Here is a 119,442-nt window from a genome sequence, read left to right as displayed (position 1 = left end):
TAGCGGAAGGTGGCTATGGCCCCTTCTGTGATTATGTACTGTAATTCTTTGTATATAGACGAAAACACAATACTGTAAAGTTAAACTTGACTCTAGTTTCTGCCCTGTACTGTCTTTTTGTGTAGTGTTTGAGTCTCTACAGGAATTTTTATAAATAATGCCAACATAGGTTGTCTAAAATACCCTTTATCTTGCACTCCATCACATATTTCACTTGTCTTTCGTCATATAGAAAGTTATTTGTCTGGTCTGTGTTATGTTTTTACAAAGATGTGAAAACCAGATTTGGTACCTTGTTACTAGAAGGAATGGTTAATTGTGGTGGGTGAATATTGAAAAGACAACTTCTCCACACACTATAAACAAGTATGTATGTATATATAATGTATTTTAGCACAAAGACAGGGTGTGCGTCATAGTGCATAAATCTGTATAAAAAGTTGCAATTCAAACCAGGTCATAAATCACGTACTAATGGGGCCTACACACACAGCGATTTAAGGGCATTTTATAAGCAATCTCACTAGATCGCTTAGAAAATGCTGCGCTATCGCCCGTCAATTAATATGCAGCAATCTGGATGAATCTAGTCATATTGCCAGGCAGGGCAAGTGTTCTCACCGGATAACACTGGCACTGACAGATCGCTCAGCACAAAATCAATGTTTGCTGAGCGATCATGCATCGTTCAGAACACTCAGCAAATCACTACGTGTATAGGCCCCTTTAAGGTTTGCAGTCAGGTTTTTTTTAACAAATTCATGCACTATGGAGCATTTTAGTTTAGCTAAATTCCAGATTGCTTTCACCTGGTAATTAGATACAGGTGTGGAAAGAGAGATGACAACCTGATGAAAAAGGTCTGAGTGAAAAGAGAAAAAGCAGTGTGCATCATATGAATGTGAACAGACTCTGTTTGAAAAATGCAGTACGGGTGTATGTGGTAGACCAGTTGTTCTCAACCTCGGTCCTCAAGGACCCCCAACAGTGCACCTTTTCCAGGTCTCCACACAGAATCACAGGTGAAATAATTAGTTCCACTTGTGATCTTTTAAAATGTGTCAGTGAGTAATGAGTGCAGCTGTGCACCTGCCAGGTGACCTGGAAAACGTGCACTGTTGGGGGTCCTTGAGATCTGAGGCTGACAACCACTGTGGTAGACAATTACTTGCACAATAACATATACATATAAATATATCTATATATTTATATCTGTGTGCTTCTTTCAGAAAAGTAACCTGAAAAACAAACATGCTGGCACTAACACTATAATAGAGAGAGAAGCCTGCTTCCCAGGGTGATGTTACAGTCCCCTAAAGTTATAGCCCACAATACAGAAGCACCCCCAATTCCTGTGTCAATGGTAAGCAATATGATAAACATAGGGGCACATGCAGTGCCACCTAACCATCAAAACTACATATTATTCTTGGGGTCGATTCACATGAACATGTCATTATTACCCAAATGATGCTCTTCCCCTCCAAATCCATGATCATTGATAGAGGGGTGTACCAGAGGCAGTGTGATAAGACCTTTCCCTTCCTTTTCCCCTGCTCAGAGGGCTGCACACAAAACAAGGGGAAGTCGCTGGGACAATGGCTCTAATTGCACAATCTTTTAGATACTGGTTGCTTCTAGTAAGGTCTTCATTTTGGATTAATTTAGCCATTTTTATAGTGCATACATGTCGTATCATACTCCCCCCACATTAGTACCTATCTCTGGGAAGCCTATGTATTCTAATCTGGAAGGAGAAGAGACTTTAAATGCTATAACACCCCTAATATGATATATATGTTGAGATGCCTTTATATTGTAATTGGTGTATTTGGCCATTTCATACATAGCCATTGCTAACAGGTGAATAACATCAAGCATTTAGGGAATTGGTTGTACTGAAGGGGTTGGGTACGGGTGACCAAAAGTCGGGATGCTGGAGGTCCGAATCCTGACAAAAAGCAGCAAATAAGCTAATCCGAACTTTCCTGCAGCCTCCCCAGAACTCTTATGTGCTCAATGCTGGCGTTGGCATTGTGACAGGTATTGGAATGCCAGTTCTGGTTTACTTACCACTGCCATCCCATCTATTTCCATCCCTATGGTTTTCTTACATTTATTTTAATTTTATTTTTTTTTTATTTTTTTTGAGTAATTTTTATTATTTTTTCCACAAATCAAACATAACTACAACTTAAACTAGCGAAAAATAAAAAAAAATAAAAAAATAGAAATTAAATATAAAATAAAATAAAAAATAAAAATTACAAACATTTATATGACTATCACAAGATAATCAATTATATCTTACATTAACAATATCTTATTTATGGGAATAATATAAATTTTCTCTTGTAATTACTTTAACCTAAAAGAATCATATTCATATATTAACTTTTAGAACACTGCAAACATCAATTATCCTGAGAAACCATAAAAGGCCACAGTTAGTTATATTGAAAATAAAGATATAAAGAATGATCTGTATAACCCCCCAAAAAAATTGTTTAAAAAAAAAAAAAAAAACACAATCAAAAACACAGCCTTAACCCCTTCCCGACAAATGACGTACATTTACGTCATATGTCGGTTGCGGGGGAATCAAGCCAGCTCACGGAGTGAGCTGGCTTGAAAGAGAGCAGGTAATGGCTGTATATTACAGCCAGGTACCTGCTCTCACGGCCACGAGCGGCGAGTTCGCCGATCGTGGCCGTTTAACCCTTTAAGCACCGCGGGCAAAGCGCCCGCAGTGCTTAAATAGCTGATCGGAGGGGGGGCGCCCCCCTCCGGCGCCAATCGGGGCCCCCTGCGGCGAGATCGGAGGGTGCCGATCGGTTGCCATGGCAGCCAGGGGTCTAATGTAGACCCCTGTGCTGGCCGTGTCAGCATTCCTATTACATCCTGCCTGAGGCAGGATGTAATAGGAAGTGCTGAAAATCACTATGTTCAGCCATAGAGCTCTATGGCTGAACCTAGTACAGGCGATCGCGCCCCCTAGTGGTCAAGTACACTAGGGGGCCTTGTAGTAAAAGTAAAAAAAAAAGTTAAAAAAAAAAAAAAAATAACAAAATATTAAAAGTTCAAATCACCCCCCTTTCCCCATTTCACAAATAAAAATAAATAAAAAATAAACATATTTGGTATCGCCGCGTTCCTAAAAGTCCGATCTATTAAAATATAACATTAGTTATCCCGCACGGTTAAAGGCGTAAACGGAAAATAATTCCCAACGCCAAAACTACGTTTTTTTGGTCGCATCGCCTACCCAAAAAAAATAACTAAAAGAGATCAGAAAGTCGCCCATATCCCATAATGGTATTAATTAAAAAGTACACTTCAGCCCGCAAAAAATGAGCCCTCACCCAGGTCCGTAGGTGGAAAAATAAAAAAGTTATAAGCCGCAGAACATGGCGACGCGACGCAAATTAGAAAAACCGTAAAATTTTCTATTTTTTTTTTTAGTGGTAAAACGTAACGAAAACTATATAAGTTTGGTATCACCGGAATCGTAGCGACCCATAGAATAAAGATAACCCATCATTTTAAACGAACTATGAACTCCAAAAAAAACGTAACCAGCGCAAAATTGTGGAATTGCGTTTTTTTTTCTTTTTACCCCACATTGAATTATTTCCTGATTCCCCAGAATATTATACGGTATAGTAAATGGTACCATTAAAAAGTACAACTTGTCCCGCAAAAAAAAAGCCCTCGTGTCTATATAGCCGGAAAATTAAAAAAGTTACGCTTATTTGAACGCGAGGAGGAAAAAAAAATTAACAAAAAAGGCCTCGTCGGGAAGGGGTTAATTAATGGATTGTTGTGGGGATGCATATTTTGAAGAAAGCCATCGACCCCAAATACGATTAAATTTGGATTCAGTCTTACGAGTTATATATAAATATCTCTCATGTTGCACTGTAGCATTAACCAAAGAAGTCCAGGCCTTAAAGTCAGGTCCCGAGGAAGCCATCCAGAGTCTGGCTAGGCAGACTTTAGCCAACGTACATAGATTAATTGCATACTGCCTAGTATGTTTATCCAAGACATCATCTCCAGACACCCCAAGGCAACAAAACTTAGGTGTTAGACTACTCTGGGTTATTCCTGTAACAGTCATAGCTTGGGTCACCTGATTTATTTATTAACCGTTTCTTATATTGCGCAGCAAATGCTGTTGCACTTTACAAACAAACTGGGTATTCGCAGACCGTTAAAGGTAGGAGGGCCCTGCTCGCAAGTGTGCAATCTATAGGGAAATAGGCATTGATACACAAGGATACAGGTTCTCTATTGCATAAAGTCCACCAGATTGCATTTATCTCCTTTGGTTCAGATGTACAGTAGCCTGCATTTTAATCAGGAATAATGTATGCACAAAGTGCAGAACTGAACCATTTAAAGGAACCGTTGAATGAACATTAAAAAGGGGTATGGGTCTTTGTGTCCTATTTCGGTCGCAGTGCATTGTGTCGATCACTGAATGTTGACACATGAGATAAGTTGACATTAGTTTTTCACTTTTTATTGTCCCCAATGTTGACATGGACACCATCAAAGTGTACCCTTGTGCTTGCCTTGCTTCGGGCGCAATTTTGTTCTCCCACCATGCCGTAGTGGATGGTATGGCATGAAATACCACCTGTCGGCACGTCATCTGAGAGATAACCTGAACTCATGTTGACTTTTTGACTGTCAGCCTTCCCATTGTTAACCTAATGCTTGTGTTGACCTTCCAACCATGTTGACCTTAGCCCTGTTGACCTTCATTGGTTGACTTAAATAGGGTCGACCTAGTGACTGTATCCCATAAAAAAATAACCTGATTTCAGGTAAATTCAACTTAAAAACTCGCATTTTCTTATGTTCTGAACCTATATATCTTACCATCACCAAATTGCTTCTATACAATTGCTATTCGGTATCTCAAGTATGGTTGCTGTAATATTCCTTTAATCTGGGATACCTATGTTTTACATGGGTTCTAGGACAATAACATCTAGTGTATTCAGTCTTGAATTTACCTGGCCACTGATAATGTGGCGGAGGGGAGGAGAGGAATTTATTCATTAAAGGTAAAAGGGAGGTGGTTGAGAATATTAACAGATGTGCTAGGGGCATTCTGTGTGGTCACTTTGCCATTACATTACCCAACCACAAAACCGGCCATTCCAGTTCATGGTATGTTAATATGGTTCATTACAGGCAGCCTACAGGTCCTAGGCTCAAATTTTAAGAGCTCACTCGTATCTGTAATCCATTTGTAAAACACATCTAATGTGTAATCTATTATACAACACCTTCACCTGTTAGGCAGTGACCTTTCCCTGGGCTTGCAGTGGTTTCTTCTTTGATCTTCACCTGGAGGGTTGATGTCCTTTTAGCGCTTTTTGCATGGCTACTGCCCACCAAGACTTCCTCCTGGCATCTTCTAGCTCTAGGAACTCTTCCTTGCTTCTACACCACTGTTGGCCTGACTTCCACACTCTCTAGATGGCTAATATAAGCCGACACTAGGGGATGAGAGAATGATGTAGCGCAACATTTTTGAAAAGTAAGACCACCACCATTGTGCGTGCTGCCCAGTGATAAATCCTGCAGGTAAAGGCTCCGGTGCCACTAGCATACCCTCCATCACCATGACTGCAGCATTCTTTTGCCACTGCCATTTCATGCTGGGTCCACACTCCTCTTGATCTCACAATACTGATGGTGTGCTTGGCTGCTGGAACCATTGTTTGTTGCCAGCTCTGGTCTTAGCATCCTATACAATACAAAATTGGGCAGCTGTCGGATCAACAGGTTTTAAGGAATAACATTTTATTAACTTGCATTAAGTTAAATACTAACTTGGAAAAACATACAGGTGTACTGTAATAGTAAAATGAGCCTAGAGATAAAACCTATTTGTCAGACAGACCAAAAAAAAAAAAATATTTTAACCTACATGCCCCCATTGTCATAGTTACATAGTATTTTTAAAGACTCACGTCCATCCAGTTCAACCTAGGTGTATTCGCTTCCTCCCTTGTTATTTGTGGTGAATACTGATATATTTAAGGACAGATTATGATTATTGCTTGTACCCCTGTATGTTTTTAACCAATAGATGTTTGTCCAACCTTATTTTAAACATATTTATTGTGTCTGCCGGCACCACCTCTCCAGGAAGAGAGTTCCATAGTTTGGCTGTCCTTACTGTATAAAAATGTTTTCTTCTAAAGGAACGAAATCTTCTTTCCTCTAATCTAAACTCATGTCCTTGAGTCCTTCCTTACAGTAAAAAGGGTGTCGGACAGTTCCTTATATTGGCCCAATATATTTGTACATGTTAAGCATGTCCCCCCTTAAACATCTCTTTTCTAGCATAGACAATCCTAAATGGTTTATCTTCATAGCTTAAATTCTCCAATCCCTTTATTAGCTTTGTTGCTCTTCTTTGGATTTTTTCCAGTTCTATGATGTCCTTTTATAGTGCAGGGCCCAGAATTGTACTCTGTATTCTAGATGTGGTCTAACTAATGTTTTGTACAGTGGCATAATTACATTTGAGTTCCTAGTCTCCATACCCCTTTTTATACATGCTAGTATCCTGTTGGCCTTATTTGTTGCTATATGACATTGAGCACTACACCCATTTGTTGTCTATTTGGACTCCTAGGTCCTTTTCAAGTTCTGAATTACCCAATGCCTCCCCTCTTAGGTTATAGCTAGCACAATGGTTATGTTTCCCAAGATGCATAACCTTGCATTTATCCACATTGAACCTCATTTTCCACTATTTTGCCCACTTATCTATTAAGATCGCTCTGAAGCGTGGAGATATTCTCGGTTGATCTAATTACTCTGCTCAGTTTTGTGTCATCAGCAAAGATTGAAACATTGCTGAGTATTCCCACCCCAATATCATTAATATATTAAATAAAAGGGGCCCTAGCACCGACCCCTGTGGCACTCCACTTAGTACTGGTATCATATTTGATACTGCGCCATTTACAACAACTCTCGGTTCTCTATTACACAGACAGTTTCTTACCCATCTACAAATTCTTACCCCTAGTCCCAGATCTTCCATTTTATTTATCAACCTCTTATGTGGAACAGTGTCAAAAGCCTTAGCAAAATCTAGAAAGACCACGTCTACTGCATTTCCATTATCAAGGTTGTTGCCGACATCCTCATAAAAGCCTAGTAAATTTGTTTGGCTTGATCTATTCTTCACAAACCCATGTTGGTTAATACTGATTAGACTGAAGCTCTAAATATTTTTGGATACCATCCCTTAAAAATCCCTCAAATAATTTACCCAGTATTGATGATAAGCTCACAGGTCTGTAATTAGCTGGGTCATCCCTTTTTTGAATATTGGTACTACCAATTCTAGCTATTCTCCAGTCTTTTGGTACCTGAGTTCTCAAAAAAGTTATACAGAGGGGTTGCTAATTCCTCCCTTAATTTCATTAGTACCCTAGGATGAATCCCACCTGAGCCTGGGGATTTGTTTGTTTTGATTTTGCTGAGCAGTAATGTTCTCATCTGCCGTGAAAATGATTTTAAGATCTGGCTTGCTCGTCCCATTTGTGGTACCTGTATGCTCCACTGTCTGCTCTCCTCTAGTAAACACTGATGAGAAAAAATAATTCAACAATTCTGCTTTTCCCTTATCCTCTGTAAAGCTATTACCATTTATATTGGTTAATGGGCCAATGTTCTCTTTAATTATTTGTTCACTACAATGAACCCTAGAGGCATGCTGTCATATATTTCCTATTGGCTACACCAGGCCTGGCCCACCTGTGGTTCCCCAGCTGTTGTGAACCTACAAGTCCCAGAATGCCTTACCACAGGTTTTTTTTTTTTTTTTAGGGAATTCTAAAACTGTGGTAAGGCGGCATGCTGGGATGTGTAGATTAACAACAGCTGGAGGGCCACAGGTTTGCTCGGCCTGGGATACACCAACAATTTACTGAACATTTTTATGCATGACTTGCTTATCTTCGGACATCCCCACCATCATTACAGTATGGTTATCAATATCCCTGTTCAGTCCACCATCTCTGTGTGACTCCAAAGTATTTAAACTCCCAGTTGATTGACTTCTCTACTCCTTCGGATGGCCACTGCCTTGAAGTAGACAATAATCAGTTTCTTAATTCATTCACATTCCTCTAATTTATTTTAAATCACAACTTATATTTGTTAAATCAAGGTCATCATTACTTGCAATGTCTCCTCAAAAATATTCATGTTTTCCATTTTCAGCAACTTTCCATTGTTCTGCAACAACTATGCTCACCAGTTTTTCCTTTCACTTCTCCTGAGATTGCTGTAATACCTGAACCAAATGCAAGAACTAGCCCTAGATGAAGTGGCTGTAGTTCCCCAACACACTCGCCTTAGATGTTAACCATGGCATGTATGGTTAAAACGTATGTAAAGGTGAACATCTGTGGAATAAATCTTATACTCTAAGTGACCAGGCTGGCTCAGGGCAATATGGACCCGCTGATCGGGGATCTTCCTGGCAACTCAGCAACCCAATCTGCCACTGACTAGCAGCACTGCACTGCTGCAGCCATGGTGACTGCCTCTCAGAACAATGTCTGTGACTGTTATGGGTGTCCCCATTAACCCAACTTGTCACTGGGCCTGCCTATAATTCCCATTTAGGGAAAAAGGAAGTACACCTGCTTGGTGCTTATTAGTGAGTTGTATAAGCTTTGCAAACGCCTGGGCCAGAGACTTAGGACAGAATGACTAAGCACCACCCAATGAACGGCCTCCAATCACCCGATTTCGATGCATATATGTTATTGCTGTCCACGTTGATTGGCATTTTGTGACCAGTAGTGTAAGAGGGTGATCTTTCCTAAGTCATATACAATATATACCACTCTAGGTTTCCTCAAAGGGCATATTCCTATTGTGTGTATGTGTGCACCCAGATTTCTAACCATGACTTCTAAAAGGGGCGCACTCAGACAGTCTCATCATGTAAATCTTATGCTGCAGGTCTGTCTGAACACGATGTGGTTCAGGATGGTTTGTGTATAATTCCTCCTGGACTGGCCTCTATTCCTGTAGCTGTACAGGAGCCTCCCTGGGCTGCTTTTCAACAGCTCCTAGGTACTTTAGTGGAACACCTTCATACTATGTCATCATCCTATGGGTCCTCCTATGCAGGTTATTCCACCCAGTGCACAGGCACCACCACCAAGGGTCGACACCTTTGTCACCATCTGTACAAACCCTGGCACAGACCAGCAGAAATTCCTGCCTGACAAGGCTGTTAGACGGCCAACGCTTATCTCTTCCTCTCAGTCCACTTTACCATCATATGAGAAATCTGAGGAGGAGGAGGTTGACGAGAACGAGGACACTAACCTCTTCATAGTTCATTCAGAGGTAGCCGAAACACAATGATGGTTGTTGAGTTACTGGCATTAATTGATGCGATCAAACTGATGCTGTTGTCTGAGGACAAGAAACCTGCACCAGTTGCAAAATAGACTGATATTTATAAAAAAAAAAAAAAAAAAAAGGTCATTAATACTCAATTTCCCCACTCTGACTATTTGATGGAAATCAGAACAGATCAGTGGGAAACATTGGGTAAAATGTATCCTATATCAAATAAATTGATTTTGAGTTACCCACTTCCACCAAAAGATTGTAAATTATGGGAGACTCCCCCAGTCAAATCTACCACAGGTTCTTCATTGAAAGACCCAACTGATAGACAAATGGATCAGTGTCTTAAGCCTATTTACACACTAACAGGGGCTGTACATAGGCCCACTGTGGCTGCGATCTGGGCTGCTAAAGCAGTGGTTCCATGTGTCAAGGTGATAGAGGTTGAGTTGATGCCTCAGAGGATTGTAAGCTATGTCTATCTTATATTAGACAGGCTGCTTCCTACATTAATGAGGCTCTTGTTGATGCAGGTATACTTGCTGCTAAGGCCTCGGAAAACTCAGTGCTAGCTCAGCGTATGCTATGGCAACCATGAAAAGCTGACTTGGAGTTCATAAGGACATTGGAAACATTACATTTTAAAGGAGAGGTACTGTTTGGAGAGGAGCTCAATAACATTGTAGTATCTCTGGCAGCTGCCAAAAATGTGGGTTTACCTTCAGCTCTTCCACACCGATCTAAGCCACCTTCCAGTCTTTTTGGTCTCAGGGGAAAGCCAAAGGGCAGGGTTTTTCCCATAACTCATTTGCCTCTAAGTCAGCCAAGCCTAAGTAGCCCTGGGATACTAGGCAACACTCAGCGAAACCTGAAAGCCTGCCACATGACAGTCCCTGCTACAGTCAGAAGTGACAATGGTTACACTCCTTCAATGGCATGGGTGGATCCTCAAATGGGAAAACTCCTCCATTATCGTGTCACAGAGGATGCTGCACCTAGGAGCAATACTGGATTCCCGTGCACAGCGGCTGCTTCTGAAACTAGAAAAGTGTCAGAAATTGCTGACAAAAAAACCCCATATGTTTCTTCGACACCCCAGGGCCTCAGTCCATCAGGCAATGCAAATTCTAGGTCGAAAGGTATTTATGTTCGACATGGTTGAATGGGCGCAGTACCACTCTGGCCCATTACAAAGTCTAATTGTACTCCAGATGGGATGGTTAGCCATCAGATCAGGTCTAAGTTCATGACGCTGACTCCAGTAGTGCCGATATCTCTGACATGGTGGCTACACAATCATCACCTAAATCAAGGACGGTTGTTTTCGGTCAACAACTGGGTTTTGCTAACTACAGACGCAAGCTTACGTGGCTGGGTTGCCATAGTAGAATCCCGATCCTGGCAAGGGAAATGGACTTGGGCAGAAGCTCAATGGTCCATCAACATTCTGGGGCTGCCATGAGGGAGGTATCAAAAATATTGAATTGGGTTGGACCACACATCCCAGCATTATTGGCAGTGTTTATACCCGGGAGCTTGAACTGGGAGGCAGACTTTCTAAGTCTCCAAAACGTGTACTCAGGAGAATGGATCTTCACGCAGAAGAGTTTCTACTTCTAGTGGGACGCTGGGGTCATCCAGATGTGGATCTGCTGGCATCCCACCACAATGGAAAGGAATCAGTTTACAGGTCCTGGTCCAGACATCCACTAGCGTCATCTACAGATACACTGTCAATATAATCGAAGTTTCATCTTCCATACATATTTCCTCCAGTTTCCATGGGTACTTCGGAAATTCAAATACAAAGACTGAAACCTCATACTAGTGGCCCCAGACGTCATTGGTTTCCCACCTTCATCGTCTGTAGGAATTTATCTTCAAGGTAACGTTCCCTAAATGTGGATTGAGCCTTATAAATCTATGTCTACTTATTTTTCTAGATCTTTCTGCTGCGTTTGACACTGTTGATCATTCTCTTCTCATAAAAACACTGCACTCCCTAGGTCTTAATAATACAGCACTTTCACATCTTACCTATCTGAACGCACTTTCAGTGTTCGCTTCTCTTACTCTACCTCCTCTTCACTACCTCTGTCAGTCGGAGTTCCGCAAGGCTCAGTCTTATGTCCTCTGCTTTTTCTCAATCTATTCCTCATCTCTTGGCAAACTCATCAGCTCTTTCGGATTTCAGTATCATTTATATGCGGATGATACTCCAATCTATCAACCCCAGAGTTGTTACCAGTGGTTTTGGGCCGAGTCTCTGAATGCCTCTCTGCCATCTCATCTTGGATGTTTTCTCACCACCTCATATATTCCCACCAGCTAAGAACAGTTATCATCCTGAGATCTCCATCACTGTTGACAACTCGACAATCTACCTAGCCCACAAGCTTGTTGCCTAGGGGTCATCCTTGACTCTGAACTGTTCTTTGTTCACCACATTAAATTTGTCTCCAAATCATGTTACATGCATCTAAAAAACATATCCAAAATACGATACTACTAAATCTCTTATCCATGCACTCATTATATCCCGCATTGATTATTGCAATAGTCTTCCCAAGAACAGACTCTCGCCACTGCAATCCATTTTAAATGCTGCTGCTAGGCTGATCTTCCTAGCAAGACGCTCATCGTCTGCTGATCCGCTCTGCCATTCCCTCCATTGGTTACCTGTGTTTTACCGTATTAAATAAAAAACCCTTCTTCTCGCATATAAAGATATTAACCTTACTGCACCAGCATATATCTCTTTACTTATAACAAAACATCTCCCATCTTGACCACTCCGCTCTGCACAAGATCTGCATCTCTCTTCTGCACGGATCACCAGCTCCCATTCACTATTACAGGACTTTCATTGAGCTGCTCCCACCCTATGGAATTCCCTTCCACGCACAAGAAGACTCGCCACTAGCCTCCAAACTTTCAAGAGTTCCCTGAAAACTCACCTCTTCAGGCAAGCCTATCATATTTAAGTTCCATACGCATAACCCTCTGAGGCACTTATGTATTATATAGCTTCCCTTCTGGACCTACAAGCTATGCTATTACTGGTGCCTGTTTTGTGTGTGTCCCTATAGATTGTAAGCTTGCAGCAGGGCCCTCTTACCTCCCAAGTCAGTCTGTTGTTACCCAGTTTGTTTTATCTCTGTTTACAATTGAAAAGCGCAACAGAATCTGCTGCTTTATATAAGAAACTATAAATAAATATGTGGAACCTACTGCTTCAATAATAAAAATCTGTTTTCCTTTATGGATTTCACAAATGTGGTTGGCCCGCCAGCAAACAAACTTTGGCTTGCTAGATTGGTAATTAGGCAGGCTTACGAACAAGCTAAATTGTCGATACCTGCTTCTATTACTGCACATTCTACGAGGTCTGTTGGACTTCATGGGTGACACGCCGTGGGGCGTCCGCTGTACAATTGTACAAAGCTGCAAAGTGCTCATATATCCACACATTCTTTAGGTTCTATGCCTCTCAGGATATTTCCTTTGGTTGCCAGATTCTTCTGGTTCCTCAGGCAACTACCACCCAACCCCACCCGTGAGTACTGCTTGTGGGACATCACCAATGTTAGACATACCTTTTGTTAACTTCGAGGTTCATGGTGCCCACTTTATTGTTGTCTTGAGGAATTCTAGTGGTCTATCGATGTAACATACAGTATGCGACCTTGGTTATTAGTCTCTCTCACTGTTTATGTGCAAATCTACTGGTATGTTATCACCTGTCTTCTTCCTTCTCCGCTTCCTGCTGCCTACTGGTTAACATAACTGATGAGCTGAGCATGGAGGTTATATGGGAGAGGAGCCGTGCATCCTGGGAGTCCCAACAACAGCTGATTAGTACTGGTCCTCTGATCCTCCTACAACCCTGATGTTAACCATGAACCTCGAAGAAAGAGTTAATAAAGGTAAGTCTACCATAACTCTCGTTTCTTCTTAATTTTGAGAGCTAATTGCTTATCACTTTTTATTTTATATATCCTAAACATAATTATATTTATTTTATTGCTAAACATTATTTACGCACCTTGATCCTGATTCAGACCTGTTCTCTAGGCTTCATATGTTACACCAAAGCGATTTCCCAGGTTTTTGCTGGGTCAACCAGTGTCTAATCAGTGTAGATGGCCCCCTTAAAAATAATCCAGGTCCAAAGACCCAGCAATCCAGCCAGGGAAATGCTCTGACTTGAACACGGGTAAGACCTGTGTTAAGGTGCAATGTAAACAGGTAACCCGGGTCATCTGACCCAGGACCCTTTACATCAATGGGTGAGCTCATACCTCCTGACCACAGCTTCCTGCTGTCAGTCCCAAGGTTGAGCAAGGGGTGCATGCAACCTCCGCTACAGTCTGCTGTACTATGCAGACAGCAGTGATGCCTCTGTCTCCTCCTAGCAGTGCCAGGGTAGACAGAATCCTCTCCAAACACCAACCCTCAACACACTGTAGCCATGTACCCTGTGAACAGTGTCGACACGAATATCCTGGGTGGAAAATCCTGGATATGATCCAGATTGGAACAGTGTTCTAAATACCGTGTTGAATCTGGGATTTTGGTGTAAAAGCAGAAGTCTGATTGTAGCATGCATTGTAGCACTACCTAATGTAGTGGTGCACAGAGCAGCAGCGAATGTCAGTGTAAAAAGTTATTAAAATCAGATGACATATTGCACAATTTGGATTAATGTACAAGTGCTGATGGTGCAGCAATGGAAACACTCTGAAAAAACCTGAGTGCTGTCAAGAAGGATTTTTGTAGTTTTGTAATGGTATTTCCTGGTATGGTTTTGGTGCAGTCATTCCTCTCTGTAGGCAGGGTCAATGCTAAAAACGACTTAATGGTACTGATCATCTTCACCCCATGTTGCAGCATTTCTTTCCTGGTAGGGTGCTGTCTTCCAGAATGGCAATGCCTCTGTCTTGATGTGGTCACACAATTAATTGATGAACATCACATTGCTGTTATCCACATGTCATCATTTTTCTCAGGCACCAGAACAGAACCCAATCAAGCATTATTTATTGGCTTCTCTAGGACATCACCTGTAACCCTGCTTCCGTGTGCCAGATGTTGATTGAGTGAATTACTTGTAGCATAGCAGTGTAGAGTCTACCTGCACAATTACAAACACTGGACGACTCCATCCCAGTGCACATTAAGGTGACACTCTGTATGTGGTTACCTTTTGCCATATTAAGGGACTTAGGGGCTGAGCCGAATTTGAAAGCAGAGAGAAAAAAAAAGCACACCGCTACGCAAAGCAATGCAGCACTGCAGGTGGGGTTGATGAGATATGCCATCTGCAATGCCCCATCTGGTGATGGAACAGTGCTAGTGGCATTGGAATGCAGTGCTCTGAAGGAGCACTGGCTGCAGCAGGGGGACAGCAATGGCGGAGAATTTGAAAAATCTATTTAAAACACTGGGCGGCCCTCCGATTGGCTGAGAGAACGTTTAGCCAATTATAGGCCTTACATTTAGGTGCTGTTGATTGGCTTGAGAGCTCTCTCAGCCAATCAGAGGGCCGCCCAGTGTTTTAAACAGTTTTTTTTTTTTTCAAATATTGCCACTGCCACCTCACAGCACTACACTCCCGGAACCTGCCGCCAGCACTCCAGCCACCGATAGCATTCTGAGCATGCGCATGTGGTTAAAAAACACATGCGATCACTCATACAATTGGATAAATATTATGTGCTCTTGCCTTGCAACATGGTTTCTCTCAGTTGTGTTTTTTTTTTTTTGCTTTGCTAATAAACCTGAATCAGGTACTTAAACAGGAGTTTTACATTTTGTAAACCACTTACTTACAAAGACTTTCATTGATGTTGCCATGTAGAAAACTCTGATTTATTTATATAATCTAGGAAATGCATTCTTCTGAGTGAAAAAATACAATGAAACCGTTGTTTGAAAATGAAAAAAAAAAAGAAAGAAATACACATTTATAAAAAAAACAACAACCCCTAAACTGCTCTTACTGCAAAGAACTTTCATAAAATTTACAATGTCAATACAGTACCACACTCATTCATGTTCTAAGAAATCATCTGAACACTACAAACTTTTATTTGTAAATGTTGCCAGGGAAACCAATCCAAAACTTCAATTAGTTCATGGGGTTTTTTTTTTCATAGTCATTTACAGTCATTTACTTCATGTTCAGTCACTTTGTCCTTTTATGCCATATACAAACGTGCATAAATAGATTGTGGTGCATATCGGGAAGTTGGTATCAGTTCTCAAAAAAGTCTATTTTGCAACCATTTGGCAAACGTCACTGCGATTAGTCTTTAAAATACAATAAAATAAATTTGTAGCACAAAAACAGTAAAAACTGTTGAATTTGTTGGCAACATAATGGACATATGTCAGTTTAGTGATGGCAGCAGACATATGAAGTGAGGTCTTTCCGATCATTCAAATCCACTCTTGGCTCTGTAGATAAATATAGATTTAGTGTAAAGCTTTGCATACTGTCATTGTGCTTTAGAACAGTGCATTTTACAGCTATGCCTTCAATGCATGTAATGCAAATATATTGTAAGGTGCCCATACACGTCCCGATGTGGGTGTGCTTCAGCTTAACTAGCACGCATTGTATTGCATGCCTTGTGCATGCAATGCGATGCGATAAAAAGCAAGTACAAAAAGTATGTGCAGTACATACTTTTTGTACTGTGCGATGAAGTGCCGCGGGAGCGCGCACTTCAAAGCACAGATCGCACCGCCCGCATCGGGACGTGTATGGGCACCTTAAGGGCTAATGATAGGCACACTCACAATTGGTGCAGGCCACTAATGCGCAGATGAGGGAGATAAATTCAGTACTGGAGTCTAGGGATCAAACTGCACATGCCTGCCCCAAGACTGTATCAAAGAGGGTCAAGACCTAGCACTCATAAAGTGTACACATGGTGCAATGTGCTAGGCAATTTCACTAGATAGTCAAAATTGCCTAGCAAGTTAGCCAGGATCGCACTGTGTGTACAGGGCTTTTCCTGAGGGAGCCAGTGATACACGGTCCTGCAGCATAACTATTGTCTGGCAAAAATGACAGTGCAGGCAAAGCAATTTTCACTTAACCATGTATTTGGCTTATGTCCAAACAGTCCTTAGTAAAAATCGCCATGCCCTTGCACCGTCTGTACACCCTTTTAGTGCTATTTGACTGTCTGTGTGCCTGTGACCAGCTGCTGTTCCTTGCTTCTGAGGCAGTATTTTCTGTATAGATTTCATCATATGTTCCATGACTATTTGTGGTGACTGTTCCTTATTATGTGAATAAGACCTTTGCTATGGAACCTGAACCAATGTTCTTGACAGACTGTTTTGACTCCATTGTGTCCTTTACAACAGAGCCCTAAAACTTTGCATTAGTAACCTGCATGCGCGTAAAATTATCAAGTGCAAGGAACTTTATTAAATTCATATGTGAACTGAAATATGCTGATTACAAAAAATGCCTTCAGTAAGGCCAATATCTAGCTCCTAAATGCCCGAGTGACATGCGGCTCTCCAGTTGCTGTGGAACTACACATCCTGGCATGCCCTAACAACAAAATGGTGTCAGGGCATGTAGACCCACAGGCAGATGGAGAGCAGCATGTTAAATAGGTCTACATTAAAATGTTAATTTTGTAAATGGTGCCTTCTCACTTTTACAGGTGTGTTTTGGGTTTAATATTATTGCACATTTAAATTTCTGCAGGCAAAAACACAGATAATTGGCAGCTTTAAAAGTTAAGGTGCCCATACACTTATCCGATTTGGGCTGGTTTCTGAGTGAGCAGACACTGCAGTGTGCTCTTTCTCTCTGTCAATCAGCATCCGGCCTCTCTTTTGAATTTTCAAATTATGCCGCTGCTGTCTGCATTGTCAACTCACTCAGCGCTTCCTGGACACTGCGGACTGCCCGCAGCCCCCAGGTGCTTCACGAAGCCCAGGTATAATTTTTTGTCTCCTGCCCCCGCAGCTCCCCGGGAATTTTACATGGGATAAATAAAAGATGGCACATCAAGGGCCAAATCGTAGTGAGCACTCCTGGGAAGCTGCTGGGGGGAGCTTAGGGGAAATTAGGTCCAACTTGTACCTCATGTATGTGGACCTTTTAACATTTAATAATTAACCTCTAGTTGGTATTACCATTTTGGACTGAGGAAAAACTAGGAATTCTTAATTTACAAGGGTAAAGTGATCATGTAAATTGTGCTGGAAGTACCTAGATGTATTGTAACACAAAACCAGTAATTGATTTAAACACCCACCCTGATACAATGGATGAAGTAAACATTCCATTAGTTTATAAGCAGCTGTGTTTGATAAGTGCCTAAGGTCTATTTACAGAGACTGGGTCACACTTAAAATGTGTGTACGCAGATGACAGGATGCTGATGTAATGATACATGGCTGTTCCTATACACTGAATGACATATCACGTGAGCCCGCGATATAGTGTTCACATCCGCATTCCAATGTATGTCTGTGACTGCACACTAGACTACGTGCCCAATATGTCGTTTCAATCTGCTGCATATCGCCTAGTGTGTGCCCAGCTATAAAGTACCAGCCAATCTATGTTACAAATAAATATGTTGCATAAACTATAATATTCTCTCAGTACACCTTGCTGCTTTAAGGTCCTGATTCAGAGTTGATTAGAGAATTCAATCCAGTGATTATCGAACAACTGCACAAGGATACTGTATGCATACGATGGAAAAAAACATTGAGGTACAATCTATAACCACTATTTAGTCAATGTTGATGGACCTACTTCTTTCTTTAACTACTATGTAATAGCAACAGAAAATGTGTATGGATCGTAAACACAATGTGGTCAGACTTTGACTGACAGGAAGTTAGCGTTTGGGGGGGTGGGGGTGGAAATCTGCAGTTTTCTGGGTGTGTCATAGAAAACGCTGGCGTTCCCAGGCATTTTTGACCAGGGTATGTGACATCCGTGATGACCACTTCCACCCTGTCACAGATTATTCGGTCAGAGTTACTCAAAATTGCACAGATGGAATGCAAAAACAGATGCAAAAACTGTTAGATGGTTTGAAAATTGCGTATGGATTTGCAAGTAGATAGCAATTAACGATCCATACGCGATTCTCTTGCAATTTTGCAAGACATGTTCTCTGTCTGGATGGCTTTCTGCTCGCAGTCCACTGAGAATTCTCACAATAGCGTTCACGTCTGAATCAGGCACTAAGGGCATTATTCTAGTTCACTCTTTCTGACAAAATCCTTCTTAGATGGACAAAACCATGTGCACTGCAGGTGGGGCAGATGTTACTTGTGCAGAGAGAATTAGATTTGGGTGGGGTTTTACTTTAAACTGAGATCTATATTGCAGTGTAAAAATAAAGCAGCCAGTATTTACCCTGCACAGAAACAAAATAACTCACCCCAATCTAACTCTCTCTGCACATTTTACATCTCCCCCCCCCCCCCCTGCAGTGCACATGGTTTTGTCCATCTAAGAAGGATTATGTCAGAAATAGTGAACTAGAATAAGGCCCTAAGTCTTTGTAGTGGGGATATCCTGTGGATATTCTATTTTTAGCATAGTGGCCCACCTGTTTGAACTTGAAAGTCACAGTAGTTTACATAGTCTTCTGCAACCTTCTGGAAAAGCTCATCTGGTTGGCAAACACAAACACAATATAAAAAAACAATTAGCAAGTATAGTACTATCACAAAGCTATACCATTATATTATATGCAAAAGAAAAACAATTAACTGCCACTAAACTGCAGTGTGCATGGTCTGTACTGTCAAGCAAACAGCATATTGCATTTTTCCAAACTTCCAGCATAAAAAAAAAGAAATTCTAAAACAAAAAAGTTTATTTGAATGACTGCAAAAGTAGGCTCAGTGCCTCCAATAATGACCTGTAATACTGAGTGGATAAGGTTACATTTGTAGATGTGGTTTTCTTTTACTTACTTGAGGAAGTGGATGGTATTCTACTTTTAGGTTGAACAATCGCTTAAGGCTGTTGCATGATAGCAGGTACTTATGTGATTCAGCCAGGGAAAGGGAGAGGGGGTAACTTTAATTCATAAAGAATTTATATATCTGGATATTGGGAATAGTAATACACAATTCCCAATATCCAGATAGATTATGTAGAAATTTTGAAAGGGTTCACAGTAGGAAGTTACCTGCCTCTCCCTTTAGCTACAAATTTGGGCTCATCAGTGACATTCCTATAAGATACTCTTCTAGCCACCTACATGGATAATATGGAATTTATGTGGATAGCTCTGGGGTGAAAATCCAACCCTTTTTTTCTTGTGATTTAGCTGAGCACAGACACTTTGTTTGTTCTTAGGCTTCAGTTGCTGGGCGAGTAGTCTGCATTGCGTCCCTTTTTGTTCTTGTGGAAACTGCTCTCAGGTGCTGCTGCTTCTTTAAACTAGGACGCTTGTTCTTAAGAGGGTCATATGATGAAGAGCTTGGTCCTCAAGACCTCACCCCATTGTCTCTAGGTTTACTAGGCTCAGGTAGTTTTCTGAAACCGTCTGCTTAGCCTGCATTTGTCAAGCAGTGGCTATCTGCGGTGACGTGGACTGAGATTTGCATTCTGCCACTGACCTTGGAATAATACATTTGGACTGTTCTCTGTGTACCTGATTTGTTTTGTATCCATCGCTTACTCCTGATTTTGGTTTGTCTCTTACTAACCATATACTGTATATCATACGTATGGAACTATCTTACCGTATAATTTCTTATTTTCTGTCCATCTCAACTATTCCGCAATACCCATAATTAATAAGTCCTATACTTAGAGTATGAAGTGCGATGGACATTCGAGCAACAGGCAGCATAAAGTGCTCTATGATGGGGAAGTAAAGGAAGTCTTCATGCAACAGTGCTAGGGGCCTGCTCAAAACAGAAATGACCCTAACACATTTCATAAGCTTCCAAAGACAAAGTAAACTGCATTAACTTATATATGCTATCTTACATTCTGGCCAACATCTATCAAAGACTAATGGTTGTTGCCCATTAACATTTTCACAAGACATTCAAATGATTCTACATGTTAAACCTCAAAACTTTTGAACAATGGTGGGTAGCCGGCACCCCAAAAGCAGTTTCTGGAGGCCTGACTGACATTCTGGGACACCGGAGGGGAATGCAAGAGAGGGGCAAGGATAGCCTGCGGGGGAGGGGTGTCCGAGCAGGGCTTGAGATTGAGGTAACCTGCCATATAACAGGTCTATAATGTTAGATGCATTAATAACAGCTCTTACCCACACTTTGTCCTGTTTTACTAGATGTCTCACACAGGTGAGCTTTAATCTCTGTAAAATGATGAAAGCAGGTTAGAACAATAAATGCAGTCTGTAAAGCGAGCAGTTGTCCTATTTAAATAGCAAAATGTATAATGAGTCAGGAGGTTCAGCACAGCAGCAGAGAAACCCTGACTGAATAGTGACAGGCTATCATGGTTCCAATACCATAGCTAGGTACACTTAGCTGCTCTTATGGCCTATTGGAAACTGAACTGCAACATTTATTACATTACCTATAAGATAGGCCAAAACACAATTGTTGTATTAAAAAAAAAAGTAGAGTGTGATAAAGTACCAGACAATCAGCTCCTAACTGTCATGTTACAGGCTTTGTTTGAGAACTGATAGTTAGGAACTGCAACCAGCATTACAGTTCATCTATTACACCAGTGGTTCCCAACCTCGGTCCACAAGTATCCTCAACAGTTCACATTTTCCAGGTCACCTGTGGATTAAAATGTGACCATTTGTGATATACAGTGTTCCTGCCGGGTGACTTGGAAAACTGAGCAGTTAGGGGTACTGGAGGACTGAGGTTGGGAACCACTGTATTACACAATGGTTATCACAGGCTCCACCATTCCAATCGCAACGTTGTGATTGCTGAAAACTTGCACAGATGACATCAGGGGTATTCTTATTGCATCCCATATATACTGTTACATCAGCATACATGAGAAACTAAAGTGAGGTTTTTGGATCTATACCCACCGGTTATAGCTACTTGTGCTAATAAATGGCACCTTAATGACACAATTAAACACTGCTCCTAGTGCCACCATATCACCAGCTGTTGTTGCTAGTATTTCATTTTTCTGCTTCAGGCTTTTTTTTTTTTACCGAACTGCTGCTAAATCTATAGGAAAATCTAGTGCAAACTCGTGATTAATAGCAAAAAGGGAAGTGAAGTGATCACTATATGCTTTTACAAGTATTAAGTCTTCCCATTGAGTATTTACCCTTATTGTGCCCATAATCTTACCATCTGCGTAATCTTGTACATCATGAAAATCAACCTGTCTCATGTTCCTGTCATGTTCAATAAGGTCACTCTTTGTACCACAGATGTAAATCCTACAGTGCTGGTAGCAGAAAGAAACTCCTTATTAGATGCACAATGTTTAGAAAAACATAAAAAAAAAAAACCTATGATATTATATACACACCGACCTCTTCACAGTTTTGCAGTTCATTCACCCAGAACTTCACTCTTTCAAAACTGCTGATGTCTGTGATATCTGTAACATACATGGGACCACTTGTATTATACATGTAACAGGAGTTTGTGTGAAGCGGTTATTAGACCATTTTGAGGACTTACTACCCTACCACCATTATTGGAGATTCATGTAGGAAAGCTACACAGTGGTCCATAGGCAAAATCACCTCGCATTCTATGACTGGTTATTCATAGTGCAATGCCCATAGGATCAAGGATGATACAAGACTATGTGCAGTTGTTCAAATATTCTCCCGAATAATAGCAATATATCGCATAACAACAGTAGAAGAATTCACCACTTCATTCTGTCAGAAATTATATTACTGTGGTGGCATAAGGGTACTGGCAATAGATTTTTCTGTGTGTGAGTGAGAACTTTCCCTTTTGTTTGCGTATACCTCTTCTGTGAGGATTACGTAATACTAATATGGTACTAATGAGGGAGTTATAAAGTAAGCCCGCTTGAAGCAAATATATATATATATATGAGATGATCATGCTGTAAGCAGAAGATCATTAGATACAGTTTTATCTAATCTGACTTCCCATCAAATATTGCTACAATCTACTCATTTCAGGCAAGATCACTATGCGCAGTATTCAATGCTCCCATTTTGCTTTTTTTTACCGGCAAGGTTCGCTTTTTTTTTAGGCGAGAAGGCCAGTCCTCTCTCCAAAAATGTACCTCCCCCTATTCAATGCTCCCGGTTCACCAAAAATAAACAGAGAGCTTTGCCCTGTTCACTGCTTGGTCATCGCCGTTGCTTTCTTATGGGACATTTTGTGTACCTCGCCGTTTGCGTATTCAATGCAAAAAAAATCTGCTCCTTTTTTTGGGGCTTGCCTCTCTCAGTTTTGCTCTCTGCATCTTTTGTAGGTGAACTAAAGTTACGTACATATAAAAAACCATTATTTTCTTTTTGGTGTCTACAAGTCTATTTTTTTTTTATTATTTGTAGGATCTATATTATATTTTTTTTTATTTTTTTTTCTTTAGAAGCGCCAATTCCCCCCATGATGCATTTTTTCTTCTCTCTGTATATTCTACCCATGATTCACCTCTTATTCCTCAATCCTTATTTTGGATTTTTCTGCATATCGCTGTAATATTTAAAAACTGCCTACAAATGGAGCCATTAACTCCACATACCCCGCATTGGTCAATGCTCTCTCCATCAGGGGCGAGCAGCTGGAACGTTGAACGATGTGAGCAGAAGGCATGGTGAGGGGTAAAAAAAAATGGAGAATGCGCAGCAAACGAAAATTGGAGAATGCTGTGCCGTCCTCACCGGAGCATTGAATACTGCCCTATGTGTGACCATCTGTCATCTGAGTAACCTTCATGTCAGTAAATCTGCATCACCAGAAGCAGACAGTGACTACAGCATTCCCATATAGGTAGCGATGCAATAGGGTTTGTATAAAATAATCAAATGCGCCCTTCCCAGCAGCCTGTTTCCTCCCTCCTGCTAGTACAATCCTCTAGCTATTAATAGTGAGGCAACACAGGGGGTATGGATGGGGGATCACAGGCGCCTGTGATTCCCCATCCATACCCCCTGTTTTTACTCCCATAAAGGTAGACTGAGGAAAGGACCAGGCCAGCGCCACGTCCCCACCCTTAAATTCCCTCAACCTATTAATAAGGCTGGGTCTAAGGGGGCACTGCGTGCAAGGACGCAGGACCCGTTCTGCACATGTACAGCGTCTCCATCATCAGACTTGTATGCTAACCATTTGGTGAGTGTACAAGTCTGAATTAGTCCCTATGACCATCAGTAGTCTGTAGGAATGTCAGCATGCTGTGGGTTAAATTCTTAAATGACTTGTGCAGAAATGGACACAGAAGCAGCTTTTCTCTTTTAGTATTGCTTGTTTACATATTTTGCAACATAACAGGTGCAAGCATTATGCATTAATGCAAACAGAATGTTGGTGCCTGAAACAATAGACCCATAGTAATTTATCAACCTAGCATAGATGTGCAAAATGTGTGCTTAAGCCATTAACCAATCAGCATTTATATGATGAGTGCATGTTAAGGCCCATACACACTTGACGATTTTCAGCTGAAAATCGATCAAAACAGCCGTTTTGAGCGATTTTTGGCTCAAAATCGCCTAGTGTGTATGGCACAGAGATTGCCCACTAGCGATGATGCGCGCTCCCGCATCATCGCTAGGAAAGTGGTTCATCTGCTGGTTTTACCAGCAGATGAGGCGATGATGGATAGTTTTTCATCCATCATCGCCATGTGTGTACGCCTGCCAGGCTGAAAGATTAACCACTTTCAGCCCGGCGGACCGCCCCGCTGCCTCGCCCCGCCGCCCCCCCCCGCCTGTCATACTCACGGCACCCTGCGGTCTCCCTCTGGCCGCCCGGCTGCTGCTGCTGCTGCTCCCCGGCCAGTTTAAACACCCGGCTGGCCCCGCCCCCCGCCCTGCACAACACGGAGCAGACAGCACAGAAGTGCTGTCTGCCCAGCTAAACACACTGACCACCAATGTTTATATATTTCTGCCCACTGCGCCCAATGTAATAATTTAAAGGCAGCAAATATTATTATTATTAATATTATATATATATATATATATATATATATATATATATATATATCAAACAAGTGGGTCGGAGGAGCGCTCAGTTCTCTGCTTTACAGGAAGAAATCCTGAGTTTTAGTCTCTAGAATTAGCCCCTGCAATCCACGGGGTTGTGCACTAGACCTGTTGTTCTGGCCGCAGCTTCTCAAACAGAGGGAATCCCGGGAACCCACGGGATTAGAATTGATCTGGGTGAAGAGATGAAAAGAAGCGCTTCATAGTGCAAATATTGCTTTTTTATTCAAAGACATTCTGTCACTTTTAAAAATCAATAAAATGTACACTGCGTACCCTGCTTTTCAGCAGCGTGGGCTTATTACCACGTGATTTTAATCAATATCAGTGTTACCACGATCACAGTCAGGCACTCCACAGGTCAAGTATGGGGACGGCTACCGCTTGTGGCGTCTGGCTGGTAGCCAAAGCTTGCTGGCGCACTCTCCTCCTTCCTGCTTTCCTGATGTGTGTCGGGCACAAAGGGTTTGCGTCTGGTAGGACCCGCCCATCGGGTCCTACCAGACGCAAACCCTTTGTGCCCGACACACATCAGGAAAGCAGGAAGGAGGAGAGTGCGCCAGCAAGCTTTGGCTACCAGCCAGACGCCACAAGCGGTAGCCGTCCCCATACTTGACCTGTGGAGTGCCTGACTGTGATCGTGGTAACACTGATATTGATTAAAATCACGTGGTAATAAGCCCACGCTGCTGAAAAGCAGGGTACGCAGTGTACATTTTATTGATTTTTAAAAGTGACAGAATGTCTTTGAATAAAAAAGCAATATTTGCACTATGAAGCGCTTCTTTTCATCTCTTCACCCAGATTATATATATATATATATATATATATATATATATATATATATATATATATATATATATATATATATATAGGTCAGGGTGATGTCCGGCAACTCCTCCCGCTGACAGGTACAGCTCAATATCTTGCCCGGGTGCCCGCGCTGATGGTGATAAATCACCAACACATGCAGATGAACAAAAACACGTCACTCCGGGACTGGTGTAATAACACAAAGTTTACTGCGTACTGTCTACGCCGTTTCGGGCTGGGCCCGTCTTCAGGACATTGTCAATGTCCTGAAGACGGGCCCAGCCCGAAACGGCGTAGACAGTACGCAGTAAACTTTGTGTTATTACACCAGTCCCGGAGTGACGTGTTTTTGTTCATCTATATATATATATATATATATATATATATATTATATATATATTATATGGCCAGGTAGCGCCCCAGGTGGGGGGGGGGGGGGGGGGGGTGTGCTCCGGCACTACTCGCTCCACTGGGGAAGGGGGTGTGATGCGGGTGCCGCGTTGCTCCACGGGGTATCGCTCCGAGGGAGGGAAGGGGCTGCGGGTGATGTGGTGAGGGCTGCCACGTCGGAACCCTTGGAATTCAAACCCAGCCCATTTATAATGAAAGATTTTCAGCAAAGTCTTTCGCCCTTCTGAAAATCTCTTGCTCTTTGGGGACAAAAGCTCAGTGTGTACGCACTACTTTGCAGGGACGTGCAGTCAGGGGAGGCAGAGCCTCCCCTGTCATAATGATGAAAATAATAAAAAGAAGATATTTATATATCTTCTTTTATTATTTTCATCATTTCTCCCTCTCTGGCTGCCTCCCACCCTCTTACACTGCTGCATGTGAGGGTGGGAGGCAGCGGGAGAGGTGCCTCCCGCTGTTAACATTGAGATTCCGGGCAGCGTGGGGCGGGAAGGGGTGGGCAGGGTGCAGCAATGGGCTGTAAAAGCCCATTGAATATGAATGGGGAAGCGGCATTCATACTGGTGCCGCAATGACAGCGGCACCAGTATAAACGCACGCCCCCAGATGTGATTGGACAGCGGATCCAGCACTGGATCTGCTGGCCCAATCACACATGCAGGAACGTGAGAGGATGCAGCAGCAGCAGCAGCGCGGAGTCCGGCGCCTGCTGGGAGACTGCCGTTGTCACTCACCCGAACCGGCCGCCGTCACCGCCGAGAAGATGACAGGTGAGTCCGCCGGGTGGTGGGAGGGCAGGTGGGGCGCGCATGTACCGGCGGCGGGCGGCCGCTGCATACCTGTCAGAAACTGGAAAGTGTCAAGACGGGGCAAGAGGTGGAAGACTAATGGCTTTCAATCTACCAATTGGATTGTCAGCGTCTCATAGGGGGGCCAGCAGAATGCCGGGGGGCATGCTTGTGTAGAGGAGGAGCGCAGTTGATCTGGGGACTTGTAACAACGTGTGTTATAGCTATCATTCAGAAAGCATCCGAGAGATGTGTGCAGGGGGAAATGACAGTGTGCAGGGGGAATCAGAGGCTGATCTAATTTAGAGTGAGATAGGAAGTGGGAAGAATGGAGAGAAAGCCAAGAACACGGTGGGGAGGAGGGGGAATAATAGATGGAATAAACATTACAACACAGGCTGACAAAGAAGAAGCGTGATAGGCTCCTATGTGTGATAATAGGCATAGCGAGAAGGGACAACAGCTCAGTGACGTGCGGTGAGGTCAGTGCCTCCCCAGGCAATGACCTCACCGCACGTCACTGCTACTTTGGTGAAAGATATATCTATCAAAGATTTTGGCAAAGTCTTTTGAAATGAAAATCTTCAAGTGTGTATGGGCCTTTAGACTGCAAAGTTTGTGTCTTGCTGCCATGGTATAACCCAATGGTGGCTCTGCTAATATTTCCTCAAACCATAGCAACCAATTCGCTTTCACTAGTCTAATCTAAATTAGGCAATTGGAGGTAAACTGCTAATTCGTGGCTATGGTTTAAAAAAAATTGGGATCTCGAGACCAAAACTGGGGAAAAAAATAAAATGTGAAAAGCTGGTATGCCTGAATGACTTATTAAAAATAAAAACATATTTAAAGAAAAATATACAGGGCCACATAAAACTGGTGTAAATATTTAATGTGCAAAACAAAATGTGCCAAATACTTTTTTTTTTAAAGTGTTGGATGTAAACTTATGTGAATGCCCCACAGCAGAATGATGCTGATTCTACCTGAAACAGGCACTTTATAATAATATGGATGGAAAGCATGGTTTAAACTCCTAGGCCAACTTCTATAGCACATTAAGTAGAAAGCCACCCATGTCAGGTTCTAACAAATCCAAGAATCTGAGAAGAAATGAGTCAAAGAAATACAAAACCATGAATGTCCTTGAGAAGAACAGAATGGTGCTTTTTGCTGTATATGAAACATTAAATGTAGTAGGTCTCAATCTCCTTCAAATACTAACAATAAAATCATTCTCACCATAGCATACAATGGCCGCTCTGGCCCCCCGGTAATAAATGCGGCTCATGGCTTCATAACGCTCGGAGCCTGCAGTATCCTGTGGGCAAAGACTGTGGCATCAGTGCAAGGCAAAGAATAGCAGGAAATATTTAACCATCCTTTCTCCCACATTAAACATGGTTATACTGAGCAGCCTGTGCGGATACCCATGCTTCTGGTGGTTGTGCCTATAGTGATTGAGACTACAAAAATGAAACAATAACATATATCTATCTATTTAATCTCAATATCCACGCCCGGGAGATGCCTGTCACAGGCGAGCTGACAGGTCCCAAGCAGCACCACCACTAGCATTGGGTGTCTAGGATGCACCAGGAGACTATAGAGATAAATTTGTATATTTATGCTCCTTTTTAATTTCCTTTTAACAAATGTATTCCCTCCTGACATAGGGCCCGATTAAGAATTGATTGCTATTGAGCAAATTTGCAATCTGTTTGGTTATCCAATGACTGCACATGTGTACGGATCATAGCACGCATGAGCAAGCCCAAATAGCGTAAATATCTATCGCAATACCCTCGCAATTTGACTGACAGGAAGTCTGCGTCTGTTTTCTGGGAGTGTCGGAAAAAAACACAGACGTGCCCAGACGTTTTAAGGGAGACTCTGACGTCAGCGCCGGGCCTGTTTCGGGCATAGAGTTGTGGAAGGGTCAGACTTATACCCCTTTTACACCAAGGAATAACCCAGGTCGGACCCAGGTCAGCGTTGGTGTAAAAGGGGTCAACCCAGGTCCAGTAACACTGGTCTCCTACCCAGGTCCTGACCAGGGTTGAACACTGGTTGGACCTGGGTCGTGGGCGGTGTAAATGGTCCCAAGTTGGGACATCTGGGTAGTGCTGAAAGGATACCAGAAGTGCTGGACGCCCTTCCACAGTGCGCTGCAGTGGCAAAAGACAGCAGCCAGGAAGGATACGGGCAGTGCACACAAAAATCTTAATTGGATAATTGGATGCAGTATCATTTATATTATTATTATTTCTTTTTTTTTGGGGGGGGGGGGGGGGGCGGAGCACATGGGAGATTCGGTCTGAGGCTGCAGGGGAAGGGGCTGGGGAGAGCACATGGATGATGCTGCACTTTTATAATGCTATGTGTGCTTGAGCAATGAATAAAACTTTTTGAAAAATATTTTACTAAATAAACCAACATTTTTCAAAGCTAACTTGTCATGTCTTTTAATTTTTATTTGCAATCATTGAGGGAAAGTTGGATGGCAGTTTATCCTAAAATGGATATTTTTAATGTCATCCATAGGGAAAAGCAGTGCTGACCCAGGTTCAGTGTAAACGGCGCAGACCTGGGTCACAGTGCTGTGTAAATGGGGTATGAAGCTGGGTCCAACCCTGGAAACTCCCATGTTCAAAGACCAGGGTCCGACCAGGGATTTTGGTGTAAAAGGGGTATTACTCACATTTGCACGGACTGGAAAAATCATTTCATGCTTTGTGAATTTTGTATGAGTCGCAATACACTCGCAGAACGGGGCGGGCTTTCTTTCTGTCTGGGTGGTGGCTATGTACTCGTCGTCATCTACAATTTTGCAGATGAGCAATCCGGTCTGAATCAGGCCCATAGTTACATATGCAATTTTGTAATGTAATATGCCATTTATATAATCGTTCTGAGACATAATAAATAAAGCGCTATCGCGTATCGGCATACTAACAAGGAAAAGACACAATGAAAATCTTTGTTTAAAATTTCATATCAATGGTAGTATGATTTAGTACTTACCCATATTCCCAGTGTCAAAATGCGTCCTCCCACATTCATGGATTTGGCAACAAATGCTGCACCAATAGTCTGAAAAAAGAAAAGTTTAGTGCATTGATGAATAAGAAAACTAGAATAAAAATGCACATAGATATAAAAAGGTTAAGCCATACCAGTGCAAACATGCATGGAAATTGGGATGCTGCAAACTCTACCTATGGTCGCAAAGGGATTGATGATAGCCTAGTCAGATTAGAAATATAATAATGTGGTCATGATCACTCCTAAAATAAAAAAATTCAACTGCTTGCTATAGCATGGTCACCAGCGAATCACTGCATAAAAGCAGCAAGGGGTTAATATATTTTGAAGCATGCTTCAGAGGACTGTGCTAGGTCACTTTGCCTGTTTATTCAGAGATGCCCTGGTGCCACAGGATAACAATCAGCCCTTGTTTAAAGAAGCGCCACAGATCCTTAAATACTGGAAAATCTTCACTCCCTTCTAGGAATCCACAAACATTTTGGTGCCCTTTGTAAAGTCATTTCTCATCTGTAGTTGGCGACAGGTACCAGAAGCAGTCAGCACAGGACAGACTGCACAGTGGATCTCAGCCAGGGGGGGGAGATAAGGGGAGTTACTCATCCCAGCAACAATGATCATGTGTGGAGGCTGCTCATGTTAATGCAGAGGTCTCAAGTGACAGCTGATTAGATTGCGGTCTCTGTTGAGAGCATTGTACTTGAGTGTCAGTGAGCATGAGGGTACAGAAGAAATGGGGTACATATAGCAGTATGGTTATACTGGTTATGGTATAAAACATAGACTGACTCATGATAGACCGTCATATGGTCGACCACTAATGGTAGATAGTCACAAGGTTGACAGGGTCAAAAGGTCGACAGGTAAAAGGTTGACATGAAAAAGGTCGACATGGTCAAAAGGTTGAAAGACAAAAGGTTGACATGGAAAGGTAGACACGAGTTGTGTCTATGTTGACATAGGTTAACATGGACACTGTCTAAGTGTACCGCGTCCCCTCGCTTGGCTCGCTGCGCTCGCCATGCTTCGGGCTCGGAAAATTTTGTACAAAAATGCATGTCTACCTTTTGCATGTCGATATTTAGACCATGTCGACCTTTGAACCCTGTCAACCTTTCGACTGTCTACCTTTTCACCCTGTCGACCTGTTGGCTGTCGACCATATGACTGTCTTTCATGAGTCAGTCTATGATCAGTCCCGATACCGGCTATACCTGAGGGTGTGTGGAAGTAGAACGTTGGTGGAGGAGGTGTGTACCTCAGCTGTAAGGAGAGTCACAGCCAATGGCGTGTGCTCTCCACACCTACGCCGATGTGCATATGTGGCCTCACAGGAAAACATTTTTATCAGTTAAGGAAAATAAATAATACATTTGGGGAACCCATTAATAGAATTGTTCTTAAAACAAAGGGCAATTAAACAATAGTAATACAAATTAGCACTTGCTGTGATGTCACTCATGAATAGGTTTATAAAGTGATGAAATAATTTTAGAAAGTGTAAATGGATGTGCTTTCAGTTTCTGTGTTCTATTGTATCATATGGGATTGTATTGATAGTATGGTTGTTTGGTATTTATTCAATAAGAATTGACACATTTTGCCAATTAAAAATACTATATAGTAATGTTTTATATTATATTCTAGTACAGGGGTCCTCAAACTATTTTGATCTGGGACCCCACCAGACAATACAAATTATTACAGGACCCCATTAAGTTACTGCAGGTGGTCATCACATCACATGTGTAGGCAGCAGACAGCACATACATGGCGGCATTGTGGGGGCACAAAATGATGGGAGGAGTCTAAAATAACAGACAATTCAACAAATTTTTCGGTACTTGTGTAGTTTCATGGCGCCAGGATGGGGTTCCAGGTTTTACGCTCACCACAAACTATCTAAAATAAAGTAACTTATCTCCATGCCAACATGGATAGTTCATACCCCCACTATCCATGTTGGCATGGAGTTGATTTTAGATAGCGTGACGAGCGTAGCGAGCCACCGAGCCTGCAGTGTAGGCGAGCGAAGCGCGCCCCGCAAGGGGACTCAGACGCACGGCGCCATGAAACTACATAAGTACCGATTTTTCAGACTCCTTGAATCACTGACTGAGATTAGAAAAGTTATCAGCCTGATGGTCACCAACATGGAGTCGCGACCCCATACTGAGAAGGTCGGGACCTACAGTGTGAGAAATGTTGTTATAGTATTTGAGACATCATTCGCCGGGCAACTAGCGATTGTGCTCAACAATGCAGGTTTCTCTTCATTCCTGCAGATCTCTCCCCCAGGGAAGAACACTACATAACAGCCTTCCAGCTTGGCTTATGGGCACATGGCATTGGGAAGTCCAGATGTAGCTGAGGCACGCAGGTACAACAGCTTAGATTAGCAAAGGTAGATCAGGTGCAGCTCAATGGATAATTTTCCATAAAATATACAATTGTCACTTCACCATCTCAGTTGTATATTCACTTTTTATTCTTTTTAACATGAATATTTATCGAAAAAGGAAAATACAAAGTCAAACATCCAGGTAGTGCTGAAAGGATACCGGCAGCGTGGGACACGCCTTCCAGAAATCAGCACCATGCGTTCCACAGTGCGTTGCAGCGACAAAAGACAGCAGCTGGGAAGGACACTGCCATGAGCGGACAGCGCACAGAGGCTTCAGGCACCCATGCCACCTGGCACTCTACATGCGGACCTGCCACAGCCCTTTCCCGCAGTAGGAAGCAGCGCTGACCAAGAGCTTAAAGGCGGAGGGTGCGTGATGTGCCATCCAGTCAGGGGGGGGGGGGGGCATGGGAGATTCTGTCTGCTGCTGTAAGGGAAGGGGCTTGGGGGGATTCTCCACTAATATACATCTATGTGTGCTTGAGCACCGAATAAAACTTAAAAAAAAATTATTTTGCTAAATAAACAAACCAACATTTTTCAATGCCTTGTCTTTAAGTGTTTATTTTAAATCATTGAGGGAAGTTTGGCTGTCAGTTTATCTATCTCTTATTGTTAAGCACAACGGAATATGCTGCGCTATACAAGAAACTGTTAATAAATAAATAAAATGGCCATTTTTAATGTCCTTCATCGGGAAAAGCAGGGCTTACCCAGGCTCAGTGTAAACGGCGCAGACCCGGGTCCGACCTGGGTCACAGTGCTGTGTATCATGCACCTACCCTGGTTATAGCAGTGTATAAATGATCAAATACAAAGTCATCCACTTGCGTTGGTTATCTATACATACTGTCTATAATGGATTTGAGTTTGTTTTGAACCTTGCTGTAGTTGAAGGATCCATCCATGCATGTAAAAGTGCTGATTATATGGACGTAAACCAGTTTTGCAATCTCTGCCTCACCTGACTGCAAGCTTTAATAAAAGACTAGTGGTTTTTAATTTAAATAATAAAAACATTTTTATAGAGCACTTTTCCTCCAGTCGTTGTCAAGGTGCTTAACAGAATAAACATAAGCTGGCCATACATCAGAAAGATCGATCTTAAGATCGATTGCACTCATGATTGTGTACAATTTCCCTTGAAATCCCCAGCAGTCCTTGGTGGTTTTTGGACACACAATCTACACACAATCCATCATACAATCAGTCATACAATCCATCTGCTGCATGATTTTGTACACAAGATGTGCACACAATCTGCATACAATCCATCATACAATCAGTCATACAATCCATCTTATGATTGATTGTATGATTGTGTACACAAGATGTGCACACAATCTGCATACAATCCATCTTACAATCAATTGAGATTGTATGATTGGGTACAATATCTTTCTGATGTACAATAACAAATATGAGAGAACAACAACCGGCGCTGATTTTAAATGGTGACTCGTGAAGAGGCTTCCTCTTTGGTTTCCACAAGTCCTACTGGGATCCCAGTGTATATCACTATTGGACCACACTGACCTGAGTGTGAGTCCCTATGTACACATAGCGTTTTCTTTGTCCAAATATCTTTATTCACCAATCCACATGTCACAAATGATTCCACGAACTGACCTGGGAAATGGTCCCTATATTCACATAAAGGTATCTTTGGACAAAGTATGTTCTCCAAAATCACTCCAGAATCAACCAGCAACGCACATCATAGGCATAAGGAGACAAACTGACCTGCATTTAGGTCCCTATATTCACGTAGCGTGTTCTTTAGTCGCGCACTCTTTTTCAATGGACCAAAATATACGCGGTCGCCGGATTTTCTCCAAGACAAATTTTATTCCCAAATGGATAAAAAACATACAATAAAATGTAGTAAAACAGTGGGAGCTTTGCACAGGCAAAGACCAATAACACTGTATTATTCCTCCTCACCCGGAATGAGTTGGAACAATCTGTGATGCCCTGATGGTAGGGTAGATATCAGCCTTTCCTGTGTCCAGCGTCCCTGTACACCAACGCGTTTCTGACGTCACCGTCCTTCCTCAGGGTGTACTAGACACATGTCCCTTTGGGATATATATACCCACAGGGATTGATTCAAGAGGAGGGATCACACCTCCCCTCACCTTGGTCATATAAAAAACCCGGAAGCACCAACATTCACATAGCATATTATGATGTATGGCCAGCTATAATACAGTAGAGAATCAAAGAAAAAGAAAAGCACAGGTGCACTCATTCACTGACATTTCAAAAGCTCCACAGGTGGAGCTAATTATTTCACCTGTGATTCTGTGTGGAGACCTTTAAACCGTGCACTTTTGGGGGGTCCTGAGGACCGAGAACCAGTGCATTACAGTAACATGAGGTGGGAAGTTGCATAATCAATAACGTGGTAGTAAGTAGAAAACCGCATGTGGCAGTAGAAGCCCACAGCATGCAAAGTACAACAGTAATAAACTAGAGTACTTGATAAAAAAAAAAGAAAAACCTGTGGTGCAATATGTTGCAGATGGCTAAAAATACAATCTCATAAAAGTAACATGGGGGAGCATAGAGGCGAGCCCAGCAATAGAGGAAAAAAAAAGATATTTGAAAAAAGGATTTTATCTACCCACCCTAAAGCCCCATAGACACGGTGTGATTCTAGAATCGCATAAGGGGCGATTGTCGCCGGGAGCACACTCCCACCACCAGCGGCTTCCCGGCAGTATCTCCTTTTCATCAGCGACCATCTCTGAAAAGGAGACACTGTGCAATATGATTGCTGACCAAAATATTGGCAGAAATCACATTGCTCCATGTGTACAGAGCTTAAAAGACATGAAAACACAGGTCAACAGTCAATAAGCCGACACCTTATGGTCAAAATAGACAAGGTTGACACAGACATGAAAAGAGGAACGGTAATGTGTGCCCATAGGACCTCTTCCAGTCCAACGGCCAGCAGAGGCAAATTACTCCTCCTTTAATGGACAATACCATATGCAATTCAGATGGGGCATAAGTAACTTGCAGATAGAGTTAAATTTGTGTGAGGTGTGTTCAAAATATTGCAGTGTAAGAAAAAAGCAGTCAGTATTTTCCCTGCACAGAAACAAAATCACTCACCCAAATGTAATTCTCTCTGTAACACAGGGGTGGGGAACCTCAGGCCTGGGGGCCCTCCCACCCGCCTGGCGGCTTTGCCGGGAGTCAAGTACAGGGGAATTCTTGCAAGAGGTCAGTAGTTTTTGCGAGATTCCTCTTAAATCAACAGCAGCCGGAGACTGTCAGTCCTATTCAGTGACAGCCGCTGGAGCGTGGGGCGGCTGCAGCAGGACAATTTGTAATACCCCTTTTACACCTCCAAAAAATCTGGGTCAGTGGCGGGTCAGACCCGGATCTTCGGCGGTGTAAATCCCTATCGCCGTGTCCCTTTACACGGGACTTCTACCCAGGTAGAACACGGCTAGGACCTGGGTAGAGGGCGGTGTAAATGGGAACGCCGGGTCGGATGACCTGGCTCCCATTTACATGAATGGGGAACGTCCAACCTGCGGACCGCAGCGTCCGCAGGTTGGACGGATTTTCAGTCTGACACTGACAGCCGGCGCTGCTGTCTGCTATACTCTGCAGACAGCAGCGGCGGGGGGGAGGGAGGCGAACGGATGCCTGTGTGCGGCATCCATTCACTTCCTGTCCAATGGCGGGGGGGTGCGCGCGGGGACTGCCTAGCAGCTTACCTTAGTGCTGGGCTGCCCCCAGCAGCGTTCCGAGTATGGCTGCATTGATCGGCGCTTGAAGATGACATTGCGCTGTCATCTTCAAGCGCCGGGAAGGGGCGGGAGGGGGGTGCGGGCGTCAACCAGGGTCCAAAAAGCCGGGTGCGACCCGGCGTTTTGGTCTAAAAGGGGTATAACAGAAATATTTACATATGGCCCCTGAAGGATTTTTTTCACCATACAAACGGCCCTTGGCACAAAAAAGGTTCCCCACCCCTGCTGTAACACATCAGCCCCAATTGCAGTGCACATGGTTTTATCCATTAAAAAGAGTTGGCTTTTGAAATCCAACCAGAATCACCACCCAAATTCACAAAAAACCTGCTTTGGAATCCAGGCTATCTTGCCTGCACAAAGGCCTAAAAAATGAGGATGAGCTAACCGGAGCTTAATAGGGAACAGAAAGGAGAGGGAATTTTTTTTTATTTTTTTTATTATTATTTCTGCACAGAATATCTTTGACATTTTTTTAGTCCTCGGTCTTAAGCCCCTTATTCAGGGAGCAACAGGGTGCTGAGCGACATGCTTAAGCACACATCGCTGCACATTGGCACAAGCAGAGCAGATTGGGGTTTCTGGGTATCCAGCAACAGATGCACTTCTTGTGTCAATGAACCATGCATCAGTTCCTGTTTTCTCATTCCTCATTCACTGTAAATATTTAGGGTTGTGTGAATGATTCTTAACTGGCCCCTGAGATCAAAGATATTAGGGGGATTGCAAAAGCATAAAGCAGATTCACCACACAGAAGACTTGTTGAAACTTAAGAATGCTTCCTGTAACAACAAAAGGTAGGAGTATTATTACTTTTGTGTTAAAGCCCCCCACACACTAGAACGATTTTTTTGGCCGATTGTCCGATTTCCGTCCGATCTATCGGCCAATTTTTACTGTTAATCGGCTATAGTTGGCCGATTATTGGTAAAATCGACTGATATATCGGACGATCGGTCGGACCGACCCGGCATTGCAGGGGGGTGGGAATCATTCAATTGGTGAATGATTTTCCCTGTGTGCACGGCTGCGTTCACAACTGTGCACAGGGGCGGGGGTGGGAACTCAGCGAGGTGGAGTCCAAACACTTGCAGCTCAGCGAGCAGGTCTGAATCAGGCCCATCTGGGCGATAGGTTGTTTAGATTTGGCCTCAAACAACATATTGTGCCAAGATCGTCCAGATGTGTACCCGTTTATATACTGCTTGGTGGACCTCCTAATTGACAACATGTGCCTTGCTCTTATGGCAGTACCATGGTGAAGCAGTTTGCCCTTTACCATCCCCACCTACAAGCCACAGCGTCCAGCAGGTTGGAAAAGTTGCGGTTAAGTGATCACTTCTGGTGAACAATCACAGCAGCCCAGCATCTCTGTATGCTTAGCCCCCTCCCAAGAGTGACAAAACATATGGCCCTCCCATGTACAGATTTCCCCTGACAACACCCTGCCTGCTGTTTACTCTAGAGCTCAGGTTCTTAACCTCGGTCCTCAATAATTACTTCACTTGCAATTCTGTGTGAAGACCTGAAAAAATGTGAGCCGTTGTGGGGTCCTTGATGACCGAGGTTGAGAACCACTGCTCTAGAGCACAGGTTCTCAAAGTTGGTCCTCACAGAATCAAGTGAAATAATTATCTCCACCTGTGGATCTTTTAAAATGCGTCAGTCAGTAATGAGTGCACCTGCTGGGTGACCTGGAAACCATGAACTGTGTGAGTTTGAGAACCACTGCTCTAGACTGAATACTAAAATGTTAATGTGTGTATATATAGAAATATAGAATTTGATGGCAGTTAAAGACCACTTAGCCCATCCAGTCTGCCCCTTTTCTAACCTATAAAACCATAATTATTGTATTATGAGGGTCTTGGATTGCAACCTCTCTTTAGTTACTGTTCTCCTATGTCTACCACATAACTGGCACTTTATAAAGTACCAAAAGAGAGGTCAAATACATGCTGTACTTCATTCATGTAAAGTCAGGTGATAGAGTTCGTTATTCTTTGTAATAGAATTCTATATCCAGCAAGACTGAAGAGCATGTTGGTTTCACTTTCTGTTAAGTAATTTGGTCTGTCAAATGGCCTCTAGTGGTTTCACCTCAAAATGGTGAGTGTTTATCTATATAGAGAGGGAGAGAGAAAGATGCCGTGTGTTCAACAATGCTCATTTCATAGCACACTCGGGAGTGATATATCTTATACCTTGTTGCTATGAAATAGTTTATGCAAGATTATGTAGGGTGAAACAGATACAGAAAAGGAGGGAAAAAACAGTCCGGCATGTGAGTTATGGAGTCAATTTTACATTTTTTTTTTTTTTCATTTTTCTTTTCGTCAGAAATGTGTAGGTCTGTCAGGGAAGCGGCAATGTGCTGCTGATAGACAGGGAGGTGAGAGATGTGCTGATGTCAGGCAGGCTGTGATGTGCTAATGTCTGTTATGCTAGGTTCACACCAGAATGATGCAGATCGTAAGACGATTTCTCTGTTGGAGAACACGATCTGATCACGACCTGTACCCAGTTGAATGGACATTTACAGATCCTACCTGCTGCAGGTAGGATCTGTAAAACAACCAGCAGGACGCGCATTGGATCAGAATCGGATCAGAAATGGCCCAAAACATGCCCAATTTACATACAATCGGTCGAGATTGTATCTAAAACGGGTGTTTTGAGCCCAAATCGTTCTGGTGTGTAACCTTGTTGTTGTCAGTGAGGTAGGGGGTGTGCTGCTGCCAGCAAGGCGAGGAAATTTCTTTGTTTATTTCACAAATAATAATAATAAATTGTATTATAATAAAAATGCACTGCGTTAATCATCTCTGCAAAGTGTAACATGTAAAAAAGGCAAAGTATGTAAAAATAGGTTGTAGCTGCATTTAAAATGATAAAAATTCAACTCATACCATGAACATAGGAACAGCCTCCACTATTGGCTCTAAACTGTGAGACGTCACTTCTGCCAACCAGGTGGACCTTCTGATGCCACTTCCGCCAACCGCGGCGGATGTTCCGTGATTCATTACCGTGATAGTGGTGATCTAACACTATAGATCGCACCTTATATTTTACTATCAATGCCAGCTGAATAGTTATGAATAATTGGTTATAAATAGAGCCCCATAGATTGTCTTTTCTACCATATATGTCTAACGCTATCCACTTACTTCTGGGTCACGTGACACACAACTTTATTGCTATGAGTTATACACGTTAAGAGTTTTATCATTAATAAAGCAATAATAATGCATTCAAACCTTTTCCTCCTGTGCATAATTCTGATTACTGATACTTGGATATGTTTATTTGCTTATTTTACTTTATATTTGATCATCAAAATCCCTGTTAATCACACCTGGGAATACTTGTGCAATTAATTCAGGGTATATCTAGAGCCACCCTGGGTAACCCAGTCTTACTTGCTCCAGATGAAGACGTGTGAACACGTTGAAACGCGTTGAGCCTCTACCTTATTTGCTCCAGTTCTGCACCTTATTCTACCAGATTCTCATACTACATTCTGGACCGGCTCTTTCAACTCAAGGATTCCATAACCTCAGTTTTACACGCAGTAACAAGCCAGGTAACCATATACCATATAACATACAATCCGCAACCTTCATCTCCTTGCTCTGAGTGAATCTGGATTTTACAATCTCCTTCAAACACAGGAGACACCAATACCTGATTCAGGGGTAGATGTATGAAGCAGTGATAAGGGAGGAGAAGTGATACAGTGCCTCGTAATTTATCACCGGCCAATCAGCTCCTATTTAAACCCAGCCTGTAACTTAACAGTCAGAAGCTGATTGACCAGTGATAAAGTACCAGGCACTTTAGCACTTCTTCTCCCTTATCACTGCTTCATAAATGTACCCCTAAAGGCCCCCATACACTATGCGATTTTGGACCGATTCCACGCGATTTCGGCACTTGGGCCGATAAATCGGGTGAAATCGGACTGAAATTGCATGTGTTTGACTTTTGATCCGATCCGATGCGCATCGGACCGGATCAGGAGGTCGGACATGCAGCATGTACGATCACGTCAAACCTCATGCAGCGGGCGGGCAACGGCAGCTCTTGAATGAGTGAAGGGGGTACCCCAAGTACCCGTGAGGAAGCAGTGCAGCCACGGCGGGGATCATCAGCGAGCTGCCACTGTGCAGCGGGCGGGCAGTGGTGATCAGTGTCCACAGCACCGCAGCGGGTGGCCAGCAGCGGCAATTACAACTTTAAAATAAAGTGTCAAATGACTGCCCGGCTCTTGATTGGCTGAGATAGAGCACGCTCAGCCAATCAGCGCCTCCTTCCGCGGCCGCTGATTGTCAGAGAGTGCTCTATCTCAGCCAATCATGAGCCGGAGAGTCATTTGACACTTTTTTTTAAAGTTGTAATTGCCGCTGCTGCCCGCCACTGCTGTGGACACTGATCACTACTGCCCGCCCACTGCACAGTGACAGTCCGCCCCACTGTTTTACCACTGGCACTGCTTCTTCACCGGCACCCCCGCGACCACTCATTTAAGAGCTGCTGCCGACCGCCCCCACTGCTCTGCACCGCCCCGTTGGTTTTTTTTTTTAAAGGTGATAAATCGCATGCGATTAAGTCTTAAGTCTGGTAACTATACATTTGCCTTGGTGCTTATGAACTGCTTCTATAATTTAATGGAGGTATGATGCTAGCAAAAAAATTTTAAACATCTTTTTTATTATGAATATTTTTTTCAAATATTGTTACTGTATCCCCTATTTTTTAGAGAATTCTCTAACTTTTTTATTGTCTTGTTTGTTATTTTGTATCATGTAATAAATATCTTTGATTAATTAATTGTACAGTAATTATTCAGTCAAACCCTAGCGCTGTATATCTTTTTCAGTTTGTGAACATAGAAATAACTGACTGTGGAAAATGTTTCCTTACTGTACATGTAATAGGAAATGGATGAGTGTTACATGCTCAGCCTTTTTATTGGCTGCAACATAAAATAAAGTAACTATTAAGTAAAAGGGTTGCAACATGGAGGATTTGGTTCATAAGGTTGACAGTGAAACAGTCGAAACATTAAAAGTTTGACATGAGATTTTTAGCATGACAATTTTTATTTTGCAGCACATGAACCCCCTTTGCTCACAATGCTTCGGGGAAGGTTTACTGTTCCCTATTGTGGTCCATGTGGATGGTAAAGTATGAAAAAGTAAATTTTCTGATAGGTCAACCTACTGACTGTCAATATAAATAAAGGGGGTTATTCTGATTCACTCAGAAAGGCACAATCACTCTCCAATGGACAAAACCATATGCACTGCAGGTGGGGATGATGTAAAATGTGCAGATACCCTATGTGGAGATCAGAATGTTATTTGGAAGAGGCTAAGGGGGGTATTCAATGTTTAGGTCACGGCTCGACCGCTGTGACCCTGTCCCATTCTCGGTCAGTTAGACCGAGAACATGTAGGCGGGATTCAATGTCCCACCTGCCGGGGAGCGAGAAAGGGGCGTGGCCGCGAGTTGCGGCTAGGAAGAGGCAAGGTGCAGCCGGCAGCTCGTCACTTCCCGGCCGTTCTCGGCAGAACTAGCCCAACAGCTAGTAAAGTCGGGCTTGTTCTGCCGAGAAACCCTGCTCAATGCTGTCAGGGAAGACAACATTGAATAGGGCCCGGCAGCCATCTCCCCCCGTGGGGAGATGGTCGCCGGCGATTGATTACCTCCCTTGGTGTGAGGAAGGAAGTGACAGGAGATGAATACTCTAGGTGGTTCCCTGACTGTGTGCCGTGGCACCCTGGGGTGTCTTGGATTAGTGGTCTAGTACCATTCTAATTATTTTTAGTCAATATAATAGAGAAAACCAGTGCCAGGAAATGTTGTCCCTCACCACATAATTGAATCTAAATATAAACTCAATCTTCTTGATTTAACAATATTTTCTAAATTTCTCAAATATAAACTAGGGGTGCTGTGAAAATAATTATGCTACTCTAGTACCCCTTTCAGACAGAAAAAAAGACCCGGTAATTTCCCTGCTCTTGCCGTGTCGACACGGGTTTTTCTTCTGTCTGAAAGGGTCAACACGGGTCTAAAGTTCCGGGACTTGAGGCTTCCGGTTCCGGCTCCGACATGTGAGCAAGCACAGGGAGAGAGCTCCGCAACTACACAGCCCAGCGTACCTATTACAAGGCGCACAAAGCCTCCAAACTGCCCCGACAGACTCCCCTACTCACCCAGACGCAGGATTGCTGCATGGACAGCCTCCCTGCAGAGTCCATGGGCCGCACTAAAACAAGAAAGACTCGCCAGGAAGAATCCAAGATGGCGACCGGCTACGGAGCTCCGGGCTCCCCCTCAGACACACAGTCCTCATCTGGATCCCCAGCCCTGCGGGTGCTTAATCCGCAGCAGGTTAGTGCTGTTCACACAGCCACAGAGCAGACATATACTCCGCAGCAGAATGCCACCCATATGCCACAATCCCCACACGCAAGGGAGAAACAAGAACAGCCATTTCCCCCAGAAAAACTTGTCACACACGGGGAGCTAGTACTTGCTATCAGAGAAGCACTTACCCCCATTCTGGCTACACATACAGCAAGCATCACTGCCCAAATCGCTAACTTAACCAGGAGAATTCAAGAATCTGAACACAAAACGGGCTCTCTGTTCGCTGACGTCTCACAAGTTCAGACAGTGCAGCTTAAACAGGAAAAAGAGCAGTACCATATATGGAACAAACTCGATGATTTAGAAAATAGATCCCGGAGGAACAACCTCAGGATAATAGGACTGCCTGAAACACTCAAAGGTACAGACCTATTGGCCTTTCTCAAAACAACCTTGCCGGCCTTACTTCAAATAACACCAGCTTGCTCCGACATGGTCATAGAGCGAGCTCACAGGATAGGCCCTGCCAGACCCTCCCCAAATCCTCGACCACGTGTCACCATACTGAGAGTATTGAACTACCTACACAAAGAGGCAATTTGGGTGGCCTCCAGACGACACCGAAACCTATCCTGGGAAGGACACAAACTATACATATTCCAGGATTACTCAGCCGAGCTTACTAAAGCGAGGAAAGCGTTTTCTCCCATATGTTCACAGCTGGTACAACAGGGGAAGAAATTCGCACTATTATACCCAGCGCGTTTGCGACTCTATGAAGGAGATACGTTCAAGGACTTCACCAACCCTGATGATGCCATTGGTTATTTAAACGAAGCTGCTGAGACAGACACCAGGAGATCTTCCACATCTCCTAGACAATCACGCTTCGCTGAAGACCCGTGATCGCCACTTCTGACCAGACCATCCTACGCCCCCCACCCCCCAACCAAAGAACCTATACAGAAAAGTCATCACACTCAATGACTGATTAATTGACTGACTTTCGTCACTATGCAGCGAAATATACGATCTGTCAAGCAACACTTACCAACTCTTCAATAAAAGGTGTACCCTGCAATTAGCTACATTTTCTGGTTCGACCGACAACAGAACCCCTCACCCCCCTCCCCCCCCCCCCCTATCTCCTTCGCACCATCGTCAAGCCTTCCACAGGCTCACGCAACATCTTCTTCCTGGTAAACCTTTTGGAACACACACAATAATATAATTCGGTGCAACAGATACCGCCAAAAGCTCAATGCTGGTGGGGTGTATTGGTGGATGCTTTTTCCCTAATCACCCCCTTTCCACGTTATACTTCATGGAACAAAGACTCCCCCTGAAGCCCTGCCGTTTGTTCAGATGGAAGATTCTCTCCCGGTTGGTGAGATCAGCCATCGAAATTGTTATTACTGTTACTTATTTTCTTATTGTGCTAATGTTATTGTTAGTCTTAACCGTTATTTGTCTCCCTTCCTATGTCCCTCCCACCCCTATGGTATCATCTAGCAAAATGTTGAGGTGTATCTTTAATGAGACCTATGCTGTCACAACTAGGCTTGACAACATGCTAAACAGTGTAAGGCTTGACCCCTCAAATGTTCCCAAATTAATGTATAGCCATGAGTGAACTAAATTTTGGATCATGGAATGTGGGAGGTATAAATTCACCGCAAAAACGGAAGAAAATTTTAATGTACCTAAGAAAAATGTGTATTGATGTGGCATTTATTCAGGAGACACATTTAACACAACCCGAGACTGCGAAACTAGGAGTCCTCCAATGGAGAGTTCTGGCTTCAGCGCCTTATTCCTCTAAAAAGAGAGGAGTCGTAATACTAACCAGAAACTCGGTTGTGGTGGATTTGATCTCCTCTATAGCAGACCCAGAAGGCAGATATATTCTAGCAGAAGTAAAGATAGCATCTCGTCATTATGTAATGTGCAATGTGTATGCCCCGAATGTGTATACTAGATCCTTCTTCCAATCACTGATAGCGCTGTTACACCCATTTACTCATTTACCCCTAATAGTGGGTGGTGATTTCAACCTGGTCACCTCCAACCTGTTAGACAGACAAACACAAACTAGACAAAGGAAAACACTCCCATCACTGGGAATCCCCACCTTTCTGAGGAGACTTCAACTGATTGATATATGGCGCAGCCTTAACCCGACAAACAAGAGCTACACTTGCCTATCAGCGGCACATAACACAATGTCAAGAATAGACTACATGTTTACATCCCAAACTCTATTACCCAAAATAACCAAGACCGGGATCGAACCAATCTCAATGTCTGATCATGCGCTGGTAAGATTCGCACTAAGGACAGACATAGATATGGGACCTTTTATATCGTGGAAATACCCACATAATCTGGTAAACTCAATACCCTTCCGTAAAAGCGTAGAATCGATGTGGTCAGACTACAGTTTACATAACCAAGCCGCCTTGAGAGAGAATCCAGTACTATATTGGCAAGCATCCAAATCTGTAATTAGAGGCCAAATCATTTCATATGTAGCAAACCACAAGAAAACCCTCACCAAAGACTACATCCAGGCCCAAAACACACTGAACGACACATTCCATGCATACTCACATCACCCTTCCCCTTCAACTAAACAAGCATATCTTCAGGCCAAAGCAGTATTTGACGATACCTTCACTAAAATGGAGACTAATTACTCTTTCAAAAAAGATTACAGGTTTTTTAGGTTCGGCAACAAGGCAGGGAAACTTCTTACAAACTTACTAAAAGGTCAAACACCCCCAATGATAGTACACCCGCTAAAATTACCAGACGGATCAATTACCACATCTAGTAAACAGATAGCAGATGTCATGAAATCCTTTTATGGTACTCTATACCAAGAGACACCAGACGACCAGACTGCCTCCTCCCGATTCTGGGAAAAACTAGCTTTACCCTCAGTAAACGACTCCTTTCATGACACCCTTACAGCACAAATCACAGAAGAAGAAGTACAGGCAGTTATATCCAACCTCAAAATAGGCAAAGCCCCAGGCCCAGACGGGTTCTCCACAGAATTTTACAAACTCATGAAGACACAGATCACTCCTACTCTGACCGCAGTATTCAACTACATATTAAATCATAATTTCACACCACAATACTTTAACTCTGCTATAATCAAAGTCTTACCCAAGAAGGGAAGAGATCTTAGTAATCCAAGCTCATATAGGCCCATTTCCCTACTCAATATAGATTATAAGATCCTTACGAAAATCCTCGCCAACAGACTCAAAATCATTTTACCACACATAATACACGAAGACCAGACAGGCTTCATTATGGGAAGGAACCCAGTCATAAACATTAGAAGAGTACTCTCCGCTATACATTACTCCGCCACTCACCGACCCAACACTTCCCCTGCCATCTTAACACTTGACGCCGAAAAGGCTTTTGACAGGGTGTCATGGACACACCTGTTTGACACCATGTCAAGATTTCAATTCCCCCCCAAATTTATCTCATTTATACATACCTTGTACAAACTCTCCTCCTCGCAAATCTCTTGCAATGGTTACATTTCAGCCCCATTCGACATACAAAGAGGGACACGTCAGGGATGCCCCCTCTCTCCCCTACTCTTTGCTATAGCATTAGAACCCTTAGCAATCGCCTTAAGACAATCAGCTTCCATCCAAGGTATCCAAATTGGACCTTTAGACCTTCGCTTAGCACTTTTCGCAGACGATATGCTGCTTTTCATGGCTGACCCGGACCGCTCTCTCCCAGAAATCCTTACACTTATAACCCAATTTGGCGCCTTCTCAGGCTATAAAGTAAATATAGACAAATCGGAACTCATGCCAATTACTGAAACCAATTCCCACAACCAAACCAATCCCATCGGACACTCATTTAAAATAGTCAAGACCAGTTTCAAATATCTAGGAATCCATATCCCAGCTACACTACATACTCTATACACAATCAATTACACCCCGCTGATTGCTGCAGTGACCAAATTGCTAGAAAGTTGGTCGCTGCTGCCTCTGTCCCTCTTGGGTCGGGCAGCGGTGATAAAAACTATCATTTTTCCCAAACTATTCTACACAATGCAAATGATTCCCCTTCGCATCTCAACTAAAGACATCAAATCACTTAACACTGCCATTTCGAAATTCCTATGGAAAGCTGGAAAACCTAGGATTGCACGCCAGAAACTACATCCTCCCAAAGCAGAAGGTGGGCTAGGCCTACCCGATTTTCAAACATATACCAGCGCCACCCTGTTCCGATTTATCTTAGACTGGCTAAAAAACACAAACACATACACCATCACAGCACTAGATGATGCACTAAACTCCCCATATTCCACGAAAGCTCTCCTCCACACTCCTAGAACCCAAATTCCAAAAGAGACCCTCAACAATCCTCTATTCCGCGACACCTACCTAACATGGCTAGGTATTAACAAAACCTTTCACCGACACCCAGGACACAGTAAAAACATTCCACTATTGGGAAATCCAGCATTCCTCCCAGGCATAGAAAACCAGATCTACACCCAACTCAAAAACAAAGGCATAAGAGACACCTCAGACGTTTTTGACCCAGGTGGCAACCTACTTACATTTTCAGAACTTAAAGACAAATTCGATCTCTCAAATCGTCACCTCTTTGTATATTTTCAGATCAGGCATTACATAAACTCCATACCAACTTCGGGTATAACGCACCCCCAACAAGACCATATCCTGATAATCATGAACAAGACGGAAAAAACACCGTTCAAAACTAGGGACTTATATTACGCTATACTATCTAATAATTCCCAGGAGATATGGTCAAACACACTTACGAATTGGAGAAAAGATCTCACACCATCACTCTCACAAGAGCAGTTCACCTCGAAATTACCGAACATAATGAAAAATCTAAATTCCTCCTATCTCCAGGAAGTACATTTTAAATTTATACACCGAGCATACCTATCTCAGGCCCAGAGAAAACATTTCATACCTGATGAAAAAGGCCTCTGCCCCAAATGCAAGACCTCTATTTCCCCGTACATTCATCAGTGGTGGGAATGTGGGAGAATCAAGAAATTCTGGTTTAAAGTGGTCAATTTTATAAACACTACTTTTCAAACCAAATACACCCTGGACCCCTTGGCACTCCTCCTGGCTAACTTTGACAGTTGGATGAGTGGAAACCAAGACAAACACCTGATCCCAATACTTACCTTGATAGTCACAATAGCCAAGAAGATAATATTAAAGCACTGGACCGTCCCATCCGTACCCCTGTTAAGTGAGGTGCAATCAATGGTACTGAAATTCCTGTTTTATGACAGACAATCCACCATACCTGATATCGAACTAGGAGCCTCAAGGTTCTATATGAAATGGGGACGATATATCGAAAAATTACATCACACTCTAAGAGATCAAATTATGAAGATGTTCAAGGATACCGCCTGACATAGACTATAGTCATCAGCACAGGTCTAACAGTGGTCGAGAAATGCATGCCCTGACCCCAAACAAATACGCCCAGTCCAAAACTCACTCACAACATTAACACCACAACTTTAAATATCATAAAATAACCAAATGTACCATCCCCCCCCCTCCCCCCCCACCCTTATCCTAATGTACTGTCTCCCCCCCCCCCCCCCCCAAGTTCAACTTACGATGTTTATCTGACTTATGAGGTTTGAAGTGTTGAAAGCTTATGTTGAAAATTGGATATAATGGAACGTCGAGACCACCGGTGAGATTCGGGAAACCTGTGACGCGTTACTTTAGACACTCTGTGTATCTTCATACTGATCTGCTGGTTTTCAGACGTCTTACTGTTGGTCTAATATATGTATACCACATGTCCATCACCAATTATATGTCCAAAATTATCTTCATGTTAACATTGTACAAATGTCAACTGCTTTCAACATGTTTGTTCAAATTATGAAAATTAATAAACAAATGTTACAAAAAAAAAAAAAAAAGTTCCGGGACTTCGACCCAGGTATTTACCTGGGTTTTTCCCGTATCAGACACGTGTTTGCGGCTGTGTGAAAGGGTCCGACCCGTGTTTTTCTCCCGACTATTGAAAAATCATGCTGATTGGCTGTGCAGCATGGCGCTGCGTGATTGGCTGATCTTTACAGGTTCCCTGATTGGCTGAGCGCACGTGGCAGAGGCGTGCAGCGCAGCAGTAAATGGCCATGGCACACTGGAAAGATGAGGAGATCCGTGAGCTGCTCAGTGTCAGAGGGGAGGAAGAAATCCGAAAACAGATTACTGGCACAGTGAAGGACGATGTAGTCTACACCAATATTGCCAAGGTCCTCACTTCAAGGGGCATTGTGCGTACCCAGCAGCAGGTTGTCAACAAACTAAAAGCTCTGCGCAGGTACTACAACAAAGTGGTGCTGGGAGGATGGAATGGGTTTACTTCGACCAATGTAACGAGGTCTTTGGCAATTCTGCCCTGGTGAACCCTGTTGCCATATCATCATCCAGTGCAGCTTCATCACGGAGCATAACTCCAGAATGCAGCCCATCTTGCCCACCTATAATGGAGTTGGAAGACAGCATAGACAACAGCATCCCTGATCCTATTGCTGCCATGGAGGACACAATTGATCCATTAGACGCTGAGGTTGAGGACAGTGGAGCCAGCACCATTACTCCATCTGGGACACCCACTCCTGCACAGACTGAGACCCCAACGTTGCGTCGTAACAGTAAGTTTTTCAAGTATTGTTTGTGTATCTATTTTAATAGATGTACAGGGGGCTATAGGTATCAGCAGGCCTTTAATGCCCCACATGCTGGTACCTGTGGTTCTCCCAAGTATCAGCATGTGTTGCAGGCTTGCTGGGACCTGTAGTCCCACTGTAACACAGGTAACAACCCCGCACCCACTACTACAGCACACGTGTGGTGTGCCCTGGAGAGGGGTATTGTGGGAACCAGTAGTAGTAGTCTCTCTCTCTCTATATATATATATATATATATATATATATATATATATATATATATATATATATACTGGCATGGCTCTATTGGATTGTAATGATTTTCCCTTTATTTTTAGTATTTGATGTACCTGCAAGGAAGAAAAAACCGTCAAAGATGGAGCTTGCTACGCGCTCAATGTCAAGAATCCTGGTAGATCATCTCCGAGAGTCCGATCTTGAATTTCAAACTCAAGAGGATGCCCGACTGCAGCGCTTCTTTGACAACGAGAGACAGTTGCAAGATTCCTTTCTCACACAGTTGGTGGGTCTGCATGAACGCATAGCGCGTGAAAATCGAGATGCACAGATGACCTTCCTTACCAATATGGTGTCTACTTTACAGAATCCGCACCCTTACAAGCTGTGTAGTCCGTACGCTGAGGGTGATTATTGTAATCCACCACACAGAGGCCATACATTTATGCCTTCAAATTCAAGCCAAACTACTGTGCAGGGCCAAGGGCGTAGTTATACTGAAAACATGGGCAATAATTTTTCACATGCCACACAGCCAAGTAGGCCACATGCCAATACCAGTCCACAGGAGACAGTGCATGATACTGTCAATGGCACAGGATATAGTAGGCAATATGGCAATGTGAAAAATTATGCTGATGATTCAGTGAATGCCAGTAATCATAACACTCCTGTTAGCACTGTAATCAGCACTGCCTACAGGCATTTGTAGTAATGTTGCTATATGGTTGTTTTTATATTTTTTCTGGGCTCGTTCAATTTTTCTTGCTTAAAAAGTGGCACTTACAAGGCCCGTTAAATGCTGTGTTCCATTTTGATGTACACAGTAGAGTATTATGGTTCTTTAGTTTATGAGCCTCAAAAAAGCTCATTTGGTTCTTCAGTTTGGAGCTGAATCAAAGTTCTCAATCTTTTTTTTTTTAAATGTGTACAAATAGAGTATACTCTAGATATGTGGCTGAACATAATCTATAATGTGTACACAGTATGCCTTCTTCTTTATCTTTAAGGCAATAAAAAAATTCCCTGTTTGGGGCTTATATTTATATATATTTTTTTTTTGGGGTGTACCAAGGGCTATTTCACATACTCCGACTCCTGTCGGATGGCGAAACCCCGCACGGCCAGGAAGCCGTGCCACACACCGTAGTTAATAATGGGCACAGATGTGACCATTCACCCAGGCCGCCTGGTTTCAGCCGGATCCCATCATTGTAAACTGCTGTGTGCGGCACAGATTCCTGGCCGTGCGGGTTTTCACTGCCCGGCAGCAGCCAGAGTGTTTCGAATTGCCCTACAGCACAGGTCTTCAACCTGTGGCCTTCCAGATGTTGTGAAACTACATGTCCCACCATGCATTGCCATTTCCTATAGTAAAAAAGGGCCGAAGAAATTGGTCGCACAAGACCATACAATGTGTGTTGTAGGACCCCCTAAATGCAATCACTACCGTCAGGTTATGGTAATGGTGGAGGTGTGCTACCCCAGGACAGTGAGAAATATCACAGTAGAAAAGGAAAAAAGGAATGTCCTTTTCGGATTGGGTGCACCTATATATATTAAAATATAACTTTTAATGAGAATATCTAAGAATTTTTGCGAAGTGTTAAAATTAATCAACCAACATACACCACTTATTTATTATCAGTGATCTCAGACCAATAATGTAAATCAGGAGTCTGATAGATCCTGGTAGTAAGTTCTGGACATTGACACATGTGTCCTGAGACCCATCGCATATTCATGAACAGAGTGTGTGAATGCTCTTCAAAATATATATGTCTTAATATTTAATCCGGAGCAGTCCCGAGAATAAATAGCGTGGTACCAAAGGTGATTTCACTGGTGCCTCCTACCCTTATGTGCCCAGCCATTGAGCTTGTATTTATGACACATCATAAGGGATAACCAGCTGCTTCCTTGAGGGACACACGGTGAATCAACCTACACACACCACTTATTTATTATCAGTGATCTCAGACCAGCATTATAAAGCAGGAGTCTGATAGATCCTGGTAGTAAGTTCTGTATATTGACATATATGTCCTAAGACCCATCGCCAGGTTCATTAACTACGATATGCACAAACACCACATGCGGGATCGCAGTGGATGATAACCAACCTCACTTATTAAAAAAACTAAATAAATTTTATACCACACGTGGTGACAGCCCACTTTCTGTCCCAGTTACAATCTGGGTAAATGGGCTAGTGACCAGTTGGGTGAGGACTACTAATAGTGACACTGTGGGCATCCACAGAGCAGGCACAACCAATAAGCAGCATATATATAAAAGGTCTGCATCTATTTGAACTGTAATTTAAGTGCCAAACGTGTATTGAATAATAAATCAGGTGCCCTTACACCAATCCATCCACGAACGAGAGAAGAATATTGAGAGAGCTCTCTGTCTGCCACCTTTATTTTTAATTAATTGTCATTTCCTACTTTGTTATGTGTATGTCTAATCTCTGTGTGTATTAATTTTAACACTTCGCAAAAATTCTTAGATATTCTCATTAAAAGTTATATTTTAATATATATAGGTGCACCCAATCCGAAAAGGACATTCCTTTTTTCCTTTTCTACTGTGACATTTCCTATAGTAGGATGGCAAAAAAACTCAGGGCATGCGGGGACATGTAGTTCCACAACATCTGAAGGGCCACAGGTTGAAGACCTGTGCCCTACAGGTACAAAAAATTGCAAATACAAGTGTTTATCTATATATACAGTGCCGGATGAAAATGTGTGGCTGCTGGACAGTCAAACTAGGTGTGTGTCTCCCCTATACAATACCAGCTTGGATGGCAGCACAACCTATTCACCCACCACTGATAGTAGACCTATGCTAAATACATATTCTACCTCGTGTTGCAATAGTTCAATGTTGTTTCAGTGTTGAAAGGGTATTTATGACCACTGAAGATTTATATTTGAAAACATTTTATATTTAAAGTGAACTGCATAAAACATATTTTGTGAAAAATAAAACAAGTTCTTTCAAACATACAACCAATGTGTCCTTGTACTTCTACTGTGTCATAGTATTTAGGTTAATAGAGAGGGTGTTCTGCAACTGTCAGCCATGTTTAATGCAATGCAGTGAGCAGACACCTCCCACTTTTCATGATCTCATCTCTGTTTGCCTTTAAAACTGTCCTTTTCTTATGACACACAGAGTTTTGCAGGAAAAATCCGGCTTCTGTGTGAAAGGGGTCGACACGGGAAATACCCGGGTTTTTGCTCCTGTGTGAAAGGGGGTCAGCCCCTTGCTGCCTAGTTCTACCCGGGTTTTTGTATCCGGGAAATACCTGGGTTTTTGGGATTTTTCTGTGTGAAAGGGGTATAGGGCGCCGCGATTCAAAAGAGTTTGGGAACCACTGTTCTAGATAGAGGTATGATGAAGTGCAGTGAGGAAGTGACAGGAGAGGAATATAGAGTGATAATGGTGTAAAGTAATAAATAACAGGACATATATGAAATGTAATGAGAAAATTACAGATGTATCATTTGGATTGAGGGATGGAATGCATGTGACAATAAGGAAGTGAGTGGAGCACAGACTTTACTTTGAGTGGGGGGATGTAAGCTCACTGTGGAAGAAATAAAAACTCACATTCTGGTAGGGTCCCTGCAAGAAGCGGTGATGGACATATCTCTCCACCAGGCTGGTCTTCCCCACTGACTCCTTCCCCAGCATCACTACCTTGGCATCCACCCGCTGCCCACTCATGGTGTCCAGACTCCAGCAGAGTGACCTCCAAGATGAGCCAGCAGCATAAACGTCATCTGCCAGGCAAAACACAGGCACCGCTCAGACCCTGTTCTCTACTGTGCAATGTGTGCCAGCGTGTATATTTAGTGTGCTGCGTGCTACTGCAATGTGAATATGAGGTATGCGTTGTGTGCTGCATCTCCCTCATGTAACTGAGGAGGCATGCTACATCCCCCTGTCATGTAAATGAGGAGGCATGCTGCATCCCCCTGTCATCCGACTGTGAGGAGGCATGCTGCATCCCCCTGTCATCCGACTGTGAGGAGGCATGCTGCATCCCCCTGTCATCCAACTGTGAGGAGGCATGCTGCATCCCCCTGTCATGTGATGGTGAGATATGCTGCAACCCCGTCATGTGACTGTGAGGCATGCTGCAACCCCGTCATGTGACTGTGAGGCATGCTGCAACCCCCTGTCATGTGACTGTGAGGCATGCTGCAACCACCTGTCATGTGACTGTGAGGCATGCTGCAACCCCCTGTCATGTGACTGTGAGGCATGCTGCAACAGTAGAGACTAGTTCACATGCAGTATTGGTTACAGGATGTGACGTACAGTGAGGGCAGAAGTTGTTAGATGCCCTCACAATGTTTTTTAATTTATCTGTAATTCATGTAGGTGTCGGTTATTTTGTTTTATTTTTGCAGCATTGTACGCTCGCACGCTTCGCTCGCCACAGATTTATATTCCCCCTCCAGGTATACGTGGACCCAGTGCACGGTGAGAAAATTACCAAAACTGCATGTGAACTAGACACTACCATGCTGCAACCCCCTGTCATGTGACTGTGAGGCATGCTGCAACCCCGTCATGTGACTGTGAGGCATGCTGCATCCCCTTCTCATGTGACTTTGAGGCATGCTGCATTCCCCCCTGTCATGTAACTGAGGCATGCTGCATCTCCCTGCCATGTGAATGTAAGGTATGCTGTATGCCCCTGTAATGTGAGGCATGCTGTGGGTGTACTGCAGCCCCCTGTCATGTGACTGTGAAGCATGCTGTATGCCCCTGGCATGTGAGGTATGCTGTGGGTGTATTGCAGACCCCTGTACTGTGTGAGACATGCATGTCTGTGATATGTGTGGTAAATCTCACCAATGCAGAAGCATCAGCTATACTGCAGGCCGGCCTGTCACACCCGCATAGATTGCTCCTCGTACAGTGACTATTCCAGGATGCTGCTGCTGCCGTCTCTCTGTTTTTACTGGCCCGTCTGCTGATGCAGCGCTCTCATGGTGTCCCGACCTCCAGTTCACCGCTCGGGGCCGGCCTGAGAAATTGTTGCGGTGGCGTCTCCCTTCCTGATCTGTCTGTCACTGCTCAACGACGGCCCCGCCCCGTGGTACAACGACACGCTCCCTCCCCGCCGCTGACAGCGACAATGACACCGGAAACCGCTACCTTGTTGCTGTCACGTGACTGGTGACCGGTTTCCGACACTGCCGGAAGTTGAGGAGTCCTGCAAGTCCCTCATGGCGACCGGGAGAAGCTGAGTCTTTGCATGGGGCAGGTAAGAGTGTCGCCAGCAGCCTGCCCTGCCCTCCTACCTGTTACAGAGGTGGCTGCTACTATTCTAGTGGGAGACGTGTCAAGCCTTGGAGAGAGGTAAAGTGGAGAAGTTGTACAAAGTAACCAATCACCTTCTTCTATGTCAATTATCCATAATGGTCTATGAAATGACAGATGCTGATTGGCTGCTATGGGCAACTAATCTTACTTTATACGTGTTGATAAGAAGGTAGTATTGCCTGTGTGACAGCTGGGGCAGGTACACGTCAGGGAAACATTGCCTGTGTGTGTGACTGCTGGGGCAGGTATATGGCAGGGTAACCATGCGTGTGTGACAGCTGAGGCAGGTATATGGCAGGGTAACCGTGCGTGTGTGTGTGACTGCTGGGGCAGGTATATGGCAGGGTAACCGTGCGTGTGTGTGACAGCTGGGGCAGGTACACGGCAGGGAAACATTGCCTGTGTGTGTGACAGCAGGGTCAGGTACACGGCAGGGAAATATTGCCTGTGTGTGTGACTGCTGGGGCAGGTATATGGCAGGGTAACCGTGCGTGTGTGTGACAGCTGGGGCAGGTACACGGCAGGGAAACATTGCCTGTGTGTGTGACAGCAGGGTCAGGTACACGGCAGGGAAATATTGCCTGTGTGTGTGACTGCTGGGGCAGGTATATGGCAGGGTAACCGTGCATGTGTGTGTGTGACAGCTGAGGCAGGTATATGGCAGGGTAACCGTGCGTGTGTGTGTGACAGCTGAGGCAGGGTAACCGTGCGTGTGTGTGTGTGACAGCTGAGGCAGGTATATGGCAGGGTAACCGTGCATGTGTGTGTGACAGCTAGGGCAGGTATACATCAGGGTAACATGTAGGGGGGGGGCAGGTATACAGGAAGGTAGCAACGTGTGCGTGTGTGACAGCTGGAGCAGGTATATGGCTCCGTGGCATTGTGTTTGTGTGTGTGTGTGTGTGTGTGGCAGTGGGGACAGGTATACGAGAGTGTAGTATTGCCTGTGAAACTTCTGAGGAAGATATACTGTAGGGTGGCATTGCCTAGGTGATGCTTGGGGAAGTTATACGCAGTGTGGTATTGCCTGTGTGATGCCTAAGAAAGGTATACTGCAAGGTGTTATTGGTTGTGTGACGCTTGGGCAGGTATATGGCAGAGTAGTATTCCCTGTGTGATGGTAGGGCCAGGTATATGGTAAGGTAGTATTGCCTGCATGTGTGGAGGCTGGGGCAGGTATATGGGAGAGTAGTAGTGCCTATCTGTGTGGTGGCTGGGGCAGGTATACGGTAGGGAAGTAGTGCCTGTGTGACAGCTGGGGCAGGTGGATTCTAAAGTTTTTTTTCTTTCCATATTGTGGGGCCAGTCCTCTCATTAGGACAGACACACTACAGTGCCACGCTGGATCCAGACGGTTACTCGAGGTGACCTCCACACTGCCATCCTCTGATGATTTCCTGAGCCTGTTGTGCATGACGTAGTAATTCTTCTGGGAACAATGGCAAAATACTTTCTAGGCTTTAGTGAGCTGAAGAGCTCATGGGACCAAGTATTCACCGCTTTTTGGCAGCGTTATCCAAACCCTTACAGGTAAGTTGAACCTGAGATGTGACACCTGACATTGGATGTATTCTTTTTGCCTATTGATATGTGAGACGAGCCAGAGTACATTGCCTGTTGCTTTGAGATAACATCATTTTGACCTAGCTAGAAGTGCTCAGATTGCACTATAGAGGCAGTAGGCTGATATGCAAAGAACACATCATATGATGTAATGTTCAGAAAAGCCTCAGAAACGTAAACTTATTTCATCCACTAGCATGGAAGCTGCCTCTCTCTCAAATTTGATACCATTTAAGAATAAACAGTATTGTTCTTTCACCAAAGCTATCCAATAGCTCATAGCTGTTCTTCACTTTCAGTCAGAGTGGTTTATTGAATTATTAATAAAAATGTATACATTTCCAGCTTTAGTAAAAATTTGCCTCACAACTTTCCATATAAATTGGGTTTTAGAGCTCCCCCAAATTTGGTCTTGCAGTTTTGAATTACTTTTATTGTACTTGCAAGATTATAAGATACTGAGGTACTTGTTTCCTAGCACGGCGCCCACGATTTCGATCATATTACATCTTATACAATTGCATTGCATGCAATATAGCGGCATGTGATGCGATTTTTAATTGTACAAGCACTATAGTGGGGGTATGAAAAGGTCGGAGTGGATAGTGGGGGTATGAAAAGGTCGGAGGACGCGTACCGCTGTACTCGCCACGCTTCAGGTTGGCATTGATAGTGGGGGTGGAGTTGACAATGGGGGTGCATTTAACATTGTAAGCACCCATCAGGGTGCTTGTACAGTTAAAAATCGCATCGCATGCCATTTGCTGGCATGCAATGCTATGCGATATTTAATTGTACAAGCACTCCTGTTAATTTAACATGAATATCGCATCGCATTGCACACCACTAAATATGGTATGCGACGGGCGCCGTGCTAGGAAACAAGTATCGATACTGATTTTTTAATTGTGTATTCTCTTGATACTAATGTAAATTAAAAAAAAAAATTATATTAGGAAACTGTGTTAAAATTTGTATAAAATGCGAGCCAGGGGTGAGATTGAGCAACATGGGGTTGCTTTCAGTTGTATACTGGCGTTTCAGCAAAAGCAACCTCAAACAGCTAATTGAATTTGACCACTTTGTCTGTATGGTATGAAATGACACTACTAATGTAGTGGAAACCTTTTAGGGTCATTCCAGTTAGTTGCAAAGCGGGCAAGTTTCCGCCTCATCTCGTATTAGATATGTGGATCTTTGTACACGCACTAGATTATGTTCAATTGGATTAACCTCCAAGTATATTTATTACTTGGTTTGTGTTTAGTTTAAGTATAGCTTTATCAAGAGACTTTCAGGGATTTCCTATTATACCCGATAAAACATAAGGGAAAAGTGTGAAAAACATGTTTGTTTGTTGTATTTATTTTTTTACATCTTTCCCAATGTTTTTACCTATGTTTTTTTTATAGAGCTGTCCAATATGGATCTCCCAATTAAAAAGCATGAGTTCTCATGAAAAAGACACACAGGTTCAGTGAAACCTGTGTGTTTTTGGACACCATAGCCCTATCTTCACTGGAAAACAGGGCTGTTTTCTAGGATTTTGCTTCTCCTGCCTGAGGCAAGCAAAACAATATCCCCGATAAGACACGGCGCAGCCGTATTCTTCGGGCTTTCTAAACCTTTTATCAGCGATCATGGGTAATAGGGTTTCCCTGTTAGGAGCAAATGTATCAAACCTTCAGAAGCAGACAAGTATATTTTATAAACCAAGAGGAAGAAGCGGATTAGGTGCGCTGGACAGCTTGTCCACTTCTCCGCTCTGTAGGCTGGATGCATCTCGCACTAAATATCCTGTAAGCTTTCAACCACATTGACACCTATTTCATGTAGACTATACTGTAAATATAATAATTGGACGTTTGTATTTTTATTGCCTGCTCTGTTTGCTGCTGGGCTTAAGCAAGCATGTCCTGTCTGAAGACATTCTATACCGTGAGGTGACCAGTGACCACAAATTGTTGACCAGGAGGCTTTTAACAAAGACCAACCGCCTGCCAAGGTGGGCAGAGCGTTTCTTTCCAGCCAATGTGGCCAATGCTGTATACGTTATAGAGGACTCCATAATGGATTGTCACAAGAAAACCTTGACTACCTATACCTGGAACATAAACCACAGCACAATCATGGTAAGCAAGTGTATGGAAAAACTGTTCTTACTCTAGACTTGCACAGTACTTACGTCTTTCTGGGTGATTGCTCATGTTTTCTAAGTTGCTTCTGTAAAGTATATAGTTGAATATTCAGCAATTGTTCTTGTTTTCCTTACAGTCTGTGGAGGAACGTTGCATATACTGTAAACATTCAGAGAACAGGAATTGGACAGAGATTAAGAGAGAAGCGTGGGTGTCTTCGAAGGTGTTTGGTTTTAGCAGACCCATTCAGGTGAGAGTTGGCTTGTGTATCTTTAGAATTAAAATTGCTTACACACTGGACAAGGAATTAAATGAGATGTACAGTAACGACCATTGTAAATGATATTATCATGCATCTCATCTAGTGTGTACAGTTAACTGTGTCCTCCACATCTATACATGCAGGAGGATGGAGTATATTGCCAGGGAGAAGCATATACTTACTGTTCAGACATTCATTTTTTAAACAGGAGCTGTGAAAACGCTGTATGGTTGAAGGTGGTTACAAAATATCTTTCCTGAACATGTTTTTTTATTAACATATTCTAAGGGCTGTTTCACACGCTCCGGCTCCTGACGGGCGGCGAAACCCTGCACGGCCAAATGCTGTGCCGCACACAGTAGTAAGTAATGGCCAATGTGTCCATACACACGGGACGGCCCGGTTGCAGCTGGATCCCACCAAGGGTCCTAAGAGCCGCACTGTACAATTTTAAAATTGCATTGCATGCATGCCATTAAAATGGCATACGGTGCGATCAAAACGATGATTTAATTGTACATGCACCCTGATGGGTGATAAGTATGTTATATGCACCCCATCGTTAACGCCACCGCGAAGCATGGCAAGCGCAGCGGTACGCGTTCGCCGACCTTTTCATACCTCCACTATCCATATCGGCGTGGAGTTGATTTTATATAGTGTGACGAGCCCGAAGCGTGGCGAGCGCAGCAGAATACATGTGAAGTTATCCACGTCCCCTCGCGGGGCTCCGGACTCGGTGGCTCGCTGCGTTCGCCACACTATATAAAATGAACTCCACACCGACGTGGATAGTAGGGGTATGAAAAGGTCGTAGGACGCGTACCGCCGCCCCCTGGGGGGCTCGCTGCGCTTGCCATGCTTCGGGTTGGCATTAATAATGGGGGTGCATATAACATACTAATCACCCATCAGGGTGATTGTACAATGAAATCATCATTTTGATCGCATCGCATGCAATCAAAACTATGTAATAAGATTAAAATCGTGGGCGCCGTGCTAGGAAACAAGTACCCAGGGTTTTTTGTGTAAAAACACCTGAGGACATGGACCCCCAGTTAGTGTAGTGCGTACCCTTGCATGGCTCTATTTGCTTTTCATGCTTCAGGACTGGGGCTTCGCTGTGCTCAGCACACTGTACTGTTTCCATCGCAGTCCGCGTACGTATTGAAGCAGGAAAGAGTCCAAAAACTCATGTTCACCTTTTTGTGTGATCTATTGACTATCTACCTAGATATTGCCTGTGAGCCATCCGGATACCCACAGCAGCGCATACATGGGATAATGTAGCAAGATGATCATTTCTTATTTATTCAAAATGCTTTTTTCACTGTTTTTGATAAATGAATGCTTATTAGATGCATGATCATTCATTGGTTTTATTTGATCCACTTTTGGTTTAGTTTCTGTCTTAACTAGTAGCATACTGATGCTTTGTTCTTTGAGTCCAGACTTTACAGTTGCGTGATAATGTCCTGGCCTAGTTTGGTTTCCCACATGTCCTATACATTTTAAAATGGAGTTGATAAATAGATAAGATATAATAAGCCACTTGCAATATCCTTGAAGACTGCACCTTGAATCATTAAATGAGCATTCTTTTTTTTTCTAGGAGTTTGGTCTAGCTCGGTTCAAAAGTAATGTGACCAAAGCAGTTAAGGGCTTTGAATTTATCCTGGCAAAAATGCAAGGTAGGTGGTTGCATGTATTCACCTGTTTTACTAATATATGTGCTTACTGTATAGGCAGGATATTTGCTCAGTGTTCCATTGCTAATGTCTAAGTCATGACAGGAAATGTGACTTAGAACAAGGTCAATGCACTTGTTGTACCTCCCCGTCAGAGATGCAGAGGATTTTCTGAAATTCCAGCAGCTGACTAGCGTAAGGGTGCAGTATTATGGATGCATTCTTCACTGTGACACATTTAGGGTAAATAAATAATTATAGGCCAAGTAAATGTAATAAACTTTTCAAATATCTTTAGCAGAATAGATTTCAGAAAGGCAACACATTCTTCTCTCCCTGTCATTTCTTAATTAGTGCCTGCATGTTACCAATAAGGGCTCACCCCACTTGTACGGTATCATAAGTATTCTGCAGCAGTCAGTGTTATAGAGCTGGCATGTCTAATTGCAGTAACAACCCAGCTGATTACACTGTTCTTCCAGGGGATACTCCAGCAAGGACACTGGTAGAAACTGCAAAGGAAGCAACAGAAAAAGCAAAGGAGAAAGCCAAAGACTTGGCCAGTAAGGCAGCTACAAGTAAGAAGAAACAGTTTGTATGAGGCTCCTTTGGCTGCTATCCTAAACTACATCTCTGGCACCGGAAGCTTGCTGCTGTGCTGGGTTCCTCGATCATCTGAACCAATTCAACTTTCTATATGTGAATCAATTATTTGTTGTAAGTGCAGGAGATAACTTATAGTAACATGAACGAAGAAATGAATGTTGCTCTTTTTGTATTTATGATTAAAGTATGATCTGTTAAATGTCATTCCTTCCACCTACTGCAGCTGGAATGAAGATAATGGGGTGGCAAAAAATCACCATTTGGATGCCACCACACACGGTGCTATGGCTGTTGTCATTTTTATATAGCAACATTTTCAAGAGACATGTTTATGATTTCATTAAAAGGAGAGAAAAAAAAGTACTGGGACAGGGTCAGTGCTGCATGTGAGTTTGTCAGCCAGGTTATGTGATTACTAGCACTGTGCATGCAGTGGTGAAGACCGGTACATACACCTACGGTGGTTCACGAGTCAGAGCTGCATGTGAGTTTGTCAGCCAGGTTATGTGATTACTAGCACTGTGCATGCAGTGGTGAAGACCGGTACATACACCTACGGTGGTTCACGAGTCATACCCATCTCATTTGCTGCGCCATCTGCATCGGTGAAATAGGATTTTCGTACATAGGCGAAGAAGTGTTGGTAGATGGGGTAACAACTGCAGGTTATACAGATATGTGCATAGTTAGAGATTCATCTGATATTTTACACCCCTGGTAGTGTGACCAATTTTCTTCCATTCTTCGTGCACAGGGATACTAGAATATCAGTTTACTTTGTCTACTGTTGGTGTGAAATAATGTACAAGTAACCAGTCCTTGGGGTAAATTTATGAAGATTGGTTGCTATGGACAACATCTTATCAGATTCTACTTATTTATTAATCACCTCATAGAAGATAATAGCTTCTGATTGGTACTATGGGCAACATCCTATCATAGTAAATTACACCCATGCCTCTTCTGGTTTCCAACTGAACTGTCCCTTCACTAGACTGGCCTTGTATCTCTGAGTAATGTGGTGAAGCTAGTGAAGATTTGGGCAGTTTTTTATTACTAATGTCATCTAAAGATAAGTGGGAATAGGGAAACCCACCTCACAGCCAATCAGAGCAATTTTATATTCAGATTACAGACTACTGCTATATAGCAGATGGGCAAGGAGTGTGGTAATTGGAGGCATCTTGTCAATGACAACGGTGTTATATATAATCTGCAAATTATGTAGGGAAGGTTAGTGTTCATGGAGGTGATTTTCTATTAAAAAAAAACTGAGTATAGGAGGATTTTTATTAATGGGTGGCTTATACGCACATTACCTATACTATGTATGGTTTAAGCCAGGGGTAGCCAAACCGGTCCTCGAGATCTACCAACGGTCCACGTTTTCCAGGTTACCTAGCTGGAGCACAGCTACAGTCTTTACTAACTATCACATTTTCAAACCAGCTGCATTCATTCCTACTATAGATCCACAGGTTGCCTGGAAAACATGCACCGTTGGTAGATCTTGAGGACAGGTTTGGCCACCCTTGGTTTAAGCTAATGGTTCTCAAAGAACCACCAACAGTGCACGTTTACCAGGTCTCTTCACAGAATTGCAAGTGAAATATTTAGCTCCATCTGTGATTTTTTTTTTTAAATGTCAGTGACTAATAAGTACACCTGTGGATTGACCTGGAAAACATGAACAGTTATGGCTATTTCACACGCTCCGGCTCCTGCCGGGCGGCGAAAACCCGTACGGCAAGGAAGCCGTGCAGCACACAGTAGTTTATCATGGAGGGGATGGCCACAGCCCGGCAGCCATCCCTTCCAGTGGCGGGATCCGGCTGCAACCGTGCCGTGGCCATCCCGTGTGAATGGACACAATAGTGTCCGTTCACAACTAATGTGTGCGCGGCACGGCTCCCTGGCCGTGTGGGATTTCACCATCCAGCAGGAGCCAGAGTGTGTGAAACCAGCCTTAGGGGTACTTGAGGACCGAGGTTGAGAACTACTGGTTTAAGCCACTGTCATTAGTGTTAGAAATCATATTGATTATACGATACTTATTACACATGTAGTAAGTGTGAAGTAACCTTGTGTAGTTTAAATTAACAAGCATACTAAAATAACCACCACTTTTTCTACTGTAGTTTATAGCCCTCCTTTCTTCATACATATCTGCTGTATCTTAGTATTTCATGATGCTTATAAAAAAAAAATTTTTTTTAAATCTTGTATTACAATATCAGCAGTGACAAAATAAACATTTTTGTGATGTGAAAATCCAGCATGGCATAGACCATGCTCTCAATACTATCGCAATGGTTCCTAAAGTACCCCCACACGGTGCAATTCTCGCATGCGGTTTAAACTTTTTAGTTTGTGCCAAGCTCAAATTGCACCGTGTTTATTTTGCCTTGTGATGCATGCTTCTGTGTAGTCCATATCACAAGGCAAAATAATATGCAGACATGTGATAGAATATGTACTTTACATATTCTAGTCTTGACAAAATCCTATGTAGTTCAAATAGTACAGTGTTTAAAGTTCAAATTGCACCTAGCACACATCTTGCCATGTGTAGGCTCCACTAAACACTGTCCTCAAATAACCCCAACAGTTCATGTTTTCCAGGGCACCTGGCAGCTGCACTCATTAATCACTAACATCTAAAAGATCAACAGATGGCGCTAATTGTCATTTGCGATTCTGTGAGACCTCGAAAATATGGTTGTGCGAGGGCTGAGTTTGGGAGTCACTGGTCTATCTGACTTCTATTTTGGTGTGTCAACCAGTAATAAACCTAGGGTTTGAATTGGCACGAGTAGATGATAAAATATATTCATGTGTAAAGCACAATGAACCAGATTATCTCCTGCAAACGTAGATTAAAGTTTCTCCAATAAAGTGCAGAGTACAGAAGTTCCCAGACACCATACAAAAGGAACTGTAATGGTCCAGGTTATCATTATAGCCATGCCTGGCTACATAGGACTTAATTGGTGCCTCAGTACATTTGATTTAACCATCTGTGCTGAACCATGGATATATTTATAACCTGGACCATTGGTGTTCCTGGAGGACCATGTTTGGGAATATCTGGCATATTATATAGATTACTACCATGATGAAAGTGATACTTGCCTGCCACATATCCATGGGTTCGCTTTGTGGCAGCTTCAGACTGTAGTAGTTATTGTGGAGGGAGCATCTGAACCTGCTTTTAGCCACAACAGGATATAAATGGCCAATAGGTGGATGTATAGCTACAGTCTAGTAAATGGCATTTTGGGAATAAATTCCATTTAGCACAGATTCCGCAATCTGAAAACATTGCCCTTGTTCCTAAACCATAGTCTCCTCACACCATGACATGTTGGTAACGGAGCTTTGGAACTAAATTACTTGCAACCTACACATCTTTGATTTTTAAAATACCCATTTTCCTTAGAACTTGAAATGTTTGATTTCATCTGCAGTATTATAATAATTCTTGGAAATAATAAGTTTTTCTATATATTTAAAATACAAATAAAAATACATGCAATCTTACTGAACAACACATTTACTAAAATAGAGGTTAAAATATTTAAAAGGGGGAAAAAAAAAAAAAGGTTTTGAAGGTTTCTCCTCTTTCCCAAGAAAAAACACTTCTAGATTACAAATGTTGGCTGGGTTCAGGAATGTAGGTAGGCTGCACCTGTTCTTACGGGGGGGGTATACCATGTCATGTCCAATCCCCAATAGTGCCTTTCATTGTCCTTGGAGCGAAAGGTGCAGGATCAATGGAACAGCAGCTCAGGCAGGCCTGATCATGGTGCTTCTTTTCCTCAGCAAGTGCAGGTAACATTGGGGAACATTAGTTCTGTAAACATTAAATCACCTCCCAGAGATGGTAGTTGGTGTTTTTTTTTTAATGGAAATAAATGCTTTAGCTAAAAAGTGGGTGAATCACATTCCATGTAGTAGGTGGAAGTTGGAGAACCCCACAGTGTGCTTTCTTCACATAAGTCCTCATCTTTATTAGGAATCTAAAAATAAACAAATGCTTACAGGGTGTTCCTTCACATAGCTAAGTGCTTCTTTCCATGTGTCCAAGAGCACTCTGTGCAACCAGTGCACAGAGACGCAGCAGGAGGCGTGCCAGCAGTTACATATGTACAATAAGTTATGTGATCACAATGGCACCACTCTTGTGAATTGCTGGTTACTTCTCTCCTAGTGCTGCATTAAGGGCATCAGATGCAATGTTCCAGTAAATATAAGGTCAGCGCTGAGAGAAACTTTCTATAGAAGCAGCCGGGTCCCATGGAATCTCTGCAGTACAGCTTTCCATGTGTATTGTATCTACCTGACCACTGAACTACAAATGAGCTATATTGTGAAATCTAAGAGGGGCTATCTAGTGTTCATTGGTTACAGTCTCATATCCCCACCACATTGAGTGCCCGTTATCACAGGAGAACGTTATGGGAACAATGGACCATGCCTTCACCCAGAGAACATGTAACGGTTGCTGCTCTATAGTACTTTGATATTTGCTACCTAGGAACCCTGATAAAGCGCTGCCTTGTGTTATTGCTGTACAAGTCTGTCTGTGCTTGCTGCTGTCATAGCCAAGCATGAGCCGGAGTTGAGTAACTGTGCTCCATACCAGCACTAAAAGACACGAACAGGTCCCCTTCATTTCCACTCAGGATCACCCCCTCCACATCTATCTCCAAATCTTCTGCAAAAGGGAAAAAAAAAAAAACACTTATTTTGTTGTTCCATAGTGGAGGGTCAAAATGCATAGGATTGGTTTTTACGCACCTTGATCAGAATCCGATCTTTCAGATGACAGGGTTGAGGAGTCCAAGCTGTCAGCTCTTATCCGTTCAGTGCTATTAGAAGGTAGAAGTTGTTTTAGTCTTTGCCGGAGCTTCTGTTGCTCTGTTCTTAGTTTTTCCTTTAGATTCTTTGCTCGCAGCTCTTGATCCTCTAGCTTCTGCAATGAGTAATGCTAATGTTACGAGCCATAGACCTTACTGAAATATATTTATTTAGTACCTGTGCTTTACAAAGAATATAATAATTCACATAACTTCATACCACATTGGATACCACATTGGATATCAATCTACATACCCTCTCTGACACACACACACTAGGGCAATTCTATCAGGGGAAAAAGATGGAGGTGCTCTATTCAAACATTTTTTTTTTTAAATAATAATCTTGACCAGGGTTGCAGGCTTACCTGCCACATCCAGTTTACTTCATTTGGTAAATCCTTAACATTCTAATGGGGCCTACACACATAGCAAGTGTACAGAACCATCAGCGCAATGCTAGATCACTCAGCAAGTGCGCACACATACAGAGCTGTCAGCTAAAGTGTTCTCGGTTCTGAGCTACCAAACACCGTTTAAAGGCTTCATACACTACTGCAGCCAATCCCCTTGAAGCGCACAGAACCTTCCCGGGGAGCAGAAACACATGCAATATATAGTATGCAGTCCTTTTGTATACAATATTTTGCATACAGGACATGGGATCACAAGTGCTGCACTCAAGATTTCTTGGATCCTGCAGCACTGGAGATAAAATACATGATTTCACACTTTACCCAATTTCTTGGCCCGATCCGTCAAGATCGTACTAGTGTACGTCCAGCTTAACACTTCACCCAAGGGCATCACACTAGTGTAGAATGTGGTTTGTCTAGCATGGTTTTGGGATTTCTCATACACCAGACTTGCACCATTAGAATGTTAGGGACTTACCCTATGAGGTTACATGTACGTTGTGGGTAAACCCATAACCAAGATTATGTAACAATAAAAATATTGCAAAGTGTATTACACTTCTAGTTAGTAATGTTTGAATAGTGTACCTGCCTCTCTTTATATGTGGCACAAGTAGCACCTCTCATTACATTGGGAGTGCAGTGTAAGGCCCCTCGCTATACAGTCGGAATCCCGACTGGCCGGACTCAGACAGCGGGGCAAGCGCAACAAAGCCCCTTGCGGGCTCGCAGTGCTCGCGGGCACGGTGGCTTGCTAAGCTCGCCACCTATTCTATTCTCCCTCCATGGGGGTTGTGGACCCCCACGAGAGAGAATAGCCAGTGGCTGTCAGGACCCCGATGTCGGAGTAATGACTGTCGGGATCCCGACTGTCCGGCACCCCTACTTTACCTATTGAAATTGCTTTTGAGTGTACAGTATATTGGAGAAACCCAAAACACCCCAAAGAAAGCCACACAAGCCTGGGGAGAACATACAAATGAAGTACTGCACATAAAATGTCCTTGCTCATACACAGTACCAAAATTACCTTTTACTTAATGCTCGCAGGCCAGTCATTTTTAATTTCACATATGGCTGTCAGGGAAATAACCATTTTGATTATCATAGCTGTAATTTATTTGAAAAAGCTATTTGTCTCTACAGATCTCTATTAATATCTCTCTCTTTCAAATTAATTACAGCTATGATAATCAAAACGATTACTTCCCTGTGTCCCACATGTGAAATTAACAGGTAAAAACTCTAGGGTATGGTGTTCCAGAGCCTTGGTATATTCCATTGAGTCATAAGTGTCCACATTATATATTTCTCAGGTACACAGGTAAGTTTGTTCATTTGGTTGGTGCACTTTGATAACATGTACATAATAAAAATAAAGTCAAGGGGCATGGCAATGTGTGTGTGTGTTATATATATATATATATATATATATATACATATACATATACACACACACACACACACACATATACAGGACCCAATGGAGTATGTATGTGTGTGTGTTTGTGGCTGTTGCAGTTGTACAGACTGAAAACCACAGCGTTCAGAGAGGATATTTGTTCTTGCAACATCATTGCTTGTAATGGTAAGATGCATCAGGCTACATTCAAAGCACTCAGTTGGATGCAGCCATATCTCTAAGTCAATACTCTATAGCAATGGTTCTCAAACTCGGTCCTCAGGATCCCACAGAGTTCACGTTTTGCAGGTCACCCGACAGGTGCACTCAATACAAACTGACACATTTTAAAAGATCCACAGGTGGAGCTATTTATTTTACTTAATTCTTTGAGGAGACCAGCAACACATGCACTGTGTAAATCAGTGGTAGCCAACTCCAGTCCTCGAGAACTACCAACAGTTCACATTTTCTAGACAACCTAGCTGCTGCACAGGTGCACTCATTACTCGCAAACACATTTTAAATGATACACATGTGGTGCTAATTACTTCACTTGTGATTCTGTGAGGAGATCTGGAAAACATGCACTGTTGGTAGCTCTCAAGGACTGGAGTTGGCTACCCCAGATGTAGGGTCCTGAGGACAGACTTTGAGAACCTGTGCTCTATAGAATCCTCAGGCCATAGGAGCTACTGTAATGCTTTATTGCATGGAGTTACGAAACAAATAAATACACCATTCCATGCATTGTTTCGTTAGTGGTTCAAACTGCTGCTTTGTGCAGTTTGCAGTGAGGATTCCGGCTATACTGTAACTCCTCTCCCAGCCTGACACACTATACAGTGTGTTGGGCACAGCACCAGGAACAAGGTTGGGATAGAGGTGTGTTTTATAGTAAGGAGAGATGCCAGGTAGTTTGATCATTGGAAAAGGGAAGGTGGTGGGAGTGAGATTATGAAGACTGTCCTGCACTTTAGTAGTGAGTCTAAAGTGTAGTAAAACTGTTCCCTAACATTGTCCTCAAAGCACTCCCAACAGTACAGGTTTTAAGGATATCAATGCTTAAGCACAGGTGACTTAATTGGTACCTCAGTTTGATTATACCATCCATGCACAAGCAGGGATATCCCTAAAATCTGGATTTTTTAGTTGCCTTGAGGATTTGTGTTTGGGAACCACTGCTGTAGTAGTAGCTGCATAGTCTAGGAAGCATGTCAGGGGTTAATGTACTGGTAAGGTTTATCTGTTTGGCAATTGCTTTTAGTATATAACTAGATGCATATGAGTGGCCAATTGTCCACTGCTAAATCTAAGGACCTGAGAGTCTAGAACGCCGTAGGAATAGGTAAACTTCCAGCATTAACTGTTCAGAAATGAGATCTGACACTCGCTTTTACACACCTACAGAAATGTTGCTGCGTATAAACTAGATAGGTCTGTGATCATGGATAGTAATCTCAAGTCCGATATAACAATGTTATTGCAGTGCTATGCTGTACATTAGAATGGCTGCTTCATGTGGCTGCCCAAGAATCTGGACTCACTTTGATGTGCTGCTTGGCTCTGTGCAGGAGGCTGAGAGTTGTGTGACGAGAGGTGTCCACACTCAGAGGGACCTGCTGCTTTAACTGTTCCAAACACCTCCGCAGCTGCGCTCTCCTGCAAGTATACATAGGATAATTAGATTATACTGCATATAAAAGCAGCAATCCAAAATTATAATAGCCTGTGAATTACAATATACAAATTACTGATATTTATCTATTTGCACATTTATTAACCCCTTCAGATGTGTTTTTTTGGTACTTGTTTCCTAGCACGGCCACCACGATTTCTATCGTGGTGGTCGTGTCGGAAAAAATCGTGTCGGTCGCGTCGGGTGCATACCAAAACGCACACGACGCGATGTACCCGATTTCTCCATAGGCTTCAATGTTAAAATAATTTAACATTGAAGCTTATGGAGAAATCGGGTACATCGTGTCCATAGGCTTCAATGTTAAATTTTTTTAACATTGAAACTGAGTCCATTTAACATAGTAAAAAAATGGTAAAAGGGCCAATATGGGCCATTTCTCATTGGGTATGGCCCCGTCATGTGTGTAAAAAATAATGGCCCCCCATTGTGGCCGCCACCCCCACGATTGACGCGAACCCGAAGCGTGGCGAGCGCAGCGAGCCCGCGAGGGGCGGCGGTGCGCCTCCTCCGACCTTTTCATTCCCCTACTATCCACGTCGGCGTGGAGAATAAATTAGTGTGGCGAGCGCAGCGAGCCACCGAGCCCGAAGCGTGGCGAGCGGACGCTGATACCTTCACAGATCCCTGCGTCCCCTCGCGGGCTTCACAGGTATCAGCGTGCGCTCGCCACGCTTCGGGCTCGGTGGCTCACAGCGCTCGCCACACTAATCTATTCTCAACTCCAGGCCGACGTGGATAGTAGGGGAATGAAAAGGTCGGAGGACGCGCACCGCCGCCGCTCGCCACGCTTCGGGTTCGCGTTAATCGTGGGGTTGGCGGCCACAATGGGGGGCCATTATTTTTTACACACATGACGGGGCAATAGGTAATGAGAAATGGCCCTTATTCGGCCTTTTCCCATTTTTTACTATGTTAAATGGACTCAGTTTCAATGTTAAAATAATTTAACATTGAAGCCTATGGACAAATCGGGTCCATCGCATAGGCTTCAATGTTAAATATTTTAACATTGAAGCCTATGGAGAAATCGGGGGCATCGCGTCGGGCGCGCATAGGCTTCAATGTTAAAATATTTTAACATTGAAGCCTATGGGGAAATCGTGGGCATCGCGTCGTGTGCCTTGGCACACGACCGACGCGATGTACCCGAGTACTGCTTTTTTCAAAGGAAATCGCGGGCATCATGGGCATTGTGTGCCTTAAAGTTAAGGCACACGATGCCCGCGATTGTGGCCGTGATAAGAAACAAGTACCGTTTTTTTGTGGGGAGTTTTTTTTGTGGGGAGCGCTCCCTAAAAAAAACAAAAAAAAACACTGTGTCCCTGGGGCTGGGCAGCGGCGCTGCAGTCTGTATATCAGCCGCTGCCTGGCCCTACCCCCAACAACCCGGCTATGTACGGAGCGACGTTACAAGGTCACGCCGCACACAGCAGGGGGGAGGGAGGCAGGGCAGCCGCCAAAGCTGAGTGCGGTGCTGATCTCAGCGCTCAGCGGCGCTGCCCAGAGGAAGCGAGCGCAGGCAGTGGCACTCCCGAGACTTTTCCAGGTTTGCCAGTCTGTACACTGGAGCAAACCCCGGAAAAGTCTCGGGAGTACCACTGAAGGGGTTGAGCTGCTAAGAGGCCCTTATTCAGATCTGATCGCAGTACAAATTTGTGCTCAAAATGGACAGATGTAATATGTATCTAGAGAGTTAGATTTGTAAGAGTTATTTTGTTTCTGCGCAGGGTAAATACTGGCTGCATTATTTTTACACTGCAATTTAGATTTCAGTTTCAACACACCCCACCCAAATGTATCTCTCTGCACATTACCTCTGCCCCACCTGCAGTGCACATGGTTTTGCCCATTTTGAGAACATATTTGTACTGCGATCAGATCTGAATAAGGGCCATTGTCCCAATGTTTTCACCAGAAACTACATTTAAGCACCATTGGCTGAACTTGCTTTATGCTCCATTTTTGCGTTGACCAAAGACTGCAGAGGGGAGCCAGTCAGTACATATAAATGGGTATGGGCCATAGGATCGGCACAAGCATTAGCTCAACAGGAGTTTTTCACATTTTGTATGGGTGTCTGTTGACTTAAATCGACATGGACACAGTAGAAGTGCACCTATTCGCTTGCCATGCTTCGGGCATGGTGCCTCGCTACGCTTGGCAGACTATTATATTCTCACTCTGTGCCTACTTGGATAGTAAAGCATGAAAAAAAACACAAAAAACTAATGTTGACGATTTCCATGTCGATCTAGTGACCGCAACCCAAATCAAACATACATGTAAAGTTACATGTAAGATATGCCGCCACATATGCTTACAGCACTCAGCCTGTCGATCATTAATAATCCCACCCCCATAACTGCTGTAAATTAGCCAATGGGAGTTGGGGAGCAGGCTTATTGATAATAGGCATGCTGAGCGCAGTACAAGAGTGTCCTGTGGCGGCTGCTGATCCAAAAGTGAAGGCATACAGTGTCTTACATTACAACTTTACATGTATGTTTATATGTGCTGGCTGGATCACCCCTACAGGTTTTGGTTGGTGCTGCAGCCCAGCTGATTTAACTAGTGTTGTGCATGGGATGAGATCTGAATGCTGGTGCAACTTTGTACTGAAACTATTAGTTGCGACACTTATACATAGTTTGGAAAAACGAATTACTCGACCTGGTGAAATCAAAAGATCAATCAATCAAAAGATTTCAAAAGAAAAAAAAAATCTTTCATGAATTCTAAAGGCTGAACCACTGGACACTTGTCACTCCATTGCTCGGAATTACGCTACTATGTGAGGGACTCTCACTTTCGAAGTAGTTTGTGCAATCATTAATGCAACACTATATTACATTATAGAATTTCAGCACAAAAAAAAAAAAAAATACTCACCGATGTTTTTCTAGTTCATTGTGGACAGATCTGTAGGTACAAAAGCAAACAAAAGCTTATGAACCAGAAACAGTGTAAGAAGGTCAATCCTACAAATCTATGATTACATCAGAGAGGAGACGCTAATCTGTCTGGTCTGCCTCCCGCACTACTTAATGCTTCATTCTCATAGTTTGCCAATTCCCACAAATTCAGTTCCATCATTGTAAACAATTTGGTACTTGTTTCCTAGCACGGCCACAATCGCGGGCATCGTGTGCCTTAACTTTAAGGCACACCATGCCCGCGATTTCCCCATAGGCTTCAATGTTAAAATATTTGGTACTTGTTTCCTAGCACGGCCACAATCGTGAGTAATCGTGTCCCTTACTTAAGGGACACGATTACCCACGATGGACCCGATTTCTTTTGAAATCAGGTCCATTTTGCCGGCTAGGATAAAATATCGGTGGCATCGCGTCGGTCGGGACCATTAACATTGGTCCCGACGCGACCGACGCGATGCCCCCGATATTTTCATAGACTTCAATGTTAAAAAATATTTTAACATTGAAATCTTGTCGGGAAAGGTAAAATATCGGGGGCATCGCGTCGGTCGGGACCATTAACATTGGTCCCGACGCGATGCGACGCGATGCCCCCGATTTTTGCATAGGATTCAATGTTAAAAAAAATGTTAACATTGAAATGGTGTAAAAATGTCAAAAAATGTGAAATGGGTCCATATGACCCATTTCACATTATAGATGTCCCCGTCGTCGCCCCACGATAGACGCCAACCCGAAGCGTGGCGAGCGCAGCGAGCCCGCGAGGGGCGGCGGTACGCATCCTCCGACCTTTTCATGCCCTACTATCCACTAGGGCGTGGAGTGAGAATAGAATAGTGTGGCGAGCGCAGCGAGCCACCGAGCCCGAAGCGTGGCGAGCGCAGCGAGCCCCGCGAGGGGACGCGGATACCTTCACAGTAATACGCGTCCCCTTGCGGGCTTCACAGGTGTCCGTGGCGACGCGGACACCTGTGAAGCCCGCGAAGGGACGCGTTTACCTGTGAAGGTATCCGCGTCCCCTCGCGGGGCTCGCTGCGCTCGCCACGCTTCGGGCTCGGTGGCTCGCTGCGCTCGCCACACTATTCTATTCTCACTCCACGCCCTAGTGGATAGTAGGGCATGAAAAGGTCGGAGGACGCGTACCGCCGCCCCTTGCGGGCTCGCTGCGCTCGCCACGCTTCGGGTATGCGTCTATCGTGGGCTGCTGTTTACGCGCTTCAATTTGGGGGGGGTTGGGAATTTTTTTCATTGAATACAATGTAAAATTGGGTCCCAGGGACCCAATTTACATTGGATTCAATGTAAAAAATCGGGTCAAAAATCGGTCGGTCGCATCGCATGCGACCAAATCGCATGCGATGCGATCGACCCGATTTTTTTCAGCACGACCACCCCGATCTTAATCGGTGTGGCCGTGCTAGGAAACAAGTACCAAATATTTTAACATTGAAGCCTATGCGCGTCCGACGCGATGCCCCCGATTTCTCCATAGGCTTCAATGTTAAAATATTTTAACATTGAAGCCTATGCGATGGACCCGATTCGTCCATAGGGTTCAATGTTAAAATATTTTAACATTGAAAATGAGTGCATTTAACATAGGAAAAGGCCCAATATGGCGAGCACAGCGAGCCCGCGAGGGGCGGCGGTGCGCGTCCTCCGACCTTTTCATTCCCCTACTATCCACGTCGGCGTGGAGTTGAGAATATAAAGTGTGGCGAGCGTAGCGAGCCACCGAGCCTGAAGCGTGGCGAGCCCCGCGGATACCTGTCAAGCCCACGAGGGGCGTCCCTTCTCACTCCTGGCATAATGTAAGTATAACACGCAGACCTGAACAATATGTAGCCGAGTCTAATGGTCTGGAATGGCATTCCAGAGTGTTGGATGAGGGAGCAGCTACTTAGAGAGTGTCCTGATCTAAGCTGGTAATTGAACTTAGAAGATTACTTATAGCACACAATCAGAATTATCCTAAATTGGTTGACCATATCCAAAATACCATAATGAGGTTTTAGATAGTGTGGAACTTAAAAACACATTGATCAGCAAAGTTTCATGCTTTGATCACTATTCATACGATCTCAGATTGGTTTTACCCCTGATGAAGTCGTTTTGACAAAACGCGTCGGGTATTTCTTGCAATAAAAAGATTATTCATCATAAACGAACTGTGCATAATTATTGCGAATACATCCAACATTAGACACATGGAAATGATCTCCAGAATGTATTTCTGATTTGTATTTAATATCAACTGGGTGGTAGATTTTATATATTAGATTGCACACCCCAATTATTTTCTTTGTTGTATTTGTTTGCTTTGCCTCACTAACAGGAGGAATTTTGGTGGTGCTGCATTTAACATATAGCACAATACAGAGTCAAACCCCCAAGTGTGTGTGTGTGTGTGTGTGTGTGTGTGTGTGTGTGTGTGTGTGTGTGTGTGTGTGTGTGTGTGTGTGTGTGTGTGTGTGTGTGTGTGTGTGTGTGTGTGTGTGTGTGTGTGTGTATATATATATATATATATATATATATATATATATATATATATATATATATATATATATATATATATATATATATATATATATATATATATATATATATATATATATATACACATATACATACACACACACACATATATACACACACACACATATATACACACACAGGTTGAGTATCCCGTATCCGAATATCCCTTATCCGAATTATTCCAAAAACCATACATTCCAGAAAGTGGGAAAAAATATTTTTTTTTACGAAAAACTCACTAGGGACATTTTTTAACAGCATTACTGAGGACATGATATGTAACTGGCACTATATATGTACAAGAAAATGATTGCTAGGCATTCAAATTCAATATCTGAGATAGAACACAAAATTCACAAAATTTGGTTTCATGTTTTAAAACCTTGTTTTTTGAACAAATAAAATATATTTGTGTGCATTTCATGTGTTTATACAGCATAAATGCAAGATACTTCAAAATACATAATTGAAATATTAAAATATTCCAAAATACGGAATAATCCGTTATCCAAAATTCTCCTGGTCCCGAGCATTTTGGATACGGGATACTCAACCTGTATATGTCCCAAGGCAAAAGTTTGTAGGGCCCCAATTGTGAAAACAAATGTATCTTTGACAAGGAAGGACTCTGGGCCCAATAGCTGCTGTAATCCCTGCATCTATAGTAGTGTCTACACCAGGGGAGGCCAAACCGGTCCTCGAGATCTAACAACCGTCCATGTTTTCCAGGTTACCTAGTTGCTGCACAGCTGTAGTCATTACTAACGATCACATTTTAAAACATGCTGCATTCATTCCTACTATAGATCCACAGGTTGCCTGGAAAACATACACCGTTGGTAGATCTTGAGGACCGGCTTGGCCACCCCTGGGGTCTACACCCTTGCCTGTAGAATGGATAGACAAAAGATCCAGTTCTCACCTAACACTGTCAGGATTGCTGTTGGTTCTCTGTCGTTTTCTCCTCCCGGGAGTGGTGGGATCACAAGGCAATATGGAAGCATAACCATGTTCTGCTTCTGCAAAGAAAGTAAGTTACATGTAGATGTCAAAACTGTACATTAACATTTATGGCATATTTTCATTGTACATAATGATTTTTATGGCCAGAGGAACAAGTTCTTATAACAGGTCAACACATGTTCCTTTTTCCAAATACAGCATGTGGCCTTAATTAATTGGATCACACATCCATATAATTGAAGAACATCTCAGTCAAATAATGTTTGTTTGTTTATAGGGGAGGGGGGGGGGGGGGGGGGAATAAAAAGAGGAAGTTGACAAATAAAATGGAACCATACATTGAAGGTCTAACAGTATTATTACTATACAAGAGTTATGCGATTTGTGGAGTTGATTTTAGATAGTGTGGCAAGCGCAGCGAGCCTAGCCCGAAGCGTGGCGAGCGGACGCAGAATACTCGCCCCGCAAGTTGGTTGCTATAGATTGGTTGCTATAAGCAACTTGTTCCTTTGCACCACTTTTCATTACTATGCCCCAGCTGCCCATGTGACAGTGATCAGCAGGGACCCAGCAGGTTGGGGAAAGAAGAATAGAAAAAGGAAAAGCAAATGCTAGGTTTACGTGTATTGAACACATTTCTTTGTAAGCAGCAAAAGGGGCTGGTCTGAACTAAATAGCAAGAGTAATAATTACAACTGAGCCTGTAGACAGTGGAAACATATGACTGCTACCAGCACAATGGCCAGAGGGTGAACAGAGTGACAGTTTTGATGATACTGGAAAAGTTCATAATTGGTACACCAAGTGAGAAGAGCAGACATAAAACAAGACAACAGATGTTGCCCAGGAACACTATGTCTATTAGCCCTGGCGAAGGGTACATGAGTGAGGGTAGTTGCACAGGGTACACAGCTGTATGGTAATGGAGAAAGGGTGGCTGAAAAAGGGCACACGCCTGTTTGAGTACAGAATTTAGGGTGGTTGCACAATGGACACACCCTATATGGGCACAGGACCACCTGCATGGGGACAGTGGCAAGGATGGCTGTATGGGCACAGGAGCCAGGTGGTTGCGTGGGGCACACACCTGCATGGGAGCCAGGGTGGCTGCATGAGGCACACAACTACATAAGTACGGGAATGAGGGCAGCTGTACATTGCACATCCACATGGGTACAGGAGCCAGGGTGGCTGCGTGGAGCACACACCAGCATGGGAGCCAGGGTGGCTGCGTGAGGCACACAACTACATAAGTACGGGAATGAGGGCAGTTGTACAGGGCACATCCACATGGGTACAGGAGCCAGGGTGGCTGCGTGGGGCACACACCTGCATGGGAGCCAGGGTGGCTGCGTGAGGCACACAACTATATAAGTACGGGAATGAGGGCAGATGTAAAAGGCACATCTACATGTGCCAGGACGGCTGCGTGGGCCACACACCTGCATGGGCACGGGAGCCAGGGTGGCTGCGTGGGGTACACACCTGCATGGGCACGGGAGCCAGGGTGGCTGCGTGGGGCACACACCTGCATGGGCACGGGAGCCAGGGTGGCTGCGTGGGGCACACACCTGCATGGGCACGGGAGCCAGGGTGGCTACGTGGGGCACACAACTGCATGGGCACGGGAGCCAGGGTGGCTACGTGGGGCACACACCTGCATGGGCACGGGAGCCAGGGTGGCTGCGTGGGGCACACACCTGCATGGGCACGGGAGCCAGGGTGGCTGCGTGGGGTACACACCTGCATGGGCACGGGAGCCAGGGTGGCTGCGTGGGGCACACACCTGCATGGGCACGGGAGCCAGGGTGGCTGCGTGGGGCACACACCTGCATGGGCACGGGAGCCAGGGTGGCTACGTGGGGCACACAACTGCATGGGCACGGGAGCCAGGGTGGCTACGTGGGGCACACACCTGCATGGGCACGGGAGCCAGGGTGGCTGCGTGGGGCACACACCTGCATGGGCACGGGAGCCAGGGTGGCTGCGTGGGGCACACACCTGCATGGGCACGGGAGCCAGGGTGGCTGCGTGGGGCACACACCTGCATGGGCACGGGAGCCAGGGTGGCTGCGTGGGGCACACAACTGCATGGGCACGGGAGCCAGGGTGGCTGCGTGAGGCACATAACTACATGGGAGAGGGAATGAGGGCAGCTGTACAGGGCACACCTGCATGGGCACGGGAGCCAGGGTGGCTGCATGGGGCACTCACCTGCATGGGAGCCAAGGTGGCTGCGTTGGGGGCACACGAGCCAGAGTGGCTGCATGAGGCACCCACCTGCATGGACACGGGAATGAGGGCAACTGTACAGGGCACACGAGCCAGGGCGGCTGCGTGGGGCACACACCTGCATGGGCACGGGAGCCAGGGCGGCTGCGTGGGCACGGGAGCCAGGGTGGCTGCGTGGGGCACACAACTACATGGGAGCAGGAATAAGGGCAGCTGTACAGGGCACACCTGCATGGGCACGGGAGCCAGGGTGGCTGCGTGGGGCACTCACCTGCATGGGCACGGGAGCCAGGGTGGCTGCATGAGGCACCCACCTGCATGGACACGGGAATGAGGGCAGCTGCACAGGGCACGGGAGCCAGGGCGGCTGCGTGGGGCACACACCTGCATGGGCACGGGAGCCAGGGTGGCTGCGTGGGGCACACACCTGCATGGGCACAGGAGCCAGGGTGGCTGCATGGGGCACACAACTGCATGGGCACGGGAGCCAGGGTGGCTGCGTGGGGCACACAACTGCATGGGCACAGGAGCCAGGGTGGCTGCATGGAGCACACACCTGCAATGGCACGGGAGCCAGGGTGGCTGCGTGGGGCACACACCTGCATGGGCACGGGACTCAGGGTGGCTCCGTGGGGCGCACACCTGCATGGGCACGGGAGCCAGGGCGGCTGCATGGGGCGCACACCTGCATGGGCACGGGAGCCAGGGTGGCTGCGTGGGGCGCACACCTGCATGGGCACGGGAATGAGGGCAGCTGTACAGGGCACCTGCATGGGTACCAGAAAGAGTGAGTCTGTACAGGGCACACCTATATGAGAGCGAGTGGCATAGCACAGCACACACCAATATTGAGAAGGTGGCTGCAGCGGGCACAAACCTGTATGGACACAGAAACAAGGGCTGTTGCAGGAGGAACACAGATGTATGGGAGAGATAGTGGGTGCATAGACCATATACCTGTATGTATAAGGAAATGATCATAACCATAAGCAGAGGATATGGTTATATACTGTGTCACTACCATCTGATCCCCTCCCCCTTCTGCTGGGGAGTACACATACACATACACAAGGGGGGAGGGGGAACAGATGATGAGACACTGATTTGAGGATTCCTGGTCCTTACCCCGCTCTCTTCGCTCCACGTACTCGGCTGCTTGGAGCAGCACCTGGAGGTTGCTGGGCAGTTGCTCCATGGCCGGGTATCTGGCAGCTTGGGCCCGGGTAACTCTGTGGGTGTCAGTGAAGGGCTGTGGCCTGCCCAGTTTGTTGTGCTGCTTAGGACGAGTCCCGGAAAATCTTCGCCGCGCAGATCACTCTCCACCCGGTCCAGGGGGCTGCTTGTCCGGGCTGTTGTGGGCGCTCTCGGTGTCACCCTGCCGCGGTCCAACTCCCGTTCTTCTAGTACACAGTACACACAATGTAACTGACACCGAGCGACTGGACGTGGCCCCGCCCCTGGACACGCCTATGGGTCACACACCCACTCCGGCAGGGCCCGTGTTGCCGCTTCGCCGATGCACTCACCGTGCCCGCAGGGTCACCTGGCAGCGGCCGCACAGTCCTGCAGTCCTTCCGTCCCGGGCACACTCGGTGTATTGGACCCGTACCCTCCGTTACCATGGAGCTTCCTGAAACGGGAGGAGACTCCAGGAGGCGGCAGATCATTGGCTCATGGGGACAGTGGGCGTAGCCTACGTGCCAGACGTCATGTCAGATGGCAACAAAATCAGGCGGGAGGGAGAAAGCTTTCAAATTTCAAAACCCTCCATTTCAGGTCAAGTCAACAATAGAAATGAAAATAGCAGCAGTAGTGCTAGGGAGTAATATACAGCAGCAGCTCGGTGTACTGCCTGCCCTAGAACCCGACACAGGCAGACACATCTCTCTCTATCCAGACGCAGTGATACGCCTGTATGAAGAATCAGATACAGCTCAAAAGACAGATAAACTCTGACATACCGAATTGTTGCTAACAATACAATTTTTAATGATGGGGCTAGGCAAAGGCAGAATTAAAGTAAAAATACATACCAGGTCCTTCCATTTTATTGTGGAACCAGCTTTTTCTGTGTACTACGTATGGAAACAGCAGACTACGCAATTCATGGTTTCATAGGGGCTGTTTTTTTGTAGGTAATTAATTGGTGTATATGCATTACATTTTTTCTCTCTAGTCAGTGGGATATTTATTAGTGCTTTCAGAGAGAAAGTATCAAACAATCATTTTGTAACTTTTTCAAACAAAGCCTATAACAAAAGAGTAGCAAACATTTCAACAAATATTTTATCTCTCCAAGTTGTGACAAACTTTCCCCTTTGTAGGGATCAAACATTCACCCTCTTTCTTAAACCCTATACAAAAAAAAGGCATAATAATTAACACAGTTTACCTTAAACTCCCTTAAAAATTAATATAGAGCATAATAACCGAACAAGTTCAAATCAGAGATGTGCAGGTTCTGAATCTGATTTACTCTGATTACAAAGCAGGATCTTATTGGCTATCCCAAATCACATGACAGTTGATAGCCAATAAGATCCTGCTTTGAAATCAGAGTAAATCAGAAGAACCTGCATATCTCTAGTTCAAATAATAAGGATCTCATCTCAAAATGGCGCTAGCCCAGGGATGCAAAGCGTTGCTGCCTGATTTTGATATTCCTGCTGCAGTCCCTCCTACACACACTCGGATGTTTTCAGAGATTTAGCTGCAAATATTGAATGATAAAGTAAGCCCATTAATGTGCTATTTTTTGCATGCAATTTATCGCCGGTAGAACTACTCCTGGGGAGCTGCCAGGAAAATTCAAGGGTAATCGGATGCACTACATTGCAGGTGCTAAAATAGCACCCATGATGTGCTGCTAATAATCCATTTCTGCTAAATCATACCTGCTGCACTTATGAACTACAGCAGTGGTTCCCAACCCTGGTCCTCAAGTACCCCCAACAGTGCATGTTTTCCAGGTCACCTGGCAGGTGCACTCATTATTCAGGCACATTTTAAAAGATCTGCAGGTGGAGCTAATTATAGCACTTGTGATTCTGTGTGGAGACCGCAAAACATGCACTGTTGGGGGTACTTGAGGACCAGGGTTGGGAACCACTGAACTACAGGATCCAATCCCATGCGTATGAGAACATGGATTTGATTGGACCTGATGTCAAACACCTCCAAGCTGGCTCAATTTTAACCAATATATCAGCCCCATACGTCAGAATCGGACCTGTGGATGGAGCCTTAAGTTGCTGTGTTATATTTATTCTGCCACAGAGCCAAGAAAATGGTAGCATTCATTGTTCAAAGTATGGGGATTCCCACCAACAAATTTATGCTCGGTTTCCTCAGTCATTGAAGTTCACTTAACCTTCGATCCATCAGCATTAGGTTACAGGTATCTAGTAGTCAACATACATGTGTTCAGATGATCAAAAGGTTGACATTTTCATACTTTCCCAATCAGAGTCCACGTGGGTGGTTACGGTCAATTGCACAGTGGTGTGAGGTTCCTGGCCCAAAGGCATGGAGAGTAAATAGAGCCATGTGAGGGGACACTGTACATTAATTAAGGTCCCGGGTGAAAAAAGTGAAAAAAAAGTGAAAAACTCATAAATCTGCCTTTTTCCAGAGTCAAAATTTTGCATATGGACATTTTGAGGTCAACCTGTTACACCACACCCTATCTCACAACAAGTAAAAAGCACACTTTCAATAAGCTTCCTCTACTGAGCACTACACTGCCTGCCTGCCCTACTTTAAAACAAGCAAGGAATGTACAAGAATACCCACATATAGATACCTTATCGCAGCTGGCTCAGTCTGGACCAGCATATACTCTCGGAAAAAATAGTGTTACATATAACTGCAATATAATAAAACCTAAAAAATAAATAAAAAAAACACTATGTGAAATTGCTATTACAATGAAAGCACAAATAGAAGCCCCCATGGAGAACTGGTCATCTACATAAGTTATATATACCCCTTTCAGACATACAACCCGGGAATTTCCCTGCTCAGACTCTGGATTTTCTCTCCGGCAAAATCCCGGGTTTTTGATCGAGACACCCTTTCACACTACTTCACAGACCTGGGAAATTCCTGAGTTGTCCCATTTCAGACATAAGATGTTTTTTTTCTAGTTTTGAAGGCAGTTATCAAAAGTGGACAGTTTTCAGGCACACAATGAGGTCATGCATATGTGGGGACAGCCCTAAATAGACTGGGTGAGCTTTACAATTGTAAATAATTTACATTTCATGTATCATATGCCAATAAAAATACCATAGTTTTCCTTTTCAAACACTTTTTATTCAAAGAATAAAAGTTTTTTTTATTCAAGTAATAAAACATTTGTGAAAGTCTTTACTTTAACATATATATTGTAAACAAGGCTCTTCACTCTATACCCTCTGGCACTGGCACACTTCTCTGCACCGTGTCCTGTGTTCCTCCTGTCCCTCTCTGCTATCACTGATGATATCAGCAGGCATCATGTGGCCCTACCTGGCCAATTAAAACAGTTTTCAAGCAGCCAGAGACCAAATTCCCAGGCCAAAGCAGCCACACTTAAACCGGGTCACCAACCTGGAAAGAAAGACCCTAGAAAAACTTTCAGACATATCAAAATCCTGGGCATTCATCTGCAAAAATCCAGGATTTTGAAGTACGTCTGAAAGGGGTAATAGTAGTTTAAGTTGAAAAAAATACTTACGTCCATCAAGTTCAACCTTTTTAAGACCCGTTATAGTGTAAGGTCTACATGTTAGATCCCCATTACAATAGTTAATTTTCTGGTTAAATTTTAGGCTTATTGCTTGTACCCGTCAGTAATTCTCTGGGCTGAGATCAGGCTCCGGCTCCCCCGGAAGATTTCCATGCATGCCACTGACAAGTAGGGGTGTGTCATCTACACACACACACACCACACCTAGCGCTGCTGCACCCCCCGATTGCCTGGGAGCCAAAACACCCAAACGTGCCCGAGCACCCCATTATCTGAGCTCTCCCGAACACCTCAACTCTCAAATACCCGACAGCCCAAACACTCCCATGCACCCGAACAGTTAAAGACGCGACCCGAGTGCTCCCATACACCTGGGCAGTGTATGGGAGCACTTCCAAATACCAGGCCAAGTGTCCAAACGTGCCTGAATGCTCAAACTCCTAAATACCCGACCACCCCAAACGTGCCTAAATGCTCCAACTTCCAAATACCCAACCACCCAAAATGTGCCTGAATGCTCCAACTCCCATATACCTGACCACTCTGATACCAAGCGTCCAAATTTACCCCAACTCCCCAATGAGCGAACACCCAAATACGCCAAGGCATCCCAATACCTGAGTCCTGCGATCGTTAGCTGCATCTTCTGATCTTCCCTGCAGCAGGGTAGATCAGAAGATACAGCTAATGATCTGCTGGAGCAGACATCGGATCGTGATCATTTGAAATTGTGAATGATTTGCTGTAAAATCGGCCGATAAAATCAGTCAATCCATAGAAGATCGACCCAAAAATCACTGTAGTGTGTGGGCACCTTTAGGCTTCACTACCAGTGTCCTCTACACATGTCTCTGCAGAACTGCTCCTCCTGTGATAGCTGCAGCAGTCAGGACAAGGTGACTGCTAAAGCACCAGGGACTGTTATACCGCATCCCAGAAGGGTTGTGTGTGTTCTATGAGTATTTTTAGTGGCCAGTATAGTCCCACCGTGAGGAAATCCAATTACACACAAAAAGTTTGTGGGGGATGCAAGTTGCCTATAGCAGTAGCATGTAGACCCTGGTAACAGAACCAAAATGTTCCCAATTCCTCCCCCCAACCTGCAGATCATTCTAATACCTGATCTGCACAATTTTGTTTGCAGATACTATGGGGAGCGAAAATTTCATGCAAACACAAAGTGTAAAATCCCATATTGGGATCAGACAGATTGTTTATAAAGCTCTCACATTTATATTATATGGTGGGGGGGTTATGTTCTGCAAGAACTGGATGGGCAGTATGCCTACATTCTATACAGCTGCACTTTCCACACCTGGCACAGAAAAACGCAATCATTATGCTAACGTTTATGCTGCATGCTTAGTTAAGAAGGTCTAGAACATTAAAAAAAAAAAAAAAAAAAAAAAGCCGCTGCTCCTGTAGTTCTATGCTCCCTGAGGAATGTTTGTGTGTTGTCTATGTCATTTTGTTGTTCTTGAGCTAAACTGTAAGCTTCTTTTTTTTTTTAAGGGGGGTGGGTTTTCCCCTCATATTCACATGTCAAAGTTAACCTTATAACATTATACAGCATTCTAAAACATTTTAAACACATACTTGTGGCTTCTAAAGCTTTCCAGTATGTACAGCAGATAAACTTGACCATGTATGTATGTTCATAGATCTTCTGGGACCTTCAGTCATCCAGCATACCTCAGACACCACAACAAAATTAAATTAAGGAAACAATAAAATGTTCACAAGTTTTGCTACAAAAACAGCATCACTTATGGTTCTTACGAAAAGGTAGCATTCATAATTTTTTTGTATCCACCCTTTACTATCCATCTACTTCCAATGTTACTGTATGCAATGTTACAGACTATCCCAGTTCAACAGCTGCAGAACGGTCAGGAGACAACATAAGGCCCACAAAATTTTTTTTTAGTTGATTAAAAATCGCTCCCTATTGCAGATTGGTCAGTAGTACTGTATTAACACTTCTTTATAAAAGAAGCCTGGGACAAGTGAACTTCCAGGTCCAGTATAACTCTGCTAGCCCCTGGTGCGGTCCATGACTTTCTTGATGAAAATGTGTATTTTTTGCAATGTGAATAAGACGCACCAGATTAATTTGTAATGCTTATGTGTAACTGAAGGCCCACATTGGATTGGAGTCGGAGATAGTCACTGCTGCACCAATGATCCATCAGATTTCGCAGCGGTAAATGGGATCGATATAATCACATGCAATACGGCCACGAGGACCTTCCTGGGCGGCTCAAAGGGGGATCGGCTGCGACTTCTCCCCTCAGAGATGTCGCAGTAGTGGACGGGGGGGGGGGGGGGTAGACTCAGTCAAACCGATATAAAAGTGTCATATTAATTTAAACCAGCAGTATCTCCTTGTGCATCCTAATGACATCAAGTTGAGATTTAAGCCCTTGTACACACGGAGTGATTTAAAGGACAAGGTGCGCATTCCTGATAGAAACCACCAATCGTTCCCTGAATATTTAACGATGCGCATACCCGCCGATCTTTGACGATGGACTATGATCTTTCCTGCATGCAGGAAGATCATAGACCAGTGATTCCCAATCTGTGTCCTGTGGCACCCCGGGGTGCCAAAGAGCACTTGCAGGGGTGCTCTGAGTTGGTGGTCCAGGACCAATTCAAATTATTTATGATCATTGTACTTGCAAGCCACCAACACTGAAAAAAAAAAAAAAAAAAAGTGTTGGTGGCTTGCAAACATAAAATATGTGGACAAACAGAAGCAAATCCTGTCCATCACCACATAAGGATGACATATAAACACCAATAGACCAATCTTTGGCGAAGTCCTCCGGAACGCTTCCTCCATCATTCCGTGTGTATGCACCTTTAGACACATTTTTGCTGAAAAGATGCAAAAACAGATGCCTGGTGCTAGAATATTCGCACAAGACCTGGTGTGCCATGTCCAGATGTAAAAATACTAATAAAAACTTAAATCTTGGTTAAATATGGAAACCCCTGCAGCGATGCTGACAAATGGTTCAGTAACAACACAAATAATACCAATTACAATGTATGCCTATAAACCTGGTGACCCTGGTTACCATTTGAATACATAAAACGAATAATAGGATTAACGTGTAAGTGACCGACTGGTTTCCAGTCAAGAACTCTTCCAGGTGTATGGACCAACTGCCCCTTTCAAACACTTTTCTGACATTACTGTTGAACATAATAAAAAGGTTTTATTTGATTTGATTATCAAAAAAACAACAAAAGTAAAATGGTGCGCCCTGCACACCCTCTGATAATTGTTCTCTTCCATAGTCCTGAGTACTGGTACAAACATCTGTATAACATAGGTATTTATATTGCAAGGCATCTGATAATATCTAAAAGAACTTACTATACTTCAGCAGCTCCTATAAGTGTTGGTGGTGAGTATGGTCTACCACTCTCCCCATATTTTTTATGCATCATTGGTGCCTAGGAGCCTAACAGTTAATTGGTCAGTCTCATCCTATTCAGGAGTAATGCATGGGGATCTTGGGTTGCTTGGTAACAGACAATTCTGATGACTGGTGCTGTAGATAAACTGTAATCATCCATATATAAATATTTGCACGCTTGTTTCATTCTTTGTCCTATTCCCAAAAATATGTGTGGGATCCCATATATACATTCATTATTTCATTCCAGAAACTAATATGGGGGGGGGGGGGGGGGGGGATAAATCCAGCAGCACTAAAGTACCATGGAACTACAGCCAAAAATTAACCGAAGACATTAGTTACATTTTAAAAAAAATTAAAAATTCTAAAAGTTTTTTAAAAACTGGTTGCTACATAGTATTCCCAAGTGGTTTACTAGTAAGCATAATACCACTATGAGAAACTTCCCTAAAAGATTCAGTAAAAAAGGTTTTGCCATACCAAGATCTTCAAAAGCAAACCCAGCAGGTTGTGGAGCCTCAATGTTTTTATAAAAATGAGCAGCCTGCCTAGAACACTAGTTTTATCTTCCAGAAACAGGCTGTTGCCTTGTCCACTTCCTACTACTTTCCGTAGTGTCCATGAACCTGGATGTAGCAGCATTACATGAAGATGTGGTTTCCACCACATAGGTCAACGTAAGAAATAAAAAAAAGTCACTGATCAAAGACACACGGAGCAGAGTTGGCACGGACAGGCTAGTGGTGGTGATAATGAAATGTTTTTTGTTTTTTTACAACCACTTTATTGCAGTTCCTTCCTAGGGATTTCCAGCCAGGTCCAACTGTGCTTTAGGTTGACCCTGAGGACTGCAGTGCACGTGAAAACAATGAGAACATACTCGAACAGGCTGGGCAATATGAACATGAGGCACAGAGGTTGTGTAGCTGGAGCACTTGGAACAGAAAATCTGGAAGGGGAAAAGGGGGTCAGGGAAATACATGATTAGTTACCATAGTTTAAACAAAACTACTAAAAAAGAAAGGCATGAGAGGAAACAGCATACCCAGTACCTTTCCACAGCTACGACAGTGATGTCTCCTTCGTAAAAGAGTAAAGGGTGCACAGCAGCTCATACATAGAGTACTGGCACTATCAGGCAGCCATTCTGGGGTCACTAGTGTATAAATAAACAGACAAAAAGGTTGAGTGTGTATTCAGTTTAGCCTAAACCAGTTATACCAGGACTTGCTCTGATGGAAAAATCAGGGCCTATATCTATACTAAGCAACACAAACATATGCATTTCATTTCTTATCTTTCACAATAAAAAGATTCTGAAGCCAATGTCATACCAATTTCTTTAGACAAGGTCTAACATACCATCAATTGCCTTCATCTGATGTTCTTGGTTCTGGCAAAGTAAACAATCTGGTAAACGGAGAGAACTTTCAGCAGCTCCTGAAAAAACAAATACAAAAGGCAGGCTATATCATTTAAAAACATAATATTTGCTTTGATGCTAGCCAAGAGGATCTATGACGCAAAAGCCAAGGAGAAAGCTCTGCCTGTTCCACAACAGTGGCGTGCGGTGGGGTGAGGCACAGCCTTTCCTGTGATACTAGCGTATATGCCAGAGTTTTTAATTTATAAAAGTATGTCAAAAATACAAAGAATATTTTAAAAAATTCTTATTTTTATTATTCTAATAATTTTTATAGTCAAAACTCTGGAGTAAAAAGTCTATGGCTGGTGAGGCAGTGCCTTACCTGGCTATCTTTTCTGCACATCTCTTATCAAAACTCAGCAAATCTCCAGCAGTGTATACTGCTGCACATGTGAATAATGCCGGCATGTACCCCATGGCTCATATATTGTGTTAATATCTGGCTCTAGTACTTGCCAAGGACTCTTGAGCAATTTAGCTCACCGCACGTCCCTGTTCCAGGGTAATGGCACAATATTTTAATCACTGGCTGTCATTTCGGGGATGTCCAGGTAAGCTAGCTAAAGATTAAGTTTTCATATAACATATGTGTCTGTGTAAGATGGCGCAATACCCACACTTTTTTTAGTGACAGGATGGGGTAAAATTGAGGAAGAGTCAGAAGGCCCATCCAATAGCAATGAAACTGCAAAAATACCAGGCTTAAATCTGTTGAGTGATATGCACTCTGTGGATAGTCAATGTCTAGGTCAACCACTAATAAACAGTGACTAGGTAAACACCTAAAAAAGGGTCGACATACCTTAGATCAACACTGCCAAAAGATCAACACAAGCTTATGGTAGACATGGGCATTGTCAATATGAGCTTTCATGATATTTTGCTATTCAATTGCGCATATAATAGTGTGCCAAGCGCAGCAAGGCACAGAGCCCGAAGCATAGCAAGCGAAGCGGTACGTAGTGTTCATTCTAGCACCCGCCATATTTGAAAACCCATGCAGTTCCTGTTCCCTGCCTGGGGTGTCGCTGTCTGCGGTGGTGTTTCTAGCACAAGTCTGGTTTGCATATCAGTGTTGATATACAGACCAAACTGTGCTAGAAGCACTACAGCAGACAGCGACACCCCAGCCAGGGAAGAGGAACTGCATGGGTTTTCAAATATGGCGGGTGCTAGAAGGAACACTACGGTACATATATACGGTGTCACTGACATCACCGAAAAACTCATGTCGACCTTTTGACTGTCAACTCTGCCTACGTTGACCATAAGCTTGTGTCAACCACTTAGCAGTGTCAACCTAGTCACTAACTGGCAACCTAGACATTGTCCATCATCTATACCATAACCCTGTTAAGTACAGTCTAGGGTTTTTTGTTCAAAAACCATGTCCACCTCCTCAGGATGGCACTCTGTATTAAGCCAGGTGAAGCGATGAAGCGGAAGGCGACAATGCACAAGCCAATCAGCTCTGAACTGTCATTTTTCAAACACAGCTGATTGGCTGGTGCGTTTTCACCTTCTAATTTATCAATTATCCAAGCTTAATACATCTGCCCCTCAGTTTTATCTAGAAGTGGTTCATATCTTAAAATGTTATTTATCAGGTTTAACCTGAGATTTTCCCAGCAGCTCTATTAATGTATCCCCTTATCATTTCATTACAGACTGCCCACTCTCCTTGCATCTCTCTGGCACAAAGTTCCACTATGAGAAAATCTATTCCTAGCACATTCATAGATGCACGCCCACAGATCGCTATTCGGAACTGCTCTGGAATATCAATTTTCACTGAATGTTTTGTGACCAGAAGCATCTAAATGTGCACAGAAAAAAAAAATTTCAAAGTGCTGTCCACTACCTTCAAAAATATAAATTTGACTTATTTTTTTTCAGCCTTGTATAATCTGTTAAATTACTCTAGCATGATGTTTCCTTAAAGCCTCAGTTGCATATTTCTTATTTCATTGTATATTTCATATTACATTGGTCAAGTGTACCAGCAACAATGCTTCCAGTAGGAGGCCTACTGCGCCTTCCAAGTAATGTGTTGTGGTAATAGGACAGCTCCTAATTGGAGGACCTCTGCAGCACCTGTACTGTTCTTTTTGCAAGGAGGAAAATGTTGTGCAGCCTCCAGGAAATCCAGAAGTGTCCTCCCTCTCGCAAAAGGGTCCCCTGCCATCATCATCATTTAAGTTAAATAGTCCCATTACATATTTTTATTTATAAGTAAATATATAAACTAAGAAATATCGTACACCAAAAAACTCGGCTATGGATCACCCAGATCAGTAATAGCCACGAGTCGGCATATGCAAAATGTTGCGCTCATGCAAAAGTCGCCATCATGGCCAACATGCCGTCATTTTGTATATTTCAATTGGAACTGGATATTGGTCAGAGTTGAAACTACAATGACTTAAGCTATTATGTGATCACTAGCCCTGCCAGTGTATGCATAAAGCATTACGAAGAGTTCATTCTTGCAAATAAAGTCTGCAAAGTTACACTGCATATATGCTCGCTTATGAATGACAAGATTTTGCAAGGGAGTTAAAGAGTATGGTGGACAGGTTTAGGTATCAGACCAGTTATTTAATGTATAAAAACACAGAGGTTCAAATGAGCTTACTTTCTGTATCCTCTTGTTGTCTGGAGCTCACGGCTTCAAATACAGTTTTCAGAATGACACGCAAGTCACTTGCAAAGTTAGTCTGCAATTGGTCAGCAACACCTAGAGAGCAAATCATTTAAACTCAGGTGTGGAGGTCATAGCTGTAAGTAGGCCTCAGGCAATATGAGAGCAGGACTCACCAGCAATGCATACAAAGAGACGATGCAGCATATCATTATCACTACGGTAACGGGATCGCACTTCTTGTAACTTTGAACGCCTAGGTAAAGAGAATAGGATAATTATTGGCTACACCAGAGTTACAATACCTAACCTCCACGTGAACTTCAGTATAAAAAATTATTTTGTGGTAGACATCGATTTTAGTCAACAAGCCACCTTGCCTGAAAGCAGGACGAGCCCGCATATGGTCACATATGAAGAAACATACAAAATGACACCAAAGACATTTTGACTTGTTAACCTAATGACTGTCTACCTAGACACTGTAGCTCTATACCACAACCAGATTTTATTTTGTTTCTTTTTTGCATTTCACTAATACATTGTAAAAACAATTATGTCTTGAACAAAATAATAATTTCTAGCTATATGTTTTCACATGGAACAGAACAATACATGCCTCATTCTTTCTCATCTAGATTCTAAAAAGAAATGATCACTTTACATGTTTATTAATGTAACTATCTAATTACCCAATCAACTCAATGCATAACAAAACAAACAGACATGGTAAAGAAGTTCAGTTGTTCAGACAATTTAATAGGATGAGAGTGAAATTTAATAGGATGAGAGATTCAGGAAGTGAAAGATTCGGTAAGTTTTTTAAAGCGGCAACCATTTACACTGCAAAATCAAACTGATTTCTTACCAAATCTCTCACTTTCTGAGTCTCTCATCTTATTAAATTTCCCCCCAAACGCCAGAGTGGGGAAGATATGTGTTGTAAGGGTCTAACAGGGTGCATGGAGTATTTTACCAGAATCTGTTGATCAAGCACAGCACTTGCCCACCTTCCACTACTACAATTGGGATCGCAGTCCGAACCAGCCTGACTGGATTGAATCTTCATTTGGACCCCTTAATTCATCACTGGAGTACTACCAACCTCCATCATCGTGCATAAAGTGCCACCCCAAAATGGGATATTCCCCTACCGTACTCATTTCAACATACTTGCCAGTGAACTTCGGTAATTTTTGCCAGCTTCAGACCGACCACTTGGACAATACCATCAGTCTATCTTGCGTATACAGCCAGGAGTGGTAACTATATCATTATTATCTAACAACTGTTTGGGCGTAATAGGAACGGACTCTCCCTCTATACTGCTGCTATATTGTGGAAATGGGCTCCATGTTTTTCATTATTTTTATTTTAAATAGGTATTTTATATGTGTTATATTGATTTTTTTACTTATTGCCTAATTAAATACTTTGTACAGATCATCCAATTTTACATTTCTTTACATTTGGGCTCTGCTACCTTCCCTTTTTTCTCTTTGTTGATCAAGCACAGCAGCCTAAAGTGTTCACAGAATGATGTGTTAGGGAGCAGCAGCTTTGGTCTTGGTAACGAGAGAAGAAAGGCCTGACTGGTTCAAGCTGCCAGGAATACGCCAATAGCTCAACCAACTATAAATGTACAATAGAATAATGTAGAAAATAATTTCTATATTTCACAGCATCAATGGTCCTCAATTTGGATGGGTCAGAGCAACAGAAAACACACAAGGATCCACTTGGGTCTGCCAAGAACAGGAAACAGTGGCCGCAAGCTCACCAAACCTGGACAATCTAAGACTGTAGAAGCAGCACCTGATCTAGAGTATCTGGCTTTTACATGTAGATGAAAGGATCAGCATTTACACGTGACATCATCCTGCCTTGTGTCAAAGGTTCAGGCTACCGGTGGTGATGTTATAGTGTGGGAAATGGTTTCTTAGCCCACATTCGGACTCAAGCGGAGATAGATCAAATATTCTGAGGACAATTGGGACTTTTCCCATACCTATCAATAAGCATTGGTAGCTACAGGAGACGGTTGTCCTTGGAGATGGCAAACCCCATGTTTGGGGGGTTCCCCAATTCCCTAGGAATTCTGACTCTGTCCAACTTGTGTCTAGTTGCCATTATGGTAGGGGGATTCCACGCTGTGTGTCCCACTGTTATATTGTCAGTTCCCAGGCTGGTTATGTGACCCCCCACCAGTTTAACCACATATTTTTCAATACCAGCCCAGACTCAGAGAGCCACCAGGTTATGGATTTGGGGAGACCACAAGCATTATTTTTTTAACTGTTAATACACTGTCTAATAGACAGTGCACAGATCTCAGTGATATGTACAAAGCTTTTGGGGATTATTCAAATCTGATCACAAGCCCTGCGGATGATAACTTAAGCAAGTTGATTGACAGGAAGCTGGCGTTTGGGGTAGTAACCTGGCTATTTGTCTGATTATTATTAGGAAAGAGAAAGATTTGTCATATGGTGGTGCACCATTTATAAGAACTGGAGTCATAAAATATACCTTTTATTGGTTATCATTAAAAAGGAACGCGAAATATGACAAACAAACATATAACATATACACAAGTGGGAACTTGTGTATATGTTATATGTTTGTTTGTCATATTTCGCGTTCCTTTTTAATGATAACCAATAAAAGGTATATTTTATGACTCCAGTTCTTATAAATGGTGCACCACCATATGACAAATCTTTCTCTTTCCTAATAAAAGTTTGCTATATTTTTTTGTCTGTGGTAGCACACCCCTAAGCATATCATAAACCATCCATCTTTACTAGAGGGGGCCTAATTTCAAATCAAACTTTATATCTGCTCCTTTTCCTGTGCAACAGATCAACCAAACCCTCTGTCCATCTATTTGTCTGATTATCAGGAAAAACGCAGTTGTGCCCAGGTGGTTTCATAAAGGGTGTGTGACGACAACACTGGCCTCGATCAGCCTGTTTCTATCACATAGGCAACTGGCAGTAATAATGTCTACCCAGGAGCCACCACAGCGAATAAAGCTAGAAATGGGAAGCCGCCAGCAGCTGCAGGGGGAGCCTGTGTCAATGTCCAAGAGCAGACAGAAGGCTGCGGCATGGACCCACGAAAATACACATCACCGACGGGAGAGAGCAGCACAGCTGACACCCCATACAGAACAGGTAAGTGAGAAGCTAGATAAGAGTTACTCGGAGATGGAGATTTGCATGAGAGCTTCCACGCTACAGGCGGTGGTCAGATCAAAGTGGGCCAAGAGCTGGAAGTCTTAAACTTCCTTAAACTGGCCATACATCAAGCAACCTTGCAATCCATGCTTTGAAGATGTTGAAATTATTTCCACGATTGCTCAATTCCCCAGTCTGACAATCTGTGCTTCCATACACTACAGATATTTATCAGTGATTAGCAGAATTTTTTATCTTCACACTGGATCTTCAAATCTGAAACTGTACATATGCCACCTAACTGTAATCACTATAGCAAGGATTCTCAACAGTGGAAGAATTGTATGATTGTAAAACGCAGACCGATCACCATCATACATCAGCAATTGCAAGCATGTTGGTCAATCTACATGGAAATTGTAATCATTTTTTGATCACAATAACCATTTGTGGAAGCCAATCAGTAATGGTTTAGTGCAATTATCACAATATCGTCCCAATCCATCGCTGAGGCATGGCCAGCTTTAGAGACGTAAAACGGACAGAGATAAATTCCAATCAACTTCGAGATGCTATTTTGCACACTTTGATGAGTGATAAAGTGGAGAGCGATAACTACCAACCAATGAGCTCCTGTTATTTTTTCAAATCGTTTTTAACATGGTAGTTAGGAGCCAATTGGCTGGTACTTTAGGGCAGGCATTCCCAACCACGGTCCTCAAGGCACACCAACAGTGCAGGTTTTGTAGATATCCAGGCTTGAGCACAGGTGACTTAATTAGTATCTGAGGGATTCTGATTAAACCATCTGTGCTAAAGCCTGGATATCACTAAAACCTGCACTGTTGGTGTGCCTTGAGAACCGTGGTTCAGGAATGCCTGCGTTAGGGGGTATTTAATTAGCTATGGATGTTATTTGAGATTCTTCATAATGTTTTTCCAATATTTTTTTAGGCTAAAAAATTTGATCAGCTGAAAAAAAATCCATTTACTTCCAAAAAACACAGATCCAGGGAAACCTGTGTTTTTGGCCGTCACAAAAATAGGGATCCCTTCAGGGAGTTGGTTTTACTTTCCTAAAACATAATCCTAGATAAATCGTTTCCCACTCCCGCATATCTAGGCTACCTAGATAGCCCTCAGTGATAAAATTACCGCAGGTAATTAGATAACCCCCCCGGTACTTGTTTCCTAGCACGGCCACACCGATTTGTATCGGGGTGATCGTGTCGGGAAAAATCGCGTCGGTCGCATCGCATGCGACCGACCCGATTTTTACATTGAATCAAATGTGAATAGGGCCCCTGGGACCCTATTTTACATTGGATTCAATGTAAAGTATTCCCCAGACCCCCAATTTTACCCCCTCAACGGCACCCCACGATTGACGCCAACCCAAAGCGTGGCGAGCGCAGCAAGCCCGCGAGGGGCGGCGGTGCGCGTCCTCCGACCTTTTCATACCCCTACTATCCACGTCGGCGTGGAGTTGAGAATATAAAGTGTGGCGAGCGCAGCGAGCCACCGAGCCCGAAGTGTGGCGAGCGCAGCGAGCGGACGCGTAAAGCTGAAGTTATACGCGTCCGGTCGACACGCTTCGGGCTCGGTGGCTCGCCACACTTTATATTCTCAACTCCACGCCGACGTGGATAGTAGGGGTATGAAAAGGTCGGAGGACGCGCACCGCTGCGCTCACCACGCTTCGGGTTGGCGTCAATCGTGGGGTGACGCTCACAATGGGGTGGCGTAACTTTGTAACCATGACGGGGCCATATCAATGTGAAATGGGTCATATTGGCCCATTTCACATTGTTTCCTATGTAAAATGGACTTAATCAAGTCAATCTCATCTTGTGCCATTATAATGGCACAAGACCGACGCGATGCTCCCGATTTCAATGTTAAAAATAATTTAACATTGAAGTCTATGGCAAAATCGCGTCCATCGCTTCGGTCGCGTCGGGGGCCATGTTAATGCACGCGACCGACGCAATGCCCCCGATTTTGCCTTTGCCGGCAAAATGGACCTGATTTCAAAGGAAATCGGGTCCATCGCGTACCTTAACTTTAAAAGGTACATGATGGACGCGATTGTGGCCGTGCTAGGAAACAAGTACCAACCCCCCTTTATCTCTATTACCCCCTATAATTAGTACATCTGCCCCTATGTTTGAAAAAGGAGTTAGCTGCTGATAGGTTGGTACTTTATCACTCTCCACAGTTTATTGCATCCCCTCCTTAATAAGTGAAATACAGTTGTGGAGTCTCTGACCGCCAACATGGAGAAGTAAGCCAGCAGCTTCACCCCTGTTGTTGCATACTGCTCCGCAATCACAGCCCAGCACCACAATCAGAGAGTGAAAATAAGTTGTTCCCCAACCTTGAAAAAGCAAGACACATGTCCAAGGGTGAAAGGGACACTAAGTTGAAAAGTTCACCTATCAATTTTCTGCAGGTCCCACATTTACATTTTTACCAAAACAGACTTGAAGATCTCAACAACCAAACAAAAAGTATTCAACCATAGAACAGGTGCAAGTTATACAGGGCAATGAGTACATGTAAAATAATGCCCATTTTTGTAAAATCTATGAGCAAGACCACCATTCACAACTAAACTATATGAACATTTGTATAGACCACCACACATGCCCCTCCAATGGTTATCAGATTCCTTCACTTACCCATACCTGTCCCCAAAATGTATGCCTCGTTGTAGAGCCCCAATTCATAACGTACCATACAGTAAAGCTTTCCCTATCATCAATTCAGTTAGAAGAAGACAAAACCATGAAAGTAACCAGACTGTGCATGATGGATCTAGGTCCTCTAGTGAGCAGAGTGAAGCATGCAAGATCTGTTTCAGCAGACAGAAATGACTGTGCATCATGTTCTGCTATGTTAAGGCAGCCCTTTGTGGGATCCAATTAACAAGCCTTTCATGCTCTAGCAGTGTCATCTCTCCCAACAGTGGCATGGAGAATGACTGGACCCCAGCTATCTACTTGGGATTTGTTGAGTCTTGAAATAACTAGGAAATAAATTACTATCTGTAGCAGACATGGGACCAGATGTATCAACCTTTAAACAGTGACAAAGCGAAGAGTGATAAACCAGCCAATCAGCTCCTACCTGTCATTTTTCAAACCCAGCCTGTAACATGGCAGTTAGGGGCTTATTGGTTGTTTATTACTTTTTGAAGCTTGATACATCTGGCCCTTATTGTAATATCATGACATATTTACACATGATCATCATATGGCCAAACTGGTCACTGGGCAAAGCAATAATAACATCCTGTGTTGCTATATAACTCAATAGGAGGAAACTGAGTAAGTGCGCTATTAGGGGCACATTTATACAGTCCTCTCAAAAACTGAGTTTTTTAATCTGTTAATAAAGGGGGGTGTCTATTATATTCATACCTAATGGTGTATCTGGTGTGCATATTGCGGAGTATTTCTGTTGGCTTCCTTGAATCAATCTTTGATTTCATATCCTGGTTTAGTACGTGTTCATCTTGAGAGCCATCTGGCACTTTGTCTTCCTGGCTACAGGTAGTGCCCGGAACACCTGGAGAATAACTGAAGTCTGTGGCAAATATTACCGGAATAAATGCACTAGTACATTCTTGTATAGAGTTTGTAGCAACTGTACTTTGGGAACTCTGTGCCTTAGGGGTGGAGGTCTCGTGATGTAGAGTTTGTCCACCATAGGACATGGAACTGGTATCTGCGGAGACAGGCAGACATGACGACAGGTGTACAGAAGGGTCTTCGGAGGAAGCTGAGCACAGTGCTCTCTCCAGGGAAAATAGCTCAGTCTTGGTCAGTATGCGGAGGAGCTCCCTAGAAGAAACCAGTTGTTAGCTTCAGCAACATTTAAGCAATATATTCTACTGTGCTTTTCAGTTTGGATGGGATTTTATCAGTAAGAGGACCTTGCGCTTAAACACTTAGGGGCAGATTTATTAAGCTTGGTGAAGTGATATAGTGCCTGTTTTTTTATCACCGGCCAATCAGCTCCTACTTGTCATTTTTCAAACCAAGCCTGTAACTTCAGTTACGAACTGATTGGCCTGTGATAAAAACCAAACTGTGAAGTTACAGGCTTGGTTTGAAAAATGACGGGTAGGAGCTGATTGGCCAGTGCTAAAAACCAGGCACTATATCACTTCACCAAGCTTAATAAATCTGCCCCTGTATTACAATCTACAGAAAAATAGGCATTTGAGACATGAATGACATTTTTCCTTGCACGTTAGTTATGGGTATTTAGCATGTTATGAGGATAGGTCTATGTGGACACATATGTAATAGGACTGGATGACACAGCCATGTTAATTTAGGTTTACAGGATTATTAGAATATAGAAGAATGAATGTGCACGAACAGAGTAGAGCCTGCATGTCCAAACTGTGTCCCTCCAGCTGTTGTGAAACTACACATCCCAGCATGCCTTGCCAGTTTTAGCATTCTCCAATAGAAAAACTGTGGCAAGGCATGATGGGGCTTGTAGTTTCACAACAGCTTGAGGGCAATAGTTTGGACATGCCTGGGGTAGAGGGTTGGAAACTGGGTAGAATAGCCTGTGGAGGTTCAGAAGACCGTTAAGGCATTTCACATACTTCAATAGAGGTAAGTTTTCACTTGATAACCATCAAGGTAGGTGCTGCCTGAATAATCACTTTCACTAGGAATGTAAGCATTTAATGGAGCATGCATGAAAGGCAAAGAGACATACTTATTTGGCCAGAACCACTTTCCTTAGCATGGGCCTTCTAACTGATGAATGTAAGCAATTAACATCTATGTTAGGGTGGGTAGACATTAGGCTGATATCGGCAGGATTTACTGTATCGGACTAATGAATCCTACATATCCTCTTATGTGTACGTATGGTTGCTTGCTCCTTCAGGTTGCATGCAAAATCTTCGGGTTGGCCCAGCTGCAGGCAACAAAGAAGATATTGCATGCTACTCTGGGCAGTGTAATGAAGGACAAAATGAGGTATTTACATCTGCTAGTGTATACCGAATCTCTGCTGATCTGGGCCAAAGGGAATTCGGCCTTACCAACAGGACAACTGGCCATCGCTCTAACGAGCTACCACTGTTATGTGGTGTACAGGTCCATGTTGCCATCTATATCGAATTGGCATAGACTGCCACCTGGTCCTGGTGGATTGCCGGAATCGAAACAGAAAGGAGGGATGGCGGCGGGAGCACAGCGAGGGTATGCTGCATAAAGCATCATTACACTGCCATCGATCTTTCAGATCAAAGCAGAAATAGACTTGCCAGGCAAGTCTATTTCTGTTTCCGATCAAATCTAAATAGAACGCTGCGATTCAGTTTCATATTCTATTCGATTTTATTTCTATAAGAAGAGTCTAAAATGACCCTGATGATTCGAAGCATGTGTATGGGGCATTAGACAGCAAACTGAAGAAGATGTAAGATACCTGTTGTACATTCCACTTCTGTATCAAAGTAGCAACCATCAAACCAAACCAGGTGGTGTTATTTGGACAATAATAAATGGCGCAATACTACCTAACTCATGCAGGAAATGGGATTAGATTGTGTAGTGCGATCATTATGCAGATAAATTAATAACGTTTTGTTAATTTCCAATCACCGGATCTTTTTCAGCAAGCCATAAAATGGACTAAAGAGTTCACACACGTCCTCTGGTCTTCTATCCAGGTTAAGGGGTCCATCAGGAAAAATGAGCAGCCCACTGTAAAAGAGAAACATTGTATGTTACGAACAAGGCACTGGAATAATAAAATATTAATCAAAATTAATATGGAATTAAATTGGGTGCAGCAAGAAAATACTAAAAGGTCTGCAGTCTGCTAGAATCCTCCATATTTGCTTCCTACCTGCTATGTATGTAAATAGGAGAATATGGGTGTTCCATAACAGATTGGAGCCAGACCAGCATTACATTACAAGTTCTAGTATGCATTGTATTTAGTAGAGATGAGCGGGTTCGGTTTTACTCGGTTCTTATTGCCAAATTATGACAATTTCAGATTTTTCTGACTAACGTGTTTTCGATGGCCAATAAGATCTCGCTTTGAGATCCTAGTAAAACCGAACCTGCTCTTCTCAACTCCCCTCACCTGATAATTGCCAAGCGTGGGATGGAAATCATCAGCTCTGGCTCACAGTCGTCAATCATTTCCTGGGTGAGATATCCTTGCTGCAAGGCTCTGTTTCAAAAAGAGGATATTAATGTTATCTCTTCATACAATGTTATAGGTTATAGCAGCCTCTCTTGGTGGTCCTCACATGTACAGGATGTTGGGGCATGCATTAGCAGCACTGAGATCTGTCCATGTTGCTGATCATCCATATACCCTATTTTTTATTTCACCCTAGGGTAAAAGCCAAGTTGCAATGTGAAAATCTGATTGTTTCAAAAGTCATATCCATTGCAGAGCTACCACATAATTCCTCTTCATCAGGCCTTGGCCTGCACATTTGTAAATACTGCATTCTTAAAGTTGCCAGTATGCTTATAGCATATATACCAACTGTCACTGATCAGCAGGAAGGCTGGCGATCTCCCAGTAAGACTAGCTATCTCCCTTAAGGCCCCCATACACTATTCCGACTTGTCCTAAGGACAACTCAGACCTGATTTCATACAATTTTGCACATGATTTATCGTACGTAACTTCTGGGGAGCTGCAGGAGAATTAAAATAAAAGCCCATTCAAAAGAATGGACAGGTACAGCACTCTCTCATCCAGAGTCTATTGCTCTGCTGGCTAGAGGGCCCGAACAAAGACTGCACACAGGCCTCAGACTCTCTTTATGCACCCCAGTCTAAATGTCTATGTAGTCCATGTATTACACTGTTGTTTGTGATTATCGCAGGTTTTAATTATAGATGTGCAGGCTCTGATTTACTCTGATTTCAAAGCAGGATCCTATTGGCTATCAATTGTCAACAACTATAATGTGATTTGGGATAGCCAAACCAGATCCTGCTTTGAAATCAGAGTAAATCAGAACCTGCACATCTCTAGTTTTAATAATCATACCTGTATAACATATAATGTCTATGTATGCTATACTACTACGTCAATAATATTAAATTTTTTACTCAATGTAGAATCCCTTACTCAGAGTCCATGTGAATGGACGCTGCACACTGACTTCTGGGATAGAGTGTGTGGGTATTGGAGCTTGGTACTAAAACAGTGAAGAACTAATGTATTCCCACAGAATGGAAAAAAAAGTAGCAGAGGCTTGCAGGAGTGAGCAGCCAATTCAGAAACCTTTCTGGCAGGTGCAAGTGCTCCTAAGGAAGCCGGATGCACTAACCTTCCGGGGAAACGCGTTGAGCCAATACTATCCAGGCATTCTGACACCATCCTGCTGAATCGGTGACCTGTCCGACTTACCCACAGATGTCCCTTGCCACTCAACTGGACCAATCGCAATTGGGATAACAGCTTGATCCCTAATTATTCCAGCAACTAAGAGGAATCTATACAAGTGGGAACCTTGAGTCCTTGAAAATATAGGACAACCCAGGACATTTCCAGTCACCCATCTGGACATATCTCAAGACCAGACCAACCAGGATGGTAACATTCATTGTCAGTTTCTAAATGCCACCCAGCCCCAATATCCCGGTGATATACCTTTTAAACTTTAAAATTGGACATTAACCAATTGATTCACACCTTTTATCTATTATATATGTTTCATTTATATTGTGTTTTATATATGTTATTAAATTTGTTATATTTTTGAGAACCGTCTGATTCAATTATTGGTATAGCCAGCGCTGACACTCTTCTTAATTTTTTAAACCTATTGGGGTCTGACAACCGTGTCAGCTGCTGTTTGGTTGCGCACCACTCATACATTTTCACGGTCCCATGAAAAAATAATAATAATCGCAGGAGATGAGGATTATCACCCTTCCATATGAGAAAATGGGCGGTGTGCATGCTTGATGTCAATGGAAGCCAAACATTTTCCTGCTTCTATGGTGTTTGTGGAATGCACAGACTCCATTTTAACTTCTTCAGATGAAGGTAAGGGTTCAGCAATTTAAGGTTAAGGATTGTATAAAGAGAAAAGTCTGGTTTTCCAACAATAAACAGACTGAAATGGACGCAACTCCGCTATGGCTTCAGCTATATACCTGGCCCACTCAGGAACCTCTGACTTGGCTGCAGGTCCTCCCAGGCTGTGAGCCAACTGGCCTTATGGAGCACAGCCAGTCCATGCAACCTTTTGGCAAGTTTTTGCCACAGTTTCAAAACGCAAAACAAACAAAAAATCCCATCTTGGCTTTGGGAAACTTGTCTTGGTTTCTTTTGCAATAATGCCAATACACATGGAGGATTTAAACTGTGCAACTAAGGGGGATATTAAATCCCGGGTCACCACTGTCGAGCTGGCCAGACAACCGTGACCCTCCTGTTCTTGGCCGGCTCGACTGGCAATACGCAGATGGGATTCAATTTCATGTCTGCCGAACAGTGAAAAGGGGGTGTGGCCGCATGATACGGACGTGGATCGCCAAACTGCAGCCGGGAGCTCGACAATCCACGGCCGTTCTCGCCAGAACAGGCCCGACTGCTTTTAAAGTCAGGCCCAATCTGCTGAGATCCCTGTTCAATACTGTTGGGAAAGACAGCATTGAACAGGGTCCTCCCGCAATTTCCCCCATTGGGAATAGCAGCAGGAAATTGAATAGATTGAATTGTGTCCCAGATGGGAAGTCCATGCAGTGTTCTCCCATGACTGTGGAGCTAAGCAGAGAGAGAAAATAGAGCCTGTCGCGTAAAAGCTGCAAAGCCGTTTTGGAGATGGGGCTAAATGTTGCTGAGCCCAGACCAAAATGAGAGAGACACCCACTGTCTCCTCCCCCTGCTTTGCTCTTGCTACAAAGCACAAAAACATAACGAGGTGCTGCTTGAGCTGGTAGGAGTTTGAAAGGGAGGAGTTAACTTTCAACTATTTTAGTGCCAAGCTCCAATATGTTCCAGTACCCACACACTCTAACCCAGGGACAGGCAACTGGCAGGTCGCGGTCCATCTCCGGGCAAAGGATAGAAAAGCGGACCGTCTAAACTCCTGAAACTAGCAGCACGGCGCTGCTAGTTTCAGGAGTTAAGTCTGCTTTTCTATCTGCCTGCACCGGTCCCAGGGATGCATTGCGTCTGGTGCGCGGGTGAGGTCACTGCGCCCAGCTAGTGAGATCAGTTGGCGCCCTGTGCTGATGCTGCCGCAGAGCTGTTTAGAGACTGCAGCAGCAGGAACGTAGGAGGGATCAAGCGATGGCATGAGGACCCGTTGGGAGCAGCTGCAGCAGCGGGGATCGTGACAGCCAACTCCCAGTAAGATTCAGTATTCAATTACATTTATCGGCATGTGCAGCGAATCCTGTTTAGGATTTGCTGCACTGTCGCGGTGTTCCGGAGGGCTGGAGCCTTCAGTGCCAGCCCTCGTTGTCCCAGTATTCAATGCCGCAGGGGCTCGCTACCCCTGACGGCAATTCTTAACCCCTGCGGCGAGCCGGGGGATGGCGGCAGGCAGGGAGATGGAAGTCTCCCTGCCTGCCCCAGAATGTATGTGAGGGCTCCCCGGGACCCAGGCAGCATAAGCTGCCCCCCGGGAGAGCTAGCAGGGGACCGGGTAGGGAGCCGCTAGCACTGCTCCCGATTGTGCATATGTAATGCTCGGGAGCAGTGAATATAGGAATATGTAATGAGCGGCTCTCTGCTCCTGGCCCCCTGCTGGCTGTTATGTGTAAAAAAAAAAAAAAAAAATTAAATTAAATATATATACACATGTGCTGTAAGCACATGAATAAAAATAGCATGCCCCTTCAATAAAATTCCTGTTTTTTTACACACCAAAAAAAAAACAAAAAAAAAAACTTTATTTTAAAAGTTCATATTCCAGTTCACCATAAAAAGATGGTGATTGCTACACAGTGACACACGGCGAAAATCACTTAGAAAGCAATCACATTGAAAAACCACAGCGAATTGCGGAGACTATCAGACATTCACTGTACGCAGACGGCGAAAAGTGCACGATGAATAGGGTGATTCACAAAAAAAAAAAAAAAAATCACCTTCCAACGCGAAAATAGCACAAATTCGCCGTGAAACATGGCGAATTGCCCTCATTGAATACTGCCCAATTTAGGATGGAATAGATAGATAGGACTCTCTTCTGGACCTCGATCAAAATAATTATAAATCTACAGACCCCATTAAAAATGACTTGCCTACCCCTGCTCTAACCCAAATTCAGTATACAGCATCCCCAAGATGGATGAAAAGAAAAAAAAAAAAAGTACATAATGTACTCACCTCGAAACAGTCTCACAGAATAGAACTGCCACCTCTTGCTGCTCATAGATTTCCTCTGCTGTCTTCACATTGGCCACTAATGACATGTACCTGCCACAAAAGAGTATACAATTATTAGTATTTTCAATAAATGGTACGAGGAATAGATCGCGTACAAAAAAAAAAAAACCTGAAGCATTTGAGTCATAGAATTTAAAAAATAAAAATTCAGAGCGATGAATACATTATTCAATTAACAGCACCACCAATATATTTTAGTAGTAGATTTGCAGTCCTGCTGGGCAAACGATACACATATGCACTGAACTATACTGCGTTGGTAATGATGCGTGGGAGCATGCATTATTAACCAGATTGAGCAGACACACTAGACAAGTTTTAAATGATCGCTCAGAAGGGCCCCACTAACTGATATCTTTTTAAAAGTCATGTAGTATGTATGGGGATTTACTTTATAATCAAAATAGTTCAATTTAAGCAGACTACTAAATAATGCCATAGGACCCATCCATAACTTTAAAAAAAATAAAAAAATTCAAGTTGAAATAGAACAAGAAATAACTAACTCTTTCCCACCGATCCCTAGCCCTTTAGCCCTTAGAATACATATGTAACAAAACAATTAAAGTTGCAAATACCATTTCATGAAAACAATACAATATACAAAAAAAAACATATCATGAAGAAAAGGTAATTAAATTAAGATTGTAGACAGACAATCACTGTCCAATTATCAAATATGGTGGATAATTACTAAAGATTGTACTCATTGCCATGCTGCCTCACTTGATTCCAACACAATAAATATAGGTTGTCCAGGAACCCTTATACAGTATAATAGAGAATGGCTTTAGAAATCATACAGTACATACCAATAAAACATGCACCTCCTGGCTCCTCTCTCAAAAAAACCAACCCTATAAAAACATTAGCTGGGAGGCGGAAATTTGGAATGACCAAGCCACCTAATGCTCAAGGCCTACATCCCCCCAGACTAGGAAAGAAAGGTAAACCAATAGAAGGCACACAAATAAATAGGGGCCTGTTGTAGGGATAATTACCTATTTATTCAGATTTCCTGATTGGTCAAAGGGTGCTTATTCCAGACATGGACAAAATAATCAATTTGTTGCTGGACATAACAAATGTGGCGAGAGATGACCGACTATGGGATCTATATTCAGAAATATTTAAAATTTGAAGGTCTATTCTAAAGGAGTGGTAAGACCCTTCCATAACTATAGAGTTATGTAAGACCTCCACTCATTGCAGTAATTAAATGTAGGAAAAAAATTAAATGAAACAACAACAACAACAACAGGAAACCTAAAGCCACCCCCTCCCCCACCCACACTTTATCAAGGTATCAAATAACAAAAAAAAAAAAAAAACCTCAAGCTTGTACACACGGGGGCGATAGGGGCTGAAATAGCTGGAAATATTGTCGCAGGCGACCATATTGCCAGCGATGGGAGTGTGCCCCGGCGCTAAATCGCCGGGTGCGTGCTCCCGTTCTAATCGCTGATTACCTCTGCAGCACCGCCGGCAGAGGTTCCCTTTCATCAGCGACCATCTCTGGTCGCTGATGAAAAGGAGAAACTGAGCAATATATTGCTCAGCCATATATTGCTAGCAATATATGGCTGAGCAATATACCTTCCCCGTGTGTTCGGGGCTTAACAGCTACAACAACCTATTCCCACATGTCGTCAGGTTTAGCAGCAGTTTCATTTGAGTGAAAAATCAATAGATAGTTAAAGATGGTTTAGGTTGCAAACTGAAATGCGAAGGTCTGTCACGGGATGAATGGGCCCTCTGCACCTCACTCTAGTTCCCTAAAGGGGATGCAGTTACAATCCCGGCGTTCAGAATCCCGACGCCGGAATCCCGACCGCCGAAATGCCGACACATTCTCCCTCCGTGGGTGTCCACGACACCCCTGGAGGGAGAATAAATTAGTGTGCCGAGCGTAGCGAGGCACCGGGCCCGCTGCGTGGCGAGCGCAGCGAGCCCGCAAGGGGGGGGCGATCCACGTCCCCCCCTTGTCGGCATTTTGGCTGTCGGGATTCCGGCGTAGGGATTCTGAACGCCGGGATCCCGACTGCCGGGATTCAATACTGAATCCCCCTAAAGCAGAAGCTTATGAGAGTCATATACACAAGAATAACATGCATTAAACCATTTGTTATAACATAAACGGAGATATCAGCAACATCCTTTTTGGTCACTAACTTTTTCAGCCAGTAGACTTTTCAAGACTTGTTTAGTTTCACGGCGGCAGCATGGCTGCGCGGTACTTCCGGGATGCGCTCGCCACACTTTCTAAAAGAAACTCCATGCCAACATGGATAGTTCATCCCCCACTATCCATGTTGGCATGGAGTTTCTTTTAGAAAGTGTGGCGAGCGCAACCCGGAAGTAGCGGGCGGCCATGCTGCCGCCGTGACAAATACCGACTTTAAAAAAAAAAAAACACTATTTTTTTATTTTATATAAAAAGAACCGCAGCTTTATCAGATACACACCTTAGCTCAAAATCGGCACAAAGGTCATCGTACTCTAGCAGCGCCTTGTGGACAGTTTCTGGATATATACCAGGATCCTCGAGGCTTTGTTCCCTAAGCACTCGTCGCAAGTCTTCCAGGCTACGCAGCAGCTTTTGTGCCAGAGGTCGAAGTAAAACTCCATCTGTCTCCTCCACTTCAACATATGTGCCACCTACCATAAGCTTGAAAATCATACAAAATAGTTAAAATAGGATTTAAGATATTGAGAATGCAAAGATGTTGTAGCTCTGTATTCATACCTCTGCAGCAAATAAGAGATGAGTGGTCATGGTATCATTCACAACATCATCAGGGAATTTGAGATGGTAGTCTCTTTGCCTCCTTTTTGTATGTACACACTGTTCCAGGATCTGCTCCAGTAGAGTCAGCATGCGATCCTGCAAGCAAGATAAAATACTGGAAGATAAGTTGGCCTAGTGGGTTATTTTTGGAATACTTTGCTGTGAAGTCAGATGACAGAGGAAGTCACACCACGTTTCATTTGCATGAGCCGTCTCTCCTGGGAAGACCAGATCATGTTGGGGCAGATTAAGATTTGGGAGCAAACCAAATGCTGGACATCCTTATTTTTACACTGCAATATAGGGCAGTATTCAATGTGAATACTGGCGACGTGCAGCGAATCCTGTTTAGGATTCACTGCACATTCGCCACTGCTCGCTGCGTTCCGGAGCCTCGCCGGCTCCGGTATTCAATGAGTCAGGGGCTCGCTGCCCCTGACCAGCGAATTTGAGCTCCTGCGGCGGACGCCGCAAGGAGCCTGAGGACGGCAGCAGGCAGGGAGATGGAAGTCTCCCTGCCTGCCCCAGAACGTTTGTGGGGGGGGGTGGGGGTGGGCTCCACGGGTTCCAGGCAGCACAGGCTGCCCCCCGGGGGTGCCAGCAGGGGACCGGGTATATTCACTACACCCAATCATGCATATGTAATGATCGGGTGAAGTGAATATATGAATATCTAATGAGCGGCTCGGCTCCGGCCCCCTGCTGGCTGGTCTGTGTAAAAAAAAAATATATATATATATTTTTTTTTTAAATTAAATATATATTTATGTGCTTACAGCACATGAATAAAAATAGCATGCCCCTCAGAATAAAATTCCAGATTTTTTTACACCAATTGTAAAAAACAAAAAACACTTTATTTTAAAAGTTCACCTTCCACTTCACCATAAAAAAGATAGCGATTGCTACTCAGTGAATCATGGCGAAAAAAACCTTGAAATGTATTCGCCATCTGGTCATTGAATAGGGTGATTCACCGTTTTAGTCAGAAATTCGCCTTACAGCACAAAATCGCCATAAAAACATGGCGAATCAGCCTCATTGAATACCGCCCATAGAATGCAGTTTGAATAAGCCCTTTTTAAAAACTGCCACCTCGCCTGCAGTACAACTTGGTTTTGCCAAGGTGTAAAGTTGCTTTTTTTGTTGGTTTTCTTTCCACTCTGAGGCTGCTCTGTTATATCCAGGGACCAAATCAGTAAAGAATCAACATAAAATTATTTATTAATTATTTATGGTGATATTTTAAATATCCTATGCAAGAGCAGTCACATTTCAGATTGTGTTATGTGTTGTCATATTAAAAGTAGGATGTATGGTTCTAGGTTTATTAACCTGATTAAGTATTAAAAAAAGAAAATTATGGGCAACGCTTGTAATTTATTTTTGCTTTTTACATAAAATCGGATGAAAAAAAAAAAAAAAAAAAAAAAAAAAACTTTAGTTTAAACATATAGACACACTTTACAAGAAAATTCCATGTCGCAGAGATGCTTTGCAATGTTATGTGCATGGACTGACCCAGAGACTATCTGTGGGACAAGGAGAAGAGGGGATGGGTCACTAATGACCAGGTAACAAATATTTTGTTTGTGTACATTTATCAGAATCCCTAATATCTACTTCACAGAACAAAAGATAGCACAGACTGGTGAACCGGAGGATGCGTAGCTCAACTGAATTCCGAATACAGTTGAATGCTTTCTCAGGCAAGCAGGCTTGTATACTAATGAAATATTATATAGATCCGATGGTGCCAATTAATGAAATATATACACAAAATTATAAAGATTTACATTTTCATTTGGAATAGGCTGTAGCACTCAGAGGTTTCTGTGTCTCCTCCGAAAATAAAAACAATAAAAAAATTAACTGGGTTGCGCTGACCTGTAGCTAAAATCTAGTTTCGGATTAGATTATGAATAAAATAAACAAATTGAAATAAACATTTAAAGACACAATTTTAACCCTTTGATGCCAACATCACTGTGAGAGATGTTCAAAATAGCCGCTAAAAATGCAAAATACAAAACTGTTTGCTTGCCAATTTTCACACCAATTTTGACAAATTCACTTGACAAAATATTGCATGCAATTAGAATTGAGTTAATTGCAAATGTGAGAACAATAATAAAATCACTTAAAGCACAATTAATTTTGTGTCCATAACCAAAACTGGTTATTATATTTCTCGAGTTGAAAAAAAAAAAAGTACCTTTTAAGTGGGAGGTGGCGGAACATGACTACACAGTGTGTGCACACACACACACACATACCTCCTGTCCTAAGAGTTGCTGGTTGTTTACTCAATAACCATGTGTTCTGTTGCTACGTGCAGGGAGCCATTATCCCCTCCAGATATGTGAATGTGTAGCAAGTACAAACACTGCACGTCATCAGGTTTACACATCATGTACAATAACTTCATTACCTGGCTGTTGTGCAACTGACTGAGCAGCACCAAATAATTCTGTGGGTCCTTTTGCACATCCAGGCATTGTAACTCGTGCACAACTGTGCTCACCTCCTCATCAATGTAAAAGAATTTTGACAGCAGCCGTGGATCCGACTTCTGCAAAGAAATAAGGGTGGTTTAACCTTGGAGATCATATACATATACTGGATTCCCAATGTATGTGTTATTGTGGATACAAAAGAACAGTAAACTAGACAGAGGGCAGTATTCAATGAGAATAATTCTCTGTGCATGGCGAGAGATTTTTTCCTTCGCCATGCACTCGCCCTGTTCCGGAGGGCTCGCTGCCACTCCTGCTCCCACTATTCAATGTGGTTAAGACTCGCCACCACTCGCAGCGAGTCTTAACCCCTGCAGCGGACGAGCGTCCGCGGCAGGGAGCTGGCAGGGATCCGGGGGACGGTGGCAGCCAGGGAGATTAAAGTCTCCCTGGCTGCCCCAGAACATATGTGGAGGGGAGGTGGGCTCCCCGGGACCCAGGCAGCACAAGCTGCCCCCCCCCCTATAGCCAGCGGGGGACCCAGTATTCACTGCACCCGATCGTGCATATGTAATGATCGGATGCAGTGAATATATGAATATCTAATGAGCGGCTTGAGAGCTCCGGCCCCCTGCTGGCTGCTCTGTGTAAAAAAAAAAAATTAAAAAAAATTATAATTTTTTTAATTAAATATATATTCATGTGCTATAAGCACATGAATAAAAATAACATGCCCCTTCACAGAAAAAAAATCCTGATTTTTTTTACACCAAAATTTAAAAAAAAAAAACTTTTCGTTTAAAAGTTCACATTCCAGTTCTCCATGAAAAGATGGAGAATTGCTACATGGAGAGACATGGCGAAAATCACTTAAAAAGACAGCGAAAATATCACATTGAATAGGGTGGTTCACTTTTGGAGAGCAAAATGCTCCTTCCAACACGAAAATAGCACAAACTCGCCATAAAACAAGGCAAATTTTTCTCATTGAATACTGGCCAGAGTGGCCACTATGTACCAATTGCTACCCACTGTAAATTGCTAACTATACAATAAGAAACAACATAATGTTAGGGGGTCTCTACTACATTGACCACTATCCTTTTTGAAGGCGCTCATGTTTTAAAAGTTGTATTTTATTACTCACTTTGTATCCCTTATTCTACATAGAAAATCCTAAATAGTTGCAATAATATTTGCATAACTGTCTACACTAATTAGAATTCAAACTTTCAGCACATGCAAGAAAAACACATTCATCATGTAGACGCATATATAAAATGTGACCATGGGGCAGATGTACTAAGCCTTGGTGAGTGATAAAGGGGAAAAAATAAAACAACAGATTAGCTGCTGTCATTTTTCAACACAGCCAGTAATATGGAAGTTAGGAGCTGATTGGTTGGCAAGCCATTTCCAGGAACACTAATGAGTGTCTCAGGAATTGGAAAACAGTGGACAATGAAAACATTCCCTGATCCTGACCATATTGAGAAATCAGTGGTAGATGTATTATCTGGCGATACTGGGGAGAAGGGGTATCAGCGCACATTATGTGCACAGATACCGCTTCTCCCCCATTTAAAACAGAGCCGCTGTTCGGTAAATGACAGGGGAACTATGCAGCAGCCTGCTCCTGGCTCCGGGCTGTGCAGGAGATCTTGCGTGAGTAGTGAGATCTCGCACATGCCAAGTACAGCCGGCCGTGGGGAAGGAGACAGCGCATCAGTCTGAAGTGATGCTCTGTCTTCAGAAGGGGGACACGAGGCTGGAGAGGGGAGTTTGCGCCCCTCCCCCCCCCCCTTCGGCAGGCAAGATGTTAATACATCTTGTCGGCCTCCCCTCCTGCTTTGTCTCGTTAAAGAGGCGAAGCAGGAAGCGATATAGCAGCACAATAAGCGCTGCTATAATACATCTGCCCCTCAGGAATTTCTTGGTTTTTCCAATCAAATATTGATGACCACCGGACACAGAATTGGGGAAACGGTGCTTATATGTATAGGAACCTTTATTAAGAAGTTTAAAGATCTAACAGAATGCATCCGATGTTCCTCCTTTTGCACATAAGCAGCGGATGTGAGACACCAGCAGTGGGAATCTCTATGCACAATACATCTGAATCACTAGCATATTTAAATTGAATCACATCTGCAAATGCATTTGCAACCATCTCTAAATCAGGCCCTACGTTTCAATGAGCATTGGCTTCATTAAAATGCCTACAGGGTCTTTTCCAGAGATGTACGTAAACCAGGGGTTTCCTAATATTTTTTTAATCACGGCACCCTAGAGTAGAAGAAATTCTCTCAGCACCCCATGGCCAAAAAAATAAAAATTGTACAAAACAAAAACATACAATTAAGTAGATTGTGTTTATATGTGATCCTTAAGTTCAGTGATGTGGTAAAAGGCAGGATTTGCTTCTGTTTGTACATATATTTTATGATTGGCAGTAACCAGAACTGGCTTTGTCCATAAAAAATTGACTTGACATAATTTTAATTGGTCCTGTACCATCAAACCGTGGCACCCCTGCAAGTATCTCGAGGCACCCCAGGGAGCCATGGCACAGAGTTTGGGAACCACTGACGTAAACCTATAAAAGCCTAAATATTCCACACAGATGCCTGGCACGAGCGAGCAGACATTTCCTGTGCACCTCTGCTAGCATTGGGCATGTACTTTGATTAATGTTTAGAGGAATTTCTGCGTTCTACCCCTATATAAATGATGAATGGAGAGAAAAGCTTATTTCTCAAAAAGCTTTTTATTGGTGCAAAAAACAACAAGGTGATATAAACTGATCAGTATCAGATATATACAGTGAATTGAAAAAGCACGTATATAGGGTTTGAAGGTTGGAATGTCTGTGTCACAGTGCTGTGACCCTTGATGGTTAATTCTGAACAGTAAAGGCTGGCCTATCCCGGTAACCTGCTGAGGGTATCCCCTGGGGCTCTCTAACTACGTCACTTACGATGGTATGCTAGTTGGGACGGTAGTTAGTCTGCCAGAAATGGGGTTCAGTCAGTTAGTCGGGGCGGTCAGGAGCATGCTGATCAGTGGGGGGGGGGGGATGAATAATTGCCCAATTCAGTTCCTGGTAAGGGGGGACTGGATAGGGTAAGCGTGATCCGGAGGCAAGATGTAGCAGGGGTGGATACAGTACGTTGGTGGGTGGTGAGCGTATGTGCTGGGTGGCACCGGAGGACGGCGTCCCTTACCTCGGGTGGTGCACCCGCACTGTCTGCGCCTCGGTCCCTCGCTGCTGGCGGCTTGCTTCTGGTGCTTGTTGTTGGAAGTCCCGGGCTGCTCCTGCAGCTCCGGGTCCACGGTGCTTCTACGCTGGCTGGTGTGACCCGGAAGTCACACCAGCCAGCGTAGAAGCACCGTGGACCCGGAGCTGCAGGAGCAGCCCGGGACTTCCAACAACAAGCACCAGAAGCAAGCCGCCAGCAGCGAGGGACCGAGGCGCAGACAGTGCGGGTGCACCACCCGAGGTAAGGGACGCCGTCCTCCGGTGCCACCCAGCACATACGCTCACCACCCACCAACGTACTGTATCCACCCCTGCTACATCTTGCCTCCGGATCACGCTTACCCTATCCAGTCCCCCCTTACCAGGAACTGAATTGGGCAATTATTCATCCCCCCCCCCCCCCACTGATCAGCATGCTCCTGACCGCCCCGACTAACTGACTGAACCCCATTTCTGGCAGACTAACTACCGTCCCAACTAGCATACCATCGTAAGTGACGTAGTTAGAGAGCCCCAGGGGATACCCTCAGCAGGTTACCGGGATAGGCCAGCCTTTACTGTTCAGAATTAACCATCAAGGGTCACAGCACTGTGACACAGACATTCCAACCTTCAAACCCTATATACGTGCTTTTTCAATTCACTGTATATATCTGATACTGATCAGTTTATATCACCTTGTTGTTTTTTGCACCAATAAAAAGCTTTTTGAGAAATAAGCTTTTCTCTCCATTCATCATTTATATAGGGGTAGAACGCAGAAATTCCTCTAAACATTTTTCACCTCTGCAGATTGATCTTCTGCACTCTTCTAGCAGCTAACCCCGCACATTTGCACTTAGTGCGCAGTCTCACAACCAACCTTTATCATGTACTTTGCTTACAATGCGTCTTCGTAGCAAAGCTATGTAAATTAGGATGCACCAGAAGACTTTGCTGTAGCGATTGAAATGCAATACAGTAACTAGACATTTTTGGTGCCCTGTGCCAGAAAGAGTATTGGTGAACCCCCCCCCCCCCCCCCAACTCAAAACAGAGACAGTGGGTGCCAAAGTCATGCATTACAAAATTCAGGGACATGGCCACATAATAGTACACATTCACATTATTTATTTTATTTATTATGAGTTTCTTATATAGCGCACACATATTCCGCAGCGCTTCACAGAGATTAGTTGAACACTCACATCAGTCCCTGCCCCAGTGGAGCTCAAACACTATGGGGGTTATTCAAGTTTGTTCGGTTCGCACGCAGTACCGATGTTGCGAGTCTGTGCATGCGCAGGTGGGTTTCTGCGCATGTGCAGATGTATGGTGCGTGCACCCACGGCAAACTTTCGGTTCGCCGGGTGTACGCACCCATGTCGGCGTGTGGGGGCGGAGAAGGGCGTTCCATGGGCATTCTCATGGTAATGAGGCTGTGACGCAGGAGCGGAAGGCGGGCAAATGATATCACCGGATGTCAACTGCCCGCCCATATACGTGCCAGCGTGCATGAATATGGAAATGACTTAACAGTCACATATATGCGTGTACCTTCCACATCTTTCGATGGTCGCCGAATGGATGTTTATGCTAAGCCTGTGCGGGCGAACCCGCGCTGCGAGGGGGGTGTACATTCGTCGGGTGGGGAGTGGTGGATTTGCAAAGCTGCGAATTCGCAGCCTTGCAAATCAACCAGAATAACCCCCTATATTCCCTGCCACATGTACACGCACACAGACATTCTAGGGTTAATTTTTAGAAAAGAGAGAAAGCTCGAATATCCTTACAAATAAATAAAGGCTCAAATAGGGTTTAAGGGTAACAATAGGGTTAAATAAAGGGGCAGACCGGATGGGCCAAATGGTTCTTATCTGCCGTCAAATTCTAGGTTTCTAACTTAAGTCAGAATAGGACACTGCTTAAGTCATGTTGTGTGTTATGTAGCAAAGCTTTAGGGCTGGGTGTTCATACTTTCACATGCACGTCACAGTGAATGTGTCATACAATCTTAAGAATATTGCATGTATTTACAGGTATTATACTGGGAATGGAGAATGATTAATAGAATAATTAATGTGTGTTATTTAATGCTGAACTACAGAACCCAGCAAGTCTTGTCATGGCCAATTTTAATAGCTGCCAGAGCATGCGGTCACAGAGCACCAGAAATTCTAGTATTCCATACGCATGACTTGTGAGGCAATCTGATGCAAATGACCAGTTAAGCTGATCAGTATTCACAATTAACCCTGGCTTCACCCTGATTGGTTAGAATAAACTGCTTTTAACAAATCTGTAAATCCACTGCATTTTCCATCAACATCTCCTGCTGCAGCAAAACTTGAACAGATGCCTATATTTATTTTGCTACATTTATTTGTTTTCCAACTCTAGAAAGCTAAAATCTAGTTTGAATAATTTTGTTATCATTTTGTTATGCTAATGTAAGCTGTGAATGCAGGTCACCTTCATACAATGTGCAGTGTACACATTTATTCGGCCTCCTCTCTTGTGATATATGCACACAGAATCCTGAGTATTGTATGGTCTAAACAAAAAAAAGCCCTTTTGACCACCTATGTCACATTTGCCTAAGGCACATACACACGGGGTGATTTCAAATGGAACACAGATACTGTAGCTCTGATTGGCCCTAGTCTGAGGTGTTCAGTTCCCATTGCTCATTTTTGACTAACACATTAACTTCATGAACAGTGTTCACTTTGTGCCTTATACCCCTCCCAGAGATAGAGGTATTTGTATTAAGATAATCAGTTATCCCCTTTGCGATAATTATGATCAAAAAATTCAGTTTGAATTTGAAAAACGGTCTCCTCATAAAGACTATTGTTCTGGATATTATAGGAAAGGGCATAAAAAAAAATAATAATAAACAGTAACATTACACCACTCCCACTCTCCAGCTCAATAAGGAGAGCTGCTATGGGAATTAAAGAATATGCTGGCTGTGCATTTTTTGCAGATTTTAAAAAAATATTTACATAGCCATAGTTTGAAAGTGGCATGAAATATTTAAATACAATTAAAGTATATTTATTAGACTACATACAGTTTATACTCTACATGTACCAAATAGAAACACAATCTGAGCTGGAGAGGTAAAACTAACAAAAAGTGTGTTGATTTGACACAGAATGACCCACACGTATATTTACAAATTGAATAAATTTATGCAATGAGAGATCATGTTACATTAAAAAAAATTATATATGTATACTTTTTGTTTTATTTAATACATTTACCCACACCTCTCATTGCATACATTTAAATGTACAGCAGGGTTAATTGTTTTATTTTTAATGAATAATAAATATTTTTTAAAAGAGGGATTAAAGAGTTCTAGCTAGAGTAGTACCCTCTATTACAGATAAGATTTGTGAGCACACTATCCTGTTCTGCGACCAAAGTTTAACATCAAGGATAAAAAGGAGTTCAGAGCACAGTCCTAATCAGTAGGTTGCAAACATGGTCAATGTACAAATAACAGCTAGTTTACAGATGCATATTGGCTAAAACCTAGACTCCTGCCCCTTTTGTGGGCAATCACTGCTGTGCTTAAATTACATGGTTCATAGGGTGAGCAGCCAAAGGAAACAATGTCCATACTTTGCAGCTATTAAAGTTCAAAATCACCTAAACAAAAAGGTGGATGGAATTATTAAAATTCTATGGTGCAAAATGCTGTGATTTGAGGCACCTCTTCTAGGGAAGTGCAACAACAAAACCATATTATAGGGAGAAATGTTTTTAGCCCCCTAGACAACTAGCCATGCAACAGCCCTGTAAAAGCACCCCTACCATATCATCTACTATATCAGGGCTGGGCAACACCGGCCCTCCAGATGTTAGTTAACTACACATCCCAGGATGCTTTGCATTAGTTTCAGCATGGCCACATAGCAAAACTAATGCAAAGCATCCTGGGATGTGTAGTTCACTAACATCTGGAGGGCCAGTGTTGCCCAGCCCTGTACTATATAAAGGTGAAAATGTGTCCTTCGGTCTGTCTTTCTATACAAATCCAGTTCACAAGCCAATATTGTGAAATTTTACATACGTGTATTAAAACATGGACGAGGCAACTAAAATAAGTTCGAAATTACAGTTAATTTTAGATTAAAAAAAATAGATAATTTTGCTTAACACTCATTCTGATTACCAAGATCACCGATCACACTCACTGATACAAGCCCATTACAACATATGCTCAGCGCGGCTCACACTGCTGCACTGATTGCCGATAATCTCTGAAATCACAGAAATTCAGGGTTCTGTCTATCTATCTCTATATCGAATATATAAAAGCAAAAATTGGCTGTCCTTCTGTATTTCTATACAAATCCATAATTTACAAGGGAAGATCATGACATTTTACATACGGCCGAGGCAACAAAAGAAAAATCCCAAATTACAGTTAATTTTTTTTATCAAACACCATATTTTTAGTTGTACGCTTATATATATGTCCCAGCCTAACTCTGGAATGACTGCAGCAATTTACACCAAATATGGTACACCTATTGCTTACAATCTGGGAAAATACACTGTGGGGGTAACACACCCCTACAGCTGAGACATCAGCACAGAGTATTTCAGCAGACAGCATAACTCTGGAATGACTGCAGCAATTTACACCGAACTTGGAACACAGATCAATCACAATCAGTGAAAGTAACACCCCCCCCCCCCCCCCCCCCAGTACCCCTAGATGTAGGGCAGCAACACAGACTAGATCAGGACATTAATGATATGTCAGTGATGACAGTGACATGATGTCAGGAGGGGAATGGAGATTGTGGGCAGCGCAAACCCACACACAGAGTTATATAGTGGCAATAGCAGGGTCCCACAGCAGCACCAAGTAAATCAGGAGATAAATAATGTGCTGCACTCACGGTAAATTAACGAACAACTAATGTTATTTTTACTGTCTATATACTGTGTATGTGTCTAGAGCCCATTTGTGTGTCTCCATACCTACATCTCTTTCTCTCTCACACAGGCACAAACACAGAATCAATCACAAGGTAGCAGACTAGCTCTGAAAGCATTTACTTTGAGCGGAGTTACCAGAACATTTCATTACATTTCTCATCTAGCAAACCTCATTTTGCAGATAGGTAGAAGACCAAGAGCACTGGGGCACACAGCCCACATTAGATAAAAACACAGTGACCTTCTCGTATAAGAGGTCCTACTTGCAGACATTACGATTTGGTTACACGTCTCACCAAATTACTAGCCGAACCACGTGTTTTTTTGCAGAATTCTGGCTGTTTAGTCATGTAATTCCATGGGTGCCCCCAGACAGTATAACAGCAGCTGCGGAATATGTGTGCGCTACATAAATAACTGGGAATATATAAATAAATTTAGGACCAATGCAGGCTGGTAGCAGAGACATGGTGCGATCCTATCACATTGCCGTCCCTACCTGACATAATGCAGGGTGGGTGATGTCAGCAGAGGCGGGGCCTGAACATTACTTGGAGATGCACTGCACCGCAAGCCTGGTTGAATCCATGTTAAACCCTGCTTGCTAGCCCGGGTAATTTCTACAAACTCATTGCCAAAAATTTGATCTATTAATTAAAAATATTATTAGTTTACTGTATATATTACACTGCATTATTGGCAATTTTATTAACTAGATTTGAATAGTTACATGAATAATTTACATAAAAACAACATATATGAATTTTGTTTACTGACACAGCAGCAATACAATACTGCTTTAACATTGCAGAAATGGGTAATGACACGGTATTCTTAAATGGGACTTTAAAACGGGTCTGAGCCTTGAGACCTTTCACATTGCAGGTGAAAACCGTTTTAAAAATCATTTAATACCATTCAAACATTCAACCCGTTTAACCCCCAAGGGACACGTTTCAAACCATTGAAATAGAGCTGTTCAAACTGCCAAAAAAACGGCTTTAAAACGTGTAGGACTCTGCTTTTTAACCGTGTTGAAATACCAGTTAACTTTAACCAGTAAATCATCTCTGGCACTTTCACATTGCAGCCTTAAACATTTTAAAATGGAAAAAAAACGGCAATATATCGTTTTAAAAGTGCGATGTGAAAGGGGTATAAGTTGCAGCTAATCACAGAAACTTCATATTGTATACTGTTTATATTTTACTTTTCATTTCACAGTTTTGCCTAACTACACAAGTTTACTCATAAGCGCTGCGGAATATGTATGCGCTATATAAGAAACTGATAATAAATAATAAATGTGGCAAAGTATGAGGTATTGTTTAAAGCACCAACATATTTTTATAGTGCACTTATATGAAGACACCACTCATGAAGTGTTCATTCCACACTCATCACGCAGGCTACAAGCTGCTGGAAGTGGGGCCATAGCCATTCTATTGCAGTGATTCCTCCACACCCCTGTGATGTAAATGGGGAACAAAGCCTGGCAGAGCACATACCTGCTGAGCAATACCTCATTCTTCTCCCTGGGTGTATTTCCACATAAGGCTCAGATCCTTTGAACAGGTTTATCAGGTACTAACATACCACATTAACACTTCCTATTCCAGACCACTACAACTAACTCCACAGCCTGGAGAGCATGGGAAATACCTCAAGGAGAGTAGGCAGCAGCTGTGTGCATGGGAGAGGGCAAGGAGTATGGGGGCATAGCGGGCAGAAAGTGAAAGAGCTGTGTAACTGAAGCAGAAAGGGGTGTGCTGCTGGCAGCCGGGTGTACTGAGCTCTTACCTTGGGTCTATTCAGCCACCTTCTCAGCACGGAGGGTAACATGCTGCTGCTGCAGTGGTGTATGGGGCTGGCTGGCTGACTGCACTCCCAGCTCTCACCTGGCGGCTCCAACAGTGTAAGGTGGCCGGGGGCAGACGTCACCGCGAATCCGACCTGGGAACAGGGTGAGCGCGGGGGGAGGAGGAGCTACTGCCGTTCCCGGGTAGTGGGCGGGGCCTGACAGTCCCAGGACGGGGCGTGAGGTGGGCCCAGGCCGGTGACTCTTAAAAGTCGACTGACTCAGTCTGGGCAGAAACTTTACCTGCTGCGGTCAGGGAGCTAACTGAGCTGCTGACTTGCTCTAGGTGCTTGGGCGTCCTTCTTTATGTTTGGTTCTTCTGGTCTCTCTACTACCCAGAATGATGAAGAGAGTCGAGACATTTATTTATTTTAAATAGTTCCCCTTTAGTACAGTGTAAATATAGATTAATAGAACGAGTAATCACAAAATGCTCCACCTTTTTTTTTTATGCAATTTTTATAAAGGGTTTATTACAGTAACCTGCGCTA

At 43.4% G+C, this 119,442-nt stretch overlaps 5 protein-coding genes across 7 annotated transcripts; 2 read left to right on the top strand and 3 right to left on the bottom strand.

Annotated features, from left to right (window-relative positions):
* Positions 1-15,572: 15,572 nt before the first annotated feature.
* On the bottom strand, positions 15,573-54,393 carry RAB24 (RAB24, member RAS oncogene family). The gene is made up of 9 exons (XM_083182106.1): positions 54,055-54,393; positions 52,801-52,973; positions 29,618-29,686; positions 27,836-27,914; positions 21,915-21,982; positions 21,727-21,826; positions 20,703-20,753; positions 19,017-19,079; positions 15,573-15,870 (listed from the first exon to the last, which is right to left on the bottom strand). The coding sequence occupies exons 2-9, from the start codon at positions 52,915-52,917 to the stop codon at positions 15,809-15,811; spliced, it is 609 nt and encodes a 202-aa protein (XP_083038232.1). The 5' UTR covers positions 52,918-52,973; positions 54,055-54,393; the 3' UTR covers positions 15,573-15,808.
* LOC146072375 (uncharacterized) lies at positions 48,618-50,537 on the top strand. Its single transcript, XM_083179638.1, has 2 exons — positions 48,618-48,927; positions 49,281-50,537. Exons 1-2 carry the CDS (start codon positions 48,621-48,623, stop codon positions 49,889-49,891), a joined length of 918 nt encoding a protein of 305 aa, XP_083035764.1. The 5' UTR covers positions 48,618-48,620; the 3' UTR covers positions 49,892-50,537.
* PRELID1 (PRELI domain containing 1) lies at positions 54,316-60,989 on the top strand. 2 transcript variants are annotated; one of them, XM_083182103.1, is made up of 6 exons: positions 54,316-54,469; positions 55,835-56,058; positions 57,998-58,223; positions 58,366-58,479; positions 60,104-60,182; positions 60,662-60,989. In XM_083182103.1, exons 2-6 carry the CDS (start codon positions 55,967-55,969, stop codon positions 60,778-60,780), a joined length of 630 nt encoding a protein of 209 aa, XP_083038229.1. In that variant the 5' UTR covers positions 54,316-54,469; positions 55,835-55,966; the 3' UTR covers positions 60,781-60,989. The 2 variants fall into 2 exon arrangements, with proteins under 2 accessions (XP_083038229.1, XP_083038231.1); XM_083182105.1 differs by having other exon boundaries at positions 54,409-54,564.
* A 3,287-nt stretch (positions 60,990-64,276) lies between these two features.
* Positions 64,277-79,477, bottom strand: MXD3 (MAX dimerization protein 3). Its single transcript, XM_083182107.1, has 6 exons — positions 78,956-79,477; positions 75,558-75,654; positions 72,054-72,083; positions 69,010-69,124; positions 65,586-65,760; positions 64,277-65,502 (listed from the first exon to the last, which is right to left on the bottom strand). Exons 1-6 carry the CDS (start codon positions 79,023-79,025, stop codon positions 65,384-65,386), a joined length of 606 nt encoding a protein of 201 aa, XP_083038233.1. The 5' UTR covers positions 79,026-79,477; the 3' UTR covers positions 64,277-65,383.
* A 6,286-nt stretch (positions 79,478-85,763) lies between these two features.
* Positions 85,764-119,143, bottom strand: LOC146074226 (lateral signaling target protein 2 homolog). Of its 2 annotated transcripts, none has more exons than XM_083182102.1 (13): positions 118,894-119,143; positions 108,869-109,009; positions 106,396-106,533; positions 106,115-106,317; positions 103,590-103,679; positions 99,363-99,452; positions 98,873-98,974; positions 96,659-97,081; positions 90,234-90,313; positions 90,052-90,153; positions 87,353-87,430; positions 87,043-87,146; positions 85,764-86,939 (listed from the first exon to the last, which is right to left on the bottom strand). In XM_083182102.1, the coding sequence occupies exons 1-13, from the start codon at positions 118,933-118,935 to the stop codon at positions 86,790-86,792; spliced, it is 1,743 nt and encodes a 580-aa protein (XP_083038228.1). In that variant the 5' UTR covers positions 118,936-119,143; the 3' UTR covers positions 85,764-86,789. The 2 variants fall into 2 exon arrangements, with proteins under 2 accessions (XP_083038228.1, XP_083038227.1); XM_083182101.1 differs by lacking the exon at positions 118,894-119,143 and adding an exon at positions 117,390-117,500.
* Between the last annotated feature and the right edge of the window lie 299 nt (positions 119,144-119,442).

Source organism: Crinia signifera, chromosome 4, assembly GCF_055691185.1.
Source record: "Crinia signifera chromosome 4, ASM5569118v1, whole genome shotgun sequence".
NCBI lineage: Eukaryota > Metazoa > Chordata > Amphibia > Anura > Myobatrachidae > Crinia > Crinia signifera.
This window is presented reverse-complemented; position numbering and strand designations above follow the sequence as displayed.

What these genes read in the sequence shown, in the direction of transcription:
- LOC146072375 (XM_083179638.1), top strand. Translation starts at nt 48,621, where the DNA reads ATGGAATGGGTTTACTTCGACCAATGTAACGAGGTCTTTGGCAATTCT. An exon ending in CCCAACGTTGCGTCGTAACA is followed by an intron (nt 48,928 to 49,280) that starts GTAAGTTTTTCA and finishes CTTTATTTTTAG; the next exon opens with TATTTGATGTACCTGCAAGG.
- RAB24 (XM_083182106.1), bottom strand. Translation starts at nt 52,917, where the DNA reads ATGAGTGGGCAGCGGGTGGATGCCAAGGTAGTGATGCTGGGGAAGGAG. An exon ending in TTTTGACACTGGGAATATGG is followed by an intron (nt 27,915 to 29,617) that starts GTAAGTACTAAA and finishes CTTTGCCCACAG; the next exon opens with GATACTGCAGGCTCCGAGCG. An exon ending in TAAAACAGGACAAAGTGTGG is followed by an intron (nt 19,080 to 20,702) that starts GTAAGAGCTGTT and finishes TTTGCCAACCAG; the next exon opens with ATGAGCTTTTCCAGAAGGTT.
- PRELID1 (XM_083182103.1), top strand. Translation starts at nt 55,967, where the DNA reads ATGGCAAAATACTTTCTAGGCTTTAGTGAGCTGAAGAGCTCATGGGAC. An exon ending in GTTTTAGCAGACCCATTCAG is followed by an intron (nt 58,480 to 60,103) that starts GTGAGAGTTGGC and finishes TTTTTTTTCTAG; the next exon opens with GAGTTTGGTCTAGCTCGGTT. An exon ending in TATCCTGGCAAAAATGCAAG is followed by an intron (nt 60,183 to 60,661) that starts GTAGGTGGTTGC and finishes CTGTTCTTCCAG; the next exon opens with GGGATACTCCAGCAAGGACA.
- MXD3 (XM_083182107.1), bottom strand. Translation starts at nt 79,025, where the DNA reads ATGGAGCAACTGCCCAGCAACCTCCAGGTGCTGCTCCAAGCAGCCGAG. An exon ending in AATGAACTAGAAAAACATCG is followed by an intron (nt 69,125 to 72,053) that starts GTGAGTATTTTT and finishes GTATACTTGCAG; the next exon opens with GAGAGCGCAGCTGCGGAGGT. An exon ending in AAGATCGGATTCTGATCAAG is followed by an intron (nt 65,503 to 65,585) that starts GTGCGTAAAAAC and finishes TCCCTTTTGCAG; the next exon opens with AAGATTTGGAGATAGATGTG.
- LOC146074226 (XM_083182101.1), bottom strand. Translation starts at nt 117,443, where the DNA reads ATGACTAAACAGCCAGAATTCTGCAAAAAAACACGTGGTTCGGCTAGT. An exon ending in CACACCAGATACACCATTAG is followed by an intron (nt 90,314 to 96,658) that starts GTATGAATATAA and finishes CTCTTTACCTAG; the next exon opens with GCGTTCAAAGTTACAAGAAG. An exon ending in ACAACAAGAGGATACAGAAA is followed by an intron (nt 87,431 to 90,051) that starts GTAAGCTCATTT and finishes TTGTTTTTTCAG; the next exon opens with GAGCTGCTGAAAGTTCTCTC.